This window comes from Panulirus ornatus, chromosome 43 (assembly GCF_036320965.1).
Source record: "Panulirus ornatus isolate Po-2019 chromosome 43, ASM3632096v1, whole genome shotgun sequence".
Taxonomy (NCBI): Eukaryota; Metazoa; Arthropoda; class Malacostraca; order Decapoda; family Palinuridae; genus Panulirus; species Panulirus ornatus.
The window spans coordinates 16,063,345-16,188,256 of record NC_092266.1 but is presented as its reverse complement, the minus strand read 5'-3'; the positions used below and the strand labels follow the sequence as shown (position 1 = coordinate 16,188,256).

General features: G+C 39.2%; 2 protein-coding genes across 6 annotated transcripts in view; one reads left to right on the top strand and one right to left on the bottom strand.

Annotated features, from left to right (window-relative positions):
- Positions 1-3,325: 3,325 nt before the first annotated feature.
- Positions 3,326-82,552, top strand: Tgs1 (Trimethylguanosine synthase 1). 3 transcript variants are annotated; one of them, XM_071687036.1, is made up of 13 exons: positions 3,327-3,726; positions 13,295-13,453; positions 18,249-18,354; positions 22,828-24,092; positions 30,882-31,360; positions 35,832-35,946; positions 48,742-48,853; positions 53,337-53,462; positions 59,050-59,227; positions 67,010-67,141; positions 71,858-71,982; positions 77,680-77,853; positions 81,365-82,552. In XM_071687036.1, the coding sequence occupies exons 1-13, from the start codon at positions 3,671-3,673 to the stop codon at positions 81,470-81,472; spliced, it is 3,135 nt and encodes a 1,044-aa protein (XP_071543137.1). In that variant the 5' UTR covers positions 3,327-3,670; the 3' UTR covers positions 81,473-82,552. The 3 variants fall into 3 exon arrangements, with proteins under 3 accessions (XP_071543140.1, XP_071543137.1, XP_071543139.1); XM_071687038.1 differs by lacking the exon at positions 3,327-3,726 and adding an exon at positions 6,489-6,632; XM_071687039.1 differs by lacking the exon at positions 53,337-53,462 and having other exon boundaries at positions 3,326-3,726.
- Positions 82,553-114,158: 31,606 nt separating this feature from the next.
- The window catches only part of spg (dedicator of cytokinesis spg), a 392,951-nt gene continuing 382,197 nt past the window's right edge, over positions 114,159-124,912 (bottom strand). For all 3 annotated transcript variants that reach the window (XM_071687033.1, XM_071687034.1, XM_071687035.1), the window contains 3 exons: positions 124,572-124,711; positions 118,473-118,558; positions 114,159-118,200 (listed from right to left, as the gene is read on the bottom strand). In XM_071687033.1, coding sequence (XP_071543134.1) covers positions 117,838-118,200; positions 118,473-118,558; positions 124,572-124,711 — 589 coding nt within the window. In that variant the 3' untranslated portion in view covers positions 114,159-117,837. The remainder of the gene's footprint in view (positions 118,201-118,472; positions 118,559-124,571; positions 124,712-124,912) is intronic.

Below are 124,912 nucleotides of genomic sequence, written 5' to 3'. Positions count from 1 at the left end.
AAGAGTGTGGTTGCGAGAGCAGAAGAGGGTGAATTGAAATGGTTGGTCACATGGAGAGAATGAGTGAGGAAAGATTGGCAAAGAAGGTATATGTGTCAGAGGTAGAGGGAACGAGGAGAAGTGGAAAACCAAATTGGAGGTGGAAGGATGGAGTGAAAAAAGATTTTAAGCGATCGGAGCCTGAACATACAGGTGGGTGAAAGACGTGAATTGGAACGCTGTGGTATACCGGAGTCGACGTGCTGTCATTGTATTGAACCAGGGCATGTGAAGCGTCTTTGGTAAACCATGGAAAGTTTTGAAGGGCCTGAATGTGGAAAGGGAGCTGTGGTTTCATTGCATTACACATGAGAGATAGAGACTGAGTGTGAACGAATGTGGCCTTTGTTGTCTTTTCTTGGCGTGGCAACGGGAATGGATGAAGCAGTAAGTATGAATATGTACACGTGTATATGTCTCTGTATGTATATGTATGTATACTTTGAAATGTATGGGTATGTATATGTGCGCGTGTGGGCTTTTATGTATATGCATTTATGTGTGTGTTGGTTGGAACATTTTTTCGTATTTTTCCTTGCGCTACCTTGGTAACGCGAGAAAAAGTGACTATTCCCCTGTTCCCAGGGATATATATATATATATATATATATATATATATATATATATATATATATATATATATATATAATATGAACGTAAGACCTAAATATGTTATCTGAATATTATAAGGACTACATGCGAAATTCTTTGTCTTCTTAGGGCCAATAGCACAAGCATCAGTTGATCGAGTAAGTGATATTAAAGAGGTAAATTTAGATGATTTTCCATAAAGCGAATGCAGAAGTCAGACAAAATATTGTTTACTTAAGTACAAGGATATTTACACTTCTTGTGATGTTTTAGAGACGCTGATGGCTCCTCCTCCTCCTCCTCCTCAGAAGAGGAGTCTGTGGAGGAGGAAGAAGATTCATCGGATGATTCTTCATCAAATGAATCACCAAATTTATCAGGACCGTCATCGGAGGAAAACTCATCATGGGAGAAGTAATATCGGTCGCAGTGAGTGGGAAGTAATAACTGGAAAGGAATTGCTGGACAGCAGAGCAATTCGTCGAGTATTGTTTTCGTCTCCTAGTATCCACAGAGCATTGTCTGCATGTTGAATCTGGGTCCATAAAAAGAAATCATTATTGGGAAGGATACGATCCCATTGCCTATTGGCTTATTTCTCTGTATATCTTCTGATTACTGAGAGTTCCACTGATACTGTAGGATGAATATCTTGTTCATTTTATGTAATATGAATAAACTCTGTGTTGATGTCGTATATTCTCCTGAATCCCTTTAAGACTATCATTCATTTTTGAGTCAAATTTCGCACATGTATGATGAAAAAGAAGAGGAGAAAAATGGATATCTAAAGTAACCAATTGTCCACTTCGACCTAACTCCCCATTCCATTTTCTATATATTCTAAGACAACGAAGGCCACATTCGTTCACACTCAGTCTCTAGCTGTCATCAGGGGTCAAGTGTGCAGTCTGTTCTGAACGAGAGGGTTTAGGAAGTGAGTCAGTTGTTGTTCGCTGATGATACAGCGCTGTTGGCTGATTCGGGTGAGAAACTGCAGAAGTTGGTACTGAGTTTGGTAAAGAGTGTGAAAGAAGAAAGTTGTGAGTAAATGTGAATAAGAGCAAGGTTATTAGGTTCAGTAGGGTTAAGGGACAAATAAACTGGGAGGTAACTTTGAATGGAGAAAAATGGAGGAAGAGAAGTGTTTTAGATATCTAGGAGTGGGCTTAGCAGCGGATGGAACCGTGGAAGCGGAAGTGAGTCACAGGGTGGGGGAGGGGGCGAAGGTTCTGGGAGCGTTGAAGAATGTGTGCAAGGCAAGAACGTTACCTCGGAGAGCAAAAATGGGTATGTTTTAACAAATAGTGGTTCCAACAATATTATATAGTTGCGAGGCACGGGCTATAGATAGGGTTGTGCGGAGGAGGGTGGATGTGTTGGAAATGAGATGTTTGAGGACAATATATGGTGTGAGATGGTTTTATTGAGTAAATATTGAAAGGGTAAGAGAGATGTGTGGTAATAATAAGAGTGTGGTTGAGAGAGCAGAAGAGGATGTGTTGAAATGATTTGAACACATGGAGAGAATGAGTGAGGAAAGATTGACTAAGAGAATATATTTCAGAGGTCGGGGGAAGAAGAAGCGGGAGACCGAATTGGAGGTGGAAGGATGAAGGGAAAAAGATTTTGAGCGATCGGAGCCTGAATATACTGGAGGCTGAAAAGCGTGCAAGGAACAGAGTGAACTGGAACGATGTTATATACCGGGGTCGACGTGCCGTCAGTGGATTGACCCAGGGCATGTGAAGCGTCTGTGGTAAAACATGGAAAGTTTTGTGGGGCCTGGATATGAAAAGGGAGCTGTGGTTTCGGTGCATTACACGTGACAGCTAGGGACTGAGTGTGAACAAATGTGGCCTTTTTTGTCTGTTCCTGGCGCTGCCTCGCTAGAGGGGGGGGATGCTATTTCATGTGTGGCGGGGTGGCGACGGAATGGATGAAGGCAGCAAGTATGGATATGTACATGTGTATATATGTATATGTCTGCGTATGTGTATGTATGTATACGTTGATATGTATACGTGTCTGTGTGAGCGTCTATGTATATACATGTGTATGTGGGTGGGTTGGGCCATTCCTCGTCCGTTTCTCTGTGCTACCTTGCGAACGAGGGAGACGGTGGTTAAGTTTAATAAAAAGAAATAATGAAAAAGGCTTAGACACTAAACACACTCTAGAAATCACTTGCAAGCAATGAGAAAAATTACAACTTACTCATAAGCACACTTCAGTTTTGTCTTCCATTGCACACTATTCCTCCCCTTTCTTCCTATCCTCTAATCACTCTATTAATCTGAGAAAAAATACAAGTTAAGGGATGATTTGTAGCGTTTAGTGAACAGGTGTGTAATTGTTTGAGATGATTATTCACACAATGTAGTGAACACATGCATAAATGGTCTTAGTCATTTCAGACGGAAAGAAAACTAACATAAGACCGAAACTATAATAATGACTCGTTGTGTTTGTTTTATTCCACCTCCTTTGTTTTGGTGTGTAGCCTACTATATCATAGAATTTGGGCATTTTGTAAATAAACATTTAAAAAAGCATATTAAGCCTGTATCCCAAGGTAAACAAACGTAGATAACAGCAAGTTACAATTTTGGACGCGGAAGCAGATCAACGTGTTAAGCTAAACTTAAAGGGAGATAATCGATTGTTGTAGCCAAGTACATTGGATAAAGTAAGATATACAATATTTGAAGTTGACAATGTAATGTGCGCAAAGTAAGATATACAATATTTGAAGTTGACAATGTAATGTGCATGAAGACAATATTTGAAGTTGACACAGTAAATTGCATATATAACAGGAAGGAAAACTAAATGTATATCAGGTAGAGGCATAATTCTTGGTAAGGTTTATCTGATAAACGAGGAACTTCTTATTGGACTCTTTACTTAACATATTTAAATAGCTTGGAGGAGCAACTGTCAAAGCATTTTGGTTTTGTTTACGAAAGCGAATGCGCATGTCAATACTTTTGGTATTTTTACAGCTTACGCCCTACAGAAATTTCGAATTTCCTGTTATATGCATTCGATAGATCTGTTGTTAAGAAGTCCCCGGCAAGGAACACTTATTCCTAGGTTAGATAAGGCTCATTACATTAGAATGTATATCATCGCTCACCAAAAAAGACTTGGGGCGGCGGACCCCAGTGATTGAAATACATAGGTTACATAATGAGAAAAGTGTTAACATGTTTGGTGTAGTTTTTGTTTGAGATTAAACCTCCCTACAACTCAGGAGGTGCAGGCCCTATGCTCTAAGGCGGACCGCCAGTGGTGAGGGACCTAAGCATAAGGTCAAGGGAGTTGGGCTTGTTATCCCATCCGGCCCCTCACAAGAGCTAGGCTCCCTCTCTGTTTGGTGTAACAAACGAGTTATTCAGCATTATACATGGAAAGTAAAGTTTACATAAGTCCAACAACATTGTTTAGATTACATCAAGATAAATAATAAAAGGTCTATCCATGATATGCAAAGTTATGATATTTCTCAAGTATCCGAGGTAGAACATTGTTATGGGAGAAATGTTTGACTATGTCTTGTAATGTTTGGTAAGAATAATGTGTGAACTTACAGATTTTACAACAGGCAAGTACATAATGTTGCAAAGTGTTTGAATTAATTTGTTGGGAAGGTTTCCATTTAATCTGAAGGCCAGAGAGCATTATTGGATTACGTGTTAATTAATAGGCATGTGAAAGAGAGACTTTTGGATGTTAATGTGCTGAGAGGTGCAACTGGAGGGATGTCTGATCATTATCTTGTGGAGGTGAAGGTGACAATTTGTAGAGGTTTTCAGAAAAGAAGAGAGAATGTTGGGATGAAGAGAGTGATGAGAGTAAGTGAGCTTGGGAAGGAGACTTGTGTGAGGAAGTACCAGGAGAATGGAAAAAGGTGAGAACAAAGGAGGTAAGGGGAGTGGGGGAGGAATGGGATGTATTTAGGGAAGCAGTGATGGCAACAAGTATTGTGTGGCCTAGCTAGTGGTATAGGTACACAGTGATAGAACACATGCATGAGAGGATCTATACCACCAGGAATCAGATTTTCATATTTCTCTGGATATGTAAACTCACTGTTTACATCTCAAACCAAACAACCCTCCCACATACCTCTATTGCAAATGAGTTTGAGAATGAAAGATAAGTCATGTAAGAACCGATATTAATCCTCTTGAATGATTTTTTATAGTGGCATGAACAATGCCATAAGAGTTGAACAGAGATGATAAACCTAGAATAGGAGTGTCTGCTTTATATATATTACCAGCATGTCTGTTTCTCTACAATGATGAATACGGTAGTGAGGAAGGCTTTGATCAGAAAAAGTATGGCACGAAACGTATATGAAATAGAGTATGTGAAAATCAACAGAACCAGTGAAAACCTCACCTAACTTCCCATAGTAGCAAAATTTACTTTCTTATGATTTTTTATTTGTAATTACCTCATTGTTCAGAATGGGGAGAGAGTTCTACACTCATGGGGCCCCATCTCTTGAACTGTCAGTACCATCAAGTAGCCTTTTAAACCTTTCATTTTAAACTGCCAGCAGTTACTGCCTTATTGGTCAGTTTAGTTTATTCAAACCACCCACTGCCCCAACATTAAAACAGTGTGTCTGCAATGAGTTGCTTGCAAGTTTATTTGGTGACTGTCTGCTGTGTTTGTTAAGTTTACTTCTTCCAAATGCACTGATACAGTTGGTATCATTGTTAGTTATATTTTGGGTATGTCATTGAAAATTAGGGTAAATCTCATCCCCTGTGTGCAGTTTGGTGAGTTTTCATAGGTTCTGTTGATTTCTAGCAATATTTCACTTGTACCCATATTTTTCCGTGCATTATTTATCAATGTAACTTCTTCAAAACTGGATTTAGGAAATGGCTACTTATGTTTTAGGTCCTTTATATCGTTCATTGTGATGCCAGTAATACCTGCAGAGCAGAATATGAAGCCTTATATGTTATAGAACAGTATTAGATGTGGTGACAGTTGTATATATAGGAAAATATGAGGAATAAAGTGCATGAAATAAGTGTTTTTATGTATATCATGTGTTGTCCTTGGTGAAAAATATGCTGTGTGTTTGTAAAACTGTATATATATGCATTTTTACCTTATAAATTCAGTCAGCCAGTCCATTAAAGAAAGCAGGTAATTCACTTTTAAATGATATCACCAGGATCTATGATAGCCTTTCCAAAACTCCCTAGCAGTTAAGATTTATCATAATTTTTAATAATTTAGTTGAAATATACTAGTTTTACTCAAGAAATTGCACCACCAATGTGGCACTGGATGGCAACTAATATGACTCAGTTTGATCCCTAGCAGTAGACAGATATGATGGTATCTTTTTGCTAAATTTTCAACTACTACTTGAGGTTTTTATAGGTGTCTGTTGACATTATACAAGTGTTTTACCAACTTTTACATTAATTTTCCTCATATTCTCATGGATATACATATCCCTTATTTTCATGATTAACTCATTAGCTTCTCACTTAGATTTCTTTATCATCTTAGTGAGTCTCAGGTTGTTTGAAAAATATATTTTACTTAAGATTTTCAAAGATATTATGAGATAAAAGAAGCTGTACTACTTTAACTCTGAAAAGTTGTGGAGTTTCCAGCATAATGCACCTAAAAGTGTAGAAGTAAGGCCTGAGTGTTGATTGAGTTGCTGCTATGCATGTTTTGTTATCTATTTTACCTAATCTGAAAAATCTATTAATGATGATCATTATGTTTCATCTTGTATAATCAGTATTATTTTGTAATCAATATCAGATTCACTGTTGATTTTTTTCATAACAGGGAAATTATAAGAGTTTGCAGAAATACCAGCCACACCACTCATTTAGTGTTGTCAAGGGCTGGTAGGTGCAGGGAGCTCTTGCCACATCAGGGTCAGCTTTCAGTCCCAGAAGAACTGCTGTCCATAAAGTCTCTCTCAGTCAAATACAGAACTTTCTTTTCAGGTAATTCAGGGTCATCATCTGCCTGGATCCTGCATGTAGTTAAGATCTGCTCAATTTTTTTTCCATGAATGTGCTGCCATTAGCATAGTTGGAGAATGGCTATATGTAGGGAGAAATTGTTACATACTATAATTATAGCAACTACCTAAGTTCAGCAGGTGTCCTTGAAATAAAGATACCAGATTTAATGTGCAAGTCTGTCAAGAGTTGTATAGCTCGTGTAGATATCTTTCTAGAGGAATTGAGCGATTTTTATCGTTCAAAAGGATAACACACCAAATCATGCTTTGCTAAATTGATGTTACCTTTGTTTGATCATTTTAGCCATCCTCAATTTATTTATTATTCATGTGACAGAATTGATGCTACAAATCATACTTCCCTAGTTTGAATCTTGGTGAAAGTGTTGTTTAGCTGCACATTGCTATTATCATTTGATAATGAGGGATTTTGTTCTGCCTTGCTAATGTGTTTAGATAATACAGTTGTGGTGAATGAATTTCAGCATTGTATTTTATTGCACTACATTGAATAAGGTGAGGGTAGTGAAGGTTATGTTAGTCATTGAAAATATGATGTTAATTTTTGTAAGAGGAGGTAGAACACTTGTGGAAAATCAACAGAACCTCTAAAAACTTTGCTTAGTGTCACATAGAAACTGATATGATAGTAGAAATTTACTGACATTAAATTCATCTCCTCCACTACTTTTACTTAGATAAATTGTAAAAGTTTGGTAAATGCCTCTACATAGTGCCCTGGAAAGTGTGAAAGTAAGATCATAGTGTTGAGTTGCTGTTGTGCATATTTTATTGTTTATTTTACCCACCCCAAAATACTGATTACAGTGAATCCTTCCAGAATGTCAGGCTTATGTTCCCAGAGATCTGTTGTTATAGCAAAATGTCATTATATGAGTAACTGAAACTCATGTTATAAGAGGTTTTACATTTCAGACCAAAATTTTACCCAATCTAATTCTTATGTATGGACTGTATCTGAATCAGCTTGCCACCAATAAACCACACTCTATATTGGTGTAAATTAGCCTTTCAGATTTGTTAATTGTTGCCATTTCAGTGGTTAATCAGATGATAAGATTGATGATTTTTACTGAGAATGTTAGTGATGAGGGGTTAAGGTGGTGTTATAGTAGGATGTAGGGGGAGGGAACAGGTTGTCACACTTACCAAAGAAAGTTCATTCATTTCATTATTTGTTTGTTGATGGCTTTTCCATTATATTACCTATTCTAATGTTAATTTGGTTAGATCTCACTTTTATGGTGCATTAAGAATATGAAAACTTGTGTTCCCTCTAAAGTGACCATCAGTGGCTGGAATACAGTGAGAATCTGATATTATTTGCTATCTGTTTATCTATCTATCTGTCTATGTCTCTGATGCCTGTTCCCTTCAGGAATTCCCTCAAGGGAGTTGCCATGGCAAAAGTCTCCATAACTGGTAAAACTCCAGTGCTGTTTCTTAACCTTTAGTACCTCACCTTTAAGAGGCTACTGGTATAGGACAACTCCAGTGCAGTGTTTCCTGAGGCTCCTGCCTGTTGTTCCTACCAACTACTACCTAATTACCTAATGTGTCTCCCAAATGTTCCTCCCTAATGCTCCAGCCCATTACTTCTGCCTAATGCTCCTGCATAATATTCCTACCTGCTGCTTCTACCTAGTGTGTCTATCTACCGACTACTCATATTATTTTTTGATAACATTATGTTAGACATTATAACTAAATACCTCTCATTATACGTAAATATTTCAGTTCTAAATGAAAAAACATTCATAGAAATACATTCTACAGAAATACAGGTGTTCTTCAGATCTGTAGTTGTGAAAACTGTCATTTTACAAATTTCTCTCCTAAGTGTCAGATGCTGCTATTGTGAAACATTGCTTTGTGAGCTATTGTTCTGTGGGGATTCTCTGTATTATTGTCTTATCTTACAAGTTTTTGTTATAGTAAATGTCGTTCATTGAAAAGAAATTTGTAACAGCAAAACTATAAAAGTTTTAAGATTTTTATGCATTCCAGTCAAATGCAGTCTTGTCAAGGTCATTTAGGGGTTGCAACGCTGCCCCAAATTTTGCCAGACAGCCTTTTTTGCTTTGTCTTGGTCGCCTTTTAATGCTGAAAGAATACAGTTTTGGTCAACTTTTGATGCTGAGGGTCAGTATGGCTGTAATCAATTTCCACAAAATCCAGAGACAGCCTAGTTTTGATTGTCATGCTTATGTTGTTCTCAGTGTAGAGCACCTTGTAGGAGGTGATAACATTCCCTGTTTGTCTTGTCACTATTTGACTGTTTTCATAACTGGGTTTATTGTCTGATATGATGTCAAAAGTATTCTTACACATTTACAAAAGTTAGACAGATGATTTGCAGTCAGCTCCTGCTTTTTTGACAGCACTTGATTTTTTGTTGGTTAGGTCTTCACCATCAGTCTTAAACCTCAGCAATGTCAATTTCTTCATCTCCCTCAAAGCCAAAGTCATGAGCCATGCTTACAATGTTTTCCTGAATCGTTTGTAGATTATAACTAGAAAATCTTTGAAGTCATGCACACACTCTTGTTAGATCTTCCACATACCATGTTTGGTCATCACTTTCATTCCTTCCCAAGAACTTGGAGTTTTGTTGAGAGCAGCCATGATAGTAGATGAGTACTGAAATTCCCAAAATGTTGGTTTACCCTCTCCCTCAGTTGCTTATATCAGTTAGCAAAAAGTTTAGCATTAGTAGGCCTTGAAGGTGGCAATTGTCCCTTGATCGATAGTCTAGAGTAAGGCAGTGATGTTTTTGGGTATGTATTCCACCGACATAATTATCACTTAGATTCACTGGGTAATTTGGAACATATTCTAGATTTTTTTTTTTTTTTTCCCAAAAGAAGGAACAGAGGGGGCCAGGTGAGGATATTCCAAAAAAGGCCCAGTCCTCTGTTCTTAACGCTACCTCGCTAACACGGGAAATGGCGAATAGTTTAAAAGAAAAAAGAAAGAATTCTAGATTTGATAATAGTTTGTTGTTAAGGGGTCTTGTGTGAGTATTCATTGATGTTGGGGTAGAAGTAAGTCAAGAACCATTACTGAAGAATGCCTCATGTTGTCCACACCTTCTAGTTCAAACACCAGTGCAGTCATAGACTAGCCTTACCAAAGTGCCTCATAGCCTAGATTTTTGAGAATAGTAAATTTCTTGCAGGCATATGTTTTCAGAAGAGGCCAATCTCATCAACATTAACTATTTTCTGAGATATGTGGTGGCCACCTATGATGATCTTTTTTGTTTCTGCAATATATTGTTTTGTAGTTAAAGTGTCAACACTTGCAGTTCTTCACTGATCCTATTTTGTGTATCCCATGTCATTTGTCAAACCTTTCAAACAGCCCCTTTTAGTATCAAAAGTTTCTACCTTTGATTCCTTCCCTTTTTCATTCCTTATGTCCTCAGAGAGTGATCTTGTGTTCTCTCGAATTATCAGGGTATTGAGTGGCAAGTTATGTTGAACATGATCCAGAAATTTATCATACATTTCATAATTTCCTTCAAATCACTGCACTCCTATGTCTTGACATACATTTACCATGCTTTAAACTTGCATATATTTTCTTGTCTTGCATGATAGTACCCAATGTTGAGATACATTGTCCTAAAGCCCGTGAGATGTTCCTAAGTTTTTTGCCAGTGTCCATGTGTCTTAACACCTTTGACTTGCTCTATAAAGAAATGGCTTTGCAGGCTTTTCTTTTGCTAATAAGAATAGTACAACAGCTAACTGCACTTGCTGCTGTCTCCCCAGATATTCAAAGTAAGCCACTGGCTGTAAATCACTCGAAAACTTGAAAAAGATTTGGAGTACAGTCCTGAGTGTAACAGTAGAATCAGTTGATTTGGCTTGGTTTGTAAATAAGTGGTGGTGCTACAAAGTGTGGTGTTCATGCAAATGGCCTGGAAGTGCATAAAATGTATGCAGAGATGAATTACATTGTGCACTTATTATAGGTATTTTGATTTTACAAATGAAAGAATATAAATTAGAACTTAGAGAAGAATGTGATAATGAAATAAGATGTAAAAAACCATAAAAAGTTTTAGTTTATGAAACATAATGAATTTTTGCATGTAAAGTTAATGTATTTCCAGGTACAACAATACATCAACTTACAATGGAGGTACTTCCTGGACATCCAGTTGTAAGCTGAATCCATTGTATGTCTAACCATGTTCTTGATCAAATGTTCTCCAATTTCTATTTTTCTATTATACTTTGTCGCTGTCTCCCGCGTTTGTGAGGTAGCGCAAGGAAACAGACGAAAGAAATGGCCCAACCCCCCCCCATACACATGTATATACATACGTCCACACACGCAAATATACATACCTACACAGCTTTCCATGGTTTACCCCAGACGCTTCACATGCCTTGATTCAATCCACTGACAATTTAATTCCAATTTAATTCTTATAAATGAATTTCATTGTACATGAGACAGCTTACTACCCATACACAGTAGCACACTCTGTCAAGACATAATTTCGATGATACAGGGGGTCAGTAAGCTGTTAGTGGACTGAACCAGGGCATATGAAGCATCCAGGGTTATGGTTAGGGAGCTGTGGTTTCAATGCACCACACGTGACAGTTAGAGAATGGATGTGTGTGGATGCTGCCTTTCTCTGTTCCTGAATCAACCTTGCTAACTTGGGAAGTGGTGATCAAGTATGAAAAAATCAAATGAAACGTTGTTAAGAGAAGCACTGTGCTGAAATATGGTGATAAGGGGTACAGTTCTGCTTGAGTATGATAGGTTGTACTGAAAGTTATTTGGAGGGAGAGGGAGTGGAGAAAGATTTATGTACATCACCCCCTGAACTATCTGATTTAGCAGATGTTGCCATTTTACAGGTAATGCTGGGTATATTTGATAAGCTTACCAAGAACATGGTGATGAGAGCTTGAGGTGGTGTTAGAGTGGAATGGGAGCTTATTGGAGGGAGGGGAAGGATTAGGCTTGTCAAGATCACTTTTATGAGGTGACCTTGACAAGCCTATTCCTTCCTCTCATAAATCATCTGACCAGCATTTGTTTCAACTGGAGGACATTTAGAGATATTGAAATACCCATACTTGCAGTGGGTACATTGAATTATGATGTAGCAGTGAACACAAATAAATGCTTTTTGCCAGTTGGTAGGACACAAATCAAATGGTATTTTTCAGAAACACAGTTGAGACATGGATGAATACTGTGTGGCTGTTGGCAGCTTAAGGGTAGGCTGTTTTGATAACTGTTTCTTTCCCTACTCAGAGGTTTGGCACTTTCTACATTCTTATGCCTTTCCCAGTAACTTTGACCTGGCACATTTTAAAAGACAGGTTTTTCACTTCCTCCAAAATTTGTAAACACTATCTTTTGTCTTATCATTCCTTTCATGAACCTCTTGTATTTCAGTTAAGGCATGGTTTTGATGTGAACTTTTGTCCATGACTGGAGCCTCTAATATAAAAAGAAATTTACAGTTATGTTAGATTATGGTGATATACTTTGTCATTAAAAGAAAATATTCTTTTAAACAATAAGAATATACAGATAGAAAATTTTCACTCTTTTTCAGTCAGTTGCTAGTTGAAGCAGTGTTGTCAGTCAACACAGCGCACCCTAATTCTAAAGTCTGAAATGTCATAACTCAAACCCTTGGTATGCCCATTTATTCAGAAGTGAAGGTAATCATTGAGAGTGAAACTGTACAAGCCTCACCCTTTTGACTCCTAACAAGCAATAATGAAGCATAATGGACAAAAATCACATGGAACTGAAGAAAATTAGGTTTTCGTTTATGTTTGAAATCAATATGGTTTCTCTTGCTATATTATGGTGTGGTTTCATGGCTCTGACATCACACAGTTTACAGCATTTCAAGACCTGAATAGAAATCAGAAATTTTTGTACTTTTTAGAATGATTTAAAAAAGGAGGAACAACGTTTCATTTGATTTTTTCATACTTGATCACCACTTCCCAAGTTAGCAAGGTTGATTCAGGAACAGAGAAAGGCAGCATCCACACACATCCATTCTCTAACTGTCATGTGTGGTGTATTGAAACCACAGCTCCCTAACCATAACCCTGGATGCTTCATATGCCCTGGTTCAGTCCACTAACAGCTTACTGACCCCCTGTATCATCGAAATTATGTCTTGACAGAGTGTGCTACTGTGTATGGGTAGTAAGCTGTCTCATGTACAATGAAATTCATTTATAAGAATTAAATTGGAGAACATTTGATCAAGAGCATGGTTAGACATACAATGGATTCAGCTTACAACTGGATGTCCAGGAAGTACCTCCATTGTAAGTTGATGTATTGTTGTATCTGGAAATACATTAACTTTACATGCAAAAATTCATTGTTTCATAAACTAAAACTTTTTATGGTTTACATCTTATTTCATTATCACATTCTTCTCTAAGTTCTAATTTAAGTGATATCAAAGCAAGCATTTCAGTGAATATCAGCAATGGCTGTTTTGTTCCCCCAAAAGACTGTATATGGTTTATTCAGTAGAAATTGTAAATGTACATGGTGAGCAATTCTTTACTATATTTCTCTCCAGTGACAGAGAATATCTTGGTTTCTTAACAGGAACATGAGTTTTCCAAGATATATAGAGACAGAATGGTATGGGGAAGGCATGGCTGTATTAAGATTCTGTCGAAGAAATGATGAAAATGTGAACCCTTATGAAGAAGAGGCTGCAGAAGTGGGCAAGATTGAATGTTATTTGTCATCCCTGAATATTTGGTAAGGAGAAACTTTATATTGTATTTTCATCATAAAAGCTACCCTTCTTGTTTTCCAACACCAAGCTAAGGATTGATATTTAGCAGTTTTGTTGATATAATAAAACTTTATTTGATGCAGTGAATTATACCAGCATGCTCCTCATGTAATCTTTCAGGTTAGGGATACCTTTATGTCATGCAATGTAGCCTCAAATTCAATAAAACTGCTCATTAAATGTTTTTTGTAATGCTTGGATATTATCTTTTTTCCTTCAAACATAAGTATGATTTTAGAATTCTACTAATTTTAGATTTTTTTTTTATTAATGAAAAGGCTTTCAAATACCAAAATTTTCCACTTTCCTGGAGACTAAATTGTGGCAAAAGAAAACTGAATTGTGGCAAAAGAAAATTGAGATTTTTTCAGGAATTCTTTTCTCTATTTTTTTTTTTTCATGTTAGTAAGGTATGACCAGGAACAGATAAATAATTGGCATTATTTGCTGTCATCCATTCCGTAGCTGTCATCTGTAATGCACTGAAACTTCAGCTCTGTCCACAGCCAGACTCCATAGACCTTTCCATGGTTTTCCCTGGCTGCTTCACATGCCCTGGATCAATCCATTTACAGCACATCACCCATAGTTTGCGTGTCTATCCAGTTCACTCTGTCTCATGTATGCTTTCCATCCTCATGGATGTTCAGGCCCCAAGCACTCAAAACCTTATTCATTCCAAACCTCCATCTCCAATTCAGTCTCTGCCTACTCTTTGTACCCTTTACTTCCAATGCACTTCTTTGTCAGACTCTCATCACTCATTCTTTCCATATGTTCTAACTGTTTCAGCACATACTGTTTAACAATCTCATCACAACCATGCTCTTATTACTGCACTACCCTTATATTCTGTTATTTTTTACTTGATCAACCCTTCTCACATCACTTATTGTCCACAAACATTTTATCTCCATCACATTTACCTGCTTCTATACATTATTATCAAAAGCCTTTGCGTTGCATCCATACAACACTATCAGGATTACTATACCTTTAAACAAGTCCATCCTCTCCCTCCCAGATTGTGACCTCCCTTTTCTCACATTCCTCGGTGCTCCCAGGACTCTCATCACTTATTCTTTCCTTACGTTCTAACTGTTTCAGCACACACTGTTTAACAATCTCATCACAACCATGCTCTTATTACTGCACTACCCTTATATTCTGTTATTTTTTACTTGATCAACCCTTTTCACATCACTTATTGTTCACAAACATTTCATCTCCATCACATTTACCTGCTTCTATACATTATTATCAAAAGCCTTTGCGTTGCATCCATACAACACTATCAGGATTACTATACCTTTAAACAAGACCATCCTCTCCCTCCCAGATTGTCACCTCCCTTTCCTCACATTCCTCGGTGCTCCCAGGACTATCCCCCCACCCCACCCACCCTGTGATTCATTCTATCTCCTGTGCTATCAGATACTGTCATGTCCACACCCAGGTATCTAAAACACTTCACTTCCTCCATGCAAACTCACACTCCAAGTAACCAGTCTCTTTCTACTGCTAAACCTAGTAATCTTGCTTTTATTCATATTTACTGATAACATTTACTCTTAACTTTCTCCCTTCACACAATAACTGATTCACCTCCCAAGAATATTATCCATGAGGCAAACATTCCTTTATTCAAAGGAGTTGCATTAACCTCTCCTTGTCATCCACTGATGGGGCTTTATGGTCACTAGTTAAGGGCATCTGTAACAACTTCTGTTTCTCTACTTTTCCTTTACTTTTCTGCTCTGACTGTCCTATATCTGTCTCTCTTGTAGACAGAGCAACTCTCTTTGGTTCCTGTTTCTCCTCTAACATCACCTTGGATGACTATAAACATTCCTTTCGCCCCCTGTTCCTCCTCTTATTAATCCCATGCCCATGCTCGTAACATTCCTTTCTCTTGACACAAGCAATGCTTATAGTCCTGATTGGCATCCATCCTCGTGTACTGAAAGAGTGTGCCTCTGAACTTGTACCTTGCTTGCTCATCTGTTCCATTTCTGTTTAAAAACCAAAACTTTTTCTTCCCTTTGGAAGCATACATTGATACATCCCATCCCTGAGAAGGGTGACCATTTTGACCCCTGTAACTGTTGTCCTGTTGCTTTGACATCTACTATTTCCAAATTCTCTGAATCCCTCCTCAACTCCCATATACCTAGAACCTTGATACTTACAGTCTTCTCTCTGATCACCAGTATGGCTTCCATAGGGCAAGATCCACTGGTGATAGCCTTTTCTATTTTACTAATGTCTGGTCATCATCTCTGAAGGATATAGGGAAGATATGTTTAGTTGCCCTTGACATATCCAAAGATTTTGGCAGGGTGTGGCATCGGAGTCTCATCTCTAAGCTCCTTCCTTTTGGCTTCCCTCCTTCATTTGCTCCAGCTGATCTACCTGTCCTCTCCCCCTACTCTTTTTCTTTTTTCTTTATGAAATCCTCTCTTCCACCAATAGTCAAATGCACTCATATGAAGATGACTCATCACTGCCTTCATACACATCCTTCAGTTTTGCTCTTCTCACCCGATCTGCATCTTGTTTTGATTTAGCTTCCTCCATAAACTTTGACTAGGAGTACCAATCTCTCTATTGAAAACTCCTCATAACTCTCATCTCTCCTATGAAGGTTCTGTAATTCCAACTCATGACTCAATGAACATACTTGGTATTACTGTAACATTCACCCTTTCTGGGAAACCCCAAGTTATGGGAATACCTAAATCTGCTTCTAAGAAACTGGGCATCCTGTTTAGATGTTGTAACTACTTCTGAACTGTTACTTCATTTATACAAAGGATTGATTCGATCTCATGTGGAATACTGCTCTCACATCTGGGGTGGCTCTAGCTCTGCAGCCATACTTGACAGAGTTGAGACAACTTATAAACTATCCCAGGCTTACTTCAAAACTTGACCCTGTTGTCTTATGCCGCACTGGTGGCTCACTTTCCCTCTTCTATGGGTATTACTTTGTTTTTGCTCCTGGGAGCTGGCTTCTTGTGTGCTCCACCTCTAGCTCGTTCATGCATTACTTGGCAAGCTGCTGTGTCTTATGATTACTGCATGGCCATCAGCAACTCAAGGGTGGGCCGTTTTGATAACTGTTTCTTTCCCTACACCTTGAAACTTTGGAACTCTCCATCCTTCTCATGTCTTTCCCAGTGAATATGACATGCCACATCTTAAAAGAAATGTTTCTCAATTCTTCCAAAATTTTTAAGTACTTTCCCTTGGGTTTTCTTTTTCCCTCTCATAATTCTGTATTTCAATGAAAGCCCATCCTTGATGCTGACTTTTGTCTGTGATTGGAGTTTTTCAACGTGAATAAAAAATCCTCACCCTTGCCAAACTGTAGACTTACCCCTATCCCTAAAACTCTTGCATTTACTTTCCTCACTACCTTCTCCATAAACAGATTAAACAGCCATGGTGGCATCACACACCCCAGCTGCAGGCCCAGCCTCACCGGGAACCACTCACTCTCCTCTCTGCCTGCTTGAACACATGCCCTATTATCTTAACAAAAACTCCTTACTGCATCTGATAGCTTTCCTCCTATACCATTTGTTGGTAACACCTTCCACAAAGCATCTCTGTTGACATAGCTATATGCTTTCTCTAGATACTTGAATGCTACATTCACATCCTTCTGTTTCTGTAAGTATTTCTCACGCACATTTTTCAATGCAAACACCTGATCCACACATCCTTTACCACTCACTAACCCACATCGTTCCACCCCAATCTATTGATATGACTTGGTGCTGCCCCTCCCCAAATCACCACTCAGCCAAACAACTTACTAGGTGCACTCGACAAACTCATACTTCTGTAATTCAGTCATTCACTCCTCAATAATTCCAAACTGCTTTTGATAGCTTTGCCCTATCACCATATTTTGGTAACACCTACAAAGCATTTCTATCATTTGCTTCTTATACTTTCTCTAGATCCATAAATGCCACATACAAATCCTCTTTAAGTATTTCTCGCACACAATCTTCAGTACACACACTTAATCCACACATTGTCTACCACTCCTGAAACCACATTGTTCTTCCCCAATCTAATTATATGACTTTATGCATGCCACTCCCTCTCAGTCATCACTCACCCAAAAAACTTATCTGGTGCGCTCAACAAACTTATACCTCTGTAATTCAATCATTCACTTTTGTTCCCCTTGCTTTTATATATCATCTCTGTAGGCTTTCCCAATCCTCAAGCATGATACTGTGATTCATGAATGCACTGAAAAATCTTCACTAATCAATCAAGTTATACCCTTCACTATTAGTGAACCATGGAAATTTGTAAATGATATGAAACATGAGTTCCTTTAATAGTGGATCCTTGGTTTTAAAAAATGCACTTGTTTCGTTTGAGTTTGTGAATATGATCTTTAACTCATCTAAGATCAAGAACTGGATTAAGATTTGAATCAGGGACAAAAAGACTGCAAGGGATGATGCACCCCTAATATCAAAAATAGGACTCTTGTCTTGCTTTTTTTTTTTGTTAACAAAAGCCTTGTTGAGCAATCTTATACAAGAATGAGCCATTTTCTGAGTATTTCATTCTAATTTTGAAAATTTGATTAAGGTGAAACCTAAAATCATTGATGGGCAATGAAACTTTAACCCCTTCCTTTGGAAAACATTCAAGTTTTGCCCCTGACCTGAATACATTTTTCTATGATGTATCTGTGGTCATTATATCATACAGTTTCCATTCCAACAGGGAGTATGAGGAGAGAGCCTCACTAGAAGTTGATGTATGTGAAGATGGTGTCAAGAATAAAAATTGCCTGGATGAATTGCCTTTACCTGATGGTTCTGATACAAAGGTAAAGATTATTACTGATTTGTTTAATTGTGATATAATTTTGCACATTTCTTGCACTCTTGAACACATTCCCACAACTCCTCCTTTAATTTTTTCACTGCACAATTTTCATTCTGGTCCCAAAAATTTTCAATTATTTACCAAAAGTTAGAAATATGAAAAGACTTTTTATATTACAATTTCATCACTAAAAGAAGTATATCATGTATCTTGTATTGACATGCCATTTTTTAGGACCCATTAGACATGCCGTGATTTTTCAGAGAAAAGCACTGAAAAAATATTTATTGCCTCTCAGGCATGCTGAAGCATCCTCACCTACTGATTTATTGTTGTAAAGGGCATTTTTATTCCCAACAGCAGGGGCTTCATGAAGTGTAGGTATGGATCATGGCAAAGTGCCTTAGGATTTGGGAAATGCATATATAGTGCCAGTGTAAAGGCAAAGGAGTTTAAGGTGAGTATTCAAGTTTATTGAGTAGACCTGGAAATTTATATGGGAGGGTACTGATTGAGAGGAGGAATGCATGTACAGAGCATCAGATGGGAGGAGCAGTGTGGTTTCAGAAGCGACAGAGGATGTGTGTGAGAAATACTTCAAAAAACTGATGGATTTGTATGTGGCATTTATGGATCTGGAGAAGGCATATGATAGGGTTGATAGAGATGCTTTTTGGAAGGTCTTAAGAATATATGGTGTGGGAGGTAAGCTGCTAGAACAGTGAGAAGATTTATCAAGGGTGTAAGGCATGTGTTGAAGTAGGAAGAGAGGAGAATGATTGGTTCCCATTGAAGGTCATTTTGTGGTACAGGTGTGTGATGTCACCATGGTTGTTTAATTTGTTTATGGATGGGGTGGTTAGGGAGGTAAATGCAAGAGTCTTAGAGAGAAGGGCAAGTATGCAGTGACTTGGGATGTTTAATTTGTTTATGGATGGGGTGACTAGGGAGGTAAATGCATGAGTTTTGGAGAGAGGGGCAAGTAATGCAGTGTTTAGGGGATAAGAGTGCCTGGTAAGTGAGTCAGTTGTTGTTTGCCAGTGATACACCACTGGTGGCTGATGCAGGTGAGAAACTGCAGAGTTGGCCATTGAGTTTGGAAGAGTGTGTGAAAGGAGAATTTTGAGAGTAAATGGTAATATAATTAAGGTTATTAGGATCAGCAGGGCTGAGGAACAAGTTAGTTAGGATGTAAGTTTGAATGGAGAAAAATTGGAGGAAGTGAAGTGCTTTAGACTTCTGGAAATGGACTTGGCAATGAATGGAAACATGAAAGTGGAAGTGATCTTCAGGGTAGGGGAGGGAGTGAAGGTTCTGGAGCAATGAAGAATGTGGGAAAAGAGAAAATGTTATCTTCTAAGCAAAAATGAGTATGTTTGAAGGAATAGTGGGTCCAACAGTATTGTATTGTTGCGAGGTATGGGCTATAGATAGGGTTGTATGGAGGAGAGTGGATGTGTTTGAAATGAAATGTTAGATGACAATATCTAGTGTAAGTAATGAAATGGTAAGAGAGAGATGTGTGGTAATAGAAATCATCTAATATGTGGCTCATGAAATTCAACTTAAGCAAGTGTAAAGTAATGAGGTTGGAGCATAGTGAAAGAAGTTCTCGATATGATTGATATATGGCAGGAAATAAGCTTCAAGATTCTGTTTGAGATAAGGACATGGGAGTTTATACTGTCCCTAACCTACCAGAGTACCACATTAAGAGAATGGTAAAGGAGACAAACTGTTTTCAGGCAAATATCAGAATATCTTTCAAGTATGTGGATAAGGAAATATCGAGCAAGCTGTTCTTATTCTATATAAGGCCAAAACTAGAATATGCCTCTCAAGTTTGATCACCTCACCTAAAGAAGCACAAAGAGCTAATTAAGAAGGTCCAGAAGAAGGCAACAAGAATGGTAATAAAATTGATTGAGCTTAGTTATAAGGAAATGCTAAAGGCTTTAAATTTGCCTTCATTGGAAGAGAGAACAGTGATTTTTGTATGTTTGAGTATATTTGAAGGAATAGTAGGTCCAACAGTAGTGTATTGTTGCAAGGCATGGGCTATAGATAGGGTTGCATGGAGGAGAGTGGATGTGTTTGAAATGAAATGTTTGACGACAATATCTAGTGTAAGTAATGAAATGGTAAGAGAGAGATGTGTGGTAATAGAAGTCATCTAATATGTGGCTCATGAAATTCAACTCAAGCAAATGTAAAGTAATGAGGTTGGAGCATAGTGAAAGAAGTTCTCGATATGAGTGATATTTGGCAGGAAATAAGCTTCAAGATTCTGTTTGAGAGAAGGACATGGGAGTTAGTACTGTCCCTAACCTACCAGAGTACCACATTAAGAGAATGGTAAAGGAGACAAACTGTTTTCAGGCAACTATCAGAATATCTTTCAAGTATATGGATAGGGAAATATTGAGCAAGCAGTTCTTATCCTATATAAGGCCAAAACTAGAATATGCCTCTCAAGTTTGATCACCTCATCTAAAGAAGCACAAAGAGCTAATAAAGAAGGTCCAGAAGAAGGCAACAAGAATGGTAACAAAATTAAGTGAGCTAAGTTACAGGGAATAGCTAAAGGCTTTAAATTTGCCTTCATTGGAAGAGAGAACAATGATTTGTGTAAGTTTGAATATGTTTGAAGGAATAGTAGGTCCAACCGTATTGTATTGTTGCGAGGCATGGGCTATAGATAGGGTTGCATGGAGGAGAGTGGATGTGTTTGAAATGAAATGTTTGATGACAATATCTAGTGTAAGTAATGAAATGGTAAGAGAGAGATGTGTGGTAATAGAAATCATCTAGTATGTGGCTCATGAAATTCAACTCAAGCAAATGTAAAGTAATGAGGCTGGAGCATAGTGAAAGAAGATCTCAATATTATTGATATTTGGCAGGATATAAGCTTCAAGGTTTTGTTTGAGAGAAGGGCATGGGAGTTAGTACTGTCCCTAACCTACCAGAGTACAACATTAAGAGAATGGTAAAGGAGACAAATTGTTTTTAGGTAAATATCAGAATAGCTTTCAAGTATATGGATAAGGAAATATCGAGCAAGCTGTTCTTATCCTATAAAAGGCCAAAACTAGAATATGCCTCTCAAGTTTGATCACCTCACCTAAAGAAGCACAAAGAGCTAATAAAGAAGGTCCAGAAGAAGGCAACAAGAATGGTAACAAAATTAAGTGAGCTAAGTTACAGGGAAAGGCTAAAGGCTTTAAATTTTTCTTCATTGGAAGAGAGAACAGTGATTTTTGTAAGTTTGAGTATGTTTGAAGGAATAGTAGGTCCAACAGTATTGCATTGTTGCGAGGCATGGGCTATAGATAGGGTTGCATGGAGGAGAGTGGATGTGTTTGAAATGAAATGTTTGATGACAATATCTAGTGTAAGTAATGAAATGGTAAGAGAGAGGTGTGTGGTAATAGAAATCATCTAATATGTGGCTCATGAAATTCAACTCAAGCAAATGTAAAGTAATGAAGTTGGAGCATAGTGAAAGAAGTTCTCGATATGATTGATATATGGCAGGAAATAATCTTCAAGATTCTGTATGAGAGAAGGACATGGGAATTAGTACTGTCCCTAACCTACTAGAGTACCACATTATGAGAATGCCAAAGAGAAGTACCACATTAAGAGAAGGCCAAAGAGAAGTACCACATTAAGAGAAGGCCAAAGCTAGAATATGCCTCTCAAGTTTGATCACCTCACCTAAAAGAAGCACAAAGAGCTAATAAAGAAGGTCCAGAAGAAGGCAACAAGAATGGTAACAAAATTAAGTGAGTTAAATTACAGGGAAAGGCTAAAGGCTTTAAATTTGCCTTCATTGGAAGAGAGAACAGTGATTTTTGTCTTGATCACAACCTTTAAGTTTTTGAAACAGATTGATGATGTGGACAGTGAACAGTTCTTTGAGAGATGTAAGGATAGCACAAACAGATGACATAACATGAAATTAACTGATAAACTTGTTAAAGAAATGATGTAAAAAAGTATGTTTATTAGATAAAAGTGGTGGATGAATGGAGTAGAATAAGGATATGGCTAATGCAAATTGCATACATAAGAGTTAAGTTGTATGATGATAGCAAATGTTGAAGAGATGGTGCCCCATGAGAGTAAAACTCTGTATTATACAGTAAGATTAGGTAATGAAACACACACACACACACACACGCACACACGCACGCACACACACACACACACACACACACACACACACACACACACACACACACACACACACACACACACACACATTTACTGACCAGCCCCAAGGGTTGGTTGCACACCTGTCAACTGCCATGGCAAGGATTCAAACACATGCAAGTCCAGCCTCAGGCTGATCCATGCTAACTTATAGTCAATAACACTAACCAGTGCACCATAGAGGCCCATATATGTGTGTGTGTGTGTGTGTATGTATGTAAATGTTTTTTTGCTCATAATTGTATTCATTTTTCAGGAACACATGTGTCCACCAGGAATATTGCCTGAGTTATGGCAGTCTTGGCTGGAGCACTGGGAGGCATGGAAAGATATATATATTCCTCTATCATGGGTGCATAAATACAGAACATTTTGCACTCCAGCATATGTAGAGTGGCATGATTCATATCTGGAAGATTACCCATGGATAGTTTATTGTATTACTGATGAATTAGGAAGTAGTGAGTGTGAGCTGGATGTTGAAAGTAAAACTGATGCAAATCAAAAGAATTCTGAAGATGACCTTGATGAAGATGAAGCCATCCACATAGATATTCGCCATGATTCAGCTGTGGCATTAAATGAAGATGCATGTGAAAAACTAATAACACCTGATTCTAGCCAAAATGATGCTGAAAAGAATATTGTACAAGAAGATTCATCTCTTCAAAACTTGGCTCATACAGATGAGAGAAAGAAGGTTTTAGATGCATTGTATGAGAAACATTCTACAGCGAGGTACTGGGTTCACCTTCGTAGTTTTTTGCAGAGTTGTGGTATTGAAGCTGATGACAATATCAATGCTTTCTTTATCTGTGAAGCTGGTATTGAATTCAATATAACCAGAGTAGTTGATGAAACTGATGAACAAAAATTGAAACATGGAGATAAGATGATTTTGGAATGTAATGAAAGGCAGCATTCTCAAGATTCACCTACGGGAAAAGATATGAAAATTGCAGAACTGATTAAGGAAACTGATGAACCAGTGATGATTCAGTCACCTCCAAAAGTAAGAAATTCAGATGTTTCACACACTTTTGATGATAAACTGCAAGTCCCACATCAAGGAACTAATGGAATTCAAGATGTTAATGGCAGGAATATTAAAGACCATTACGAGAAGTCAATCCATAGGAAAGATAAAGATCATGACGAAGTAACACAGATGAAAAACACTTGTACACTTATTACCAGAGAATTAACTGAAAATGAGGGCAAAACTTCTTGTGATTCTTTTAAGGCTCTTGGTGCAGAGCACTTTGATAAACAGGCAATAGATGACAGCAATTATACTGTTGATTCCTCTAAGGATATTGTTTCAGAACATTCTGATGAATTAAAGCTTGATGCAAAAGTGCTTGTTGATTATCAGAATAGAGATGATGGTATGTCACAAGTGAACTTAGATAGGACTGAAAAAGAACAAACCGAAACTGAAAATTGGAGTGACCTCACTACATCCTCTTGTTTTAAGGAGGACACAAGGAAAAAGAAAAAGAAGAAAAATAAATATTCAAGGTAAGAACAGAGTTTCTGTTAAATATTCTTATATCATATACTGTGTTTGTAAATTCTGTTGTACATTTTTCAAACTTTTTATTGTCTGTACTTGACCCAAAACCACATCAACACATGCATATAACTAAAGCTTGGTGGCAAGAAGCATAAACCACATGATAAAAGGATTTTTATTTTGCCTAACAGTGATCACATTCGTCTCAGGGACCAATTTTAAAAGGATTTGCCATCATGTTCCAAGGTTTCTTAAATCCATCATTCAGTTGCATTTTGACTAGAATAGCTTGTAGTTAACTCCCCTCAGGTGGTACCACATTTAGCTGCAGGTAATACCCATACCATCCTCTTATTTTTACCTAGTTTTTGCCTAATTAACACCTTTTGCTTCCACAAAGCAAGGGAACCATGTTTTGGTATTTTCAATGTTGATTAGAGCCCTTCCTCAGCATGCTTGTTACTCATTTCTGTGCAACAGCACCAGAACTCTCCAGCAAAGTGAACACTTACAAAACACATCCACAATTAGATAACTTGGCAAGCACTAAAAAACTAACCTCCCAGCCCAGTTTTAGATTTAACCTTCTAAACATACACCTATCAAAAACTACACTCCCCAAACAAACACAAGTCACACTCTCCTGCTTATGCCCTGGACATCAACCATCACTGCATCATATAAACACTGTTTCAGCATATCAGTGCCATCAATGCTATTACCATAAAGAAAACATTGAGCACCTGCTTATTCAGTTTTCCTACACCTTTTGCTCACACACACACACACACACACACACATACACACACACACACACACACACACACACACACACACACACACACACACCATCACAACCCTTTATGACCTATGGTCTTGACCAATGGACCAATGTGGTCAGCTTCCTGAGTGCTTCAGGAGCCTCATAAGGCTAGTAGGGACTCATATTCAAGGAAGTAAGGTAAGGAGGATGATTTTCCAAAACTCTGTTAAGATTAGTGTATTTGTTTATTTTCATGAAGTGGGTGAATTCAATTAGAAATGAGTAATGATAGGGTAAGAGAGAGGTGTGGTAGGAACCTCTGGAAACACTAGTAGAGTTGCCCTCTGCTAGTGGCTTATTAAGGGTGAGATCCTAAAGGGTAAGAAGTGGCACTGAAGTTCACCAGTTAAGGAGACTTTTGCTGTGGCCACCCCCTTGAGAAGGGAATAGGCATTGGAGATATGGATGAATATAGTATGGGTGAATGGGGTAGATGGTATGCTGGCAGTGTTGTGGTATGTATTGATTGATAATGCATGCAAAAGAGAGACCCATGAATTTGAATGTGCCAAAAGAGGTAGCTAGTGGGATATATGATTACAACTGGGTGAAGGTGAGGGGAAAATTTTGTAGGGGACTTTATCTTTCCTATGGACTGACTTCTCGTAATGGTCTTTAATATTCCTGCCATTAACATCTTGAATTCCATTAGTTCCTTGATGTGGGACTTGCTGTTTATCATCAAAAGTATGTGAAACATCTGAATTTCTTACTTTTGGAGATAACTGAATCATCACTGGTTCATCAGTTTACTCAGTTCTGCAATTTTCATGTTTTTTCCTGTAGGTGAATCTTGAGAACACTGCCTTTCATTACATTCGAAAATCATCTTATCTCCATGTTTCAATTTTTGTTCATCAGTGTCATCAGCTATTCTGGTTTTATTGAATTCGATACCAGCTTCACAGATAAAGAAAGCATTGATATTATCGTCAGCTTCAATACCACAACTCTTTAAAAAACTACGAAGATGAACCCAGTACCTCGCTGTAGAATGTTTCTCATAAAATGCATCTAAAACCTTCTTCCTCTCATCTGTATGAGCCAAGTTTTGAAGAGATGAATCTTCTTGTACAATATTCTTTTGAGCATCATTTTGGTTAGAATCAGGTGTTATTAGTTTTTCACTAGCATCTTCGTTTAATGCCACAGCTGAATCATGGCGAATATCTATGTGGATGGCTTCATCTTCATCAAGGTCATCTTCAGAATTCTTTTGATTTGCATCATTTTTACTTTCAACATCCAGCTCACACTCACTACTTCCTAATTCATCAGTAATACATTGAACTATCCATGGTAATCTTCCAGATATGAATCATGGCACTCTACATATGCTGGAGTGCAAAATATTCTGTATTATGCACCCATGATAGAGGAATATATATATATTTCCATGCCTCCCATTGTTTCAGCAACAACTGCCATAACTCAGGCAATATTCCTGGTGGACACATGTGTACCTGAAAAATGAATATAATTATGAGAAAAAACTATTTACACACACACACACACACACACACACACACACACACACACACACACACACACACACACACACACACACACACACACACACACTCACACACACACATACACATATGGGCCTCTGTGGTGCATGGGTTAGTGTTATTGACTCTGAGTCAGCATGGATCAGTCTGGGGCTGGACCTGCATGTGTTTGAATCCTTGCCATGGCAGCTGACACAGACCCACCACAGGTGTTCAACCAACCCTTGGGGCTGGTCAGTAAATGTGTGTGTGTGTGTGTGTGTGTGTATGTGTGTGTGCACATGTGTTTCATTACCTAATTTTACTGCATAATATGGAGTTTTACTCTCATGGGGCCCCATCTCTTGAACATTTACTATTATCATACAACTTAACTCTTATGTATGCAATTTGCATTAGCCATATCCTCAGTCATTCTACTCCATTCATCCACCACTTGTAACTTATAAACATACTTTTTTACATCATTTTTTTAACAAGTTTATCAATTATTTTCATGTTATGTCATGTGTTTGTGTTATCCTTACATCTCTCAAAGAACTGTTCAGTGTCCACATCATCAGTCTGTTTCAAAAACATAAAGGTTGTGATCAAGACAAAAATCACTGTTCTCTCTTCCAATGAAGCCAAACTCAGTTGCCAACTCTGCAGTGCTGTATCACTGACAAACAACAACTGACTCACTTCTCAGGCACTTTTATCCCTAAGCCACTTTATACTTGCCCCTCTCTCCAAAACTCTTGCATTTACCTCCCTAATCACTCATCCATAAACAATTTAACACCCCAAGACACTGTATACTTGTCCCTCTCTAAAACTCTTGCATTACCTCCCTAACCACCCCATCCATAAACAAATTAAACAACCATGGTGACATCACACACCTGTACCACAAAATGACCTTCAGTGGGAACCAGTCATTCTCCTCTCTTCCTGTTTCAACACATGCCTTAAACCCTTGATAAATCTTCTCACTGCTCTAGCAGCTTACCTCCAGCACTATATATTCTTAAGACCTTCCAAAAAGCATCTCTATCAACCCTTTCATATGCCTTCTCCAGATCCATAAATGCAGCATACTAATTCATCAGTTTTTTGAAGTATTTCTCACACATCCTCTATCGCTTCTGAAACCACACTGCTCCTCCCCAGTCTGATGCTCTGTACATGCATTCCTCCTCTCAATCAGTACCCTCCCATATAAATTTCCAGGTCTACTCAATAAACTTGAATACTCACCTTTAACTCCTTTGCCTTTACACTGGCACTATATATGCATTTCCCAAATCCTCAGGCACTTCACCATGATCCATACCTACACTGAATATCCTTACCAACCAAACAAAATCACAGTCATCGCTTTTCTTAATAAATTCAACAACAATATTATCTATTCCTGCTACCTTGCTAGATGTCATCTTCCACAAGGCTTTCACCACCTCTTCTCTTTTCACCAAACCAGTCTCTCTGACTCTCACTTTGCATACCACATAAACCTAAACGCCCAACATCTACCACTCTATCATCAGACACATTTAACAAGCCTTCAAAATACTCACTCCATCACTGCCTTTTATCACTTACCATTTTGCTCCCTTCACCAATGTCCCCATTTGTTCTTTTATCTTTCATACATTATCTAACTCCCTCCAAAACATCTTTTCATTCTTCCTAAAGTTTAATGATACTCTCTCACCCCGACTCTCATTTGCCCTCTTTTTCAATCCCTGCACCTTCCTCTTGACCTTCTGCCACTTTCTCTTATATTCCTCCCAATCAGTTGCACTCCTTCCTCTTAAGTACCACCCAAACACCTCTCTCTTTTCTTCTACTAGCATCTTTGCTTCATCCCACCACCCAGTACCCTTTTTTATCAGCCCACCTCCCACCTTTGAATGCCAAATGCATCTCTTGCACATGCCATCACTGCTTCCCTAAATACCTATTTCTTACCCACTCCCCTCCCTTCATTTTCTCTCAGCTTTTGCCATTCTACTACACTCAATCTCTCCTGGTGTTTGTCACACAAATCTCTTTTCTCTGCTCACTTGCTCTCTCTCTATCTATCTGTCTGTATCTGTGATGCCACATAAATAGCCTCCATAATTAGCGAACTCCACTGCCACTTAATATTATTAGCCTTTAGTGCTCCAACCTTAATAGGTAAGTGTCAGAGAACAACTCTAGTAAAGTGTTTGCAGAGGCTTTTACCTTATTTATTCCTAACATATATATTTATTCTATTTATTTTATTTTATGTATTATACTTAACCGCTGTCTCCCGAGTCAGCGAGGCAGCACAAGGAAACAGACGAGGAATGGCCCCACCCACTCATACACATGTATATACATAAACTCCCATACACACATATACATTTCAACGTATACATACATATACATACACAGACATATACATATATACACATGTACCTTCATCCATTCCCATTCAGAAGTGGTAGAGGATGTGTGGATGAGGTGTTTTCTTTGAAGAATGTATGTGAGAAATACTTAGAAAAGCAAATGGATTTGTATGTAGCATTTATGGATCTGGAGAAGGCATATGATAGAGTTCATTGAGATGCTCTGTGGAAGATATTAAGAATATATGGTGTGGGAGGCAAGTTGTTGGAAGCAGTGAAAAGTTTTTATCGAGGATGTAAGGCATGTGTTTGTGTAGGAAGAGAGGAAAGTAATTGGTTCTCGGTGAATATTGGTTTGTGGCAGGGGTGCGTGATGTCTCCATGGTTGTTTAATTTATTTATGGATGGGGAGGTGAATGCAAGAGTTTTGGAAAGAGGGGCAAGTATGCAGTCTGTTGTGGATGAGAGAGCTTGGGAAGTGAGTCAGTTGTTGTTCGCTGATGATACAGCACTGGTGGCTGATTCGGGTGGGAAACTGCAGAAGCTAGTGACTCAGTTTGGTAAAGTGTGTGAAAGAAGAAAGCTGAGAGTAAATGTGAATAAGAGCAAGGTTATTAGGTACAGTAGGTTGAGGGACAAGTCAATTGAGAGTTAGGTTTGAATGGAGAAAAACTGGAGAAAGTGAAGTGTTTTAGATATCTAGGAGTGGATTTGGCTGCGGATGGAACTATGGAAGCGGAAGTGAATCATAGGGTGGGGGAGGGGGTGAAATTTCTGGGAGTGTTGAAAAATTTGTGTAAGTCGAGAACGTTATCTTGGAAAGCGAAAATGGGTATGTTTGAAGGAATAGTGGCTCCAACAATGTTATTTGGTTGCGAGGCGTGGGCTATAGACAGAGTTGTGCTGAGGAGGGTGGATGTGCTGGAAATGAGATGTTTTAGGACAATATGTGGTGTGAGGTGGTTTGATCGAGTAAGTAATAATAAAGTAAGAGAGATGTGTGGTAATAAAAAGAGTATGGTTGAGAGAGCAGAAGAGGGTGTTTTGAAATTGTTTGGTCACATGGAGAGGATGAGTGAGGAAAGATTGACCAAGAGGATATATGTGTCAGAGGTGGAGGGAATGAGGAGAAGTGGGAGACCAAATTAGAGGTGGAAATATGGAGTGAAAAGGATTTCAGTGATTGGGGCCTGAACATGCAGGAGGGTGAAAGGCGTGCAAGGAATAAAGTGAATTGGAACAATGTGGTATAACGGGGCCGATGTGCTGTCGTTGGATATTCCCTGGTTAAGTCTATTAAGAGTACATGCTCTCAGTATACCACATTAGTCCAGTTCACTCTATCCCTTGCACCCCTTTCACCATCCTGCATTTTCATACCCTGAGCACTCAATGTCACACTCACTCCATTCTTGCATCATCAGTTTGATCTCCTTCTTGTCCCCTCCACTTCTGATACATATATCCTCTTTGTCAACCTATCCTTATTAATTTTTTCCATATGTCCATTCCACTTCAGCACACCCTCTTCAGCTTTCTCAACCACACTTGTTATTACTACACCTTTCATTTACCCATTTATTACTTGGTTGATTAAAGCACCTTTCACCACATTATTTTCAAACATTCTCAACTTCATTGCTCCTAGAACCTTCCCCATCCCCTTTTTCACCCCTTGACTCACTTCCACTTGCATGGTTCTATTTGCTGCCATGTCCTCTCTCGGGTATCTAAAAACTCCACTTCTTCCAGATTTTCTTCATTCAGACTCATTCACCCTCAACTAACCTGTCCCTCTGCCCTGCTAAACCTAATAAATTTGCTTTTGTTGACATTTGCCCCCACCTTTTTCCTTTCACACACTCTCCCAAACTTTACCACCAACTTTGTCACCTTCTTACCTGAATGTGCCACCTGTGCTCTGTCTTATGCAAAGATCAGCTATTTCACTTGCCAGGCCCCCTTCACCCTCTATGGCCTGTACACTGCTTATCACTCTCTCCAGGACCCTTGCTTTTATAGTCCTCACCACCCTACCCATAAACAGATTAAACTTTTATATGTTGTGTACAGTATACCGATTTGATATTTTATTTTCAGCCATTTTGGAGGCCTTGCATGGGCTCTAAAGTATGTTCAGTCTCAAGATGGTCAAGATAACTGGAATGATGGTGATAGGAAAGATTCTGTGGAAGTAGCATCTGCCTCATCAGTTGGCTTGTCTGTTGATACTCCCAAACAGACATCAAATTTTCTGATGGATGCTGATCCTGGACTTCCTGAGAACCCATATGGATCAAGTGTATGTGACTGTGACAAACCAGTCTTAAATGACTTAAAGCATGATGCTGATTTCTCTGAGAAGGATCAGACTTCAAACATTCTTGGTGTCATTAATGATAATGCTGTTGCCAGTGAAGAGAGAAGTGACCTACCTTTACCTGTAGAAATTCCTAAGAATGGCCACAATGTTGATGAAGGGAAGTGGATTACAGGTTCATATGTAACTGCAGCCGTTAAAAGTTTTTTAACAAGAGGTGCTTTCCATGCCCTTGGTTTAATATACCCTCTCATTTCAGGTATGTATGATTCTGATGTTAGTCTTATTGTCCTCTCTGATTGAGTGGTTCCTTAATTTTAAAAGTGCTGTGACTCTACTGAAGTTTGGGTCATTATATTTCTTAAAAGTACGACATTGATGCACCTTACTCAGCATCATAGTCCTTTAGTTTGCCAGTCATCTGATTTCTGTGTGTGAAAATTAACAGTAGTGACCTATTCCTTAGACCTCTCTTAGTAAATGGAAACACTGATCTTGTGAATTGGGAATATATATGATCTGACAGAAAGGTCACCATCTTGACCACTGGTGTTAATGGTCCTCAAGAGACTGTCCATTAATCCGTCTTCCCTTAGGCCATAGCCCATTTAGCTAAAGACCAAATAGCCATTCAGCATCAGATTTTTAATGTATGTACTGATGAAGTGTTTGGGATGCAAATGTTAGGAAGTGATTGTATAAGAAGGGGCAGTGAGTGGTTGAATGAAGTTGAATTGCTTGTGAAAGAGGTAAGTGAAATGTTTGAAAGTTATGTGCTGGGAAGGAGTGTTGAGTGATAGTGAGGAGTATGTTAAAGAGGTTAAGGGAAAAGTATGAGACCTGAAAGAGGATGGGCTACTTGAAGGATGGGGAGAAAGAATATTGATTAAATTCAGAGAAAACAAGAAATTGTTTTAGACGACAGTGAACAGTTGAAGAAGAATAGTAAAACAAATCATAATGATACAGTGAAGGAGGACATGGAAGCAAATGGAACTGTGTAAACAAAAGTGAGTCACAGTATGGATGAGGGGGTGAAAGTTCTTGGGGCATTAAGGAATTTATGGAGAGAAAGGTTGTTATGTGAGAATGTGAAAATGGGTATGTTTGAAGGTATAGTAGTACCACTGATGTATGGATGCAAAGCAATGGCTATAGATGGGTATGTGTGGAGGAGGGTGGATGTGTTGGAAATTAGATGAAGACAATGTGTTGTGTGAAGTGGTTTGATCAAATAATAGTAGGGGTAATAGAAAGGTATGGTACAGGTACCGAACCATTTATCCAGATTCCAGAAATCTGGATATTTTTGAAACTGGTTAGTTTTGAATGTGGCGGGCTTCATAGAAGGTTATTAATTTGTATCTCTTCATTACAATTTTTTTCTTTACTTTTCATTGTGTTTATTTTATATTTTACATCTATATTAGGCCATGTTCCAGAAAATCTTGAAATCCGGGTCTACAGTTCCAAGCTTTCCAGATAAATGGTTTGGTACCTTAATAAGAAGAGTGTGGTTGAGAGAACTGAAGAGGATATACTGAAATGGTGTGGATATATGGATAGACTGAGTGAGGAGAGTTTGACGAGAGGATATGTATTTATCAAAAGTGGAAGGGGAAAGGAGAAGGGGAAGACCAAATTTAAGGATGAAAGGATGGAGAGAAAAATGTTTTGAGTGGTTGGGGCCTAAACATGCATGAGGGTGAAAGGCATGCAGAGGATAGAGTGAATTGGAATATTGTAGTGTACAGGGGCTGATGTGCTGTCACTGGACTAAACCAAGGCATGTGAAGCAGCTGGAGGACAACATTGAAAGGTGTGTGCAGCTGAGTTGTGGGTAGAGGGGTCTGTAGTATCAGTGCATTGTACATGACAGCTGGAGAATGGATGTGAATGAAGGCAGCCTTTCTTCATCTGTTCCTGATGCTGCCTTACTAATATGAGAAATATTGAACTAGTGATGCAGTTTCCTGTAGGGCTGTGTGGCGCCAGGAACAGAGTGAAGGCAAACAAGTATGAATATGTACATGTGTGTATATGTATATATCTATGTATGTGTATGTATATGTGTATATGTTGATATGTATATGTATGTGTATGTATATGTACATGTATGGGTATTTGTGTATATATATGTGTATATGAGTGAATGGGTCATTCTTTGTCTGTTTCCTGGTGCAACTTCGCTGACACGCGAAAAATGATCAGGTTTATTAAATGATTTAGATAAAATGGCCTTGAGTTGGCATTCAGTTGCCTGTACCTTCTTAGCTGATATAAAGAATATGATTTGAAGAAGAAAGTATTGAAAGTACTTACTAGATGACCTTTTGCATAATGTTTGCCCTTCCACTCAGAAACATTGTCGCTGTATGAACATTTTCTCTGACTTTTCTGAGAGAATTAGAGGTATAATTAATATTTTGATAATCTTGTGTAGAGGTTTCTTTCAAGCCATTCTCATGATAAGGATAAAGCTAATAATACTGTTTTATTAAACAAGAATACTGTTTGGGTTTTGATATTAATGTTTTAAATCCTGTTTGAAAGATGCTACTGAGATACTTTTGTAAAAAGAAACTCATGATTTCATCTCAGTCTGGATTGGAGTTTTTGAAGATTCTTATATGTTTTATAATCTGTTGATTATATGAGAATTATGGCTGTGCAAACTATTTTCCATTGAGCATAAGGAATAAGAGGATAAGGTAGTGAAATTCATGCAGTGTTATGGTAGAACTCTGATGAAGTTTGGGTATCAGTTTAATGGGTAGAGAATATTCCAAACCCAGGGTTGCTTGCTAAAAGAGACATGGTTAAATATAGAAATTAGCCTGTTTTAGCTCAGAAAAGTCTTCCTTTAGAACATCATCATTTGTCTCCAAACAGGGCTTTAAGGATGTCATTAGACTTGGAAAATTACTGTGGATAGAGATAGTAAGATGTGCTTGTGTGTAGCTAGATGAGAGGGTGAGTGGTTCCACTTGAAGATGGGTGTGTGGCATGGGGGTATGATGTCACCATGGCTGTTTTATTTGTTGATGGATGGGGTGATGATGGAGGTAAATGAAAAGGTCGAAGAGAAAGGGGCAGGTTTGTAGTCTGTAAGTGGGAGGTAGTCAGGGAAGTGAGTCAGTTGTCATTTGTTGATGACGCAGCACTGGTGGCCTATTCAAGTGAGAAACTATAGAAGTTAGTGTCTGAGTTTATGAGAGTGTATGAAAGGAGAAAGTGGAGATCAAATGTGAATAAAAGCAAGGTCATTAGCTTTAGCAGTACAAAGAAGCAGGTTAGTTAGGAATATAAGTTTGAACAGAGAAAACATGTAGGAAGTTGGATGTTTTAGATATCTGAGAGTAGACTTGGCAGTGAATGGAACAATAGAAGTAGAAGTATGTCATGGATTGTTGATGGCATGAAGGTTCTGGGAGCTTTGAGGAATGTGGAAAAAGTGTTTCCTGTCTGGAAGGGCAAATTAGGTGTGTGAAGGTATAGTAGTCCCAACAATGTTGTATGGCTGCACAGTCTCATCTAATGAGATTGTGTAGATGAGGGTGGAAGTGTTGGAAATGAAATGTTTGAGGACAATATGTGGTGTAAGGTTGTTTGATTGCATAAGTGATAAATGGGTACAAGAGAGGTGTGGAAATAAGGAGAGTATGGTTGAGAGAGCTGAACTAATGGAGTGAATGAGTGAGAAGAGGTTGACAGAGAGGATATATATATATATGTCAGAAGTAGAGGAGGCAGGGAGATGGATGGAGTGAATAAGATTTAGAGTGCTAAGGACTAGAACATGCAGGGGGGTGAAAGGCTCGCACAAGATAGAATGAATTTGAGCGATGTAGTAGACAGAGTCCGAAGTTCTGGTACTGGCCTGAACCAGGCGATATGAAGCAACCTGGTGAAACCACAGGAAGCTCTATGTGTGTTCCTGGTATTGTTTAGCCGAAGTGAGAAACAGCAAACAAATATGAAATCAGTCTTTGCTCATTTAGGCCATTTTAAGCTTTTGTAAGTAAGGAACATTTCATGATGGGTTAAGGGAAAAGTGAATACTTTTTTCACAACCAGGGCTGACTGTTGGAGCCTATAAGGAACATAGGAAAAACCATATGAGTATCCATGCTTTTTCCCATCCCTTTTCTCCCCCTCTCTCATTTCTAAAACCCGTTTCTTGCCTTTTTTCAGTAATATGTCCAGGGCGCAAATTCTAGTGATGTTTTGGTTACTGGTGGATATCACTTGCAGCTCCACACCAATGATACCATAGTCCTAGTTGCTGTTTGTTTATATGCTTGTTGGGTCTTATGTGCACAAGAATTCACTGGCTTCATACATTATGTGTTATGGTGGTTGAAGAGGGTGAAATCTTAGTGGGTACACTCTTTTTCAGGGATAAAATTGTTTAGTCTCCCTGTGAGCTTATACTGAAAGTGGTTCAGGTGAATCCCTTTCTTTATAATAAAACGCTTTAAGTGCAAGCTCTCTAAGCTTTCTTGATAGTGCTTTTGGCTCTTGCCAGTTTTTCTGTCATTACTGCAAGATCTACAACAGGGAGACACAGGGAAAAATCAGTAGTGTTTTGTGATAAATTTTTTGTGAATAATCCTCAGTCCTTTACTAATTGGTTTAACTGAAAACTTTGTAAAACATTTATGTGAATTTCAGAAGAATTTATTAAAGTATCTCTTTCACATTTCATATGAGTTGCTTACATTTGGCAGGAATCAGCCAGCTGCTCTTCCAAGCACGCTTACACCTAACCTTTGAAACTGTATCATGTGATTCTCAAGAGCATTCCCATGTACAAGATAATTTTGGAAAGATCAGACAAATAAGGTTAGTCAAGAAAATCTTAGTAAATGATATGAATAGTGTATGCAGCTGATATTTGCCATTTTGAATTTCTTGATAAAACAAAATTCACAGATTTAGGTATGTATTTGAGAATACCTGTATAGGGTATAATGACAAAGAAAACAGAGACAGTAACTGATTTGCTTAAAAATGGAGCATTTCCAGCAAGTGTATTTTGATCCATTGATGATAAGTGATCCATGAGCTAGTGATTTTTTTTTTTTTTCTTTCCGCTGTCTCCCGCGTTTGCGAGGTAGCGCAAGGAAACAGACGAAAGAAATGGCCCAACCCACCCCCATACACATGTATGTACATACGTCCACACACGCAAATATACATACCTACACAGCTTTCCATCGTTTACCCCAGATGCTTCACATGCCCTGATTCAATCCACTGACAGCACGTCAACCCCGGTATACCACATCGATCCAATTCACTCTATTCCTTGCCCTCTTTCACCCTCCTGCATGTTCAGGCCCCGATCACACAAAATCTTCTTCACTCCATCTTTCCACCTCCAATTTGGTCTCCCACTTCTCCTCGTTCCCTCCACCTCCGACACATATATCCTCTTGGTCAATCTTTCCTCACTCATTCTCTCCATTTGCCCAAACCATTTCAAAACACCCTCTTCTGCTCTCTCAACCACGCTCTTTTTATTTCCACACATCTCTCTTACCCTTACGTTACTTACTCGATCAAACCACCTCACACCACACATTGTCCTCAAACATCTCATTTCCAGCACATCCATCCTCCTGCGCACAACTCTATCCATAGCCCACGCCTTGCAACCATACAACATTGTTGGAACCACTATTCCTTCAAACATACCCATTTTTGCTTTCTGAGATAATGTTCTCGACTTCCACACATTCTTGAAGGCTCCCAGAATTTTCGCCCCCTCCCCCACCCTATGATCCACTTCCGCTTCCATGGTTCCATCCACTGCCAAATCCACTCCCAGATATCTAAAACACTTTACTTCCTCCAGTTTTTCTCCATTCAAACTTACCTCCCAATTGACTTGACCCTCAACCCTACTGTACCTAATAACCTTGCTCTTATTCACATTTACTCTTAACTTTCTTCTTTCACACACTTTACCAAACTCAGTCACCAGCTTCTGCAGTTTCTCACATGAATCAGCCACCAGCGCTGTATCATCAGCGAACAACAACTGACTCACTTCCCAAGCTCTCTCATCCCCAACAGACTTCATACTTGCCCCTCTTTCCAAAACTCTTGCATTCACCTCCCTAACAACCCCATCCATAAACAAATTAAACAACCATGGAGACATCACACACCCCTGCCGCAAACCTACATTTACTGAGAACCAATCACTTTCCTCTCTTCCTACACGTACACATGCCTTACATCCTCGATAAAAACTTTTCACTGCTTCTAACAACTTGCCTCCCACACCATATATTCTTAATACCTTCCACAGAGCATCTCTATCTAGTGATGCTTTTATGATGATGATATCAAATTGGGATTGTTTTTCAGCAGTTTTCACAGTATTTTTTTTACATTGATATACAAGTTTTGAATTGTTTAAAAAATTTATGATTTTCATATAATTCACCTCATTCATTTCCTGACAGGATAGGTATGATGGAAAAATTTGTTGGATGTGGTGCCTTTTATAGTTGCTTTATTCAGAGGGAGTGATTTTTCCATTTAGTGTTTGGAGGGTATGAGGTGGATTTGCTTCTGTCAGGGATTAAAGAGTAATGTGGAGTTGCAGACATTCATTTCTGGGTGAGCCATTGTTTCAATTAAGCAAAAGATGCTTGTGGCATGAGAAGTGTGGGAGGTGGGCAGATTAGAAAGGGTAATGAGTGGTGGGATGAAGAAGTAAGAATATTAGTGAAAGAGAAGAGAGATGCTTTTGGATGAGTTTTGCAGGGAAATAGTGCAAATGACTGGGAGATGTATAAAAGAAAGAGGCAGGAGGTCAAGAGAAAGGTGCAAGAGGTGAAAAAGAGGGCGAATGAGAGTTAGGGTGAGAGAGTATCATTAGATTTTAGGGAGAATAAGATGTTTTGGAAGGAGGTAAATAAAGTGCGTAAGACAAGAGAATGAATGGGAACATTGGTGAAGGGAGCTAATGGGGAGGTAATAACAAGGAGTGGTGATGTGAGAAGGAGATGGAGTGAGTATTTTGAAGGTTTGTCTAATGTGTTTGATGATAGAGTGGCAGATATAGGGTGTTTTGGTCAAGGTGGTATGCGAAGTGAGAGGGGTAGGGAGAATAGTTTGGTAAACAGAGAAGTAGTGAAAGCTTTGCGGAAGATGAAAGCCGGCAAGGCAGCGGGTTTGGATGGTATTGCAGTGGAATTTATTTAAAAAGGGGGTGACTGTGTTGTTGACTGGTTGGTAAGGATATTTAATATATGTATGGCTCATGGTGAAGTGCCTGAGGATTGGCGGAATGCATGCATAGTGCCATTGTACAAAGGTAAAGGGGTTAAAGTTCAGTGTTCAAATTACAGAGGTACAAGTTTGTTGAGTATTCCTGGGAAATTATATGGGAGGGTATTGATTGAGAGGGTAAAGGCATGTACAGAGCATCAGACTGGGGAAGAGCAGTGTGGTTTCAGAAGAGGTAGAGGATGTGTGGATCAGGTGTTTGCCCGGAAGAATGTGTGAGAAATACTTAGAAAAACAAGTGGATTTGTGTGTAGCATTTATGGATTTGGAGAAGGCATATGATAGAGTTGATAAAGATGCACTGTGGAAGGTATTAAGAATATATGGTGTGGGAGGCAAGTTGCTGGAAGTAGTGAAAAGTTTTTATCAAGGATGTAAGGCATATGTACGAGTAGGAAGAGAGGAAAGTGATTGGTTCTCAGTGAATGTTGGTTTGCGGCAGGGGTGCGTGATGTCTCCATGATTGTTTGATTTGTCTATGGATGGGGTTGTTAGGGAGGTGAATGTAAGAGTTTTGGAAAGAGGGGCAAGTATGCAGTCTGTTGTGGATGAGAGGGCTTGGGAAGTGATTCAATTTTTGTTCGCTAATGATACAGCGCTGGTGGATGATTCGGGTTAGAAACTGCAGAAGCTGGTGACTGAGTTTGGTAAAGTATGTGAAAGAAGAGAGCTGAGAGTAAATGTGAATAAGAGCAAGGTTATTAGGTACAGTAGGGTTGAGGGACAAGTCAGTTGGGAGGTAAGTTTGAATGGAGAAAAACTGGAGGAAGTGAAGTGTTTTAGATATCTGGGAGTGGATTTGGCAATGAATGGAACCATGGAAGTGGAAGTGAATCATAGGGTGGGGGAGGGGGTGAAAGTTCTGGGAGTGTTGAAAAATGTATGGAAGTCAAAAATGTTATCTTGGAAAGCAAAAACGGGTATGTTTGAAGGAATAGTGGTTCCAACAATGTTATATGGTTGCGAGGCATGGGCTTTAGATAGAGTTGTGCGGAGGAGGGTGGATGTGCTGGAAATGAGATGTTTGAGGACACTATGTGATGTAATGAAAGGGTAAGAGAGATGTGTGGTAATAAAAAGAGTGTGGTTGAGAGAGCAGAAGATGGAGTTTTGAAATGGTTTGGTCAAATGGAGAGAATGAGCGAGGAAAGATTGACAAAGAGTATATATGTGTCACAGGTGGAGGGAACGAGGAGAAGTGGGAGACCAAATTGGAGGTGGAAAGATGGGGTGAAAAAGATTTTGAGTGATCGGGGCCTGAACATACAAGACATGCAAGAAATGAGTGAATTGGAACAACGTGGTATACCGTGGTCAACGTGTTGTCAGTGGACTGAACTAGGGCATGTGGAATGTCTAGGGTAAACCATGGAAAGGTCTGTGGGGCCTGGATGTGGATAGGGAGCTGTGTTTCTGGTGCATTACACATGACAGCTAAAGACTTAGTGTGAATGAATGTGGCCTTTTTTGTTAGTTTTCCTGGCACTTCCTCACTGAAGCAGGGGTTAGTGATGCTGTTTCCTCTGGGGTGGGGTAGTGCCAGGAATGGATGAAGACAAAGAAGTATGAATATGTACACGTGTATATATGTATATGTCTGTGTATGTGTATGTATGTATATGTTGATATGAATATGTATATGTATGTATCTGTGCATGTATGGATGTTATGTGTATTAAGTGTATGTGAGTAGATTGGCCGCTCTTCATTTGTTTCCTCACGCTACCTTGCTGACGTACAAAGCAGCAATTAAGTATAAAAGGGGAGGGAGCAATGGTTCTGAGAGTGTTGAAGAGTGTGTGGAAGGTGAGAACATTATCTTGGAGAGCAAAAATGGGTATGTTTGAAGGAATAGTGGTTCCAACAATGTTATACGGTTGCAAGGCATGGGCTATAGATATGGTTGTGCAGAGGAGGGTGGATGTGTTAGAAATGAAATATTTCAGGACAATATGTGGTGTGAGGTGGTTTGATCAATTAAGTAATGAAATGGTAAGAGAGACGTGTGGTAATAAAAGAGTGTGGTTGAGAGAGCAGAAGAGGGTGTATTGTGATGGTTTGGACATGTGGAGAGAAGAACTGAGGAAAGATTGACAAAGAGGATGTATGTGTCGAAGGTGGAGAGAATAAGGAGAAGTGGGAGACCAAATTGGAGATGGAAGGATGAATTGAAAAAGATTTTGAGTGATCGCGGCCTGAACATACAGGAGGGTGAAAAGCATGCAAGGAATACAGTGAATTGGAACAATGTGGTATACCGAGGTCGACATGCTGTCAATGGATTGAACCAGGGCATGTGAAGATTCTGGGGTAAACGATGGAAAGGTGTGTGGGGCCTGGATGTGGAAAGGGAGCTGTGGTTTCAGTGCATTACACATGACAGGTAGAGACTGAGTGTGAACGAATGTGGCCTTTTTTGCCTGTTCCTGGCACTTCTTTGCTTGGGGGAATGCTATTTCCTATGTGATGGGATGACGACAGGAATGGATAAAGGCAGCAAGTATGGATATGTACATGTGTATATATGTATATGTTTGTGTATGTATATGTATGTATGCATTGAAATGTATATATATGTATATGTGCGTGTGTGGGTGTTTATGTATATACATGTGTAAGTGGGTGGGTAGGGCCATTCCTTGTCTGTTTCCTTGCACTACCATGCTAACGCAGGATACAGCGGCTAAGGACAGCAAAAAGAATATTCAATTCAATTATTATACCTAATTGCTGTTTCCTGCGTCAGTGAGGTAGCACCAGGAAACAGACGAAGAATGGTTCATCCTCTCATATACACATTTTATTATACTTAATCACTGTTTCCCCTCTTCAGCAAGGTAGTGCCAGGAAACAGACAAAGAATGGTCCATCCACTCATATACACTTGTATTCCTATGAGTCCACGGGGAAAAATGAAACACAATAAGTTCCCAAGTGCACTTTCGGGTAATAACCGCATCATCAGGGGAGACACAAGAGAGAAATATAACAGTCAGTTGATATACATCAAAGAGACGAAGCTAGGATGCCATTTGGTATGTTTACCAAATGGTGTCCTAGCTTTGTCTCTTCAATGTATATAAACTGACTTATATTTCTCTCTTGTGTCTCCCCTGATGATGTGATTATTACATGAAAGTGCACTTGGGAACTTATCGTGTTTCATTTTCCCTGTGGACTCATAGGAACATCTTGATCATGCGCAAAATTGTGATCCTTTCCAATACACATATATATATATATATATATATATATATATATATATATATATATACATAAACACCCATACATGCACATATATATACATATACTTACATATACATACACAGACATATACATATATACACATGGACATATCTTACTTACTAGCCTTCATTCACTCCTGTCGCTACCCTCCACACAAGAAATAGGATCGCTACCCCCTGCCTCACCAAGGTAATACCAGGAAAACAGACAGAAAAGGCCACATTTGTTCACGCTCAGTCTCTAGCTATCATGTGTAAAGCACTGAAACCACAGCTTCCTATCCACATCCAGGCCCACAAATCTTTCCAAGGTTTACCGCAGACACTTTACATGCCCTGGTTCAGTCCATTGACAGCACGTTGACCCTGGTATACCACATTGTTCCAAATCACTCTATTCCTTGAATGCCTCTCACCCTCCTGTATGTTCAGGCCCTGATCGCTTAAAATCTTTTTCACTCCATCCCTCCACCTCCAATTTGGTCTCCCGCTTCTCCTTGTTCCACTCACCTCTGACACATATATCCTCTTTGTCAGTCTTTCCTCACTCCTTCTCTCCATATGTCCAAACCATTTCAACACACCCTCTTCTGCTCTCTCAATCACACTTTTTATTTTCACACCTCTCTCTTAGCCTTCCATTACTTACTAGATCAAACCACCTCACACCAGATATCGTCCTGAAACATTCATTTCCAGTGCATCCACCCTCCTCCATACACCTATATCTATAGCCCATGCCTCGCAACCATATAACATTGTTAGAACTACTATTCCTTCAAACATACTCATTTTTGCTTACTGTGATAATGTTCTCTCCTTCCGCACATTCTTCATCGCTCCCAAAAACTTTGCCCCCTCACCCACCCTGTGACTCTTACACTTCCATGGTTCCATCTGCTGCTAAGTCCACTACCAGGTATTTAAAACACTTCACTTCCTCCAATTTTTCTCCACTCAAACTTGTCCCTCAACCCTACTGAACCTAATTGCTCTTATTCACATTTACTCTCAACTTTTTCCTTTCACAGACTTTTCCAAACTCAGTCACCAACCTCTGCAGTTTCTCACCTGAATCAGCCACCAGAGCTGTATCATCAGCAAACAACAAGTGACTCACTTCCCAGGCTCTGTCATCCACAAAAGACTGAATACTCGCCCCTCTCTCCAAAACTCTTGCCACCTCCCTAATCACCCCATCCATATACAAATCAAACAAACATGAGGACATCACACAACCCTGCTGCAAACTGACATTCACTATCACTCTCCTCTCTTCCTACTCACACACATGCCTTATATCCTTGGTAAAGACTTTTCACTGCTTCTAGCAACTTATCTCCCAACCATATACTTTTAAGACCTTCCACAAAGCATTTCTATCAACCCCATTATATGCTTTTCCCAGATCCATAAATGCTACATACAGAGCCATCTGTTTTTCTAAGAATTGGTCACATACATTTTTCTAAGCAAACACCTGATCCACACATCCTCTACCACTTCTGAAACCACACTGCTCTTCCCCAATCTGATGCTCCGTACATGCCTTCACCCTCTCAGTCAATACCCTCCTATATAGTTTTCCAGGAATACTCAGTGAATTTATGCCTTTGTAGTTTGAACGTTCACCTTTATCCCCTTTGCTTTTGTACAATGGCACTATGCATGCATTCTGCCAATCCTCAGGCACTTCATCATAATCCATACATATATGTATATATGCACCTAAGTGCCTATATACGCACATATGTATATATATGTACATATACACATCAGCTTATCCCTGGGGATAGTCGAGAAAGAATTCTTCCCACGTATTCCTGCGTGTCGTAGAAGGCGACTAAAAGGGAAGGGAGTGGGGGGCTGGAAATCCTCCCCTCTTGTTTTTCATTTTCCAGAAGAAGGAACAGAGAAGGGGGCCAAGTGAGGATGTTCCCTCAAAGGCTCAGTCCTCTGTTCTTAACACTACCTCACTAATGCGGGAAATAGCGAATAGTAAAAAAAAAAAAAAAAAAAAAAAAAATATCAACTTATACATACTTAGACATATACATATATACACATATACACATTCATACTTTCTTGCCTTCATCCATTTCTGTTGCTACCCCACAAGGAAACAGCATTGCTACCCCCTGCTTCAGTGAGGTAGCTGCAGGAAAAACTGACAAAAAAGGCCACATTTTCATTCACACTCAGTCTCTAGCTTTCGTGTATAATGCACCAAAACCACAGCTCCCTGTCCACATCCAGGCCATAGGTCACAGTGGTGCTTGTGATCTAGTATTTGCTGATAACCACTTGGAAAATGAATCGCAATTCGTTCCCAAGTGCACTTTTGTGTAATGATCATATCCTCTTTGGAGATACAAGAATGAGATAAAAAACTCAGAGCAGTCATTAATATACAAAGAAATGGCAGAGTTAAGACATTGTTAGTAAACAGGTATTTCCGTCTGCTGGTGTTTAGGTTGGTGGTTTTTGGGTCTGGCACCATGCCTGTCATGAAATTTTATTATTCTTTGTGTATGTAATAAGAGAAGATTCAGTGGTATTTCTATTGTTCAAGGAGTTACACTTGATAACTGAATTAAACAAAGCATTTGATTCTTGTCCTGTTCTTATGCTATATTTATATTGCTTAAGTCTTACATAGAGATCCTTAGCGGTCTGCCCAATATAAAACATACTACAGCTTTTGCAAGGTATTTTGTATACACAGCCTACAGAATTTTCTGGTGATTTTCTGATTAAGATATCCTTTATAGTATTCTTATTGCTGAAGGCTACATTTACATCAAGAATTTAAGCAGCCTGGGGGTAAAATAAAGTTATCTTTAAATGGGAGAACTAAAAGATTCTTGGTATCAAGGGGAGTTTTGGGATTGACTGTAATGATTTCTTTGCCAACTTAAGAGATTTATCAATGAAAAATCTAGGATACTTTAACATGGATCCAGTAGAAAATATCTTCTTAAACTCATCATGAATAAATTCTGGACTGCGCATATGTAATGCCATAAGGAACACCAACTGGAATTATGATTGTTTAACTCTGTCATGTTAAGCTGAGTAATGATGGGTAGAAGAACAAACATAGGTGGGTTTTTTGTATATGCTAAACTTAAACATTTTTTCCATCTCTGTGGATCATGCTGTTTGAAAATGGTAAACTAGTATTATTTTCCACTTCCACAGTAAGTTTGATGGAAGGTACTAAATTGTTAAGTAAAGGGAGAAATGTTTGTAGATTTTCAGTTGTTGGCCAATCACAAAGTACATCATCTACATATACACCTAAACCAGATTGCCTTAGAGGGTAAGATATCCCTTAGTAATTTTGTTTCAAAGAGTGCCATGCAAAGATTAATTACTACTGGTGAAAGAGGGTTAACCATTGCATAATATTCTCCAGTAATTGTATATAAAAGACTGTGTGTTTCAGTTTGATAGAGAATATTATTTGATATTACTCAGCTCAACATGACAGTTAAGCCATTTTCATTCCAGTTTGTGTTCCATAGGGCATTACATATATGCAGACTTGAATTTATTGAAGATGAGGTTTGAGATGATAAATCCTATTGAATCCAAGTTAGATTATCTAAGGTCTTTCATTGATAAATCTCTTAAGTTGGCAAAAAATCATTTTATAGAGTTCACCCCAAGCCTCCCCTTGATACCAAGAATCTTTAAGTTCTTCCATTTAGTGATAACTTTATGTTACTTCCCAGGTTGCTTAAATTCTATAATGTAAATGTAGCCTTCAGCAATAACAATACTATAAAGAACATGTTAATCAAAACCAAGCCAGAAAATTCTGCGAACTGTAATTACAAAATACCTTGTAAAACCTGTAATATGTTCTACATTTGGCAGACTGGTAAGGATACCTATGTTAGACATAAGCAAGATAAAAATAGTTTAAGAACAGGATAAGAATCAAATGCTTTATTTAGTCTTGTTAAGGATTATAACCATTACATTGATAGCAGTAATGCTAATATTATTGAATCTTCTCTTATTTTGTACACAAAGAATTGGAAAATGAATATTAGTGAAGGTCTGTACAAACTGGATAGCTTTGTTGTAGGCAAAATTTGCAAATGTTTCTCCGTCCTGTCCTCATAATAAGAATTTTTGATAGGCATGATGCCAATCCCAAACACCCACCAACCAAAAACACTTGTTTACCAACGGTGTCTTAGCTCTGCCTTCTTTGTACAATAACTGACTGTTCTAAGTCTTCTATCTCATTCTTGTATCTCCCCTGACAGTTTGATTGTTAAATGAAAATGCACATGGGAACTTTTCATGTTTTGTTTCCTCATTATCAGCAAATGCATATATATGAATATATGTGGCATGAGGTAGTTTGATTAAATAATGAAAGGGTAAGAGAGATGTGTGATAATAAAAAGAGTGTGGTTGAAAGAGCAGTAGAGGATGTGTTGAAATTGTTTGGACATATGGAGAGAATGAGTGAGGAAAGGGTAATGAAGAGGATACATGTGTTGGAGGTGAAGGGAACATGGAGAAGCGGGAGATGGAAGGATGGAGTGGAAAAGATTTTGAGGAGTCGTGGCTTGGACGTGCAGGAGAGTGAAAGGTGTGCACGGAATAGAGTGAATGAGAACGATGTGGTATACTGGGGTCGATTTGCTGTCAGTGGTCTGAACCGGGGTATGTGAAATGTCTGGGGTAAACCATGGAAAAGTCTGTGGGTCCTGGATGTGGATAGGGAGCTGTGGTTTCGGTGCATCACACATGACAGCTGGAGAATGAGTGTGAGCAGATGTGACCTTTCTTTGTCTGTTTCCTGGCGCTACCTCGCCATGATTCCACTCTCAGATAACTAAAACACTTCACTTCCTCCAATTTTTTCTCTATTGAAACTTATGTCCCAACTAGATTGTCCCTCAAACCCTGCTGAACCTAATAACCTTGCTCTTATTCACATTTACTGTCAGCTTCCTCCTTTCTTACACTCATCCAAACTCAGTCACCAATTTCTGTAGTTTCTCACCCAAATCAGCCACCAGTGCTGTATCATTGGCAAAAACAACTGACACTTCCCAGGCCCTCTCATCCAACAACCTTAGTGACATCACACACCTTTGCCACAGACCGACCTTCATGGTGAACCAGTCATTTTCCTCTCTTCCTACTTGTACACCTGCCTTACACCCTTGATGAAATCTTCTCACTGCTTCTAGCAGCTTACCTCCTGCACCATATATTCTCAAGTTTTTCCGCAAAGCAAACACCTTATCCACATATCCTCAACCACTTCTGAAACCACATTGCTCCTCCCCAATCTAATGTTCTGTACATACCTTAACCCTCTCAATCAATACCCTCCAATGTAATTTTCGAGGTATACTCAACAAACTTATGCCTCTATAGTTTGAACATTCACCTTTATCCCCTTTGCCTTTATACAGTGACACTATCTGTACATGCATTCGTCCAGTCCTCAGGCACTTGACAATGATCCATACATACAATGAATATTCTTACCAAGCAATCAACAAGACAAGTCACCCCCTTTCTTAATGAATTCAACTGCAATACCATCAACACCTGCTGCTTTGCCTGATTTCATCTTCCGCAAGGCTTTCACATCCTCTTCTCTTTTCACCAAACCTTTCTTCCTGACCCTCTCACTTCACATACCATCCTGAGCCAAACGCCTTACATCTACCACTCTATCATCAAACACATTTAAGAGTCCTTCAAATACTCACTACATCTTTTCCTGTTATCGCTTCTCCTTTCACTCCCTTCACTAATGTTCCCATTTGTTCTCTTGTCTTTTGCGCAAAACATCTTTTTATTCTCCCAAAAGTTTAATAATACTCTCTCACCCCAACTCTCATTTGCCCTTCATGTTATGGTCTTTTTTTTCTTATTCAAGAGCTTCTTAGACATCTAGAATGGTCACTTCGGACCTCTCTTGCTCTTTAACTATTCTATTGTAATTCCTTCACTTATGCATTTTATCAACCCCTTAAGCTGATGCCAATCTGTGCCTATGATCATTTATCTTAATTTTTGATTTCCTGAGTTCCTTTTTGATTTCATGACACCTTTCATGTTGATTTTTGAATTTCATTGCTCTTATCTATACTTTAATCTCTGATCTTTTTTTTCCTTCATCCAACAACTCCAGACTTTTGTTCTCTTGTGTTACATGTTTTATCCCTTCCTCTTGCTTCCTTTTTTCAGATCTTGTCACAGCTTCCTGGTGATATTTTCCCATATCTAAATCCATTTATGGCTGATATCAAATTGAATAAAAGGGTAAAACGATTAACTTTTGTGAGATTTGTAGGTATGATTTGGCAGCCATTGATGATCTGCTGTCTGGACTAATTTGGACTGATACCTTATTTGCACATTTATTGCTCTCATTTTTTTGGTTCAGACAATCTAAAGGTCTCCAATATTTTTCCCATCATGGTAAGAATAACACTGATATTGTCATTTAGCACACAAATAGGTTTCATCCAAGGAAATTTTTTTTATATACTATTGTGGTGTCCCCATCAGGTTGAATATATTTTACCATCTAAAAATTCTCTCAATGATATTTCTTTACATCTTTTTGTACTTCATTTGCTTACTACTCTTAGGTCAGCCACTCATGATATTTGTTACTTGAATATCCTTTATATGCATAGTATTTTAAATGTTGCTGAAAGTGGCAACACTCTGGGCATTCTATTTGAAAACTGATGTCTTCCCATACCCATTGTTACTGAAGACAATAGAAATTGCACGGCTAGGCTTGTAGGCCTGTTGGAATGATGACCCTCCAAAATCTTTAGTAAGCTCCTGATAGCATTTCATTCTGCAGGGGAACAATGGATATCATGTGTTTGTGTGATATGAGTGTTAGTATCGATGAGTTTGCTGATACAAATATTTGCTGGTGTTTCAAGTAGACAATGCTTTTGGCATATCTGCAAATTCAGCATATACATTTAGATCCTTAGGAATTTTAAGGCTTTATTTTCAACATAAAGCCAATGTCTTTTCTTGATAACTGGTGGTATATAGTGTCTCTTGTTTGATTTTTTAACAGGAGACAAGAAGATGAAAATCATGTAAGATTATACAAATGGCTACAGTCCAAAACAAATGCTCCTCCAACTGCCTCTACCATGAGCCTTACAGAAGATACTGTTATGAATGGGGTATGTAATTTATGATAATTGGGTGTTGTTTTACTCTGTAGTCTCTCTTAATGGGTAAGCATGTGGTACTACGAATCAGCTGAAATATTCAGATTTTCACTGAACATCTCATCAGAAACTCTAAGGTAGCTTTATTGGTTTTTCTCTTTCTGTTAGAGACCAACCCAGCATTCCCTCTGTGTGAAGATGGATGTAATGCCAGTAATTAAAAAAAAAAACAAAAAAAACAGTCATTTTGTCCCATGAGCTATGAGAACATCTCATGATTTCCAGAGATAGGAGACTTGCACCTGATACCTTCTGTTGAGAACAATGCCTCTGACCCTTCACTAACTACCCACTCAGTGGTAGTAGATCTTGTTCACCCTCAGCACACTCCCCGTGATCAGCAATTATTGCCTGGCAATTTCATCGTTGTCCCACTAGCTTTTGGGCTACGCTAGGCTAACCACCTCATAATTCTTTGGATCTCCAAGCTTGTTAGATATATCCAGACTTCTTTCTCCATGCCAGGCACCCTTTTGGCAGGTGACATATACCTGTACAATATGCATGGTGGTGATACTTTAACTGGGTGCTGTAGACATCTCATAGAGATGCCACAGATGTTTTCTCACTTAGAAAATCATATAGTCACAGGCCTGGGTGCTGTAGACATCTCATAGAGATGCCACAGACGTTTTCACACTTAGAAAATCATATAGTTACAGGTCTGCAGTTTGTTAGAGGTGGGGGAGTCTGACTGGGAGGTAAGTCAGTTGCTGTTTCCTGATGACAATTCTGGGGGCATATATAAGTGAGATGTTGCTGAAGCAGGTTTCTGAGTTTGGGAGAGGTGTGAAAGGAGAAAGTTGATGGTTAATGTAAATGAAATCAAGATTATTATTATTAAACGTTGGAGAGAGGCAGGTAGTTTAGAGTGCGAATTTGATTGGAGAGAACCTGGAGCAACTGGAGTGTTGTAAATATTTAAATCTGGGAGTGGATGTGGCAGTGGATGAATCCATGGAAGATGAAGTGAGCCATAAAGTGGCTGAGGGGACTAGGGTCTTGGATGCACTGAAGAGTGTGTAGAAAGAGAGATTTCTGTCTGTAAGGGCAAAAGGCAAAGATGGGTATGTTTGATGGTCTAGTATCCTTGACAGTGTTGTATTGATGCAGGCCATGGGCCCTTGATTAAAGAGTATGAAGATGGATGTGATGGCAATTTAATGTTTGAGGATAATATTTGGTGTGGGGAGAGTTGATCAAGTAAGAAAAAATAGGGTTAGAGTGAGGTGTGACAGTAAGAAAGGTATGGTCGAAAGAGCTGAAAAGGATGTACTAAAATTGTTTGGACATATGGAGAGGATAAATGAGGGTAGGCTGACTAAGAGGATATACATCTTGGAATTAAGGGGAACAAGAAGGGGAAATTAGAGGAGGTGGAAGGATGGAGTGAAAGATGATGGGCTGCTATTGGGCTGAGCCAGAGCATGTGAAGCTGTCAGGAAACTACAGAATTTTGGACAAGAGTGCTGTGAAGCATGATTCTATGGGAGAGGGCACCACAAAATATGAAAAAAGAGTTTAGGGTGTCCAGCAAAAATAAGTTCAAATACCAGTGTATGATCTTATTTTTGTTGTGAACAACTCTGAAAAGTCTTCAAGGGTGTAAGGCATGTATACAAGTAGGAAGAGAGGAGATTGATTGGTTCCAAGTGAAGGTTGGCCTGCAGTGGGGTTGGTTGTTCAGATTTTTATGGATGGAGTGTTGAGGGAGATAAATGTGAGAGTCTAGGAAAGAGGGGAAAGTATGCAGTCTTTAAAGGATGAGAGGGCCTGGTAAGTGAGTGAGTTGCTGTATGCTAATGATACAGCACTGATGGTGGATTCAAGTGAGAAACTGCAGAAGCTGGTGACTGAGTCTGGAAGTGTATGAAAGGAGGAAGTTGAAAATAAATGTGAATAAAAGCAAGGTTGAGAGACAGGTTAAATGGGGCGTAAGTTTTAGTGGAGAACCATAAAGGAAGTGAAGTGTTTTAGATACCTGTGAATGAATGTTGCAGCTAATGGAACCATGGAAACAAATGATTCAGAGAATGGGTAAAGGGCAAAGGTTCTGGAAGAGCTGTAGAATGTGTGGAAAGAGAACATTATTTGGTGGGGCACAAATGGTATGCTTGAGGGTATAGTAATCCCAATAATATTATATGGATGCAAGGTAGGGCTATAGATAAGGGTATGTGGAAGTGGGTGGATGTGTTAGAAATGAAATGTTTGAGGATGATATGTAGTGTGAGGTGGTTTAATCAAGCAAGGAATGAAAGGGAAGAGAAAAGTGTGGTAATGAAAAGAATGTGGTTAAGAAAACAGAAAACTGTATGCTGAAATGGTTTGGACATACATAGAGAATGATTGATGAAAGGTTGGCAAAGAGGATATGTGTCAGAAGTGGAGGGAACAAGGGGAACAGGGAGACAAAATTAAAGATGGAGTGAAAAGGAAATTACGTGATCAGGTCTGAACATGTAGAAGGGTGAAATGTGTGCATGAGATGGAGTGAATTGGAACAATAAGATATGCTGGGGTTGATGTACTGTCAATGGATTGAACCAGGGCATGTGAAGTGTCCAAAGTGTACCTTGGAAAGGTGTGTGGGGCCTGTTTGTGGAGAGGGAGTTGTGGTTTCAGTGCATTACATATGGCAGCTAGAGAATGGATGTTAACAGATGCCGTGTTCCTTCATCAGTTCCTAGCACTTCTTTGCTAACACAGGAAACATTGATTAGTTATGAGATGAGAGAGTTAGGGTATCTTCAGTGAAAATATGTTTAAAAACCTTTAGTTTATGGTTTTGAATTTATTTTAAACAACTCTGGAAAGTCTTCAAGGATATTGGCTATCTCTTGATGTGATGGCTTGGTCCCAGTTGTCTGATAGATTTTTTCTTTAGTCACGGACAGAAGTCCACATCAAGAGCAGGTCTTAATTGAAATATGGAGAGAATTATGAAATAGAAAAAGAAAATACAGGGGAAAGTATTTATGAATTTTTGAGATAGTGAAAAACCTGTCTTGAAATGTGCTAGGTCACAGTTATTGGGAAAGACATGAGAGGGTAGAGAGTTCCAGAGCTTCAATAAGTAGGGAAAGAAGCAGGTATCAAAATGGCCCACCCTTGAGTTGCTGATGGCCTCACAATAATCATGTGACACAGCAGCTTGCTAAATATTGCATGGTCCAACTAGTGGTGTGGGCACACAAGCAGCTAGCTCTCAGGAGCAAAAAAACAAAATATTACTTATAAAAGAAGGAAAGTGAACCAACATTGTGCTGTAAGGCAAGGGGGTCAAGTTTGGAAGTTAGCCTTAGACAGTTTGTAAGGCGGATTGCTTTCGACTCAACTCTGTCAAGTAAGGATGCAGAGCTAGAACCTTCCCAGATGTAAGAGCAGCACTCCATACAAGGATGAATCTTTGACATTGCTTGGGAATTTTTTTTCTTGATCTGGGTGTATTAGATGTATAATACATATTATGTATGCAATTTTTTCAACATTTTAGGCACTGGTAAGGTAGTGCCAGCAACACACAAAGAAGTGGCCTTGTTTGCTCACATCGACTCTTGCTGTCATGTATGATGCACTAAAACCAGTGTCCCTCTTTTCAAAACCAGGCTTCATAGACCTTTCCTTGGTTGCCCATGACTGCTTCATGTTCCTTGGTTCAGTCCATTAACAGCACATCAGCCCCTGTACACCATATTGTTCCAATTTGCTCTATGCCATGCACACTCCACATGTTTAGGCCCCAAACCCTCAAATCATTTTTCACTCCATCCTTCCAACTCCTCCATGGTTCCTCATTTTCCTTGTTTCCTCTACTTCTGACTTGTATTTCCTCTCAGTAGTCCTTTCCATACGTCCAAACCATTTCAGCACATCTTCAACTTTGTCATACATGCATACCCCTCTTACTGTTATACTTTTCTCTTGTCCTATCATTTCCGATTCACAGCACATGGGATGGACTGACCCTGGGGAGAAAAGTGAGTTTTGAAGAATGGAATTCCCTAAGAAAATTTCTGAATTTTCATTCCTGCTGTACCTTCCCCTTTCTTTCAAGAAACTTTTATAGTAATTGACAGTAGTCTTTCTCAGGTTGTTTTTGTCCTTCTCATGAAATATGGGATGGCTGGTCTGTTTGGCTTGGCAGCCAGTGGATTGATAACTCGATGGCGGCTGCTAATTGCTGACAGGAATGGAGTTTCAAGGAGACCTGCTGCCAGACTTCTGTTTGGGTGGTTTGCAAAGGGTGCAAGGTGTAAACCACTAAAATGAGAAGGGTGAAGGCTCCTAACCCCCAGAGAACCATAGAAATAACTCTCAGGGCACTGCTTTGGATAAACAGTTTTTCACTGAAAAAAAAACAACTTTTAGGTGGATCATTTACTGGTATTATAAAGCTGTTTTGGTTTTTCAGTGCATTATATTTCTCTTCCAGTTCAGAAAATATCCAGATCATCGAGAAACTCAGAGATTGTATCTTGCAGTGGAGGAGGCTGTGATGGAAGATGGTTCAAGTCAGTTGAGTATGGAAACCATGAATCTATTTGATGATTATTCCCAGGTAAATGAATACTAGTAAATTCATTTGGTATCTTTTACAGGGATTTGTGTTTAACATGTAATCTGGGAAATTCACATATGTCTTCAACATTTAGACTTCATTTGTTAATCACTTAGACATTGTATTGCTGGAGGTATATTTACTGTCAGCACATATAAGATTTTCTTTTTCTTACATATTCTTCATTTCCTGCATTAGCAAGGAAGCATCAAAAAGAGATGAGTGAACCTCAGAGGGAAAAATCCTCTCTTGGTCTGTGTCTCTGTTCTTTCATTTTGAAAAGTAAAACAAGAGGGGAGGATTTCCAGCCTCCACTCCCACCCCTTTTAGCCACCTTCCGTGACACGCAGGGAATACATGGGAAGTATTATTTCTCCCCTATTGCCAGGTGGGATGTCTGATCATTATCTTGTATAGGAGAAGATGAAGATTTGTAGATTTTTCAAAAAACAAGAGAGAATGGCTGGGAGAAGAGACTGGTGAGAGTAAGTGAGCTTGGAAAAGGAGACATGTATGAGGAAGTACCAGGAGAAATTGAGTGTAGGATGGCAAAAGGTGAGAGCAGATGACATGAGGGGAGTGGATGAGAAATGGGATGTATTTAGAGAAGCAGTGATGGCATGTTCAAAAGATGCAAATGATGTGAGAGGAGTGGGTGAGGAATGGGATGTATTTAGGGAAGCAGTGATGGCATGTGCAAGAGATGCATTTGGCATGAGAAAGATAGGAGGTGGACACATTAGAAAGAGTAGTGAATGGTGGGATGAAGAAATAAAGTTGTAAGTGAAAGAGAAAAGAGAGGCATTTGGATGATACTTGAAAGGAAGGAGTGCATATGACTAGGAGATGTATAATAGAAGCAGCAGGAGGTCAAGAGGAAGGTGGAAGGGTTGAAAAAGGGGGCAAATGAGAGTTGGGGTGAGCGGGTGCAAAAGATGCATTTGGCATGAGAAAGATAGGAGGTGGACACATTAGAAAGAGTAGTGAATGGTGGGATGAAGAAATAAAGTTGTAAGTGAAAGAGAAAAGAGAGGCATTTGGATGATACTTGAAAGGAAGGAGTGCATATGACTGGGAGATGTATAATTGAAAGCAGCAGGAGGTCAAGAGGAAGTTGGAAGGGTTGAAAAAGGGGGCAAATGAGAGTTGGGGTGAGCGGGTATCGTTAAACTTTAAGGAAAATTAAAAGATTTTTGGAAGGAGGTAAATAACGTGTTTATGACAAGAGAACAAATGGAAACATCATAGAAGGGGGAAAGTGATAACAGGTTGTGATGAAGTGAGGAGGAGATGGAGTGAGAATTTTGAAGGTTTATTGAATATGTTTTTTGATAGATTGGCAGATGTAGGGTGTTTTGGTCAGGGTGGTATGCAAAGTAAGAGAGTCAGGGAGAGTGGTATGGTGAAGAGAGAAGAGATGGTGAAAGCCTTGCGGAAGATGAAATCCAGCAAGGCAACAGGTTTGAATGATATTGCAATTGCATTTATTAAGAAAGGGGCTGACTGTGTTATTGATTGGTTGGTAAGGATATTCATTGTATGTATGGATCATGGTGAAGTGCCTGAGGATTGGCAGAATGCATGCATAGTGCCATTGTACAAAGGCAAAGGGGATATATTTGAGTGCTCAAACTACTGAGGTATGTTTGTGTGTATTCATGGAAAATTATATTGGGGGGTATTGATTGAGAGGGTGAAGGCATGTACAGAGCATCAAATTGGGGATGGTGATTCTGTTTTCTATGGGGCAAGGTGCCACCAGGAATGGATGAAGCCAAGGAAGTATGAATATGTACATGTGTATATATGTCTGTGTTTGTATTTATTTATTTATTTATTTATTTATTTTGCTTTGTTGCTGTCTCCTGCGTTAGCAAGGTAGCACAAGGAAACAGACGAAAGAAATGGCCCAACCCACCCACATACACATGTATATACATACATGTCCACACACACAAATATACATACCTATACATCTCAACATATACATATATATACGCATACAGACATATACATATATACACATGTACATAATTCATACTGTCTGCCCTTATTCCCATCGCCACCCCGCCACACATGAAATAACAACCCCCTCCCCCAAATGTGCGCGAGATAGCGCTAGGAAAAGACAACAAAGGCCACATTCATTCACACTAAGTCTCTAGCTGTCCTATAATAATGACAGGGGCAGCTGGTTCGATGTCTTTTAACTATCTTGTGGAGGCAAGGGTGAACATTTGTAAAGGTTTTCAGAAGATAGCAAAAAAATGTCTGTGAGAAAAAGTGAAGAGAGTAAGTGATCATGGAAAAGTGACTTGTGTGAAGAAATACCAGATGAGACTGACTGTATAATGGCAAGAGTTGAGAGTAAATCTAACGATTCATATGGGTAAGGAATGGGTGGTATCCCAGGAAGCAATGCTGGCACGTGCAAGAGATGCATGTGGCATATGAAAGATTCGAGGTAGTTAGATTAGAAAGAGTAGTGAGAGGTGGAATGAAGAAGTAAAGTTGCAAGTGAAAGAGTTAAGAGGGGAGTTGGATGGTACTTCACAGGGAAGGAGGGCAAATGATTGGAGAATGTATAACAGAAAGCAACAGGAGGTTCAAGAGGAAGGTGCAGGACACTGTAGGTAGGTAAATACATTATACATTTTACACAACTTCCCTCCTGGCTTGGCAGATGTGTTGTTACTGATTTTACAACTCCCCATCTGGCTTGGCAGCTGTATTTTTACTGAATAAAGCACTTTATGTTTACTACTTTCAATGACTATAGATAGAATTGGTGTATCTACATATGTTTTATTCATTTCTTTTGTCATTCATGGTTTATTGTACCACCTGTTTATACAGTATTAGCCAAGTTGCATCTATGGCATCAGTCTGTTTTCTGTTTCCATTTAACTATTTTCATTCTTCTACTACTTTTATGTCATTCAAGTTTCATAGACTGTTTACTATTAAATCTGTCATGGTATGTTTTATTTATTTATTGTACTTTGTCGCTGTCTCACCATTAGCAAGGTAGCGCAAGGAAACAGACGAAAGAATGGCCCAACCTACCTTTGAAAAAGTGGCTTATTTTCATGCAGTTCATCCTTATCAGGGATGTCTTTCTTTTGAAACAATATGGGTCTTTTGAAACAAACTGGGTATCTTACTGCAGTTTACTTTTTACTGTAAACTGTATTTGGTGCTTGTACATTGTAACCTCTTAATCAGGAAAAGTATTTGAAATTTTGAAGAATGGGTGTTTTTTAAGAAAAAACATTTTATATTGAATAATAGAGCTTCATACAAACATAACAGAACAACAGAGAAAGAAATGAAATAGGCTTCATCTTTCCTTTGGATAAACAAGGGAAGCAAGATTTCCGAGGGACCATATTATTAAGATAATGCTAAGCATGACACAGCCTGGTCTTGACATATTTTGACTGTCGCCACCTTGTTTCTTTAGTGTTTTGATGCACTTGGTTCATTTGATCATCAAATGAATTTATATCAAATAATTAGATTATTATCTGGAATGCTAGACTTTACTAAGCAAAGGCCTTATTTGAAATATGAAAAGAGGATTATTGAGATGAATAAAGAAGAGATCAAAAAATATCTTATTAACTTTTGAGTTAGTGGAATCTTGTCTTTTATAAAGGGTGGGGTTATAGTTGTAAGGTAAGACATAAGAGAGCAAAAAGATCCAAAGGTTTGAAGTGTAAGGAAAGAAACAGTTATCAAAACAGCCTGCTCTCAAGTTGTCATTGACCACACAGTAGTTATTTGAGGAAGTATCTTGCCAAGGATTAAAGGGTTTAATTAAGGAGGTGGGGTCCACAAACAGCTAGCCCTTGGAAGCAAAAACCAAAGGAATACTTATAGAAGATAGGACGTAAGCCAGCATTGCAACTCAGGGTGGTGTAGCAGTTAGCTTTGATGATTGATGCATTCACAGACCACCCAAGGTCGAGCACATAGGTTCGAATCCTGGATTTGGCATTTGGTTCACAGTCAACCCAGCTGTTCATCCACTCTTAGAGGTTAGTCAATAAAATGGGTACTTTGCTCAGGCTAGGGTATATGTATACATAGTGTTAATGAGATAGCCTCGATTAGGGCCTCAGTTGCCTTACTGTCTCAGTTAACATAAAGGAAAAGTGAGGTTATCATGGGACTGCTTTCAGATCAACTCCTAATAAGCATGTAAAGCTAGAACCAGCCCAGATGGAAGTTCACTAATTGATACAAGGATGAATCGATCCTTTGTATAAACAAAGCAGCCTTTCATAAGGAAAGAAATTTTTATGCATCTAAACAGAACTCCCAGTTTCATGGAGGCAGACTTAGCTCTCTGTGTAATGTGAGGTGTCCAAGATAGGTTAGATGTTATAGTGAAACTAAGTATGTTCCTTGTGTTAAGTGGTAGAGTTACAGTCCTGGCAAAAAAGCAGAGTTGTGAGGGGTCTTATAGGGAGAGAGATAGGCAGAAATTTGATTTTGGAGGCATTAGACTTAACCAGGTTCCATCTTCTGTATTGAAATATCCTGTCCAAGTGTGAGTTTGTAGAGGAAGTTGTGTGAAAGTAAGATGTAGATCAAGTAAGAGAGGATGGAGCAGGTGTAAAGGAAGTGGAGGAATGAAATATTTAGTCGTCAGCATATGAGTGCATTTTGCAATCCATTAAAGAAAGAAAATTAATGATTTAAAGGAGTAAGAGTGTAGGAGACAGATGAAGCTAGACAGAAGGGAGCAAAGTGAGGAAGGGAAGCCACAAGAGACCTGTGTGCCATACTGTGTCAAAACCTTCTTATATATCAAAGGCAGCTACATGGTATGATAGAAAAAGATATCACCAGTGTATCTTGGTGTGTGGAAGCCATACTGATGATAAGAGAGAAGACTCAGTGATTCAAGATGTGTGAGGATATGGGATTTGAGGAGGATGGTAGAAGTCAGAGTAACAGTAAAATAGTTAGAGGTGTTAAAACAGTCATCCTCCTTTGAAATGGGATGTACCAATGCATGTTTCTATGAAAAAAGAAGTTTTTGTATTTAAACAGAAACAGAACAGATAGGCAAGCATAGTTGTTCGTGATGGAACTTGGCTGCATGGACATGTAAGTTGTGTGGATGGTGACTTCCAAAAAGTCACAACTTTAGTCCTGCTTTGCGGATTGTCAATTATCCATGTCTAAGATCTCACATTAAGGCTATCTGTGGAGGGAAATATGAAACCTGGCAAGCAGGGGAGGAGGATATTGGAGTATTTAAAGAAAGTTGGCCTTGCCTTTTTTTTTTTTTTTTTTCTTTATCTTTTTAAAAGACAATTTCCTTAAAATCATGTTAATCAGATCTCAAGCATCCTCTTATTAAAAGGAAAATATCCTCTCCCCCATCAAATTTACTTTTTATAGAGTGATAGGTATATAGCTGAGTTAGAATGTGATATAGGTTACATGCTTCCTTTGAAGAATATATATTTCCAGGCAACAAAGATGAATTTTATAACCATATTAGAAAAAATTTTCCCTTTTCTTCATCAAGTGATTTTGTGGATTTGTATATATGACTTTTTGTCCTTTTCAGGCTCCAGATGGACTGGAAAGGTCATTATGGGAGGAAGTCATTGCAGGGTACCAATTAGTAAACTACGGAGAGACTGACGAGGGTCCACCAAGTGATATGCCCGAAGATTTGCATAAATACTGGTTTCAGAGGCATCGTTTATTTTTGAAATATAATGAGGGCATCAAGTTAGATGAAGGTGAATAATACTGCTGTATTTGTAATTTATAAACTTTGGAATGCAGTTACACTTTTTTCTGACAAACATGTAGTATTGCATGTTGCATGATTATTCTTGATTACTAGAGATTTTATATGAAATATATCATTTGTTACAGCATCTCCCAAAAGTGTAGATGAAGAGCAAGAGAAAGAAATCATGGTTTTATGCAATTTGGAGAACTTATAGAACTCCTGTAAGACAAAACTTTACTTTGATAAACCCTAACCAAACATATGAATTCTGTTGATTATGGTCTGCTTGAATCAATAGCTTTGTATTTCATGACACTGGGATCTATGAAGTAATGTTGAAAATGTGAAAGATTCTTCACAGTACCAGAATGATGTAAGATCTTATGAGTTAGATACTTTGGATATCTTAGACGGTTTGTATTCAAAAGACTGAACAGTGACCCTATGTGTTTGTGGTTAAGTTTGGAACTACACTCATATTGTTACTGATAACATTCATTTATGGACAGAGTATTTGTTACTTTTATCATGCTATTTTCATATTTTAATTAGCTACCCACAGACATTTACATTACATTCACATGCACCACACCACACCTAAACACAGTGGCTTTACCCAGCTAGATGCTCACCTTGGCAGTATAACAGAGCTTTTCTTCTCTCAGATTTGAAATTTAACATGCATGCAAGAGGACTTCCAGTCATTTGTATCACCAAATTCATAAGTTGTTTTTTGGCATTCCGTCATTTTAGTATTGTATTGTAAAGTTATGTATGTATCGTGTGTTTCATAATGTATTTCTTGATAATGTTCAGGCCCTGAACACTCAAAGCATATTCACTTCATCCCTCAACCTCCTTTATGATTTCCTCCCTTTATACTTGTTTCTTCCACTTCCAACTTTTATACTCTCTTAGTCATCCTCTCCTCACTCATCATATCCATATGTCCAAACTGTTTCAGCACACCCTCTTCAACTCTTTCACACATAATATTCATACTACAACATCTCTCTCTTACCCTATCATTTCTTTGTGATCAATCCTGGTCTCTTCACTTATTGTTCTTAACCGTTATTTCTAACACATCCACCCTCTTCTTTACAGTTTTATGTAAGGACAGTGCCTGGCATCTGTACATCTTGAAGAGAACTACTACTACTATATCATGAAAGATACACATCTTTCTACCATTTTGCAATGCATGCACCCAGTACAATCTACTTCTCCCAGGTTTTGTCCATTCATACTCACTCTCCAAAAAACCTGCCTCGCTTCACTGCTAAACCTAATAACCTTGCTTTTGTACACATTTGATCTCAACTTTCTCCTCCCTCACTCACCCAAACTCAGAAACCAGCCTCTACAGTTTCTCACTCATATGTGCGACTAGTGCCATGTCATAAGCAAGCAGAAACTGACTTACCTCCCAGTCCCCTCCTGGTAGAATGCAAACCTACCCTTCTCTCCAAGATCCTTGCATTCACCACCCACAACGCCCTATCCATACTGGTAGAATGCATACCTACCCTTCTCTCCAATATCCTTGCATTCACCACTCACAACGCCCTATCCATGAATAGATTAAACTGTCCACCTTCACCTGGAACTGCTCACCCTCCTCCCTCTGTAATGGATCACATGCTTTACTCTCATGATAACTCCTCTCTGCTTCAGTAGCTTTCATCTCACACCATATATTCATAACACCCTTGACAAAGTATCTCTTATCATATGCTTTCTCCATATCCATAAATACCATATATAAATCCTTTTGTTTTTGTAAGTATATCTCATACATGTTCTCTAAAGCAAGCACCTGATCCAGAAGTGGTAAAGGATGTGTGGATCAGGTGTTTGCTCTGAAGAATGTGTGAGAAATACATAGAAATAGAGATGGATTTGTTTGTTGCATTTATGGATCTGGAGAAGGCATATGATAGGGCTGATAGAGATGCTTTGTGGAAGGTCTTAAGATTATATGGTGTTGGAGGTAAGTTGCTAGAAGCAGAGAAAAGTTTTTATCAAGGTTGTAAGGCATATGTATGAGTAGGAAGAGAGGAGAGTGATTGGTTCCCTGTGAATATCGGTCTGTAGCAGGGGTGTGTGATGTCTCCACGGTTGTATGATTTGTTTTTGGATGGGATGCTTAGGGAGGTAACTGCAAGAATTATCGAGAGAGGGGCAAGTATGCAGTCTGTTGGGGATGAGAGGGCCTGGAAAGTGAGTCAGTTGTTGTTCGCTGATGATACAGCTCTAGTGGCTGATTCGAATCGCAAACTGCAGAAGTTGGTGACTGCGTTTGGAAAAGTGTGTGAAAGGAGAAAATTTAGAGTAAATGTGAATAGGAGCAAGGTTATAAGGTTCAGTAAGGTTATGGGACAAGTTAATTGGGATGGAAGTTTGAATAGAGAAAAATTGGAGGAAGTGAAGTGCTTTAGATATCTGGGAGTGGACTTTGCAGTGAATGGAACCATGAAAGCAGAAGTGAGTCACATGTTGGGAGAGGGGCAAAGGCTCTGGGGGCGGTGAAGAATGTGAAGAATGTAGAGAGAACGTTATCTTGGAGAGCAAAATTGGGTATGTTTGAAGGATTAGTAGTTCCAGCAATGTTATATGGTTGCATGGCATGGGCTGTAGATAGGGTTGTATGGGGGAGGGTGTATGTGTTGGAAATGAGATATATAAGGACATTATGTGGAACAAGGAGAAGCAGGAGACCCAGTTGGAGGTGAAAGGATGGAGTGAAAAAGATTTTGAGCAATCAGGGCCTGAACCAGGGCATTTTGAAGCACCTAGAGTAAACCATGGAAAGGTCTGTTGGGCCTGGATGTGGATAGGGAGCTTTGGTTGTGGTGCATTACACATGACAGCCAGAGACTGAGTGTGAGCGAATGTGGTTTATTTTTGTCTGTTTTCCTGGTGCTACTCTGCTGAAGCAGGGTTAGTGATGCTGTCTCCTGGGGGATGGGGTTGTGCCAGGAATGGATGAAGGCAAGTATGAATATATACATGTGTATATATGTATATGTCTGCATATTTGTATGTATATGTTATTGTGTATAAGTATGTATATGTGCATGTATGGGCATTTATGTATGTATTTGTGTATATGAGTGGATGGGCCATTCTTTCTTTCTTTGTTTCCTGGTGCTACCTCGCTGACGCAGGAAACGGCAATCAAGTATAATAATGATAATAATGGAAGAATGGGATTTATTTAGGGAAGCAGTGATGGCTTGCGCAAAAGATGCTTATGGCGTGAGAAGTGTGGGAGGTGGGCAGATTAGAAAGGGTAGTGAGTGGTGGGACGAAGTTAGATTATTAGTGAAAGAGAAGAGAGAGGCTTTTGGGTGAGTTGTGCAGGGAAATAGTGTGAATGACTGGATGTATAAAAGAAAGAGGCAGGAGGTCAAGAGAAAGGTGCAAGTGGTGAAAAACAGGGCAAATGAGAGTTGGGATGAGAGAGTATCATTAAATTTTAGGGAGAATAAAAAGATGTTTTGGAAGGAGGTAAATAAAGTGCATAAGACAAGAGAACAAATGAGACATCGGTGAAGGGGGCTAATGGGGAGGTGATAACAAGTAGTGGTGATGTGAGAAGGAGATGGATTGAGTATTTTGAAGGTTTGTTGAATGTGTTAGATGATAGAGTGGCAGATACAGGGTGTTTTAAATGAGATGATGTGTGAAGTGAGAGGGTTAGGGAGAATGATTTGGAGTGGCAGATACAGGGTGTTTTAAATGAGATGGTGTGTGAAGTGAGAGGGTTAGGGAGAATGATTTGGTAAACAGAGAAGAGGTAGTAAAAGCTTTGTGGAAGATGAAAGCTGGCAAGGCAGCAGGTTTGGATGGTATTGCAGTGGAATTTATTAAAAAAAGGGGGTGACTGTGTTGTTGACTGGTTGGTAAGGATATTTAATGTATGTATGACTCATGGTGAGGTGAAGTGCCTGAGGATTGGCGGAATGCATGCATAGTGCCATTGTACAAAGGCAAAGGGGATAAAGGTGAGTGCTCAAATTACAGAGGTTTAAGTTTGTTGAGTATTCCTGGGAAATAATTGGGAGGGTATTGATTGAGAGGGTGTGGTTTCAGAAGCGGTAGAGGATGTGTGGATCAGGTGTTTGCTTTGAAGAGTGTATGTGAGAAATACTTAGAAAAGCAAATGGATTTGTTTGTAGCATTTATGGATCTAGAGAAGGCATATGATAGAGTTGATAAAGTTGCTCTATGGAAGGTATTAAGAAAATATGGTGTGGGAGGCAAGTTGTTAGAAGCAGTGAAAAGTTTTTTTTTGAAGATGTAAGGCATGTGTGTGAGTGGGAAGAGAGGAAAGTGATTGGTTCTCAGTGAATGCCGGTTTGCAGCAGGGGTGCGTGATGTCTCCATGGTTGTTTAATTTGTTTATGGTTGGGGTTGTTAGGGAGGTGAATGCAAGAGTTTTGGAAAGAGGGGCAAGTATGCAGTCTGTGGATGAGAGAGCTTGGGAAGTGCGACAGTTGTTGTTCGCTGATGATACAGTGCTAGTGGCTGATCCATGTGAGAAACTGCAAAAGTTGGTGACTGAGTTTGGTAAAGTATGTGAAAGAAGAAAGCTGAGAGTAATGTGAATAAGAATAAGGTTATTAGGTACAGTAGGGTTGAGGGACAAGTCATTTGGGAGGTAAGTTTGAATGGAGAAAAAACTGGAGGAAGTAAAGTGTTTTAGATATCTGGGAGTGGATTTGGCAGTGGATGGAACCATGGAAGCAGAAGTGAGTCAGAGGGTGGGAGAGGGGTCGAAAGTTCTGGGAGCATTGAAAAATGTGTGGATGGCGAGAACATTATCTCGGAAAGCAAAAATGGGCATGTTTGAAGGGATAGTGGTTCCAACAATGTTATATGGTTGCGAGGCATGGGTATAGATAGAGTTGTGTGGAGAAGGGTGGATGTGCTGGAAATGAGATGTTTGAGGACAATATGTGGTGTGAGGTGGTTTGATTAAGTAATGAAAGGGTAAGAGAGATGTATGGTATTAAAAAGAGTGTGTTTGAGAAAGCAGAAGAGGGTGTTTTGAAATGGTTTGGTCACATGGAGAGAATGAGTGAGGAAAGATTGACCAAGAGGATATATGTGTCAGAGATAGAGGGAAAGAGGAGAAGTGGGAGGCCTAATTGGAGGTGGAAAGATGGAGTGAAAAAGATTTTGAGTGATCGGGGCCTGAACATGCAGGAGGGTGAAAGGCATGCAAGGAATAGAGTGAATTGGAATGATTTGGTATACCAGGATCGATGTACTATCAGTGGATTGAACCAGGGCACGTGAAGCGTCTGGGGTAAACCATGGAATGTTTTGTGGGGCATGGATGTGGAAAGGGAACTGTGGTTTCAGTGCATTATACATGACAGCTAGAGACTGAGTGTGAATGAATGTGGCCTTTGTTGTCTTTTCCTAGCACTACCTGGTGTGCATGCTTGGGGGAGGGAGTTGTCATTTCATGTGTGGGCAGGGTGGCGATGGGAATGAATAAAGGCATCAAGTATGATATATGTACATGTGTATATTCATATATGTCTGTGTATGTATCATTAAATTTTAGGGAGAATAAAAAGATGTTCTGGAAGGAGGTAAATAAAGTGCGTAAGACAAGGGAGCAAATGGGAACTTCAGTGAAGGGCGCAAATGGGGAGGTGATAACAAGTAGTGGTGATGTGAGAAGGAGATGGAGTGAGTATTTTGAAGGTTTGCTGAATGTGTTTGATGATAGAGTGGCAGATATAGGGTGTTTTGGTCGAGGTGGTGTGCAAAGTGAGAGGGTTAGGGAAAATGATTTGGTAAACAGAGAAGAGGTAGTGAAAGCTTTGCGGAAGATGAAAGCCGGCAAGGCAGCAGGTTTGGATGGTATTGCAGTGGAATTTATTAAAAAAGGGGGTGACTGTATTGTTGACTGGTTGGTAAGGTTATTTAATGTATGTATGACTCATGGTGAGGTGCCTGAGGATTGGCGGAATGCGTGCATAGTGCCATTGTACAAAGGCAAAGGGGATAAGAGTGAGTGCTCAAATTACAGAGGTATAAGTTTGTTGAGTATTCCTGGTAAATTATATGGGAGGGTATTGATTGAGAGGGTGAAGGCATTTACAGAGCATCAGATTGGGGAAGAGCAGTGTGGTTTCAGAAGTGGTAGAGGATGTGTGGATCAGGTGTTTGCTTTGAAGAATGTATGTGAGAAATACTTAGAAAAGCAAATGGATTTGTATGTAGCATTTATGGATCTGGAGAAGGCATATGATAGAGTTGATAGAGATGCTCTGTGGAAGGTATTAAGAATATATGGTGTGGGAGGAAAGTTGTTAGAAGCAGTGAAAAGTTTTTATCGAGAATGTAAGGCATGTGTACGTGTAGGAAGAGAGGAAAGTGATTGGTTCTCAGTGAATGTAGGTTTGCGGCAGGGGTGTGTGATGTCTCCATGGTTGTTTAATTTGTTTATGGATGGGGTTGTTAGGGAGGTAAATGCAAGAGTTTTGGAAAGAGGGGCAAGTATGAAGTCTGTTGGGGATGAGAGAGCTTGGGAAGTGAGTCAGTTGTTGTTCGCTGATGATACAGCGCTGGTGGCTGATTCATGTGAGAAACTGCAGAAGCTGGTGACTGAGTTTGGTAAAGTGTGTGGAAGAAGAAAGTTAAGAGTAAATGTGAATAAGAGCAAGGTTATTAGGTACAGTAGGGTTGAGGGTCAAGTCAATTGGGAGGTGAGTTTGAATGGAGAAAAACTGGAGGAAGTGAAGTGTTTTAGATATCTGGGAGTGGATCTGGCAGCGGATGGAACCATGGAAGCGGAAGTGGATCATAGGGTGGGGGAGGGGGCGAAAATTCTGGGGGCCTTGAAGAATGTGTGGAAGTCGAGAACATTATCTCGGAAAGCAAAAATGGGTATGTTTGAAGGAATAGTGGTTCCAACAATGTTGTATGGTTGCGAGGCGTGGGCTGTGGATAGAGATGTGCGCAGGAGGATGGATGTGCTGGAAATGAGATGTTTGAGGACAGTGTGTGGTGTGAGGTGGTTTGATCGAGTGAGTAACGTAAGGGTAAGAGAGATGTGTGGAAATAAAAAGAGCGTGGTTGAGAGAGCAGAAGAGGGTGTTTTGAAGTGGTTTGGGCACATGGAGAGGATGAGTGAGGAAAGATTGACCAAGAGGATATATGTGTTGGAGGTGGAGGGAGCAAGGAGAAGAGGGAGACCAAATTGGAGGTGGAAAGATGGAGTGAAAAAGATTTTGTGTGATCGGGGCCTGAACATGCAGGAGGGTGAAAGGAGGGCAAGGAATAGAGTGAATTGGAGCGATGTGGTATACCGGGGTTGACCTGCTGTCAGTGGATTGAATCAAGGCATGTGAAGCGTCTGGGGTAAACCATGGAAAGCTGTGTAGGTATGTATATTTGCGTGTGTGGACGTATGTATATACATGTGTATGGGGGGGGTTGGGCCATTTCTTTCGTCTGTTTCCTTGCGCTACCTCGCAAACGCGGGAGACAGCGACAAAGTATAAAAAAAAAAATAAAAATGTATGTATACGTATACAGTGAAATGTATAGGTATGTATATGTGTATGTTTGCACGTGTATGTATAAAAATGTGTATGTGGGTGGGTTGGGCCATTCTTTCATTTGTTTCCTTGTGCTACCTCACTGATGCGGGAGACAGCGAGAAAGTATAATGAAGAAAGAATATTATTATTTGAATGAGTTATTTTGTTTTTAATAGATTTATTCTGTCCTTATCTTGATATTGTAATTTCTCTTTCAGAATCATGGTATTCTGTGACTCCAGAGGTGATTGCACTTCATCATGCATATAGGTGTAAGTGTGATGTGGTGGTAGATGCCTTTTGTGGAGCAGGCGGCAATTCCATTCAGTTAGCTATGACATGCAATCATGGTGAGTAAGCTGTTTTGATTTTACCTGTAGCATTCCTTAGATGTGTCTTTAAATAGACCAGACTTTTCATTGCAAGTGTGCCTGTTTAGAATTAATGGAAAAAGACATATATATGAAGCAGAAAACAGGACAAAAACAAAGTGGAAGCAACTTATACTGATCTAAAAAAGAAACAAGGCAGATGAATAAAGCAAGGGTATTGAATGTATTGTTATGGTTGATTGTTATACGTGTAAGGCTAGTATAAAAATGAGTCAGATATTTGTTTGAAGTTTGAGTTTGTGTAATTTGAATGCATTATCTCTTTGAATGTGTTTAATGTGTTGACTAATGTTGTGATGAGATTGGTTGTTTTTTTTTTTTCTTTTTTTTTTGCTTTGTCGCTGTCTCCCGTTTGCGAGGTAGCGCAAGGAAACAGACGAAAGAAATGGCCCAACCCACCCCCATACACATGCCTTGATTCAATCCACTGACAGCATGTCAACCCCGGTATACCACATCGCTCCAATTCACTCTATTCTTTGCCCTCCTTTCACCCTCCTGCATGTTCAGGCCCCGATCACACAAAATCTTTTTCACTCCATCTTTCCACCTCCAGCACTCTTGGTTCCAAAGCCTTACAGGATTAACCATTTTGCCGGACCTACCATGGTCATGTAATGATAGTTCATCAACACACCCCTAACCCACTAATTATACATCTCCCATGTGTCTAAAGTGTACCATGGACTGCTAGAAATTTGATTTAAACAAATATTAAAAGTTTGAGCACCCTAAGATGATAAGTCTGTCCTTAGAATGTTTGAATCCTGTGGGGTCTTCTTCGTCTTCTGTTGTTAAGTGTTTTCCTATGTGTGCTCACCAGACCAATGCTGTTCCGTCTGCATTATACACTTGCTTAGGACTGAGGTGCTCGTCAGCTATGAGTTTCGCAGGTTCGACCACGTACTCGGCAGCTCCTTTGTAGTTTGCAGATCGTTTTTCTCTGCACTTTATTCATGGAAATTCCTTGACGTTTCTTGAATCTTTGAAGCCATCCTTCACTATAGTCATGCTCATGTTGTAATTCAAGTTCTTTATGGAACAACTTAGCCTAGTCCATTATCATGCTACCTGACAAGTCCGCTCCATCACTCCGACACTGTCGAAACCATTCCATCATCACTCGATCGTGCTCAGTACTCTTACCATCTTTCATAGTTTTTCTAATCGTCATTTGCCTCTTGGAATTGGTCTGCATAGAATTTCAGTATTTCCTTCCTTTGCTTCTTTATATCATAAACAGTTGATGAACCAATACTTTAGATGTTACACAGCTTACATACTTGGGAGTGTTTGTATGAACAGATTTGAGATTTAATGTAAATAATAGTAAGGTTATAAAGCTTGGAAGGGAAGAGAAAGGAAGAGAGGAGAATGATTGGTTCCCCGTGAAGGTTGGTATGTGGCAGGGGTGTGCGATGTTGTTACCATTGTTGTTTAATTTGTTTATAGATGGTGTGGTTTGGGAGATAAATGCAAGTTTTGGAGAGAGGTTGGTTGGACTGTGTGAATTTGAATGGAGTGAACCATGGAAACTAAAGTTAGCCTTAGGGCAGATAAGCAGGCTAAGGTCTTAGGTACATTGAGAAGTGTGTGGAAAGAGAGCAGTTGTCTTAAAGGGCAAAGATGGATGTGTTTGATGATATAGTAATCCTAACAGTGTTGTATGGTTGCAAGATGTGTGCCTAGAATCAAAAAGTAAGAGGACTGTTGTGTTGAAAATGAAATATTTGAGGACAATATGTGTAGTGAGGAGGGTTGAGAAGTTGGAATTGATAGGGTAAGAGAGAAGTATGGTAGTAAGAAGAATATGGTTTACATGAGAAAGACTGACAACAGGAGGCCTGATTGGCCCATGACTGGGTTGTCTGCCCAAAAAAAGATTTTAACTTGACAAGCAGTTTTTAAAGCTATCACCCATTCACTGCTGCTGCACATTAGCCTTCCAGTGTCCCTATTACTGCCGTTGTTTATACAGTTTGTTTCTTGCGTTTTTCTTGAAGTATACGTGAATTTATAAAATATTTGTCTAAACAAATTCTTTACATCTGATGGAAACTTATTCCATGCTCAACACACCTATAGGAAAAGAAGCTTTTTCCCATGTCCATACTACATCTTTTAGCATTGAATTTTATTTCATTTGTCCTGGCATCTGTATTTTCTTGTATTTCGAAAAGATGTTTGTGATTTACTTTATTGAACATGTTCAGAATTTTGAATACTTAGATTAAGTTGCCGAGAAGTCTACCTTAATGAAGGGAGACGAGACCCAGTCATTTTAGCCTGTCTTCATATGTGAGATTTCTGAGGGATGAGATTAAGTTTTCTTTTCAACCTCACCAGTTGGATTAGCTGTGCCCATGGAATACTTTTTCCCATGTAAATTATTATTAATGGTATAAAAGTGGTGGATTCCATATCAGGGTGAAAATAAGGTTGCAGACTCTGCCTGCAAGAGATTACAATATAAGCAAAAAGTCACTTTTAGTAAGGCTGTATCACTGAGAGTACAGTCTTGCCAAAGGGCTTTTCACTCAAAGGGAGATCACATTTCCCTTCCACAGGGAGTAGTGCAGCCTTGGGCTGCAAAAGCCTCTGGAAAGAGATTCTGGGTAACACCAGGAGTCTTTCATGGAGATTGGTTTTAGGATGATTGGTGAAAATATTATAACATTGTTGTTTAAGTTTATTCATGATACAATAGAGATGTTTCCAGGAAAGGCTGTTTAAACGTCTTTTTTTTTTCTTGTTTGATTTTGCTCAAAGATACGGAATTCACTTGTACAATATGAATATATAAACAAACTTGCAATTACGAATTAAAATTGTATTGCCATCATAAGCGAGGGGGAGGAAGGAAGGGAGGGATGACCCAGCAGTCAATGTTATTTCCTCATTACCCTCCTCCCATTTGCCAACACTATCTGAAATGTGCCTGTCACCCTCACTCATGGGGTTGGCTGTTAACTTTTTGTGTGATAGTCTTATCATTTCTGTAATCTCTAAATGTGGCAGATTTCATATCAATGAGAAAACATTACTTTTTTGTGCATATACCTTGGTAGATACAGCCTCTTGTGAGTGATCTCTAGAGTTATTGTTTGATTGATATTGCTACACATGATAAAAAAAGTCTTACATGGGCATTATTTATCTTTTCATGAACTTATATAAGATAAGTGAATCATCAGATAATATGTTAATAATATGTCACCAAATGGCATTGCCTAGGTATATAGCTTGATTGGTTGCATAGGCACTTGTATATATGTGGGTGGAGGGGTGGAAGGGTTAGTTGAGACAAGTTTTGGCTGTTTCAACATCAGAGAAATGGATGCAAACAAAAATTTTAATATCATTGAATATTAAGGTGAATGACTTTGAAGTAATTGAGTCAGATGACCTTTGCTTCAGCAAGCACAACAAAGCTTCCATTGTTTCATCAGTGAAGATGTTAGGATGGATTTTGTGAACCTTCAAGACGAGAGAGGAAAATTTTGATGACATTCTTCGAAAGCACATACACTTCTCAGACAGAATACACATATGTACTAACATCACCTTTAATAGCAGGCAAAATAATCAGGTTAGAAGACGTAGAAAGATCATTCTTATGTGTTAACTTTGCCTAGAATCAAAACTGCTGGGAATGATTGAATTGCTCTTATGCTATTATCTAGAGTGTAAACAGAAGTTATATACTGTATCATGATTTAGATGTGGAATATTTTCAAAGATTTGGTTTCCTATTCAGCCACAGAAATCATTTTCATATGGCATGACAAGCTTGGAGGACTTAATAAAAGTAGAATGAAAAGGTCCCATAGGAACATTAAGAAAAAACAGTGCCAACATATAGGGCCCTGAATGGCTCACCTTACACCTACACATTTCAGAAACATTGTTGACAAGCTACTGTAGAAATTTATGAATCTAGTGGGAAAATATTTACTGCTTGATTAGTTAGTATGTGGAGCTTATGATGTAGCCCTTTGGGTTACAGCCTGAGACACACCAAACTGATTTAAGGGGAAATCATAAAGCTTGATTCCAAATTGGTCTTTTGAGGTAAGTATAACCCATAAAATTTATATAGAGGTATTACTTTGGTGTTGCAGAGGATATTCATTAGTTTCTGATAGTGATCATTTACCTCTCTCCAGTATTTGTCCCAGTTGTCGGTATGTTGTCTGCTTATATGCTATGCTTCAGAAAGGTACCACAGAGCATAAATTTGCTTTGCACCACCTTTATACGTGGGGAAAAAATCTATTTTTTCTCATATTATGCTTAGACTTTGATATAATTCTTTGCATAAAATGAGTTCCATTCATCTAATATAGGTTTTGTGTGCATTTATCTGCAGTGGTTATAGAGGACTGCTTTTTGTTTCTCATGGTTTTGCTCAGTGAACTTTTAAAAACACAAAATTGAGTGATCACACTAATTATTCATTGTAATAGATATGCTATTGCTTAACATACACTGCATTAGAGTTCTGTATAATTAGATATGCTACAGGTAGCCATTTTACACATTTTAAGGTGAAAAATAATTATGGATCGTTTGTTATTAAGTTTAGAAAGATTAGACTTTTAATGAAAATTATATGAATTTTATGTATTTTACTCACCTGAATGATTCCAACAGTGGTACAATTTTTTCTTCTAGTAATTGCCATCGACATAGACCCATCAAAAATTGCTCTGGCACATCACAACGCTGCTTTATATGGAGTGGCTGATCGTATTGATTTCATCGTTGGAGACTTCTTTCAGCTTGCTCCTATGCTTAAGGTAAATATTATTCTTTTATTAACACACTGAGAGACTAAAGAGTTTTCTATAGTTATGAATTCACAGGCACTGTGACTCCATTCATAGTAGAAATAAGGATGATTTACCATACCCTCTGGCATAAGTGCTTTATTTTAGTTAAGTTCATGACATTTAGATTTCTTGTTTACTGGTATACAGTATGCATGTTTCCCTTGCTGTTCATAAGGGTTACACTCCTTGGAAACCTTGCAAATGCCAATACCTCACTTCTCTTGGAAATTGATATGGGGATTGGGGACTAGTCATTATAGAATGACCTCTTACTTTTGTGTTGATCACTTGTCTCGGTCATCTGTTACTGACGCTACATCACTAAGGTAGGAGAGGTGATCACATAAGAAAAGAGATAAAAACACCGTTAACAGAATGTGTTGATGTGAGACTGTTAGGCTTTCTTTTTCAAGAAAGGTCTCTTGGGCCTGGTTGTGGATAGGAGGCTCTGATTTTGGTGCCTTATATATGACATATAGGGAGTGGATAGGAGCAAATGAGGCCATTTCTTTTGTCTGTTTCTAGCACTAACCTGTTAGTATGGGAAATGATGAACATGTATTAAAGAATAATGTATCCTATAGGTTTGTTTGTACCATAGCCTTGTGACAATGAAAGCTAGAACCTTGAAACTTTGTATGCATACTGAGGGGATCTCAGGATGTACACTTGGGTATGATCCTTCAGTTTGGTATCTAAGTATCTGGGTGTATGTTTTTCATCACCATAGCTCCATGACTGTGACAGCTAGTAACTTAAAACTTTGTATGCTAACAAAGGGAACTCTAGGGGTGTATATTAAGATATGCTTTTTATTTAGATTTTTTGTGTTGGTCTCTGTTTTATTACCTGTGTGTATTGTGTGTAGAGTGAGTTTTACTCTCCAAGGTCCCATCTCGTGAACATAGAACTTCTTGGATTTCTGCATGTTGTCTTCATTAACCAAAGCTCCATTCAGTTTATTCCATTCATCCACCAATCTTATGCTGTGAAAGTACTTCTTGACTGTCCTCTCAAGTTTCTTGCTTAATTTCATGTTATGTCTGATTGGTGTAATTGTACATATCTCAGAGAAATATTTGCTGTCTACATCATTGGTCTGTTTTATAAACTTGAAGGTTGCGGTAAAGTCACCCCTCACTTTTCTGTCTTCCGAAATACACAAATTTAAGGTATTTAGCTTTTCTTTGTAATTCGGCTTTCTTAATTCTAATACCATCTTTGGTGCCCTCTACTTGACCTTCTCTGTTAGCTGTATGTGTTTCTTTAGGTCTGGTGACCAAACTTAAGAGGTATATTCAAGTTCTGGCCTCATGGAAGATGTGAAGAGCTTGCTGAATATTTCCTTATCCATGAATGCATCAATAATATTTGCTAACAGACAGTTGGTCTTCTTAACTCTTAAAAGTGGGATTCTCGCAACAGATTAGGGAAAATGTAGACCCCAAGTCTATTACACACAGATTCTTGCAGCTTATCTCCTGCAAGATGATAATCATATCAAGGCCATCTTATCCCGTGACCCATCCTTATACTTCATATTTACTCGTTGAACTTTATCAACCATGTTTCAGGTCAGCTATGGGGTCTGTCAATGTCCCCTTGTAAAGTAATGCAGTCCTTCATGCTTTTCACTTCCCTCATGACCTTTGCATCATTGGCAAACATATTCAGGTAGGAATCTGTACCTTCTGGAAAGTCATTTACTTTGAACAAGAAGATAATGTTCCCAGAGCAGAACCCTGCAGCCTTCCGCTGGTAATCTCAACCCATTTTCAGAAGGCTTCTTTGACATGTGTCCTTTGTTTTCTTCCTCCTAGATAATCTTCTATCCATTGAAGGAGTTTCCCTTTTTAATCAGCTTCCCACATGGTACAGTTTAGGTTTCCAGCCATCTAAATACAAAAAATCCACTGAGCTTTCTCTTTAGTCTAATATTGAGCTCACTTTCTCGTAGAAATCTTTGAGATTTGTTACACATGACCTTTCCCTGAAACCATGTTGTGTCTTACTAAGATAATTTCTTCTGTGCAGGAAGTCATACATTTGATATCTCATCACCTTTACCAGTGCCACATAGTAATCAGGGAGAATGGTTTGTAGTTCATCCACTCTTCCCAGTCTCCTTTTTTATATGTAGGTATGACAGTTACCCTTTTACACTCCCTTGGCACTTTCACTTTCTCCAAAAACATCCTGAACATTATTTCAAAAGTTTTTTCATGTATATTTGCACATCTGTATATGTTGTAAAATTTCATCTGGACCATAAACCTTATATGGGTCAAGACCCTGTAGTATTCTGTTGATGTCTCTTTTAGATATCTCCTTCCTCTTCCATCACAATAATATTAGGGCTTTGGTGTCTTCCGAAGACTCTCTATTCTGTCTGTATCTGTGACACCTGTTTCCTTAGGGAACTCCTCTGAGGGGGTGGCCACAGTAAAAAGTGTCCCTGTAACCAGTGAACTCCAGTGCTGCTTCTTATCCATTAGTGCCTCACCCTTAGTGGGCCACTGGCAGAGGGCAACTCTAGCACTATTTTCTGAGAGGTTCCTACCTAGTGATCCACCAGATGCTGTTATCTAATGTGTCTACCTTATGTTCCAACCTGCTCCCTCTACCTAATGCTCCCAGCTTATGTTTCTACCTACTACTTCAATCAGTGTTTTTACCTAATGCTTTTGTCAGAACTGTGAAAATGCTTTTGAATTTTTCATTTCACTCTCCACACATCATTATATCATTCTTACTCTCTTTCTTCTGAATCCATAATCTTGATTACCTGCTTTTTGATGGGCAGTTTACTCATGATGAATTTATGGAAAAGTTTAGCTTTTTCCATATCTTGTCCACAATATTTTTTCAAATTTTCTTTGTTCCTCCTTTCAAATCTTGCAGTACTTCTTTTTTACTGTCTTAAACCTAATAAATGCTGACTGATTTGAGTGCCATCTATGTATATCTTTGCCACAGCTCATCTTGAAGCTTCTTTGCATTTTGACCCTTTCTATAGAACTGTTTCTTCCTTTTTCATAACCTTCCCTCCATTTTTGAGGGTAGATACTCACTTTCCTGCTCCATTGTTAATTTCACAGATCCTTTTCATCAAAGTACCCAGGTTCCTGGTTATTGCATTCTAATTCCCAATGTATGTTATCAGAGAAATTGTTAAATTTTGTGTGGCTTCCACTGTATATTATTTTTTAGTTTTGTTTCATCTTTGGCCTTTTGACTTCCTCATTTTCCTTGTCATTAAACTTAAACATTTCATGATTACATTTTCCAGTTATATGCCATGTATGATATTCTCAATATCCATGCTGCTATGACTGAAAATAAGATCTGGTAATGTTGGTGTAGCACTCCCTTTCATTTTAGTGGGAAATTTTCCAGTACAATTAAGAATTTGTATCTCTGATTCTTTCAGCATGAACAATCAGATTCTCCCTCAGTCTGTCTCTTTATAATTGAAATGCCCCAATATCATTACATGATTCTTTCACCATGAACAATCAGATTCTCCCTCAGTCTGTCTCTTTATAATTGAAATGCCCCATTATCATTACCTCACCTTCTCAAAGAAGGGCATGTTTTACTTCTTTTTGTACAGTTGCAGACAAATGAGTCAAAGTTACCTACTCCACTGTCGCAGTGGTGGGATGCACACCACAGTTGGTAACAGTTAAGTAACGTCATAGATCTTCAGCAAAGTTTTCAATTGGCTGTTGATGTGATTGATGCAAACCTCGATACTTATCTCATTCAGCAAGGTTGTCACCACTGTGCTGTGAGGTGTTGATGGAGCAATGATATTAGGAGTAGGTAGATGTCTCCAATAGTCTTTATGAACTGCCAGCAAGAACATAGAGAGGTTGCTTGCCTACCACAGTTTTCTTGACCACGGTTTTGAGTATACATGCTTTGCATTATGAATGCCTTTTTACCAACTACGGCATTATGTTTTGAGCATTCACGGTTTTCAGTGACACCAAAATTTTATCTTTGCACAGAGTGAGTGTCACGTGCCAATGGGCTGCTTGTGGCCTAGCTTGCCTCTCTTTTCTCTTTCACTAGCAACTTTACTTCTTCATCACACCACTTACTACCCTTTCTTATATGCCTTCCTCCACCTTTCACATGCCATACTCATCTCTTGCACATGCCATCACTGCATCCTTAAATACCTGTCATTCCTCACCCACTACCCTCCATTTGCTCTCACCTTTTGCTGTTCTACACTCAATCTCTTCTGGTATTTCTTCACACAAGTCTCCTCTCCAAGCTCACTTACTCCTCCCACTCTCTTCTCCCTGACATCCCACCAGTTGCCGCTCTCAGCACATTTACCTCCAAAAGTCTCTCCTACTCACACTTATACTTGTACATATCTTTCTTTTTAAACCAGGTATTCCCAATCAATAGTCTTTTTTCTGCACACAACTCCACAAGCACTTCACCATTTCCATTCGTAATACTGAATACACTATGCGCACCAATTATACCCTCAACTTCCACATTACTCACATCTGCATTTAAATCACTTAGGTCTTGTGGACCAAAACTGCAGACAAAATGACTCAGCTACTCCCCAAACACTTGCCCTTCATGATCTCTCTTCTCATTGCCAGGTGCATAAGCACCAACAATCCCCATCTCTCACCATCCATTTTCAGTTTTACCCACATCAATCTAGAATTTATTTCCTTACACTGTATCACACACTCCTACAACTGCTTTGGTACCAGTGCTACTCCTTCCTTTGCTCTTGTCCTTTCACCAATCCATGGCTTTACCCTTAGGGCATTTCCAAACCATTCTTCCCCTTTACCCTTGAGCTTTGTTTCCCTCAGAGCCAGAACATCCAGGTTTCTTTCCTCAAACATACTACCTATCTCTCCTTTCTATTCTTGGTTACATCTACACTATTGTTTCCCCTCTATCTTACTCCTGTATATTTCTGTTACTAACTTCTCACTATGCAGCCTTTCCACATTATGTTAGGTTATTTCTCTTAACCTATTGTATGACACCATATCCATATCTTTTCCTCTCTCATATTCAGTTCACGATTGCATTCTCCATCCCAACTGCTGTTACTGTGAGCCCCCTTCATGTGCATGTGTTTCATTTCAGCAGCCTTGAATCCTAGAACTGTCTGCTCCATTCATTGTTCATATTTCACACCTTTAGGGTTGACAGAATTAAGCTATCCTTCAATTCATGATCACATTGTTTTTGTAACTGTCCTCAAGGATCCATTAATTTTTACCCCAAGGACAGCTCTCTAATTTCTCCTTCCATTATGCCATGTTTTCCTAGTAGTGAAGTCAGATACTTAAATTCTTGATACTTTTTTTAAGCATACCACCCATCGTAACCTTTGCACTTCAGCTCACAATGTTCTTTCGATGGGCATTACAGTTTATTTCTTCAGTTTCCTTCCTTTTAAAAACCATTACCTTCATCCTCCTTTTTTCACACTATGTGTAAGACTCCTTCACCACTAGTAATTGTATGCAAGTCCTATTTCTCCCTCTAGTTTTGCTCCCTTTTTTCTTCATGCTCATATTTGTATTCCATCAAATATTCTGATTGAATTTTGATTCTAACTTATGAATTTTGATTCTAACTCAACATTCAAAATTATTTCTCATTACACAGGCAGATGTGGTTTACCTGAGTCCTCCATGGGGTGGTATTAAGTATTTGCGTGATGGATTATATGATGTAAAACATTTAAGTGGTATGCTCAACTGTGAAGAATTAATGGCTACAGCACGAACTATTACTACCAACATTGCCCTATATCTCCCTAAAAGCAGTGATTTATGTCAGGTTTGGTCTCTTTTATTTGAAGGTTTATATACCAGTGCAATCCTTACATTCATTTATTGTATGTTTGCAACTGTTTTAAATATAATTGTAGAAATGAAATGTTTACATTTTACAATATTTTTATCTGTCTATATATCTCTAATGCCCATTTTTTCCAGGAACTCCCATCAAGGGTGCTGCAACCATAAAAAAAAAGTCTCCAGATCTTTAAACTCCAAATCCAAATCCTTTTGTTTCTCTAATTATTTCTCACACATTCTTCAGAGCAAACACTTGATCCACATATCCTCAACCACTCTGTTCCTCCCCACTACCCTCTCAATCACTGCTCTCCCTTACAAGTTACCAGATACACTCAGCTGACTAGTACTTCTTTGATTCGAACTTTCACCTATATTCCTCTTGCCTTTATATAGTGGGACTATATAGTTATTCCAATACAATGAAACTATATATTTTAACAGTCCTGCCTTTTTTTAGATGTTTTCGGGAGTTGCATAGGGTACAGTAAGGTGGCAGCAGTTATGTTATGGGAAGTAGTAGATGATTGAACTTGTTACAGTTGCTTTGCGCCTCTTGGCCATGGTTGGGAAGAGGAGGCAGCAGGGGGAAAGTAATGTTGCAGTGTGCTACTTGTCTGCCTTTCAACATCCCTATGCCTCTAGGCAGAATGCCAGCAGCCCACATAATGCACTTAGGCATATGGTCATTCCCATCAGATTCAAGAGTTGTCAACTTGACTCACACTGTGCTAAGGCCATCATCAAGTTCAACTTCATCTAAAGCAACAAACAGATCCTGGTCATATGCAAGCATGTAGCATGGCATGGCATTGGGGTTGAACAAACTTGATGCAATATTTTAAGAGGCTAAATACCCTGAAATATAACAACATACACTTTTATAGGAGAAATACTTAGAAATACTTAGAAAAACAAATGGATTTGTATGTAGCATTTATGGATCTGGAGAAGGCATATGATAGAGTTGATAGAGATGCTCTGTGGAAGGTATTAAGAATATATGGTGTGGGAGGCAAGTTGTTAGAAGCAGTGAAAAGTTTTTATCAAGGATGTAAGGCATGTGTACGTGTAGGAGGAGAGGAAAGTGATTGGTTCTCAGTGAATGTAGGTTTGCGGCAGGGGTGTGTGATGTCTCCATGGTTGTTTAATTTGTTTATGGATGGGGTTGTTAGGGAGGTGAATGCAAGAGTTTTGGAAAGAGGGGCAAGTATGAAGTCTGTTGTGGATGAGAGAGCTTGGGAAGTGAGTCAGTTGTTGTTCTCTGATGACACAGCGCTGGTGGCTGATTCATGTGAGAAACTGCAGAAGCTGGTGACTGAGTTTGGTAAAGTGTGTGAAAGAGGAAAGTTAAGAGTAAATGTGAATAAAAGCAAGGTTATTAGGTACAGTAGGGTTGAGGGTCAAGTCAATTGGGAGGTAAGTTTGAATGGAGAAAAACTGGAGGAAGTAAAGTGTTTTAGAAATATGGGAGTGGATCTGGCAGCGGATGGAACCATGGAAGCGGAAGTGAGTCATAGGGTGGGGGAGGGGGCGAAAATCCTGGGAGCCTTGAAGAATGTGTGGAAGTCGAGAACATTATCTCGGAAAGCAAAAATGGGTATGTTTGAAGGAATAGTGGTTCCAACAATGTTGTATGGTTGCGAGGCGTGGGCTATGGATAGAGTTGTGCGCAGGAGGGTGGATGTGCTGGAAATGAGATGTTTGAGAACAATGTGTGGTGTGAGGTGGTTTGATCGAGTAAGTAATGTAAGGGTAAGAGAGATGTGTGGAAATAAAAAGTGTGGTTGAGAGAGCAGAAGAGGGTGTTTTGAAATGGTTTGGGCACATGGAGAGAATGAGTGAGGAAAGATTGACCAAGAGGATATATGTGTCGGAGGTGGAGGGAACGAGGAGAAGTGGGAGACCAAATTGGAGGTGGAAAGATGGAGTGAAAAAGATTTTGTGTGATCGGGGCCTGAACATGCAGGAGGGTGAAAGGTGGGCAAGGAATAGAGTGAATTGGATCGATGTGGTATACTGGGGTTGATGTGCTGTCAGTGGATTGAATGAGGGCATGTGAAGTGTCTGGGGTAAACCATGGTAAGTTGTGTGGGGCCTGGATGTGGAAAGGGAGCTGTGGTTTCGGGCATTATTGCATGACGGCTAGAGACTGAGTGTGAACGAATGGGGCATTTGTTGTCTTTTCCTAGTGCTACCTAGCACACATGAGGGGGGAGAGGGATGGTATTCAATGTGTGGTGAGGTGGCGATGGGAATGAATAAAGGCAGACAGTGTGAATTGTGTGCATGGGTATACATGTATGTGTCTGTGTGTGTATATATATGTGTACATTGAGATTTATAGGTATGTATATTTGCGTGTGTGGACATGTATGTATATACATTGTGTATGGGGGTGGGTTGGGCCATTTCTTTCGTCTGTTTCCTTGCGCTACCTCGCAAACGCGGGAGACAGCGACAAAGCAAAATAAATAAATACTTTTAAAGGAACACCGCATCACTTTTACAGAGGAACAAGACATTTATCACATGCACGGTGGGGCAGTTATTGAGACACAACAGTGATTCACACAAATGACACAAGTTTGAACAAGTGAAATATCATGAAATACACAAATAGACACTTACTGTTTTACTGGCAAATTAATACTACACAATGGAGGGCAGAAGTATGCAAGGGACTAGAGAATATTTCTAAAGGGCTAGCGCATGGCGCCTTCTGGTATGGTTGCCTGGAGGTGAACAATGCAGTTTTATGATCTGTGTTGTGTAGGTTGCCATGTAACTTGATAGTTAGGTTACCATGAGAGACTGTGCTTTGAGGAAAGAGTTACACACCAAAATTTGATGTCATTTGGAATTCTCACTTTGAACAAGACTAAAAAGTGATGCAACATTTACCTCATGGTGTGCAAGAGCATACCACATAAAATATGAGAATGTGAAATGACAAAAGAGAACACCATGGTGAAAGCCATGCAGTAACTGACTATGCCATGCTCTGGAGCCAACCTCTCAGCTTGGCAAAACATTGCTGTATGTTTCCCTACTAATGGTTAGTCAGAGACATGCCAAGCTAACACAAGTTACAAGTCACTAAATGCTGAGTTATAAAGAATTTTATGTAAGGGAAGTAATGCTAAATAGTCGCATTATCTCTTGATTTTTTGGTAAAGGAATTAGTTAATTTGAAGTTTGAGGTTAGGTTTCTAGTTTATTGACATTATTTTCCCTGAATTGGTCTATACATTAATTCTTGTGATGAATTAATTAAGTGTACACAGTGAAAAAGTAAGAGACACTTTTATAAATGCAGAAGTTCATTTTGCTCTTTACCATAGTTGAGGATGTGTACAAATGACATGAAAGGCTGGATGTACCTAACCCATCCCATGCAGTTCATGATGGTAGATTGATAGACTGATGATTTTAAGTAGTTTGTGCTTATGTGACATTTGATTAATGTAAAAAATTTTTCCAACTTACAGATTATTGAGCTTGCTGGCATTGGTGGCACTGTTGACATAGAGTTCAACAGTATGGGATGGAAGAGAAAAACACTTACTGCCTATTTTGGAAACCTTGTTTATTATTAGGTTTTTATTGTAATTATCTGATCTTTTTTTAATTATGTTTTTATTATCTTTTAAAGCCATAGTAAATTAAATTGATAAAATATGATTAAAAGATTAAGATGTAAGATACAGTACAATACTTTAGTAGTGCAAGTATATTTAAGAAATATATGAAGAATGGGGCAAAAATAAAGTATGTCTGCTAAAAGGTCTGCTGAAGATGGGAGTGATGTAGCCTTTACTTGTCTGTAAGTGATACAGGTGCAGCATTGACAGTAATATAAGAACAACACAGATTAGGTGGATTTTACATAAAGATGGGACTAGGGAATGGATAATGAGGTGAGTGAGGGAATATAGAAGACAAAAAAGGAAATATGAAGGAATGATGTAAATCAATAATCATGAAGTAATTGGGTATAGACTTAGAAGACATTATGGCAAAATACTGAGAAGACTTTGTGGCAAAAATGGGTAAAATGGGTACAGGTAGGTGTTAGTAAATATGCATTTTGCTAGGAGGTTTAGCAGATACAGAATTCAGAGCGATTACTGCAGGAGTTATGACAATGTGAGAATGGTTACAACAAATTTTCCAACTGTGCAAGCAAAAGGCACCTTTTAAATAGTATTGTTGTAAATAAATACTTTCCTCTAATGATAAGTAAAGACTGAATTTTGAAGTGGTGCTTGGCTTTTAAGAAAATGTCTTTAAGAAGGCAGGATTATTTTTGTCCTTGGAGATTACAACTACTGATTAAGGTTCTAAACTGAAAGGATATAAAAGGATGATGTTTTATAATGGCACATTTATTTTCTTATGTGTATTAAATGTATTTTACATGATTCCTGTACATATCTTTATATTTACAGACAGATCTTATTTTTTCACCATACCAACTATGATGTTTATAGTAGTTCAAGTGAATAAGAGCCATGTACTATCCATGTAGTCCATCACAGATGCTTTTTCTTTCCACATAAGTGCACTCGGTACACTGGTCAACACACTATTAAAATACATTTTAAGAAACAAAAAAATCTCAATTCAAATATATATATATATATATATATATATATATATATATATATATATATATATATATATATATATATATAAAAGAAGACTGAGTCCAACTTTGTCTTTTATACATGTTCAACTCTAAAGAATCATATATTCAGTATCTTTATTCAGTATTGAGAATGTCAGTGCTTAGAAAATCATTTATAATATGCATTTCATCACAATGTAATTTTCTTTGTATGTGATAGGCTCTACATCCAAATTCCCATGAGCTACAAGTTACAGAATTCTGTTAGCATTCAAGTATGAAATGCTATAACTACAATAAAAAAGCTTATAAAAATGATAAAGAAAATATCACACATGAATACAACTTACAATAGAAAGTACCAATTAATTGTAATTCCTAAAGACCATTTTGGAAGACATAAAACTTATCAAAGAATGTATAATGTTTGTGATTTAGATTTGTTGCAAAATATAACACAAAAGGAAACTCCACTGCAAACAAAACTCAATATTTACTTACCATACTTTTACAAAAGGAGAAGCTGTATGGTATATATTACATTCCAAGATGACAAGAAATTAATTAATGATCTACAGGAAAAATTTTAAATGCTAAATTCAGGTTATAACTTAATGATGACCTACATATGCATATGTAGTAAAACAAAAGCTTGCAACCTATCAAATGACAACTTGAAGTGCAAAACAAAAGGAGAATGATAAATTACCAATTATCACATCTAATATAGATAATCTAACTATATCTAATAAGCTGTTTCATGCTAATGGTGAGGTGATTAATAAACACTCAGAAAAAAGTATGTAAGCATGTACGTGTGTATGTTTTTTTGCATTTGTTTTATGTAGACTGACATGGCATGGGCAAAAAATTACCCAATTATGGCCATTTTAGGTGAAGGGAAAATAGGTTAAGAAAAAGAAGAGAAGCTTTTATTAACTTCAAAGTGTTTGCACACCTGACTCTTAAAAGTTGTAGGAAGATGAAAAAAGTAAGAGTTCCACAGCTTTGATGTTCAAGGGAAGGAGGAAATATCATACAGGTCAATACCTGTGCAGCTGGTCTCCACATAGAAACTATGGGAAACCACAGCCAGATACAACTCATGGGCCAAAGTTTTGGTGGCAGGTGCATATGAAGATGGGTTACTAGAGCAGGTGCATATGTAGATAGGTTACTAGAGCATTGGCTTGAATTATGCCTGTAGACGCAAGAGAGGATGGATGGGAAGCAGTGAGATGGAAGGCTTTTGACTCCTTTTGCTGGCTAATAAAGAGATAGGAACAGCCACTGTAAATACATAAGCAATACTCCACACTAGGATGAATAAAAACCCTGTAGTATCAAACAGCCACTCCAAAGAAAATAATCACAGCATTTAAAAAACACACTCAAACTTTAGGTAAGCAAAATTCTTGACATCCTTTTTAACAGCTTTCTTATTGTTGCCTACAATTGATCAGCCTCTGCAAGTCATCCATTATTCTTCTTTCAGACATGGTGGGCAGCTCCTAAACTGTCACCATAATTTTTCTCTGTAGACTCTGGTCCCAACTCTGATAATGTCCAGAGTTGGGCACCAGTTCTTTCTTTTTCATGAGCCTGGTGGCCAGATTTCAGAGGCATATTCTAGTCATCTAAAACATGCAATCAGTAGCTTGCTGAACATATCTTTATCCATGCAGTTCTGTTTGTGCTTAGCTTGTAGTTACATGACCATATAGGATGGGAAGGAAGTTCTAACCTTGGATACCCATCTCTTAAACCTTCTTTACTACAACACTTTTTAAAATTCTGTTTACTGTCTGCATTTACAGTTTCATTAATGGGTTTCTTCCCTTCTCTCACAACTCTGATACTATCTCACATCTTTTCAAAGAAATTCCTTGCTTAAGTCTTGCTATGAGCTCTCTCTTTCATGGCATCTCTCAAAAATCAATCCTCCACATCAGCAAATTAGTTTAAAATTTGAAGAATTTTCTCTTATTTTCCTCTTTTCCACAGAGAACAACTTTAAAACATCTAACCTTTCCCTGCAACTCTGTTTTTTATTTAGTGTATCATCTTTGTTCTCCTCCTTTCACTCTGTTGTATGTGTACAACTCTGTGCATTTTTTCTGTTACATCTCATAATTCTGTTTCAACCTTATGTAAACACACACACACACACACACATATATATATATATTACTTTGTCGCTGTCTCCCGCATTAGCGAGGTAGCGCAAGGAATCAGGCGAAAGAATGGCCCAACCCACCCACATACACATGTATATACATACACGTCCACACACACGCAAATATACATACCTATACATCTCAATATATACATATATATACACACACAGACATATACATATATACACATGTACTTATTTCATAGTCTGCCTTTATTCATTCCCATTGCCACCTCGCCACACGTGAAATAACAACCCCCTCCCCCCACATGTGTGCAAGGTAGTGCTAGGAAAAGACAACAAAGGCTACATTCGTTCACACTCAGTCGCTAGCTGTCATGTATAATGAACCAAAACCACAACTCCCTTTCCACATCCAGGCCCCACAGAACTTTCCATGGTTTACCCCAGACGCTTCACATGCCCTGGTTCAATCCACTGACAGCACGTCGACCCCGGTATAACACATCGTTCCAATTCACTCTATTCCTTGCACACCTTTCACCCTCCTGCATGTTCAGGCCCCGATCACTCAAAATCTTTTTCACTCCATCTTTTCACCTCCAATTTGGTCTTCCACTTCTCCTTGTTCCCTCCACCTCTGACACATATACCCTCTTTGTCAATCTTTCCTCACTCATTCTCTCCATGTGACCAAACCATTTCAAAACACCCTCTTCTGCTCACTCAGCCATACTCTTTTTATTACCACACATCTCTCTTACCCTATTATTACTTAATCAAACCACCTCACACCACATATTGTCCTCAAACATCTCATTTCCAGCACATCCGCCCTCCTCCGCACAACTCTGTCTGTAGTCCCACGCCTCGCAACCATATAAGATTGTTGGAACCCCTATTCCTTCAAACATACCCATTTTTGCTTTCCGAGAAAATGTTTTGCTTTCTGAGATAATGTTCTCGACTTCCACACATTCTTCAACGCTCCCAGAACTTTCACCCCCCTCCCCCACCCTATGATTCACTTCTGCTTCCATGGTTCCATCCACTGCCAAATCCACTCCCAAAAATCTAAAACACTTCACTTCCTCCAGTTTTTCTCCATTCAAACTTACCTCCCAATTGACTTGTCCCTCAACCCTACTGTACCCAATAAGATTGCTCTTATTCACATTTACTCTCAGCTTTCTTCTTTCACACACTTAGCAAACTCAGTCACCAGCTTCTGCAATTTCTCACATGAATCAGCCACCAGCGTTGTATCATCAGCGAACAACTGACTCACTTCCCAAGCTCTCTCATCCACAACAGACTGCATACTTGCCCCTCTTTCCAAAACTTGCATTCACCTCCCTAACAACCCTATCCATAAACAAATTAAACAACTATGGAGACATCACACACCCCTGCTGAAACCAACATTCACTGAGAACCAATCACTTTCCTCTTTTCCTACACGTACACAAGCCTTACATCCTTGATAAAAACTTTTTCACTTTCACCGCTTCTAACAACTTGCCTCCCACACCATATGTTCTTAATACCTTCCACAAAGCATCTCTATCAATTCTATCATATGCCTTCTCCAGATCCATGAATACTACATACAAATCCATTTGCTTTTCAAAGTATTTCTCACATACATTCTTCAAAGCAAACACCTGATCCACACATCCTCTACCACTTCTGAAACCACACTGCTCTTCCCCAGTCTGATGCTCTGTACATGCCTTCACCCTCTCAATCAATACCCTCCCATATAATTTCCCAGGAATAGTCAACAAACTTATACCTCTGTAATTTGAGCACTCAGTTTTATCCCCTTTGCCTTTGTACAATGGCACTATGCAAGCATTCCGTCAATCCTCAGGCACCTCACCATGAGTCATACATACATTAAATAACCTTACCAACCAGTCAACAATACAGTTACCCCCTTTTTAAATAAATTCCACTGCAATACCATCCAAACCTGCTACCTTGCTGGCTTTCATTTTCTGCAAAGCCTCTACTACCTCTTCTGTGTTTACCAAATCATTCTCCCTAACCCTCTCACTTTGCACACCACCTCGACCAAAACACCCTATATCTGCCACTCTATCATCAAACACATTCAACAAACCTTCAAAATACTCACTCCATCTCCTTCTCACATCACTACTACTTGTTATCACCTCCCCATTAGCCCCCTTCACTTGTTCCCTTGTCTTATGCACTTTATTTACCTCCTTCCAAAACATCTTTTTATTTTCCATATAATTTAATGATACTCTCTCACCCCAACTCTCATTTGCCCGCTTTTTCACCTCTTACACCTTTCTCTTGACCTCCTGCCTCTTTCTTTTATACATCTCCCAGTCATTTGCATTATTTCCCTGCAAAAATCGTCCAAATGCCTCTCTACCCTTTCTAATCTGCCCACCTCCCATGCTTCTCATGCCACAAGCATATTCATTTATTTATTTATTTTGCTTTGTCGCTGTCTCCCGCGTTTGCGAGGTAGTGCAAGGAAACAGACGAAAGAAATGGCCCAACCCACCCCCATACACATGTATATACATACACGTCCACACACGCAAATATACATACCTATACATCTCAATGTACACATATATATACACACACAGACACATACATATATACCCATGCACACAATTCACACAGTCTGCCTTTATTCATTCCCATCGCCACCTCGCCACACATGGAATACCATCCCCCTCCCCCTCATGTGTGCGAGGTAGCGCTAGGAAAAGACAACAAAGGCTCCATTCGCTCACACTCAGTCTCTAGCTGTCATGCAATAATGCCCGAAACCACAACTCCCTTTCCACATCCAGGCCCCACACAACTTTCCATGGTTTACCTCAGACGCTTCACATGCCCTGATTCAATCCACTGACAGCACGTCAACCCCGGTATACCACATTGATCCAATTCACTCTATTCCTTGCCCGCCTTTCACCCTCCTGCATGTTCAGGCCCCGATCACTCAAAATCTTTTTCACTCCATCTTTCCACCTCCAATTTGGTCTCCCACTTCTCCTCGTTCCCTCCACCTCCGACACATATATCCTCTTGGTCAATCTTTCCTCACTCATTCTTTCCATGTGCCCAAACCATTTCAAAACACCCTCTTCTACTCTCTCAACCACGCTCTTTTTATTTCCACACATCTCTCTTACCCTTACATTACTTACTCGATCAAACCACCTCACACCACACATTGTCCTCAAACATCTCATTTCCAGCACATCCACCCTCCTGCGCACAACTCTATCCATAGCCCATGCCTCACAACCATACAACATTGTTGGAACCACTATTCCTTCAAACATACCCATTTTTGCTTTCCAAGATAATGTTCTCGACTTCTACACATTCTTCATATATATATATTTATATTGTTTATCATATTTCATTGCCGTTTCCTGCATCATTAAGGTGGACCCAGGAAACAGACGAAGAATGACCTATCCACTCGTATACACATACATATACATAAACACCCATATACATACACATTCTTCATCTGTTTCCTGGTACTACCTCACTGGCATGGGAAACAGTGATCAACAGAGTGAATTGGAATGATGAGGTATACCGGGGTTAACTTGTTGTCAATGGAGTGAACCAGGGTATGTGAAATATCTGGGGTAAACAATGAAAAGGTCTTTGTGGCCTGAATGTTGATAGGGAGATGCAGTTGCAGTGCATTACACACGACAGCTAGGGACTGAGGGTGAACGAATGTTTTTTTTTCTGGCGCTACCTCACTGAAGCAGGGGGTAGTAATGCTGTTTCCTGTGGGGTATAGTAGTGCCAGGAATGGTTGAAGGCAAGCAAGTATGAATATGTGTATATATGTATGTGTATGTATGTATGTATATGTTGATATGTATATGTTGTGCATGTATGGGCATTTATGTATATATGAGTGGATGGGCCATCCTTCGTCTGTTTCTTGACGCTACCTCGCTGATGCAGGAAATGGCGATCAATATCGCCAAAGTATAATAAACAAATAAAGAGATATACAAAAGTACATGCATGTGAGTAGGAGAGATGGTCAAAGGGCATTATTGGATTACGTGTTAATTGATAGGCATGTAAAAGAGAGACTTTTGGATGTTAATGTGCTGAGAGGGGCAGCTGGAGGGCTGTCTGATCACTATCTTGTGGTGATGAAGGTAAAGATTTGTATAGGTTTTCAAAAGAGAAGAGAGAATTTTGGGGAGAAAAGAGTAAGTGAGCTTCGAAAGGACACTTGTGTGAGGAAGTACCAAGAGAGATCAATTGTCGAATGGCAAAAGATGTGAGCAAATTATGTGAGGGGAGTGGGTGAGGAATGGGATGTATTTAGGGAAGCAGTATGGCATATGCAAAAGATGCATGTGGCAAGAGAAAGGTGGGAGATGGGCAGATTAGAAAATGTAGTGAGTGGTGGGATGAAGAAGTAAAGTTGCTAGTGATACTTAAAAGGAAGGAGTGCAAATGACTAGATGTATAAAAGAAAGTGGCAGGAGGTCAAGAGGAAGGTGCAAGGGCTGAAAAAGATGGCAAATGAGAGCTGGGGTGAGAGAGTATCATTAAACTTTAGGGAGATTAAAAAGATGTTTTGGAAGGAGGTGAATATGTTCTTATCATAAGATAAGAACAAATGGGAACATCTGTGAAGGGGGCAAAGAGAGAAGTGATAACAGACAGTCATGACGTGAGAAGGAGATGGAGTGAGTATTTTGAAGGTTTGTTGATTGTGTTTTAATGATAAAGTGGAAGATGTAGGGTGTTTTGGTCTGGGTGGTGTATGAAGTGAGAGGGGCAGGGAGAATGGTTTGGTTAAGAGAGAAGAGGTAGCGAGAGCTTTGTGGAAGATGAAATGTGGCAAGGTGGTGGGATTGGATGGTATTTCAGTAGAATTTATGGATCATGGTGAAGGGCCTGAGGATTGGCAGAAAGTGTGCACAGTGCCATTGTACAAAGGCAATGGGGATAAATGTGAGCGTTCAAACTACAGAGGCAAAAGTTTATTGAGTATCCCTGGGAAATTATATGGAAGGGTATTGATTGAGAGAGCGAAGGCAAGTACAAAGCATCAAATTGGAAAAGAGCAGTGTGGTTTCAGAAGTGGTAGAGGATGTGTGGATCAGGTGTTTGCTTTGAAGAATGTGCGAGAAATATTTAGAAAAACAGATGGATTTGTATGACGCATTTATATAATATATGATAGGGATGACAGAGATGCTTTGTGGAAGGTCTAAAGAGTATATGGTGAAGGAGGCAAGCTGTTATAAGCAGTGAAAAGTCTTTACTAAGGATGTAAGGCATGTGTATGAGTAGGAAGAGAGGAGAGTGTTTGGTTCCCAATGAAGGTCGGTCTACAGCAGGGGTGCATGATGTTCCCATGGTTGTTTACTTTGTTTAAGGATGGGGTGGTTAGGGAGGTAAATTGTAGGAGTTTTGGAGAGGGGCAAGTATGCAGTCTGTTAGAGATGAGGGGGCCCAGAGGGGCAAGTATGCAGTCTGTTGGAGATGAGGGGGCCCAGGAAGTGAGTCAGTTGTTGTTCGCTGATGATACAGCTCTGGTGGCAGATATGAGTGAAAAACTGCAGAAGTTTGTGACTGAGTTTGGAAAAGTGTGTGAAAGGAGAAAGTTGAGAGTAAATGTGAATAAGAGCAAGGTTATTAGGTCCAGTAGGGTTGTGGAAAAGTTAATTGGGATGTAAGTTTGAATGGAGAAAAACTGGAGGAAGTGGAGTGTTTTATATATCTGGGAGTGGACTTAGCAGCAAATCGAACCATGGAAGCAGAAGTAAGTCACTGGGAGGGGGAGGCGGCAAAGGTTTTGGGAATGATGAAGAAAGTGTGGAAGGAGAGAACATTATTTCAGAGAGCAAAAATGGGTATGTTTGAAGGAATAGTAGTTTTAACAACATTAAACTGATGTGAGGCATGGAGGTATGGAGGAGGGTGGATGTGGTGGAAATGAAATGTTTGAGAACAATATGTGGTGTGAGGCGGTTTGATCGAGTAAGTAATGAAAGGGTAAAAGAGATGTGTGGTAATAAAAAGAGTGTGGTTGAGAGAGTAGAAGGTGTGTTGAAATGGTTTGGACGTAAAGAGAGACTATGTGAGGAAAGGTTGACAAAGAGGATATATGTGTCAGAGTTGGAGGGAACAAGGAGAAGCAGGAGACCAAACTGGAGGTGGAAGGATGGAGTGAAAAAGATTTTTAGCGATCGGAGCTTGAACATACAAAAGGGTGAGAAGCATGCAAGGAATAGGGTGAATTGGAACAACGTGGAATACCGAGGTCGACATGCTGTCAATGAACTGAACCAGGGCATGTGAAACATCTGTAGGGCCTGGATATGGACAGGGAGCTGTGGTTTCAGTGCATTACACATGACAGCTAGAGACTGAGTGTGAACATAATGAAACCTATGAGGTGAAATTGCCTTTCAGTAGGAGTTCGTAGAATATTATTTAAAATGTAATTTTTCTGTGAAAGTGACACGTTTCTTGGAGACAATCCACCTCATCAGGTGCTAGTACTTAAAGTTATTTAAACCTCAACATCACACCTAAGCACTGCCGTCTAGCACCATCCAATACTCTGTTGTGATGTTGAAACTGAAATATCTTTAAGTACTGGCACTTGATGAGTTGGATTGTCTCCATGAAACATGTCATGCCACATGTACAGAAAAATTACATGTTAAATAAAATTGTATAAACTCTGACTGAAGTGCAATTTTACCTTCATATATAAGTATTTATTTATATATTCATGTATATGCACCCTTGCTTACACTAAGTACCCATTTGTGATGAAAGCTAAAGGGGAGCATGAAGAGCTGGGTTGGCTGAGGTGGTTGCTCTCTCCATGACTTGGATCCAAGCTTAAGAAATTGGTAGGTTGCAATTCTAACCACTGAACTATGTGCAACATACATGCCTGTTTATGTGAAAGAATATTCCCTACACTCTCTTCTATTTGTTGAAGAAAAATCACCAGTCATGTAGAGAAACAGTAAATGAATAATAGTGGCAAATGAGGCTGTAAATATATTTACAGATGCAGAAATGCAATAACTGTGAAAGTGATTAGCAATAGCACTAATTATCTCTAGAGAGGAGTAATGAAGCTGCTAAAATGTAGCTGTAATTACAAAAAAGTTGACAAAAGTAAGAACTATAGCTCTTTGAAATACTAATACCATCTACAGTTAACAGTGTAGCATTAAGTCTAAAAGCATTAATGTTAGTGGTATTTCCAAATGCTCATTAAAAATCTTAAATCAGAAGAAACAATAAGTAATGTAAATATCAAAAACCACCAACAAAAGGAGTAGCAATAGTCATAATGATGGTGGTGGTGATGGTGGTTGAAGCTCTAGCAGTAGTAATAGAGCAAGTAAAATTAGTGGTAGCAAAAATAAGGGTATCAGTGGAGGTGGTGTTAGACACTACATTGTTAGAAGTCTGTTAGTAGAAGGTGCACTTTGCAGCAAGATGGAAGCGGCATCGTAGTTGTTGTAATAGTATTCATAATAATAGTGGAGATGCTGGAAGTTTACTTGTATTGGATGTTGCATCAGTATTTGTAGAAGTAATTCTAACAATAGAGGGAATCACTACATCGCAATAGAAGCTACTGTAATATTAGACCACATATGTCAATTCTGCAAAATAGTTTTCCAAAAGGGATCCATCTGGCCTAAGACATGAACTAAAAGGCTGTATGCACCAAGTTCACTTCATGTATATGGAAACGAAGGTGAAGCCAACAAATACCAGCAGCATTACGTTAAAAGAGAAATGAATACTAAAAAACTACAACTCCAAAATTAAGTATCTGGAGTAGAGGCTATAACTGGTAACAATAATTATAGTAGTAGAAGCAGTAGTACCAGCAGGAATACTAGTAGCACCCACAACAGTACCAGCAGAGTATCAGTGGAAAAATTAGGATTTACGATTCACTGTTACATGTTCCACCTTTGTTACTGCAACAGTACCGTACACTGATAGTAGCATGGTATGGTACTGATATTAGTAACAGCATCAAAACTAACAGTATCAGTGCCAACAATAGAATGAGGATAAGTATTAGAGTCTGAAATATTTACAAATGCACAGCAAAACTTGCAGGCAAACAATCAATACATTAAACGACAAAACTAAACTACAAAAAAAATGCAAAGCACTGTGCTTCCAAATTATCTCATTTGAAGACCTTTTCTTACATCAAAAAATCAAACTATCTTTAGAGCTATACAATCTGCAATACCCAATGATATAACGTAATACCAAGGATAGTTTTCAAACGTATCCTCTAAGTGAAAATAAAAACAATTCACACTATCCATTACACTTGCCTTTACTGCAGAGTGAAAGAAGCTAAAATATCTGACTAGTTATGGCTTAAAAAAAAGCAGAATAGGCATTAAAATAATAAACTAAAGAAGTGACATATGGAGGCCTTGATGAAATTAAACTGGAGAAGAACCATACCTTATTTCTTTAATGACAATGTTTCAATTACAATGTCAATATACATGGCTGTATTACCTAAATGAAAAGACCAATATCTCTTCAATTATTTACCAACAAGAAATGCAAATAATATCAAACTAACAGCCCACAAAGTAATGTATTTCTGGGAAATTATAATATCAATGGTCGTTTCTACAAAATATCCAAAACCATTTGAACAGTTTCATGTACAATTTCTAACACGATCATTTGATCCTAGTGACAGAATGCTTTTTAGTAAATAATGAAGGTATGAATTAAGCAAGATTATACAGGGATGAAGTCGATAAATGAACGTGAAGCAAGAGGTAAAGACATGCTAAGAACTTTATGAAAAACATCTATGGGTCTTGGGCATATGAAAGGAAGAGGTATGTACATTATCATTAAGCCAAATGTTTTCTTAACTGCTGCCTGAGGACTGCACTAGCTGTTATACTGTGTTATTCAACTGAATTACAGGGGTAACTTAGATGTTATTACAAAAAATTAACTTTCAAAGTTGAGCACTTTTCATTAACTTATCAGCTTTATTAGCAAAGCTAACTTCTCAACCAATGAAGTACATAAGAATAGTAGCTGAATGTTAAAAGCTGCTCTATGAGATACCACACACTGAAATGTCTAAAAGTTTAATAATATATGTTTTCTTTACCTTTCCTTCTGTAAAAATCATTTATCCATAACCCTGTATCCCAACATATCTTAAATGCCACAATTCTCAAAAAAATGCTATATCCCATCCCCATCTTCCATTAAGCTTCCTTCTTCCTACTTTTGTACCAATTTTTCTTGTACTCTTACTGCCTGTGCACATCTGTTGATGCAAACTTCATTCTGTTCACTTGTATCATCAAATTTAAAGCACACACACAATTTCTTCTCAAATATTATGAGCATTATATGTAGGTTTGGCATGCGAGAATGAAGCAGTGATCAGCGATTAAGATGTCTAAGGAAGTTTCAGCATGCAGAAAAAAGTTAAATGTGGAAAATGGCAAATATTATACAACAGACATGCAAGAGAGAGAGAGAAAAAATGAAACTAATATTTGGGCAGTGGTACCCTACACATAGTGAAAGAATGGAATAAGCTTAATCATGACACTTTTGAGTGAATACACTGTACAGAAATAGCTGTAATAGTAAGGAAAGTTTAAGAGATGAGCCCCTATGAACGTACAGCTTCCTCCCTGTAGTGGACAATTATGTAACTACTGGCACAAACACACACACACACTGCATTATTTTGACTAATCATCCATCACTGTTTTGTATGAAGACTAGTGCTGCAAATTCTCAAGTGCAGTAGCTAGCACTGTAACCCATCAATCTAATGGGTTCACGGTGTGAATCTTGGACTACTCAGCTGTTCGTCCACCTTTTATGGGCTGGTTGTTTATATGTGAGTGTACAGGTCATGACATAATATAGGTGTGCAGTTAAGAGATTGTAAAAGATGTATAAATCTCATTAAAGCAGATAAACAAGAAAAAGGGCCAATGTCATCACTACCATTAAGAAAGGACAATAGGAGCAGGCACTGAACTACATACTGGTCTCACCAATGAATGTGGTCTGTAAGATTCTGTATAAGATAATTAGAAAGCATATGGATGACTTTCTACAAAGGAAAATTACTTCAGTGAGACATAACATGATTTTTGGGGAAGTTAGTCATGTGGAATAAGCCTCTTAGATTTCTATGAGGGAGAGCTCTGTTTTAACATACGGGAAGGCTTGGTGGATTCTTTGTAGCTGGAATGCCACAAAGCATTTGACACTCATACATGAGAGGCTGATTAAGAAGCTGGATCATCACGTAGGAATATGAGGGAAAACTCTTTCAATGGACAGATTATCTTCTAAGTGAAAGGCAAAAATGGATGCATTTCAGAGGAGCCTTTTCTAAATGGATTAAGGTCATCAATGGAGTGGCACAGAGTTCTGTTCTGGAACCATTACTCTTTTTCATTCATGTAAATAACTTGCCTGAAGGTATGGGCTTCTATCTATCTATCTACATAAGCTTACAGATGATACAAGGTCAAAAAGGAAGTGAAAAGCATGAAGGATTACATTAACTTACAAGGGTACCTTGACAAACTCCAAAGTTGATTTGATACAGGGTTGATGGAGTTCAGCCAAAGTAAATGCAGAGTAATGGGGATGGGTCACAGTGTTGAAAGAAGGCCTCAATATGATTACCATCTAGCAGAAAACAAAGCTCCAGGAATCTATGTGTGAGAAAGACTAGGGAGTCAACATTGTCCCTAACTTGTTGCCAGAGTCCCATACTAAAAGAATAGTTGAGGAGACTAAGTGCTTTCAAGTAAAAATGAAATTAGCGTGGGAGGTAAGTTCACGGATAAAGAATTACTCATCCAGCTGTCCACATCATATATAATGCCAAAACAACAATATGCCTGTCAAGCTTGGTCACTGCACCCACAGAAGCACAAAGAGGAGAGCAACAAAGATGGTACCAGAATTAGGAAGAAGAATTACAGGGTTAAAGTTAAAGGTTTTAAATTTACTGATCTTGGAGGAGAGAAGAGTAAATGATGACCTGATCACAGTTTTAGTTTTTAAAACAACTGATGACATTGTGAACAGCTCTTTGAGAAAAGTAGGGAAACAACAACCAGAGGACGTAACACAAAATAAAGCAAGAAACTTGTTAGAATAGATGTGAGGAGGTGCTTTTATAGGAATAGTGGATGAGAGGAATAAAATCACTGAAGATAAGGTTAACACATAACATACAGATATTTAAGTTGTAAATTAGAGAATAAGCAAGAGATGGGGCCTCATGAGTGTAAACTCCCTCCCCTTATGGTAAACATAGGCAGGCTTTGTAGACAGTTTTATAAATCTAGACTAATTAGAAAGTGCAGTGAAGTGTTTATTACTGGTACATAGTGGGTTATAGGTAGCCAATGACAACAGAGATACATTACCAGTACTACCCACCTGGGCACTGGAAGGGTCAGTGATGCCTGCGTAGTGAGCCAGCACTTCAGTGATTGGCAAATTGCAATCCTATAACTCAAGTAGCTGTCTTTTCTTACTGCCTCACCCACACATGGACTACTGGCATTCTGTCTACAAACATACAATCTCTCCTTGTCACACAGAACACTTGACTCACACAGCTCATCCTTCATAACATTTTGCCCTTGGCAAAATGTTTGGAGCAACAGATACATGTAGCAGGTAGGAACATTTATGCATGAGCATTGTACAAAGGCAAAGGGGATAAGAGTGAGTGCTCAAATTACAGAGGTATAAGTTTGTTGAGTATTCCTGGTAAATTATATGGGAGGATATTGATTGAGAGGGTGAAGGCATGTACAGAGCATCAGATTGGGGAAGAGCAGTGTGGTTTCAGAAGTGGTAGAGGATGTGTGGATCAGGTGTTTGCTTTGAAGAATGTATGTGAGAAATACTTAGAAAAACAAATGGATTTGTATGTAGCATTTATGGATCTGGAGAAGGCATATGATAGAGTTGATAGAGATGCTCTGTGGAAGGTATTAAGAATATATGGTGTGGGAGGCAAGTTGTTAGAAGCAGTGAAAAGTTTTTATCGAGGATGTAAGGCATGTGTACGTGTAGGAAGAGAGGAAAGTGATTGGTTCTCAGTGAATGTAGGTTTGCGGCAGGGGTGTGTGATGTCTCCATGGTTGTTTAATTTGTTTATGGATGGGGTTGTTAGGGAGGTGAATGCAAGAGTTTTGGAAAGAGGGGCAAGTATGAAGTCTGTTGGGGATGAGAGAGCTTGGGAAGTGAGTCAGTTGTTGTTCGCTGATGGTACAGCGCTGGTGGCTGATTCATGTGAGAAACTGCAGAAGCTGGTGACTGAGTTTGGTAAAGTGTGTGAAAGAAGAAAGTTAAGAGTAAATGTGAATAAGAGCAAGGTTATTAGGTACAGTAGGGTTGAGGGTCAAGTCAATTGGGAGGTGAGTTTGAATGGAGAAAAACTGGAGGAAGTGAAGTGTTTTAGATATATGGGAGTGGATCTGGCAGCGGATGGAACCATGGAAGCGGAAGTGGATCATAGGGTGGGGGAGGGGGCGAAAATTCTGGGAGCCTTGAAGAATGTGTGGAAGTCGAGAACATTATCTCGGAAAGCAAAAATGGGTATGTTTGAAGGAATAGTGGTTCCAACAATGTTGTATGGTTGTGAGGCGTGGGCTATGGATAGAGTTGTGCGCAGGAGGATGGATGTGCTGGAAATGAGATGTTTGAGAACAATGTGTGGTGTGAGGTGGTTTGATCGAGTAAGTAACGTAAGGGTAAGAGAGATGTGTGGAAATAAAAAGAGCGTGGTTGAGAGAGCAGAAGAGGGTGTTTTGAAATGGTTTGGGCACATGGAGAGAATGAGTGAGGAAAGATTGACCAAGAGGATATATGTGTCGGAGGTGGAGGGAACGAGGAGAAGAGGGAGACCAAATTGGAGGTGGAAAGATGGAGTGAAAAAGATTTTGTGTGATCGGGGCCTGAACATGCAGGAGGGTGAAAGGAGGGCAAGGAATAGAGTGAATTGGAGCGATGTGGTATACCGGGGTTGACGTGCTGTCAGTGGATTGAATCAGGGCATGTGAAGCGTCTGGGGTAAACGATGGAAAGCTGTGTAGGTATGTATATTTGCGTGTGTGGACGTGTATGTATATACATGTGTATGGAGATGGGTTGGGCCATTTCTTTCGTCTGTTTCCTTGCGCTACCTCGCAAACGCGGGAGACAAAAAAAAAAAAAAAAAAAAAAAAAAAAAAAAAAAAAAAATTAGACTGAAACATTAGGTAGAAGTAGAAGGTAAGAACATTAGGCAGGAACATTAGGTAAGAGCCTCTGCCAACACTGCACTAGTTGCCTTCTGCCAGTGACCTGTTAAAGGCGAGGCACTAAAGGCTAAGAATCAGCACTGAAGTTCAATAGTTATGGAGATTATACTAACATGGCCACCTCCTTGAAAGAGTTCCAGCTGGGAACATGTGTCAAGAGATACAGATAGATGAATAAAAAAGTTTTCACCAGGATAGTACAGCAAGTGTATGAGGATGAAGGGAGAAGGGCAAATGGTTTTCCTTGAAAGTGGGTCTGCATCAAGGATGTGTGATATCACTGTAGTTTTTACAACTGAATATGGACAAGGTGGGTGAGACAGTTGAATGTGAGGGTCTTGAGGGTGAGATACAAGTCTGCAAAATGCTGAGAGTAAAGGAGGTCTTGGAGGTGAATCTGCTGCTATTTGCAAATGATATGGCTCAGGTGGCAAACTTAAGAGAGGAACAACAGAAGCTGGTGACAGAGTTTGGGGATACAACAGGGAGATGAGATGGGGTGGGGAGGAAGTGGAGGGATCTATACACCTTAGAGTGGACTTAGCAGCTAGTGAAAACATGTAGGCTGAAGTGAATCCTAAGTGCATTAAGAGTGTATATTAGGAAAGGTCAGTGTCTGCTAGGAAGAGAGCTGGGTATGTCAAGATATAGTAGTCTCAGCAGCATTGTATGGGAGCAGGTCTTGGGGCCTGACTGCAAAAGAATGGAAAAGGGAGGAACGTAAAATGCCTGAGGACTGTAGTTGGTGAGAGGCATGTTGATTTTGTAAAGATTTACAGTCTAACCCTTTGGCTGTGAAGTGAATATCCAGCTGCAATCCCAAAATGTGTTAATTTTCAATTGAAATGTGAAAACGGTAATTAACCATCTTTACTGGGTTTTTTTCACCGAGAAAAACTCATAAAGTATCCACTTTTGGCATTAATGCTTCTTAAAAATAGCAGCAGTGGGATGAGGGGATGAAAATATGGTGGCTATGGGTGATGCTTGTATGATGGCATAAACTACAAGTATAAGAGATTTTTTGCTCCTTACACTTATTCTTTTAATGAATTGTAAAGAGCATGAAAGAATTAAAGTCAGACTAAGAATCAAACAGCATATCATAATCATATATATATTTATTATTCATTATACATAGTCGCTGTCTCCCGCGTTAGCAAGGGAGCGCAAGGAAACAGACAAAAGACTGGCCCAACCCACCCACATACACATGTATATAAATAAACACCCACACACGCACACATACATACCTATACATTTCAATGTGTACATACATATACATACATATTCATACTTGCTGCCTTCATCCATTCCCGTCGCCACCCCGCCACACATGATATGGCACCCCCTTCCCCTGCGCGCATGTGAGGTAGTGCTAGGAAAAGACAACAAAGGCCACATTCGTTCACACTCAGTCTCTAGCTGTCATGTGCAATGCACTGAAACCACAGCTCCCCTTCCACATCCAGGCCCCACAAAACTTTCCATGGTTTACCCCAGACACTTCACATGCCCTAGTTCAGTCCACTGACAGCACATCGACCCCAGTCAACCACATCGTTCCAATTCACTCTATTCCCTGCACGCCTTTCACCCTCTTCAGGCCCCGATCGCTCAAAATCTTTTTAACTCCATCCTTCCACCTCCAATTTGGTCTCCCACTTCTTCTCGTTCCCTCCACCTCTGACAAATATATCCTCTTTGTCAATCTTTCCTCACTCATTCTCTCCATGTGACCAGACCATTTCAATACACCCTTTTCTGCTCTCTCAACCACACATCTCTCTTGCCCTTTCATTACTTACTCGATCAAACCACCTCACATCACATACTGTCCTCAAACATTTCATTTCCTGCCTCACAACTATATAACATTGTTGGAACCACTATTCCTTCAAACATACCCAGTTTTGCTCTGTGAGATATGTTCTCGCCTTCCACACATTCTTTAACACTCATACAGCCTTCGCACCCTCCCTCATCCTGTGACTCACTTCCGCTTCCGTGATTCCATCCACTGCTAAATCCACTCCCAGATATTCAAAACACTTCACTTCCTCTAGTTTTTCTCCATTCTAACTTACCTCCCAATTTACTTGACCCTTAACCCTACTGAACCTTATAAACTTGCTCTTATTCACATTTACTCTCAGCTTTCTTCTTTTAAAACACTTTACCAAACTCAGTCACCAACTTCTGCAGTTTCTCACTCGAATCAGCCACCGGCGCTGTATCATCAGTGAACAACAACTACCTCACTTCCCAAACCCCTCTCATCCACAACAGAATACATACTTCCCCCTCTCTCCAAAACTCTTGCATTTACCTCCCTAACAACCCCATTCATAAACAAATTAAACAACTATGGAGACATCACGCACCCCTGCCGCAAACCGGCATTCACTTAGAACCAATCACTTTCCTCTCTTCCTACTCATACATATGCCTAACATCCTTGATAAAAACTTTTCACTGCTTCTTGTAGCTTACCTTCCACACCATATACTCTTAATACCTTCTACAAAGCATCTCTATCAACTCTTATCATATGCCTTCTCCAGATCCATAAATACTATATACAAGTCCATCTGTTATTCTAAGTACTTCTCACATATATTCTTCAAAGAAAACACCTGATCCACACATCCTTTACCACTTCTGAAACCACATTGCTCTTCCCCAATCTGATGCTCTGTACATGCCTTTACCCTCTCAATCAATACCCTCCCATATAATTTCCCAGGAATACTTAACAAACTTACACCTCTGTAATTTGAACACTCATCTTTATCCCCTTTGCCTTTATACAATGGCACTATGCATGCATTCTGCCAATCCTCAGGCACTTTAACATGAACCATACACACATTGAATATCCTTACCAGCCAGTCAACAACACAGTCACCCCCTTTTTTAATAAATTCCATTGCAATACCATCCAAACCCGCCATCTTGCCAGCCTTCATTTTCCGCAAAGCTTTCACTACCTCTTCTCTGTTCACCAAACCATTCTCCCTAACCCTCTCACTTTGCATACAACCTCAACCAAAACACCCTATATCTGCCACTCTATCATCAAACACATTCAACAAACCTTCAAAATACTCATTCCATTTCCTTCTCACTTCACCACTACTTGTTATTACCTCCCCATTAGCCCCTTCACTAATTTTCCCATTTGTTCTCTTGTCTTATGCTCTTTATTTACCTCCTTCTAAAACATATTTTAATCCTCCCTAAAATTTAATGATACTCTCTCACCCCAACTCTCATTTGCCCTTTTTTTCACCTCTTGCACCTTTCTCTTGACCTCCTGTCTCTTTCTTTTATACATCTCCCACTCAATTGCATTTTTTCCCTGCAAAAATCGTCCAAATGCCTCTCTCTTCTCTTTCACTAATACTCTTACTTCTTCATCCCACCACTCACTACCCTTTCTAATCAACCCATCTCCCACTCTTCTCATGCCACAAGCATCTTTTGCGCAATCCATCACTGATTCCCTAAATACATCCCATTCCTCCCCCACTCCCCTTACTTCCATTGTTCTCACCTTTTTCCATTCTGTACTCAGTCTCTCCTGGTACTTCCTCACACAAGTCTCCTTCCCAAGCTCACTTACTCTCACCATCCTCTTCACCCCAACATTCACTCTTCTTTTCTGAAAACCCATACAAATCTTCACCTTAGCCTCCACAAGATAATGATCAGACATCCCTCCAGTTGCACCTCTCAGCACATTAACATCCAAAAGTCTCTCTCGCGCGCCTGTCAATTACCACGTAATCCAATAACGCTCTCTGGCCATCTCTCCTACTTACATAAGTATACTTATGTATATCTCGCTTTTTAAACCAGGTATTCCCAATCATCAGTCCTTTTTCCGCACATAAATCTGCAAGCTCTTCACCATTTCCATTTACAACACTGAACACCCCATGTATACCAATTATTCCCTCAACTGCCACATTACTCACCTTTGCATTCAAATCACCCATCACTATAACCCGGTCTTGTGCATCAAAACAACTAACACACTCATTCAGCTGCTCCCAAAACACTTGCCCCTGGGGATAGGGGAGAAAGAATACTTCCCACGTATTCCCTGCATGTCGTAGAAGGCGACTAAAAGGGAAGGGAGCGGGGAGCTGGAAATCCTCCCCTCTCGTTTTTTTTTTTTTAATTTTCCAAAAGAAGGAACAGAGAAGAGGGCCAGGTGAGGATATTCCCTCAAAGGCCCAGTCCTCTGTTCTTAACGCTACCTCGCTATCGCGGGAAATGGCGAATAGTATGAAAAAAATATATATATAAATATATATATATATATATATATATATATATATATATATATATATATATATATATATATATATATATATGGATTTGTATGTAGCATTTATGGATCTGGAGAAGGCATATGATAGAATTGATAGATGCTCTATGGAAGGTATTAAGAATATATGGTGTGGGGGGCAAGTTGTTAGAAGCAGTGAAAAGTTTTTATCGAGGATGTAAGGCATGTGTACGTGTAGCAAGAGAGGAAAGTGAGTGGTTCTCAGTGAATGTAGGTTTGCGGCACGGGAGTGTGATGTTTCCATGGTTGTTTAATTTGTTTATGGATGTGGTTGTTAGGGAGGTGAATGCAAGAGTTTTGGAAAGAGGGGCAAGTATGCAGTCTGTTGTTCCACACAGCATCTCTATCAACTCTATCATATGCCTTCTCCAGATCCATAAATGCTGCATACAAATCCATCTGCTTTTCTAAGTATTTCTCACATACATTTTTCTAAGCAAACACCTGATCCACAGATCCTCTACCATTTCTGAAACCACACTGCTCTTCCCCAATCTGATGCTCTGCACATGCCTTCACCCTCTCAATCAATACCCTCCCATATGATTTCCCAGGAATACTCAACAAACTTACACCTCTGCAATTTGAGCACTCACTCTTATCCCCTTTGCCTTTATACAATGGCACTATGCAAGCATTTCAACAGTCCTCAGGCACCTCACCATGAGTCATACATACATTAAATAACCTACCAACCAGTCAACAATACAGTTCACCCCCTTTTTTAATAAATTCCACTGCAATACCATCCAAACCCCCTCCTTGCCGGCTTTCATCTTCCGCAAAGATTTTACTACCTCTTCTCTGTTTACCAAATAATTCTCCCTAACCCTCTCACTTTGCACACCACCTCGACCAAAACACCCTATATCTGCCACTCTACATCAAACACATTCAACAAACCTCAAAATACTCATTCCATTTCCTTCTCACTTCACCAATACTTGTTATTACCTCCCCATTAGCCCCTTCACTAATTTCCCATTTGTTCTCTTGTCTTATGCTCTTTATTTACCTCCTTCTAAAACATATTTTAATCCTCCCTAAAATTTAATGATACTCTCTCACCCAACTCTCATTTGCCCTTTTTTTCACCTCTTGCACCTTTCGCTTGACCTCCTGTTCTTTCTTTTATACATCTCCCACTCAATTGCATTTTTTCCCTGCAAAAATCGTCCAAAATGCCTCTCTCTTCTCTTTCACTAATACCTTACTTCTTCATCCCACCACTCACTACCCTTTCTATCTAATCAACCCATCTCCACTCTTCTCATGCCACAAGCATCTTTTGCGCAATCCATCACTGATTCCCTAAATACATCCCATTCCACCCCCACTCCCCTTACTTCCATTTTTGTTTCTCAACCTTTTTCCATTCTGTACTCAGTCTCTCCTGGTACTATCCTCACACAAGTCTCCTTCCCAAGCTCACTACGCTCACCACCCTCTTCACCCCAACATTCACTCTTCTTTTCTGAAAACCCATACAAATCTTCACCTTAGCCTCCACAAGATAATGATCAGACATCCCTCCAGTTGCACCTCTCAGCACATTAACATCCAAAAGTCTCTCTCGCGCGCCTGTCAATTACCACGTAATCCAATAACGCTCTCATGGCCATCTCTCCTACTTACATAAGTATACTTATGTATATCTCGCTTTTTAAACCAGGTATTCCCAATCATCAGTCCTTTTTTCCGCACATAAATCTGCAAGCTCTTCACCATTTCCATTACAACACTGAACACCCCATGTATACCAATTATTCCCTCAACTGCCACATTACTCACCTTTGCATTCAAATCACCCATCACTATAACCCGGTCTTGTGCATCAAAACAACTAACACACTCATTTCAGCTGCTCCCAAAACACTTGCCCCTGGGGGATAGGGTAGAAAGAATACTTCCCACGTATTCCCTGCATGTCGTAGAAAGGCGACTAAAAGGGAAGGGAGCGGGGAGCTGGAAATCCTCCCCTCTCATTTTTTTTTTTAATTTTCCAAAAGAAGGAACAGAGAAGAGGCCAGGTGAGATATTCCCTCAAAGGCCCAGTCCTCTGTTCTTAACGCTACCTCTCTATCGCGGGAAATGGCGAATAGTATGAAAAAAATATATATATAAATATATATATATATATATATATTCTATATATATAATATTATATATATATATATATATATATATATATGGATTTGTATGAAAAAAAGCATTTATGGATCTGGAGAAAGGTCAAATGATAGAATTGATAGATGCTCTATGGAAGGTATTAAGAATATATGGTGTGGGGGGCAAGTTGGTTAGAAGCATGAAAAGTTTTTTATCGAGGATGTAAGGCATGTGTACGTGTAGCAAGAGAGGAAAGTGAGCGGTTCTCAGTGAATGTAGGTTTGCGGCACGGGAGTGTGATGTTTCCATGGTTGTTTAATTTGTTTATGGATGTGGTTGTTAGGAGGTGAATGCAAGAGTTTTGGAAAGAGGGGCAAGTATTCAGTCTGTATGGTTCAACACAGCATCTCTATCAACTCTATCAAATGCCTTCTCCAGATCCATAAATGCTGCATACAAATCCATCTGCTTTTCTAAGTATTTCTCACATACATTTTTCTAAGCAAACACCTGATCCACAGATCCTCTACCATTTCTGAAACCACACTGCTCTTCCCCAATCTGATGCTCTGCACATGCCTTCACCCTCTCAATCAATACCCTCCCATATAATTTCCCAGGAATACTCAACAAACTTACACCTCTGCAATTTGAGCACTCACTCTTATCCCCTTTTGCCTTTATACAATGGCACTATGCAAGCATTCAACAGTCCTCAGGCACCTCACCATGAGTCATACATACATTAAATAACCTACCAACCAGTCAACAATACAGTCACCCCCTTTTTTAATAAATTCCACTGCAATACCATCCAAACCCCCTGCCTTGCCGGCTTTCATCTTCCGCAAAGATTTTACTACCTCTTCTCTGTTTACCAAATAATTCTCCCTAACCCTCTCACTTTGCACACCACCTCGACCAAAACACCCTATATCTGCCACTCTATCATCAAACACATTCAACAAACCTCAAAATACTCATTCCATTTCCTTCTCACTTCACCACTACTTGTTATCACCTCACCATTTGTCCCCTTCACTGATGTTCCCATTTGTTCCCTTGTCTTACACACTTTATTTCCCCTCCTTTTTTTTTCTTTTTTTTTTTTACTATTCGCCTTTTCCCCTTTTGGGAAAATCCTCACCGGGGCCCCCTTCTCTGTTCCTTTTTTGGGAAAAAATTTAAAAAAAAAAAGGGGAGAGGATTTCCAGCCACCTGCTTCCCTTTCTGTTTCCCAAAATCCACCCCCAAAGATATCTAAAACCATTTCCCCTTTTTTTTCTCCATTCAAATTTTTCCTCCCAATTGATTGTCCCCCCAAAAATTCTGTACCTTTTAAAACCTTTTGCTCTTATTCAAAATTTTACTCTAGCTTTTTTCTTTTAAAAACATTTTTCCCAAACTCAGTAAACCAGTTTTCGGGTTTTTTTTCTAAACCCGAATCACCCCATCAGCGCTGTATCATCAGCGAACAAAAATGACTAAAATTTTCCCCAAGCTCTCTCATCCATAATGACGCATACTTGCCCCTCTCTCCAAAACCTTTGCTTTCACCTCCCTAACCACCCCTTCCATAAAAAAATTTTAAATACCATGGGGGAAAAAACAAGCCCCCGGGTCACAAAACCGCATTCACTGAGAACATCATTTTTCCTCTCTTCCTACTCGTACCTTGCCTTACACCCTGATAAAAACTTTTAACTGCTTCTAAAAAACCTGCCCTCCCATACCATATATTCTTTTACCTTTCCAAACAGAGCTTCTCCTTTCAACTCTACCCAATAAATGTTACATAAAAAAATACATTGGCACCAATAATCCCCCACCTCCTCAATCCACTTTCAGTTTTCCCCAAATCAATCTAGATTTTATTTTTCTTATACTCTTTCACAGCCCTCCCAAAACTCCTGCTTAAAGGGAGGGGAAGGGGGGGGAAAGTTTTCGGGAGCTTTGGGAAAAATGTGTGGGGCGAGAACATTATTTTGGAAAAGGCAAAAATGGGTATGTTTGAAGGAATAGTGGTTCTGACAATGTTATAGGGTTTTATGGGGAAAGGGCCAAAAGGGATAGAGTTTGTGCGGAGGAGGGGGGGCCTGTGTTGGAAATGAGGGTGTTTGAGGACAATATGTGGTGTGAGATGGGGTTTATCGAGTAAGTAATGAAAGGGGAAGGGTGATTTTGTTTGGGAATAAAAAGAGTGCGGTTTTAGAGAGCAGAAAAGGGGGGTTTTGAAATGGTTTTTGGGACATGGAGAGAATGAAATGAGGAAAAATTTACAATGAGGATAATTTTGTCGGGGGTGGGGGGGGAAAGAGGAGAAGTGGGGGGACCAAAAATTTGGGGGGGGAAAGATAGGTTTTTAAAAAGATTTTGAGTGATTGGGGGGCCCGAAAAATGCTTTGGAGGGTGAAAGGGGATGAAGGAATAGAGGGGAATTGGAAAAAATTGTGGGGATACCGGGGTTGAAGTGTGTCAAAAGGATTGAAAAAACCCGGGTATGTGAAACAGCTGGGGTAAACCCTTGGATGTGGGGGAAAAGGGGCTGTGGTTTCGGTGAATTTTTACATGACAGTAGAGGGCTAAGTGTGAAAAACGTGGCCTTTTTTTTTGTCTTTTCCCAGCTCTACCCCCGCCCACCCCCCGGGGGGAGGAAGTTGGAAATTTTATGTGGGGCGGGGTGGGACGGGAATGAATAAGGGCAAACCCGTATAAATTATGTAAATGTGTATATTTGTAAAATGGGCTCTGTAAGTTTATTTTTGTATAAAGTTGAGATGTATAGGTGCGTATTTTGTTTTGGGGTGGAAGAAATTAAAAAATATACAAGTGAAAAGTGGGTTGGGGTTTTGGGGCCTTTTTTTTTTTTTGTTTCCTTGCGCTACCTCGCAAAAGGGGAAATGGGGGAAAAAAAATAAAAAATAAAAAAAAAATAAATAAAAAATAATTAAAAAAATAAAAATTTTTATATATATTATTTTTTTTATATATTTTAAAATTTTTAAAAATATATAAATATATATATAAATTTAATTATTCTGGGGTGGATCTGGCAGTGGATGGAACCAGGAAGCGGAAGTGGATCTTTTGGGTGGGGGAGGGGGCGAAAATTTGGGAGGGCCCGGGAAAAATGTGTGGAAGTCGGAACATTATCTCGGAAAGCCCCAAAAAAGGGGTTTTTTTGAAGGAATAGTGGTTCCAACAATTTTTGTATGGTTGCGAGGCGGGGGGGCTAAAGGATGGTTTTTGCGCAGGAGGATGGATGTGCTGGAAAAAGAGTTTTTTGAGGGGCAAAGTGTGGTGTGAGGGGGGGTTTGATTGAGTAAGGGAACCTAAGGGTTTAAAAGAGATGTGCGGAAATAAAAAGAGCGTTGGGTTTAGGGGAGCAGAAGAGGGTGTTTTGAAATGGTTTGGGGGACATGGAAGGGGAAAAAGTGAGGAAAGATTGACCCAAGAGGATATATGTGTCGGAGGTGGAAGGGAACGAGGAGAAAAAGGGGGGGACCAAAATTTGGGGGTGGAAAATGGAGTGAAAAAGGGTTTTGTGTGATTGGGGCCTGAAAATGCAGGAGGGGGAAAGGAGGGCAAAGGAATAGAGTGAATTGGGGCGATGTGGTATAAGGGGTTGACGTGCTGTCAGTGGATTGAATCAAAGGGATGTGAAGCGTCCGGGGGGGAAAAATGGGAAAATGGGGTAGGTATGTATATTTGCGTGTGTTGGGGTGTGTATTCATGTGTATGGGGGGGTTGGGCCATTTCTTTCGTTGTTTCCTTGCCTACCCCCGCAAACGCAGGGACAGCGGGCAAAGAATGATGCTCTGCACATGCCTTCACCCTCTCAATCAATACCCTCCCATATGATTTCCCAGGAATACTCAACAAACTTACACCTCTGCAATTTGAGCACTCACTCTTATCCCCTTTGCCTTTATACAATGGCACTATGCAAGCATTTCAACAGTCCTCAGGCACCTCACCATGAGTCATACATACATTAAATAACCTTACCAACCAGTCAACAATACAGTCACCCCCTTTTTTAATAAATTCCACTGCAATACCATCCAAACCCCCTGCCTTGCCGGCTTTCATCTTCCGCAAAGATTTTACTACCTCTTCTCTGTTTACCAAATAATTCTCCCTAACCCTCTCACTTTGCACACCACCTCGACCAAAACACCCTATATCTGCCACTCTATCATCAAACACATTCAACAAACCTTCAAAATACTCACTCCATCTCCTTCTCACGTCACCACTACTTGTTATCACCTCACCATTTGTCCCCTTCACTGATGTTCCCATTTGTTCCCTTGTCTTACACACTTTATTTACCTCCTTTCTTTTCTTTCTTTCATACTATTCGCCATTTCCCTTTGAGGGAATATCCTCACCTGGCCCCCTTCTCTGTTCCTTCTTTTGGAAAATTAAAAAAAAAAAGAGGAGAGGATTTCCAGCCACCTGCTTCCTCTGCTGCCAAATCCACTCCCAGATATCTAAAACACTTCACTTCTCCATTCAAACTTACCTCCCAATTGACTTGTCCCTCAACACTTCTGTACCTATTAACCTTGCTCTTATTCACATTTACTCTCAGCTTTCTTCTTTCACACACTTTACCAAACTCAGTCACCAGTTTCTGCAGTTTCTCACCCGAATCAGCCATCAGCGCTGTATCATCAGCGAACAACAACTGACTCACTTCCCAAGCTCTCTCATCCATAATAGACTGCATACTTGCCCCTCTCTCCAAAACCTTTGCATTCACCTCCCTAACCACCCCATCCATAAACAAATTAAATAACCATGGAGACATCAAGCACCCGTCACAAACCGACATTCACTGAGAACATCACTTTCCTCTCTTCCTACTCGTACACATGCCTTACATCCTCGATAAAAACTTTTCACTGCTTCTAACAACCTGCCTCCCATACCATATATTCTTAATACCTTCCACAGAGCATCTCCATCAACTCTATCCATAAATGTTACATACAAATACATTAGGCACCAATAATCACCCACCTCTCTCAATCCACTTTCAGTTTTACCCACATCAATCTAGAGTTTACTTTCTTATACTCTATCACAGACTCCCACAACTCCTGCTTCAGGGAGGGGAAGGGGGCGAAAGTTCTGGGAGCATTGAAAAATGTGTGGAAGGCGAGAACATTATCTTGGAAAGCAAAAATGGGTATGTTTGAAGGAATAGTGGTTCTGACAATGTTATATGGTTATGAGGCATGGGCTATAGATAGAGTTGTGCGGAGGAGGGTGGCTGTGTTGGAAATGAGATGTTTGAGGACAATATGTGGTGTGAGATGGTTTGATCGAGTAAGTAATGAAAGGGTAAGAGTGATGTGTGGTAATAAAAAGAGTGCGGTTGAGAGAGCAGAAGAGGGTGTTTTGACATGGTTTGGTCACATGGAGAGAATGAGTGAGGAAAGACTGACAAAGAGGATACATGTGTCAGAGGTGGAGGGAAAGAGGAGAAGTGGGAGACCAAATTGGAGGTGGAAAGATAGGTTGAAAAAGATTTTGAGTGATTGGGGCCTGAACATGCTGGAGGGTGAAAGGCATGCAAGGAATAGAGTGAATTGGAACGATGTGGTATACCGGGGTTGACGTGCTGTCAATGGATTGAACCAGGGTATGTGAAGCAGCTGGGGTAAACCATGGATGTGGAAAGGGAGCTGTGGTTTCGGTGAATTATACATGACAGCTAGAGACTAAGTGTGAACGAACGTGGCCTTTGTTGTCTTTTCCTAGCTCTACCTCGCCCACATGCGGGGGGAGGAAGTTGTCATTTCATGTGGGGCGGGGTGGCGACGGGAATGAATAAGGGCAAACAGTATAAATTATGTACATGTGTATATATGTATATGTCTCTGTAAGTATATATGTATACGTTGAGATGTATAGGTGCGTATATGTGCGTGTGTGGATGAGTATGTATATACATGTGTATGTGGGTGGGTTGGGCCATTCTTTTGTCTGTTTCCTTGCGCTACCTCGCTAACATGGGAGACAGCGAAAAAGTATAATAAATAAATAAATAAATAAATAAATGAATAAATAAATATATATATATATATATATATATATATATATATATATATATATATATATATATATATATATATATATATATATATCTGGGAGTGGATCTGGCAGTGGATGGAACCATGGAAGCGGAAGTGGATCATAGGGTGGGGGAGGGGGCAAAAATTCTGGGAGCCTTGAAGAATGTGTGGAAGTCGAGAACATTATCTCGGAAAGCAAAAATGGGTATGTTTGAAGGAATAGTGGTTCCAACAATGTTGTATGGTTGCGAGGCGTGGGCTATGTATAGAGTTGTGCGCAGGAGGATGGATGTGCTGGAAATGAGATGTTTGAGGACAATGTGTGGTGTGAGGTGGTTTGATTGAGTAAGAAACATAAGGGTAAGAGAGATGTGCGGAAATAAAAAGAGCGTGGTTGAGAGAGCAGAAGAGGGTGTTTTGAAATGGTTTGGGCACATGGAGAGAATGAGTGAGGAAAGATTGACAATGAGGATATATGTGTCGGAGGTGGAGGGAACGAGGAGAAGTGGGAGACCAAATTGGAGGTGGAAAGATGGAGTGAAAAAGATTTTGTGTGATTGGGGCCTGAACATGCAGGAGGGTGAAAGGAGGGCAAGGAATAGAGTGAATTGGATCGATGTGGTATACCGGGGTTGACATGCTGTCAGTGGGTTGAATCAGGGCATGTGAAGCGTCTGGGGTAAAAGATGGAAAGCTGTGTAGGTATGTATATTTGCGTGTGTGGACGTATGTATATACATGTGTATGGGGTGGGTTGGGCCGTTTCTTTCGTCTGTTTCCTTGCACTACCTCGCAAACGCAGAGACAGCGACAAAGCAAAAAAAAAAAAAAAATATATATACATATATATATATATATATATATATATATATATATATATATATATATATATATATATATATATATTGGAAAGGATCACAATTTTGCGCGTGATTAAGATATTCCTATGAGTACACGGGGAAAATGAAACACGAAAAGTTCCCAAGTGCACTTTCGTGTAATAATCACATCATCAGGGGAGACACAAGAGAGAAATATAACAGTCAGTTGATATACAACGAAGAGACGAAGCTAGGACGCCATTTGGTAAACATGTTCACATGTTTACCAAATGGCGTCTCAGTGAATGTAGGTTTGCGGCAGGGGTGTGTGATGTCTCCATGGTTGTTTAGTTTGTTTATGGATGGGGTTGTTAGGGAGGTGAATGCAAGAGTTTTGGAAAGAGGGGCAAGTATGAAGTCTGTTGGGGATAAGAGAGCTTGGGAAGTGAGTCAGTTGTTGTTCGCTGATGATACAGCGCTGGTGGCTGATTCATGTGAGAAACTGCAGAAGCTGGTGACTGAGTTTGGTAAAGTGTGTGAAAGAAGAAAGTTAAGAGTAAATGTGAATAAGAGCAAGGTTATTAGGTACAGTAGGGTTGAGGGTCAAGTCAATTGGGAGGTAAGTTTGAATGGAGAAAAACTGGAGGAAGTAAAGTGTTTTAGATATCTGGGAGTGGATCTGGCAGCAGATGGAACCATGGAAGCGGAAGTGGATCATAGGGTGGGGGAGGGGGCGAAAATCCTGGGAGCCTTGAAGAATGTGTGGAAGTCGAGAACATTATCTCGGAAAGCAAAAATGGGTATGTTTGAAGGAATAGTGGTTCCAACAATGTTGTATGATTGCGAGGCGTGGGCTATGGATAGAGTTGTGCGCAGGAGGATGGATGTGCTGGAAATGAGATGTTTGAGGACAATGTGTGGTGTGAGGTGGTTTGATCGAGTAAGTAACGTAAGGGTAAGAGAGATGTGTGTATAAATAAAAAGAGCGTGGTTGAGAGAGCAGAAGAGGGTGTTTTGAAATGGTTTAGGCACATGGAGAGAGTGAGTGAGGAAAGATTGACCAAGAAGATATATGTGTCGGAGGTGGAGGGAACAAGGAGAAGTGGGAGACCAAATTGGAGGTGGAAAGATGGAGTGAAAAAGATTTTGTGTGATCGGGGCCTGAACATGCAGGAGGGTGAAAGGAGGGCAAGGAATAGAGTGAATTGGATCGATGTGGTATACCGGGGTTGACGTGCTGTCAGTGGATTGAATCAGGGCATGTGAAGCGTCTGGGGTAAACCATGGAAAGCTGTGTAGGTATGTATATTTGCGTGTGTGGACGTGTGTATATGCATGTGTATGGGGGTGGGTTGGGCCATTTCTTTCGTCTGTTTCCTTGCGCTACCTCGCAAACGCAGGAGACAGTGGGGAAAAAAAAATATATATATATATATATATCATCCCTGGGGATAGGGGAGAAAGAATACTTCCCACGTATTCCTTGCGTGTCACAGAAGGCGATTAAAGGGAAGGGAGCGGGTGGCTGGAAATCCTCCCCTCTCATTTTTAGTTTTCCTAAACAAGGAACAGAGGGGACCAAGTGAAGATATTCCCTCAAAGGCCCAGTCCTCTGTTCTTAACGCTACCTCGCTAACGTGGGAATTAGTGAATAGTATTGACAAAAAATATATGTGTGGGTATATATTTCTTTTTCATACATGCTTGCCATTTCCCACGTGAGCGAGGTAGTGTCAAAAACAGATGACAACATCCTGAGAAGGAAAATTCCTCACTTGGCCCACCATCTCTGTTGCTTCCTTTTTTAAAGTAAAACAGTAGGGGGGATTTCCAGCCCCTCCCCCAACTACCACCCCTTTTAGTTGCCTTTTACGACATGCAGGGAATACATGGGAAGTATATTATGGTGAATATGCATGAAACAAATGTATATATTATGATACATAATACTCACAATGATTAATAACTGTAAAGGGCATGAAAAAATTAAAAGGCCAGATTCAAAAGAATGCCAAGAACTCTTGTGTTGCCAACTCAGAAACTTTCATGAAAAGCATTATATATCATTATTCATATATCAAAATATATAACACACACATGGAGAGTACATCTTGACCTAATAAGATCCATAAAATATGCAAATAACTGAGCAAAGAATATAGAGAAAAAAGATGAATCACCAATGACTGTGCCATTGTTTTATAAGTGAAGTTTCAGCTAACCAACACATGTGGGCAACACCTTTTGCTGACTGGGAAAGGGTTGGTGAACTGCATGGGATTTTGAAAGTTTTTCAAAAAACAATGGGAAAATCCTGTTATTGCAGCTAACTACAAGTTGCTATCACAGGATTTTCTATTTCATCACAGCAAAAGGACTAAGAGAGGTGTAATAGCAAGCCTAGTATGACTGAAAGAAGTGATTTGAGTGTGCTCATATGGTTTGAACATATGGAGAGGATAAGTAGAAAGATTGACTAAGAGGATGCACATGTCAGAACTGGAAGGAAGAGATGAAAACTGAGAAAGGTATGATGAGTTGTCAAGGCCTAAACATTCAGGAGAGAGAAGCATGAGTGGGACAGAATTATTTGATGTACTGTGATGTACATTGGGTGATATGTTGTCACTGCACTGATTCTAGCACATAAAGTGCTCATTAAGGTGCAAAAGGTGACCACAAGTAAAGATAAAATAATAAGAGGTACATTTTCAAGAGGATAAATCAATGACATAATGAAAGAAAAAAATAACATAGCCATTTTAGGGGAAAGCCTGACATGTGATCTGTTTTTCTTACTTATCTATCCACAACACAACCTTGCTAATCTAACCACAACATCTTCCTGTAAAATCATGTGCAGAGACAGTATCACAAAAGCCTTGAATATTCTGCAATAATGCATATGGTATTTCCAAACTATAATATAAAATTCTATACAAAGTACTATAAACTATGCTATCAACAATAGTAAATAATTTTGATAACCATAGTTCACAGATAATACTCAGAATCATAAAAAACATATTTCTGCAATTTAATGAAAACTTAGAAGGAACTAATATCATATATAATGTACACTTTATAAAAACTATTTCAATTAGTTATTATGAGCATTATTTTTTACTTATCACTACAAATTTTTACATGCAAAAAAATATAAATATAAACATACATTTTGATCTTGTGTAAAAGTAAACTAGTAACACAATCTCTGTAGGCAAGTTGGATGGAGCACCTTTCATTTCATTTAATTTAGCAAAGGAAAAGAGATATAACATATGTTATAACTGGTAACTGCCTTGAAAATACAGATTATGGTACCTACCAGTCCATTTCAAGCTACTGATCATATATACTAAAAGTTATAAATATTTTGACATTCAAGGTCATATGCTCCTTGTATAATGTTCCTAAAAAATCTCATAATGTGAAAAGTCATATGATATTACATATACTCATATGAATACATTACAGGATTGCATTTCCCCTTCTACTATGTTAATTTCAATATACTAGATAGAAGTCATTGGACTGCGGTTATCCTACAGATAAAGCTCTAACTGCTGAGACTGTAATATACAGAACATATGTAAAAGAAAACAAAACTAAAGATATAAACACCATAAATAAAGTCTAAAAATTATTTAATAGAATGTCTACATTTTCAAGTATACACATAATACTGAGACACATTCATATTTACTGTGTACTCATTTCATCAACTGTAACAGTTCTTTTAATCAGAGCTGTTACTTTTTCCAGAAACTAGCAATTCTGTCTACTACAGAACTAAACTAGCCATAAATTCAGCCTATGCTTGTCTTCGGCAGTGACTAGACTCCAGTTCTTTTTTGTTAGAATCGGATGTGGTAATCTGGGCGAACATCTTCCAAATCTAAGCAGCAAAATCAGCCATTCACATGGTATAAAGCATACGACTATGTACCTCTAAAATATTACCTGCATTACTTAAATTTGTTACTGTGGATATATAAATATTCTGCATGAGTACTGTAGGTAGGGTAAGAGTTAATATACATACATACATACATATATATATATATATATATATATATATATATATATATATATATATATATATAGTCCACCAAGATTTGGGTAGTGCCTCCCTAATTTCCATCCCCAACCTAAACTGTTGTGGAGGTATCTGATATATTAAGCTATAAGGATAAATATCAACTGTTTACACAGCTGCCAACAAGTAAAATTAAGTTAACTGTCATACTGATATGTATTGGAGACTTGCACCATTCAAGTCATTTCTTTCAAAAACTGGTTTCAAGCATGAATTATATTATTGTCTAACTGGAAGGGGTATTGTAACTAAAGCATCAACCACACAACTATTATTCTTTAAGCATTAGTGTACAAGGTAAGCCTCAAAAATAGCCATGGCTGAAGAGGAATCCACATCACACATATTTTTGAGAAATGAAAAAAAAATTATGCACAAATTCTAACACATTCATCACAATCCTCAATCATGCAATAAACAACTGAATGTTGATATGCTCATTCATATTTTGACTGAAATCAAGGATTATCATACATAGCAGTCTACTAAGCAATGTTGAATCTTGATAATACAAACACATTTACGCTTCATAAAACTTCAAAACAAAGAAAAATATGGGCATGCTGAAGTTATCATGTTAAATCAATGACAATGACATGCAAAATAAAATTACTGATCTTACTTTGTATTAAATTTTCTATCAAAGAAGAAAAAACTTCCCAAAATCTATTCTAAGAAAAAGATGAAGCTTTTACTTATATGTTTGCATGGACAAGATTCAATAAAAGACTCCAAAGGCAACTTTAAGCCAAATATGTGGTGAGCAAAGGTGTTGGAGGTAAATACAAGTCAATAATTCTGAAGAGATAGCAAAGATTCATTAAACCAACTGAAATAAAGAAATAATGAAGGAGTTATTTTACTAGGTATCTTGAGACTGAAGAAAGAAGGGATGTTCAATGCTGTAAAGTGGAAGCACAAGAGGCGCATGCGAGCAGAGAAAAAAGGAAGTAGTTCATTAGAAGGGTACAAAAAAAGTATTTGAAGTGAAAGAAACAACTGTCTTACAGGTGAATGAATAAAACCATTTTTCCTCAGGGCATGCAGAATGCTCTTAGAGGGGAAGACAGAAAAGGCACTTAGAGGGGAAAGATGAAGAGGTCTTCAAAAGGATGGAGGAAGAGGAATAAGAAAAATGGGAGTGAGAAAAGAAATTTCTTTTAAGAAAGAAAAACAAGACAAAGTTATTAAAAGAGATTAGTATGGAAGAGATCCTGGGAGGGACAGAGATAAAAGAATTTTGGAGTAGAGAAATACAGTTCTCGATGAAGGAAGAGAAAGATTCTTGGGATGAGTAGCAAGGTACTGAAGTATTTGATTCATAGTGGGAGATGTTAATATCTGGAGTGAAAAGTAGTATGTATCTAGACCTAATGGAGACAATATCAAATTTCCTAAGAATATGGCAACTTCTTAAGAATCATGAGAAGGGTAATGGTTCTGTTTTGGGTAGACTGCAAAACTTGGTGATAAGGGTCATCAAATTTCATAAAGCTGACATGGGAAAATTCATAAATCAATGTGGTAACTTCTTTAAAAGAAAAAGAAAGTCTGTGATTGATTTATGAAATGGGACAATAATAAATACTTCACACTGAAGTGAAGGAAACTAAAGTTAGTCAAGTAATGGGTCAGTTTAATGAACATTACAACAAAGGTTTTTGAGCATCAAGTCATAATGTGCTCTGTCTGTCTAAAGGTTGAGAGGTAAGATATCTTAATTAATACTGGAAAGGATTAAGAAGCCTTGTATGAAATTATCCACATGAAAAATAGTTGAGTACTCTACAAAGAACTTCCAGAAGCTAAAATTATAAACAAGACTGGGATCATGTGAAAAACTCAATGTGATTCATTCTATGGTGCATTCACATCTGGTTTCAAATATGACCTACTAACTTTTTGAAATGCTAAAACATTTTTAGGTTGCCAACTGATGAATGAGTAACTACTGTGAAAATTTTTGTAGATATGGAATACTGTGAAATATTTCCAATAGACAACCTGTCACGTAAAACCATACTAAGTTTCCAGACAATCCAGCTAATGTCTTAGGGAAGTTGAAAGTCAATGAATGACACACAGCAATGAAGAGGTGATGGGCCACAGAAGTAGCTCAGCCAGCTGAGCTAACAATACATATGTTAATTTATTCAGTTAAGGCTGTGTTGCCAAAGGAAAGATAAAACTTTATGTACAAAGAAAGATTCTGACTTTTTTTTTTACAAAGGAAACTAACCACACTAGGATATTTTGAAGAGATATATCTACTTAAACTAAGATATGTTATATGAAAAGAAAAAGAATGAAATGCAATAATGAACTGGGAAAAGAATAATCTTATGGAGATGGAGGAGGATGAGGCTGGAGTCGGGGTGGTACAGAGTAGTTCTCATGAAGACTGTGGTGTGATCCATCTAAGTTCCCAATATAAATATTAGTTGGTGTAGTTGGAGTTAAATCTTCAGCAGAACTGTTAAGAGAGAAGCTTGTGGGTGGTGAGAGAGGTGTGAGTGGGGTAGAAATTGACTTGGGAGGTATGGGAGGTGGTGGTGGGGTGCGGTGGTTGCGTGGGGAGAGCAACGGAGGGGTGCCAGGGGTGGAGGCAGGAAAGCCGTTACTGAGGCCACCGCCGCTACTGCTGCATCCATCCACACCATCACCCACGGGTTGATCACACCCAAACATGGCAGGCGACGGACACTGTATAAAATTATGTAAACGTGAACTATGTTCAGATATTCACACTAAGAAGAAGCAATATTTACAAAGATATTCCAAAACTAATTCTGATAAAAAATTTACATACAGCAGACAGTACACATAATTTGTTTCAGCAATATACTGCATATAATAAAAAAATGTGTTCTCTATTGATCACATGAGCCAGATATTTAACACTGGCAAATAATTCTGAATAACTATTCAGAAAAAATATTTATATTGTCTCCTACATTGAAACTCGCAGCACGTACCTTCTTGACCATCCTTTTGGGCAGTACAGGTGGAGGTGCATCATCTTCCCCACCAAGACTTACAGACCTAGTTTGTCTTTCACTTACTGTAACATAAGGAAGATACATCAAAGGGAATACCTATAGCAATCTCCAGAAAATTGGTATCCTTTATGAGTAAAGTTATTCTATCCACAAACATACAAACTCTCCTTTTCCTACATAATACTTGACAACACTTAACTCACAAAGCCTATTCTTTGTAACTCTAAACTTTCCTGCAGTGAGCACTATGTGCTAGCCCTGCCTTTTGGCAAAATGGTGGAAGCAATAGATAGAAGTAATAGGCAGGAGCTTTTGGTAGTAACAAAGTGGTCGGTAGGAACATAGGCAGTATCATTAAGTGGAAGGAGTCAATAGGAAGGATCATCAGCAAACACTTTGTTAGAGTTGCCCTCTATCAGTCGCTTGTTTAGGGTGATGCACTAAAGGCTAAGAAGCGGCACTGGAGTTCACTAGTTATGGAGAATCTCTTGCAGTGGTCATCCCCTTTTGGGGGTTCCAGGTGGGAACAGGTATCAGGGATAAAGACCAGAATGGTAAAGGCTAATAGATCTAATTATGTGTGAAACATAAAAATACTATATATATATTGAGCTAGGGAGATTTTTCTTTGTCTTTAGATGCATATGACTTTCTAGGATTTGATGAACTGCAACTCAAATCAACGAGTCAGCTTTGACACCCACTACAACTTCCCACGTATTTCCTGCGTGTCGTAGAAGGTGACTAAAAGGGGAGGGAGCGGGGGGCTGGAAATCCTCCCCTCTCGTTTTCCAAAAGAAGGAACAGAGATGGGGGCCAAGTGAGGATATTCCCTCAAAGGCCCAGTCCTCTGTTCTTAACGCTACCTCGCTAATGTGAGAAATGGCGAATAGTATAATATATATATATATTTTTTTTTTATTATTATACTTTGTCGCTGTCTCCCGCGTTTGCGAGGTAGCGCAAGGAAACAGACGAAAGAAATGGCCCAACCCCCCCCCCATACACATGTATATACATACGTCTACACACGCAAATATACATACCTACACAGCTTTCCATGGTTTACCCCAGACGCTTCACATGCCCTGCTTCAATCCACTGACAGCACGTCAACCCCGGTATACCACATCGCTCCAATTCACTCTATTCCTTGCCCTCCTTTCACCCTCCTGCATGTTCAGGCCCCGATCACACAAAATCTTTTTCACTCCATCTTTCCACCTCCAATTTGGTCTCCCTCTTCTCCTTGTTCCCTCCACCTCCGACACATATATCCTCTTGGACAATCTTTCCTCACTCATCCTCTCCATGTGCCCAAACCACTTCAAAACACCCTCTTCTGCTCTCTCAACCACGCTCTTTTTATTTCCACACATCTCTCTTACCCTTACGTTACTCACTCGATCAAACCACCTCACACCACACATTGTCCTCAAACATCTCATTTCCAGCACATCCATCCTCCTGCGCACAACTCTATCCATAGCCCACGCCTCGCAACCATACAACATTGTTGGAACCACTATTCCTTCAAACATACCCATTTTTGCTTTCCGAGATAATGTTCTCGACTTCCACACATTCTTCAAGGCCCCCAGGATTTTCGCCCCCTCCCCCACCCTATGATCCACTTCCGCTTCCATGGTTCCATCCGCTGCCAGATCCACTCCCAGATATCTAAAACACTTCACTTCCTCCAGTTTTTCTCCATTCAAACTCACCTCCCAATTGACTTGACCCTCAACCCTACTGTACCTAATAACCTTGCTCTTATTCATATTTACTCTTAACTTTCTTCTTCCACACACTTTTCCAAACTCAGTCACCAGCTTCTGCAGTTTCTCACATGAATCAGCCACCAGCGCTGTATCATCAGCGAACAACAACTGACTCACTTCCCAAGCTCTCTCATCCCCAACAGACTTCATACTTGCCCCTCTTTCCAAAACTCTTGCATTTACCTCCCTAACAACCCCATCCATAAACAAATTAAACAACCATGGAGACATCACACACCCCTGCTGCAAACCTACATTCACTGAGAACCAATCACTTTCCTCTCTTCCTACATGTACACATGCCTTACATCCTCGATAAAAACTTTTCACTGCTTCTAACAACTTTCCTCCCACACCATATATTCTTAATACCTTCCAAAGAGCATCTCTATCAACTCTATCATATGCCTTCTCCAGATCCATAAATGCTACATACAAATCCATTTGCTTTTCTAAGTATTTCTCACATACATTCTTCAAAGCAAACACCTGATCCACACATCCTCTACTACTTCTGAAACCACACTGCTCTGTATATATATATATATATATATATATATATATATATGAGATGTTTGAGGACAATGTGTGGTGTGAGGTGGTTTGATCGAGTAAGTAACGTAAGGGTAAGAGAGATGTGTGGAAATAAAAAGAGCGTGGTTGAGAGAGCAGAAGAGGGTGTTTTGAAGTGGTTTGGGCACATGGAGAGAATGAGTGAGGAAAGATTGACCAAGAGAATATATGTGTCGGAGGTGGAGGGAACGAGGAGAAGAGGGAGACCAAATTGGAGGTGGAAAGATGGAGTGAAAAAGATTTTGTGTGATTGGGGCCTGAACATGCAGGAGGGTGAAAGGAGGGCAAGGAATAGAGTGAATTGGATCGATGTGGTATACCGGGGTTGACGTGCTGTCAGTGGATTGAATAAAGGCATGTGAAGCGTCTGGAGTAAACCATGGAAATCTCTGTAGGTATGTATATTTGCGTGTGTGGACGTATGTATATACATGTGTATGGGGGGGGGGGGGGGTTGGGCCATTTCTTTCGTCTGTTTCCTTGCGCTACCTCGCAAACGCGGGAGACAGCGACAAAGTATAATAAAAAAAAATATAAATAAATATATATATATATATATATATATATATATATATATATATATATATATATATAATAAAAACTAGACTGAAGATGTTTGACTACCCAGAAGCCTGTTTGTATGAAGCACTAGCAATATCATGGATATATGTAAAGTAAAAAATAAATCACCCACAAAGCCTATGAGCATGTTCTCTCTGGGAGACTTTAGAGAATCTTATGTTGTAGCCCTTGAAATCTTAGAAGCTTTCCCAAACTTTCTTTTGACTTTCTTCCCTCAATCTGTTCTCTCAAATTTATTTTCCTCTGTGACTGTTCTTTCTCCATAACTGTTAAATGATCAACTTCTTCCTCTTTCCTTATCAACAGTGGCGTCCATCTGGGTTCTATCATACCTTCTATGCTCTTCCTCATTTTCATAAGTGAGTCCCTTTAGTCAGCAAAAGACCAAACACACTCATAGGCTGACAAATCAACACTGCATTCATCCAGTCTTTCAAATCTGCACAATATAGGTCTTGTTTCATCACAACTACCTCTGTAAACTCAGGCTGGTCAAGATTACCCAAAAGGGTAGATGTAACCCACCCAGTTTCTTCCTAAAAACTCATTTAATTCAAAATCCTTTCATGACTTAATTCCACCACTCAACACAATAAACATATTTAGCCTTTCTATTCTACTACATAAAACCCATCTTGGAAACCCCTCATTACATATACATGGGGAGAAAGAATACTTCCCATGCATTCCTCACGTGTCGTGGAAGGCAACTAAAGGGGACGGGAGCAGGGGGCTGGAAACCCTCCCCTCTTGTATTTTAACTTTCTAAAAGGGGAAACAGAAGAAGGAGTCACGCAGGGAGTGCTCATCCTCCTCGAAGGCTCAGATTGGGGTGTCTAAATGTGTGTGGATGTAACCAAGATGAGAAAAAAGGAGAGATAGGTAGTATGTTTGAGGAAAGGAACCTGGATGTTTTGGCTCTGAGTGAAACGAAGCTCAAGGGTAAAGGGGAAGAGTGGTTTGGGAATGTCTTGGGAGTAAAGTCAGGGGTTAGTGAGAGGACAAGAGCAAGGGAAGGAGTAGCACTACTCCTGAAACACGAGTGGTGGGAGTAGGGAGACACATTAGGTAGAAGTGCTTGGTAGGAACATTAGGTAGAAGCATCTGAAAAAACTGGGCTACAGTCACCCTCTGCCAGTGGCCAGTTAAGGGTAAGGCATTAAAGGCTATGAAGTAGCACTACAGGTAATTCTCTCAATATTTCAATTAAGGCTCGGCCTTGATGTGGACTTTTGTCCATGACTGGAGCCTATGAAAAATGGAGACTTCTGCCATGGCAACCCCCTTGAGGGAGTTCCAAGAGGGAATGGGCATCAGAGATATAGATAGATAGAAGCCCTAATAAAAATAATAATCCAGGTGTTGGGGTTAATATTCAGAAGAGCATAAGTTTAAGTCTATACAAGCAAGAAACCACACCAAACTAGGAGTGTCTCCCAGCATGCCTTGAGGTCTGCCCACTAAGCATTAATGATGCAACTTTTTTTTGTTAAAAAAGAAACACAACACTGTATACTTTACAATGCAGCCTGCATTACTGGCCTGCAAGCAGGTAAAATTTCTACTGATGCAGCCTGCCTGTGTCATCGGCCAGCAAATGGGTGAAATTTGCACAACATATCATGATGCAAAATGGTTAATGGAGAGCAAAGGTTCAACTTTTTCCCATGAGGAACTGATCTCTAAAACAGATACTGCAGATGCTACCTTAGAATCAGAATAAGAATCCTCTAACCAAAAGGGGAAGTGATCCATGGCTTACTCGGAACTAGATGGAGGTCTTAACTTATAAGAGTGGTTTCCTAATTTCTCTCTGAAGGAGGGAAAAGGATGGTAAGGAACACAAAAAGAGCCTTGCAGTTGTGAACAAGGATTCTATCAAGTTCTCAAAAAATGCTTCAGCTGTTATAGGTCCAATGAAAGGTTTACACTCTCAAATTTGATGGATTATTTGAAAGGACATCCTCTTCCTTCAGATAGAGCACCAACAGTGGAACTGTTTAGCCTGTACTGAAGTGGAATCAACCTGTGCACAGTTGGGATAGGCTCTGTCTGCTTAAATCATTTGTGGAGTGAGGAAAGATCCAGGAGCATCCTCAACTGGTGAGGCACCCAAAACTTTAAGCACAAGATTCTGCTATTTATCATTTGTTGTTCAATCCATCAGGAAAACATGTCTACCCTTCTTTCGTTCATGTTTCAAAATTTGCTATTATCTCTAACAATGCAAACTGTGGAAGCAGCCTTTGTTCAAAAGATTTACACAAAAAACAACTCAAAATACAGCTCTGACATACCAAGGCCTCCCATCAAGGATGAAGAAATATTTGGAAGAAATACAGCGGCTTTGCATGAAGATCAGCTTTAATTGACCTAAATATTTGGTAATATTACACATTTTACATCTTGGCTAAAAATGAAGTCTCACCCAAAGGGATGCATGATCCTCTAATGACTATGAAAGGGAAAAAAATAGACCATCAAACAAAAATTAAAGTTATTCAGGATCCTTCTTATATTAAGTTGTGAGATTCCCAGTATTAACCACACTCCTATTCTATCTTAGTGGGCAGGTAACATTTTCTTTAAGAATTAAGAGAAGAAAAACTGCAACTTAAAACAGACCAGAATATAGCACTCACAAGTACAGCATTATCTTAATAGATTAAATGACAAATATCAAAAACAGAGGAAAAATATTGATCCTGACAACTGGTTTGGAAGCAGATATCTTGTTGGTAATGCAATCCAAGAGAATTGTGTGCTGTCACGTGGCCAGGAGCCTATGCCATCATCTTTGTTGCAGTATATGAATGGACAAAAAGAGCCTAAAACAAGTAGACTACCACTAAATAAGGTCCTAACCCAGTTTTTCCTCGACAATCTCCCATGCTCATGGGACTAACTGTTGAAGAGAGAATAAAAAATATTCATTTTGCTTCTTCCACATGACCGATTTCTAAGCAGACAATTGCATTCTGAGAAGAACCAAATGAGTTCTCACCCTTGATCCCAGACCAGACAAAAAGGGCAGAAAAATACAGAGACACATCACGTCTCATGCTCTATTACTATTACTACATGAGAATTCCAGCTATATAATGTACCACAACTGGTAATTGCTACATAAAAAACATACCTCTGGGAGGCAGTGGGGGAAGTGATTCTTCAGATCCATGTGAATCACTCCAGGAGGTATTTAATGAGTCGTGAGTCCCAGAACTTCTTGCTGTTCGAGGACTTGGAGGTCGGGAATGCCGCCACCGCTGACTTTCATCACTGAAATTCATGTGAAATTGTTTATAATGTCTTTCATCACCTACAATACTAATACAGTACAACATACTCAAGAATTATTTTCTTAAGTGTTATGAATTATAAATGGAAAATCATGGAGAGAATGAGTGAGGAAAGATTGACCAAGAGGATATATATGTCAGAGGTGGAGGGAATGAGGAGAAGTGGGAGACCAAATTGGAG

What these genes read in the sequence shown, in the direction of transcription:
- Tgs1 (XM_071687036.1), top strand. Translation starts at nt 3,671, where the DNA reads ATGCATTCGATAGATCTGTTGTTAAGAAGTCCCCGGCAAGGAACACTT. An exon ending in TTGTCATCCCTGAATATTTG is followed by an intron (nt 13,454 to 18,248) that starts GTAAGGAGAAAC and finishes CCATTCCAACAG; the next exon opens with GGAGTATGAGGAGAGAGCCT. An exon ending in AGCTATGACATGCAATCATG is followed by an intron (nt 67,142 to 71,857) that starts GTGAGTAAGCTG and finishes TTTTTCTTCTAG; the next exon opens with TAATTGCCATCGACATAGAC.